At 44.5% G+C, this 133,795-nt stretch overlaps 2 protein-coding genes across 2 annotated transcripts; one reads left to right on the forward strand and one right to left on the reverse strand.

The window, feature by feature from the left end:
• Positions 1-10,269: 10,269 nt before the first annotated feature.
• SLC18A2 (solute carrier family 18 member A2) lies at positions 10,270-48,949 on the forward strand. The gene is made up of 16 exons (XM_027063215.2): positions 10,270-10,406; positions 10,828-10,963; positions 12,609-12,960; positions 22,040-22,098; positions 22,384-22,467; positions 22,797-22,889; positions 23,677-23,766; positions 23,884-23,927; positions 24,000-24,060; positions 26,637-26,732; positions 37,241-37,319; positions 37,502-37,553; positions 38,469-38,532; positions 40,248-40,367; positions 40,509-40,642; positions 46,642-48,949. Exons 2-16 carry the CDS (start codon positions 10,843-10,845, stop codon positions 46,744-46,746), a joined length of 1,554 nt encoding a protein of 517 aa, XP_026919016.1. The 5' UTR covers positions 10,270-10,406; positions 10,828-10,842; the 3' UTR covers positions 46,747-48,949.
• A 1,807-nt stretch (positions 48,950-50,756) lies between these two features.
• Positions 50,757-121,118, reverse strand: PDZD8 (PDZ domain containing 8). Its single transcript, XM_027063214.2, has 5 exons — positions 119,990-121,118; positions 95,637-95,762; positions 82,035-82,137; positions 57,911-58,073; positions 50,757-54,089 (listed from the first exon to the last, which is right to left on the reverse strand). Exons 1-5 carry the CDS (start codon positions 120,856-120,858, stop codon positions 51,886-51,888), a joined length of 3,465 nt encoding a protein of 1,154 aa, XP_026919015.1. The 5' UTR covers positions 120,859-121,118; the 3' UTR covers positions 50,757-51,885.
• Between the last annotated feature and the right edge of the window lie 12,677 nt (positions 121,119-133,795).

Here is a 133,795-nt window from a genome sequence, read left to right on the forward strand (position 1 = left end):
GCCGGTCCGATCGGAGCAGAGGGTGGGGGCTGGAGGGTGAGGTGGGGGAATTGCAGATGACCCATAAGCGCTAGGCACAAGGGTTTAGACAAGTATCAGGGAGCCACCTTAGGCTCTTGAGCTGGGGCAGGGCTCGTTGGAAGCTGTGGCTCATGGAGATCCGCTGGGTTCCTGAAGGATTGGAGGCAGCACCCGGCACCAGGGAAGCCGGTCAGGGGGCTGCTGGAGCAGGAGTTGGTGATGGGGATTGGGGGCTAAGTGGGAAGAAGAGCCATTCCGTGGAATTGGAGGAAGCCTGTGCCGCGGCCGTGCTTTGATGGGGAAAATGTGTCTGGCGTGATGACATCTTGGGCATTTTACTTCTTGCTGGGCTCCCTTACCCAAGGGCAGGAAGGTCATTCTAGGTGGATGGATCTGCCTGAGCAAACTCTCGGAGTCAAGAACAACAGAGGTCGCGGGATCAGGGGGCCAGGATGGCTGCAGGGGAGGGGGCCTGAATGAGTCAATTACACGGGGCTTGAGTAAGCGGAGACAGCCATTCCTCGTGGCATCATAAACTGGGCTTGTTGGTGAATCAGTGGCATGGTGAGAAAAAGGGCTTTCAAGTCAAACCAGGCAGGAGGAGACAGGGCTTCGACAGGTAGAAGAAGGTGACCGTGGTAAGGGGAGGGAGGCAAGGGGCCAGCCTGGGCGTAGCACGTACTGGGCGGGAGAGGAGACACCTGTCAGAGAAAGGGGCAGTTCAGTTAGTTACCCTTAGATGATCCGGGACCATGAGTCAGCCACAGCCTTCACTGAATACTTATTCTGTGCCAGGCAGAGAGGCTCTGGGGCGGGGAGGGGGGGTGATGTGGCGAGCAAGACACCAGAGGCCCTGACCTCAGCTTGCACGGAGGAGGATGCAAAAGTCAGACATGAATCACAGCCTCACTGAAACTGCCGTTATAGTGAAGTGCCAGGGATGATGGACTTAGGGACCTATCAGCATCGCTGGGGGTCACACGTGCAAGGGTCCGCGAGGACTTCCCCGAGAGGAAATACTTTTCCATCCATTTGCCTTTTCTTCTTTCAAAAGTTTATTTAGCATCCAGCAAGAGGAGACTTTGTTTAACACTACAGAACATTTCAAGACTTTAGCTACAGAGGAATAGCACATTATTCGCACTTGTATGTGGCTCTCCCTTTTACGCGTGTTGTTGGCAAGCAGAAAAATAAAAACTAGCGTGGGGCTAAAAGATAAAATAACTACATTTCTATGGAATCCTTTAAAATGAGAGGTTTGGCTTATGTTAAAAGTCCATCCGTGTACTTTTAACTTACTTGTGTCTTGACCTGACACATAAAGGCTAAGGGGGAATTAAGTAGGACCCTCTAGGCCGCAGAAATGGCCTGAGCAAAGGCTCTGGGGTGAGAAGGAGCACAGGGTGTATGGACAGATGGGAGACTAGGAATGAGAAAGATAACCAGACAAAGAGGAAGAGGAAGAGCTTCTCGGGCAGAAGGAGGGGAGTGTGCAAAGGCCCTGAGGCAGAGAACCCACCTTGAGAAGAGCCCATTGTGGCTAGAGAGGGAAGGCAGGGCAGAGTGGCCTCAGTGGTATGGAGGCTGCATGGCCCAGAGTGGAGAGGGTCTTTCAGGCCAGGTGTCCTCAAGCTGCCATGCCGGGGCCCTCGGGACTCACAAAGGCATCCATGTGAAAGCCTAGGCGAGCATGAGGGATTTTGATTTCGGATCAGAGGCAAGGGCAGCGTGGCAGGTGAAAATGGAGGGAGTGGCTGAGGCTGGACAGGTGGGTCCCCTTGGGCCACATTGAAGATGTTTGACGCTGTCCCAAGTGCAAGGCCACTGAAGAGGTTTAGACCAGCAAGTGGCATAACCGCCCTGGTGTTTTGGGGCTCTCCCCAGCTGGTGGTGAGGGGAGTGGACTGTGGGAGGCCTGGGTGGCCGTGGGGGTGGCCACCCGCTGTGGTCCAAGTGAGCGTGGAAAATCAAAGCCTAAAGCTAATGAAACACTGCTCTTTGCAGCTGGCTGGCCCCTCTGCAGACTTCAATTACAGCCAATGTCCTCAGACAGGTTGGTGATTCTATTAAAGTGGCCAAACCTGGAGACCTGCATTTTACAGATAATGCTGCATGAAGCCAGTTAATTCGGTGATTGAATTATTAAGTTAGAGCATCTATGACTTAATTCGATCGGCAGTCGGCAAGGCATCCTTCAAGTAAATTGACGTTTACTTGGCCATCCCCTCCTCAGCCACAATAGGTTTGGTTAAATTTTAAACAGAAAATGTTCTTTTGCAGTATGCAGAAGGACGCGGAAACAAATGGAAATGAAATGCATTGGTTCCCCATTGTAGCCTCATTATTTATATGTATGCTCAGCAACTGATAGAGTTGGCTTGAAGAATCCGCGTGCGCGCGCGCGCGCGCACACACGAGACTCTTAACTGTCTTAACTGAATGGGATGGATCCTGGCTGAGAGCTCTCCGTGAGCACTTGAAAAGAATAAAGCTTGCTATTGTTTAGGGTAAATAAATATCAATTAAGCCAAGGCGGTGGATGGTATTGTTTTGATCTTGTATGTCTGCTGGGGTTTTTTTGTTTTTGTTTTGTTTTGTTTTTTGTCTAGATGTTCTATTGGCTGCTGAGAAAAAGGTGTTGAATCCCTCAATTATGATTGCGAAGTTGTCTTTTTTTCTCCCTTTAATTCTGTCTGGCTTTGTTTCCTATGTTTGGAAACTATTATTGGCTACGTACACGTATGATTGTTATGTCTCCCTCCTGCATTGATCGCTTTTACCATCACAAGAGCTCCTTCTTCCTATCTCGGTTTAAAGTTTTGTTTGGGAATCTACATGAGCTGACATTAATTCGGTTACCCCAGGTGTCTGTGCTTACAGTTTGCATGGTATATTTTTCCATCTATTTACTTTGAATCCGTCTGTGTCTTTATATTTAAAGAGTATCTCTTACAGGCAACATAGAGTTCAGACTATTTTTTAAAATCCATGGGGCGCCTGGGTGGCTCAGTGGGTTGAGCGACTGACTTTGTCTCAGGTCACGATCTTGCGGTCTGTGGGTTCGAGCCCCGCGTCGGGCTCTGTGCTGACAGCTGGGAGCCTGGAGCCTGCTTCGGATTCTGTGTCTCCCCCTCTCTCTGCCCCTCCCCCACTCATGCTCTGTCTGTCTCAGAAATAAATAAACATAAATTTTTTTTTAAATCTATTCTGACAATTTCCATCTTTTAATTGTAGTGTCCATTAACACTTAATGTAATTTTGGGTATGGCTGGATGTCATCTATCATTTTATTTATCGTTTTCTACTCGACTCCTTTGTGTCCCTCCTTTCCTGCCTTTTAAAATTATGTGAATACTTTCTAGAACTCCATTTAATTTTAATTTCCTGGTAGCTGTTGAGCTCTTCTCCTGTATATTTATTTTTTACGGTGATGGCTCTAGAGATGACAGTATACATCCTTAACTTTTAACAGTCCATTAACAGTTAATGACACACCACTGCATGTGACGTATAGAAGTCTAGCTACTTTATAGCCTCATAACCACCCTCACCCTTTAAGTGACACTCATTATAAGTAACACGTCTAAACATGTCCGAAATTCCTCAAGACCGTGTTATACCTTTCTTTCTTGGCACTGTTCTCCTTTTAAACAGTTAAATGTTTCTAAAGGGAAAAGGTGAGTCATTTGCCTTTAGCCAGCTATTTATTTACCTTTCCCAAAGCTCTTCATTCTTTCCAGAAGATCTGGGTGTCCCTTCAGTTGGGCTTGAGACAGAGCACAGCCCTGCCCGTCCCTGGGAGGCCTGGTCCACATGTGGTCCACACGTGGCCCATGTTCTCAGGACAGCCGTCCCTGCACTGAAAGCCTTTGTCTGTCTTTTCCAGGCATCCACGGAAAGGAAACGTGTGCACAGAGGACTGACCGTCTGTCTCAGTTCTGTGCACACTGTGGTCATTGGTCCTTGCCAGGCCCCTTTCTGGGTTTATTTCTACTTCTTTCCACTTTCCCACCTCATCCCTGATCCCCACGCCAGCCCCCCTCCCCCCAAAGGCACCCACGCCCCCTGCATAGCCTTGAATGGGAACGCAGCCCCAAAATATGCAGTGATGTTCCTGCACTTTTGATGAGCCAGCACGGAGTCATGTCAACAAACTTGCTCTTCTCTGCCCTCTCCTCCTTCAGGACTCAAGCCTTTGTGACTTCGGGGCAGACATGCTGGTAATCCTGTATGCCGCCTCTGATGGCTACGTGGTACTTCTCCCCATTTCACTTATTTAGTCGCTAGCGATAGAAACCAGGATTGCCTCCAGCTGCGCATTGCTGCAGACGACACTGCAATGAGTAGCCCTGATCTTGCCCCTTCAGGGATTTCCCCGAGACACAGACAGGGAGAGACGTTGTTGGATCAGAGGGTGCACGCTGACTTAATTCCACCAAGCGGTCCTGATCGTCCTCCAGAAAGGCTGTACGGTCCCCACCCTACCCCCAAGGTAAGAATCTCCGTTTCCTCACATCTTCACCCACAAATGGCAGTTACCACCTTCCTAATTGCTGCCAGGTTGATGGGTGTTGGGCTGTTTCTCACTGTGCTGTTTGATTGATCGGCATTCCTCTGATCACCACTGTGCCTGAGTGTCTCCTCATGAGTGTGGTAGCCATTTGGGCTTCTCCTTCTATGAACTGCCTGTTCCACCCTGTGCCCGGCTCTCCACTGGGTGCACCATCTCCTACCTCTACCTGTGTGTTAATGAGGACATCAGGTTTTGCTAGCTTCGGGACCATTGTGTCTCTTTGGGGTGCCTTTGTTCATTTCTGCTCTGACCAGTATTTGCATTTCACGGTTTAATGCCCAGGAGATGTTTGTTTTCCTTAATTCCAAGTTCTCTCATTGTGGGAGTACCTGAGAACTTTCCCCACAGACCACCTATCCCTTCTATGTCTTTATTCAGCACGGGCACTTTTCCAATGCCAGAGAACACCTTTTAAAAATTTCATTTCATTTCGTTTTAATTTCAGTATAGTTAACAGTGTTATATTTAGTTTCAGGTGTACAATATAGTGATTCAACACTTCTATACATTACCCAGTCCTCATCACAAGTGCGCTTCTTAGTCCCCATATCCTATTTAATCCACCCCCCTTCGACCTGTAACCATCAGTTTGTTCTCTATAGTAAAGAGTTTGTTTCTTCGTTTGCTTCTCTCCTTCCTTCTCTTTTTTCCCTTTGCTCATTTGTTTTGCTCCTTAAATTCCACATGTAAGTGAAATCACATGGTATTTGTTTTTCTCGGACTTATTTTGCTTGGCATTATGCTCTCTAGCTCCATCCATGTCATTGCAAAATGGCCAGATCTCGTTCTTTTTTATGGCTGAGAAATATTCCTACACACACACACACACACACACACACACACACACACACCACCCTTCTTTATCTATTCACCAGTCAGTTGACACTTGGGCTGCTTCCATAATTTGGCTATTATAAATTATGCTGCCAGAAACATAGGGGTGCATGTATCCCCTTGAAGTATTATTTTTGAATTTGGGGGGTTATTACCCAGTAGTGCAATTCCTGGATCATGGGGTGGTTCTATTTTTAACTTTTTGAGGCACCTCCATCCTGTCTTCTACATTGGCTGCACCAGCTTGCTTTCCCACCCAAAGTTCAAGAGGGTCCTTTTCCTCCACCTCCTCGCCAACACCTGTTGTTTCTCGTGGTTTTGAGTTTAGTCATCCTGACAGGCGTGAGGTGACATCTCATTGTGGTTTTGATTTGCATTCCCTGATGAGGAGTGACGTTGGGCATCTTTTCACGGGTCTGCGTCCTATACCAGAGAACATTTAATGAGCGTGAACGTCTGCTGTGCAAGCAGCACGATGCAAGCATCATCTCCCTGAGTCCCCACAACAATTCTGGGAGGGGGATCTTTTATCATGCTTGAGGGACAGATGAGACATAAGGCACAAGGGATTTAGTAAATACCCAGAGTCATAGAACTTGTAAAAGTGACCCAGCCAGGATGCCATCGAGAGCTTAGATTCAGGCTAGTTTATCTCAAATGATGCCTCTTTCAAATAGCTGCTATGTTCCTAGAAGCTCCCTATCATTCATGCCTCATCATTCCTAAATATTGAAATTTGCTGAAAAAAAGTCAACCTTTGTACCTTCCTACCCCCTATGTTTGAAAAGGGTGGGAGCAGGTGGAGGCAGGAGGCTCTGTGACCGAACACACCAGTCTGAGTTCCCGGGGAGAACAAATGGGTTACTAGGAGGCTTTCTCAGAGCCTGCTCCTCAAGGAGTAGCCTGTGGGGGGCGGAGGGGAGAGGTTGCGGTGGGGGAACAGAACCTTCCCCTTCTGGCAAAGGTGATTTCTCTCTGGTTCCCATGGCTCTGCATCGGAAGGGAACCCTGCCTGCTCCGTGCACATCCTCTTTACAGGTATTTAATGAGATTTGGGAATCTCAGTGATGAGCAAAGAATGTCCCTTGTCCGGATACTTGGAGAGACAGAGATCATTGATCGTACCTATGAGAATATTGTTCCTCATGGATAGACAAGTTCTGGAGGAAGTAACAGTTCCGTGAGGGCTTAACAGAGAAGGAACTGTCTGTTGGTGGAGGTGGGGTCGACGAAAGGAGAGCTTTTCCTAGGAAGTGACATTAGGGCCGATAATGAAGTTTGAGGAGACAACTAGGGGAAGAAGAGGAAGAACTTCTCAGGCACAGGGAACAGTGCAAAGGCCCTGAGGCAGAGAAGCACTGAGAGGAACCAGTGTGGCTGAAGGGGAAGCCAGGTGCTAAGTGATTTAAGAGAAGGTTGTGGAGTCCCAAAGACCCAGACCAGATTGCACTTCCAAGGCTGGATCTTCGACCTGGAATGCCAGGACACTGGGTATATATGAAGGCTTCCTGAGTCATGGGAGACCCTCAATTTACACGATCAGGCTGAGATGGACCCAGGTGGAGGCAGGAGGGTACTCCTTTATCACCTCCTCTTTCAACCGTCTCCTGTCTCCCGCTGGCTCACCTCTCACCCCACCTGATTCTTACCACCTTACTGTATTACATTGTCCTGCGGCGTAAGAATGTCCGTCCGGAAGCAACGTTAGCGTCTGTTTTATCAAAGGCTCCAAAAACCCCCACCCAACCATCTCACTCAGTCATGCATTTTGATTACATTTTTCCTTATTATGTTTAATAATTACCAAAATTCATATGTGCATGATGCCTTCATCATTTATATACTAATAATGATTGTTATAATAACATGACATTAAAGGCGATTTGAAAAATGAGAAACTTATGGCCATCAAAATATTTTTAAACTTTTTTAAATTTGAGAGTGCATGCGAGCAGGGGAGAGAGGCAGAGGGGAGAGAGAGAGGGGGAGAGAGAGAGGGCGAATCTTAAGCAGGCTCTGTGCTCAGACCCCAGCCTGATGCAGGGCTCGATCCCACGACCCTGGGATCATGATCTGAGCTGAAATCAAGAGTCTGACACTCAACTGACTGAGCGACCCCGGCGCCCCCCCACACATTTTTTAAAGCTAATGCATATTCATAATTTGTTACAGTTCATTTAATAGACAAGGTAGTGAATTAAGATGTTAAGTGATAAAATCATTACAGTTGGATAAAATTCTGTTGAAATGGAATGAAATATTTGAAGGCATAAAGAATATAATGTACATTTTTTGACTGTTGAAGGAAACTTCATTGTATTTAAAATTTTTTTTTTTCAACGTTTATTTACTTTTGGGACAGAGAGAGACAGAGCATGAACAGGGGAGGGGCAGAGAGAGAGGGAGACACAGAATCAGAAACAGGCTCCAGGCTCTGAGCCATCAGCCCAGAGCCTGACGTGGGGCTCGAACCCACGGACCGCGAGATCGTGACCTGGCTGAAGTCGGACGCTTAACCGACTGCGCCACCCAGGCGCCCCGTGTATTTTTAAGTATAAAAGGTGGTTTTTGCATCCGTGTACCATTTATGCTTTATCGGGTACATTTAATTTTGTTTAATGTTTGTTTATTTTTGAGAGACAAAGAGAGCACAAGCAGGGGAGGGGCAGAGAGAGAGGGAGACACAAAATCTGAAGCAGAATCCGAAGCAGGCTCCAGGCCCTGAGCTGTCAGCCCAGGGCCCGAGGTGGGGCTCAAACCCACGAACTGTGCGTGAGATCGTGACCTGAGCCGAAGTTGGACGCTAGACCGACCGAACCACCCAGGCGCCCCTTCCATCTGGTACATTTAAATGAGAGTTTCGACGGTTTATAAGGTCAATATATACAATATAACCCAAACCATTTAAATTTATTAAAAAAAAAAACATTTTAGATTCCAACTCAGATATGTGGTGGGGCATACATATTTTTAGAGGATTCTTTCGTGGGTATCCACAAAAAGTTTGGAGACCCTGTTGTGGGCCTTGGTGTTGCAGGTGTGGTGGCGAAGATCGAAGGGAGGAAACACAGACAGTAGCATTTTCCCCAGTGCCAGATGCCTCCAGCCAGCCGGGCGGGAGTCGGTGTGCCCTCCTGTGTTCTCCTGTGTGGACAACACTGCCAGCGGAAGGTACAGGCACCCCCAGAACAGCGATTTTCCTCGCTTACACCATTACTGTCTCCCCAGCATCGACCATAGTGCCTGGCACGTAGTAAGTGCTCAATAAATCCTTATCAGATGCGTGAATGGCAGACGCACCAAGCTCTCCCTTTGTGCGGGGCCCTGCGTTCAGGGATTCCCATTTAATCTTCACCACACCCCTGCACCCGGCCCAGTTAGTGTCCCCATTTTAAAGATGGGGAAACCAAGGCACAGAGAAGACAAATAACTTGCCCAAGGTCACCTATCAGGGAAGTAGCAGAATGGGAGCCGGGCATCCTTGTAAGAGCCCTTAACCGTGACACCTCAGATTCTCTGGGCTCTGCAACTCTGGCGCTTTCCTGAGTGTGATACTCCGTGAGCGTGATACCCTTCACAGCCATCTCCGCGGCTCCCTGCCATCTGCTCTCTCCTCCTAAGTGGTTTTCCTTCTCTCTCTGTTTAATATTTAAGGTGACACATCCTGGGACATCCCGGAGTCCCCATGTTACTGACCTACTTACTTATCCAACCATCTTTCTCACACATCAGGTGCAGCAGTGGGAAGCATGGGGGGCGCGCGGAAGGGAGGAGGGGAGAGGGCGGGGAGCACCACTCAGCACCCTCTGCTGTGAGCAGCCTCCAGCTGACAAGAAGCCAAGATTAATAGAACAAGGCCGGGCTCCACTGCTAGGAGGCCGCAGCAGGGTAACATCGATTCGAAGTGGCTTTCCAGGGAAACGGCTCTGGTCCCTTCCACCCCCTAGAAGGACCTCCAAAGGTCCAGCTACGTCAGGGGGACATCTGTTTGTTTCTCAAAGGTGGGTTCTTACCCCTGGCAAGTGAGGATTACAGCTGCCCATCACCCCCCAGCAGGCACCGCGCCTGTCTTGGCCAGACTCCGCGGGCACCGTGCACAGCAGAGGACTGCAGCACACAGGGTCTGGGCCAGCTGCCTCCTCAGTCCTTTTACTGAGAGGCCTCGCACTTTCCTGGTCTCTAGTGTCCTCTGTCCAGGGTGACATACTCCTGGTGGCCCCAGAGGCCCAGGCCTGCTGCTCCTACTTCCTGAGTCCTAGGCTCCAGGGCCTGGGGTCTTCACATCCTCCCAGTGGGGGGTGGGGTGGGGAGCGGTGACACTGAGAGGTGTCCCCTTTCTCCCTGTTTCCACACCTCCTACTCGAGGGTACCCAAAGGCTCACAGTGACACCCTGCATCCTGCTCCAGGGGTGGGCGAGCGCGGGAGCCGCGGGGTGCTGAGTGGCTTCCCTCCCAGAGATCTGTCCCTGGCTCCCAACACCCTCTGACCCCCTTCCCTGGCACTCTCATCCACCAGCCTTCAGGTCCTCACGGCCAAGCTCAGGGGCACGAGGCTCATAGAGCAGCTGCAGCCAGCCCCTACCTGGGACCAGGTGAAAGCACTCATCCCCGACTCCTCATCTTGGCCCTTGACCTTAACCTGAGGACTCTTGACGTCCCGCTGTGGGGGCCCTGACTTCTTCCCTTGGCGCCCCCCTTCCCCCCCCCCCCCCCCCCGGGCGGCTCCGGATGGGGCACCGTCTGTGGAGCCGGATGGGGCGCCGTCGGTCGGGGGCGGAGAGCCGGGTAGGCCGGCGCTGGTCCGGGCGGGGGGCTGAGGCCGGGGCTGGAAGGTGACGCCCTCCCGCCCCCGTCGGCCGTGACGTCAGAGCCGGACCGGCTAAAGCGAGCGGCGGCGGCGCGGGGCGCTGGGGTGGAGACCGCTACCCGGAGCCGAGTGGACGGACGGAGCCCACGGCGCAGGGCAGGCGACCCCGAGGTAACGCGGGACCCGGCGCGGGGACAGCGGGGCCCGGCGGAGGGCGGGGAAGAACCCCAGGGGCGGGAGGGTCTCCGTCTCCGGGGCGGCCGGGGGGCGCCGGGGCGCAGGACGCACGGGGCGCGGGGGCCCGCGGCGCCTTCGGAGCGCTCGGTGGCAGGAGTGGGACCTCGAGGGCGGCGGAGAGCGGGACCACCCCCCGCCGGCCCCGGGTTGGGGGGGCCCCGACGCCGCTCGCGGGCGGCAAGGATCCGGAGCGCAGGTGCCCCCGAGAACGCGCCCGCCGCAGGTGAACCGAGGCTGGGACGCCCGTGCGCGCGGCCCCGGGACCGTTCCTTCCGCCCCGGTGAGGTCGGGGCGTTGCGGGCGCCGGGAGCCCCCGGCACCCGCCGCGGCCCCTCACCGCGCGCCGCGCCCGCAGCCCGGCCTCGGAGCCATGGCCCTGAGCGAGCTGGCGCTGCTCCGCCGGCTGCTGGAGAGCCGCCACTCACGGAAGCTCATCCTGTTCATCGTGTTCCTCGCGCTGCTGCTGGACAACATGCTGCTCACGGTCGTGGGTACGTTCGCACCGGCCGGCCCCGCTCCCCGGGTGCCCCTTCCCTGGGGGCTCCACCTACCCGAGCGCGCCCCCCGCGAAAGTTGCAGAACACGCTTTGCAAAAAAAAAAAAAAAACGCATCCCCTTCCACCCCGAGTCTGCCGCGCTGGGCGACTCACAGCCGCGTTTTGTGGCTTCGTTTTCCTGGTGGTCAGGTCAAAAAATGTGACATCTGTTAAGACCCAGAACTTGTGTTTCCTCCTGATAATTTCCTGCTTCCCGCCCCCCCCCCCCCCGCCTGCTTTGACCGCGATGAAAAAGATTTCTACTACGAACTGGCAATTCCCAGGGTTCCAGATCACGTTACAATAGTTACTATGCTAACCAGCAAGGTGGGCTGACAGTTTGGCTTAACATTTAAAGGAGCAAGTCAGCCTCTCTCCCCGGAAAAAAGGAAGTGACATTTAAATATATTGTATCGGTGCATGGCTCGAGATGGAAACATTGTAGGACCTTTTCCAGAACAGTTTGAACGGTGTTGGTTTTAGTCTTTTTCCTGTAATGGATTTTTGAGAGGCGAATTAAAATCCAGGTCTCTTAATTAGCCCTCTTAACAGCAAAGCATTTGGTATGCTTTTCCTTAAAAATGCCCACAGTTTTAGGGGTGCCTGGGTGGCTCAGTCGGTTAAACATCTGACTTCAGCTCAGGTCATGATCTCATGGTGTATGAGTTCAAGCCCCCACATCAGGCTCTGTGCTGACAGCTCGAGCCTGGAGCCTGCTTGGGATTCTGTGTCTCCCTCTCTCTCTGCCCCTCCCCTGCTTGTGCTCTCTGTCTCTCATAAATGAATAAATGTTAAAAAAAACTAAATGCCCGCAGTTTTAATGAGTAATTCTTTTTTTAGTTTGTATTCTCCGGGTGGGTTATTTCCCTTCTCTCCTCTCATGGATTCCCACCTGCAGGATTATCGGGATTATCAGAGTGATAGGGCTCATCTGACTTCAGAACAGCCTTGCTTCTCCTTTGTGTTGAGTGCTCTGTCAGCAGGTGCCCACAGGTGCTTTAACATCCGTTTTTCTTTGCCTGGGTGGAAGTCTCCGGAATTTCTACATCTTCTGGGTTGGCCGAAAAATCGCAGACTCCCACTCGGGTAACAGAAAGATGAAGTGGGCCTGTCGCACAATCTCCAAAGCGTTCCTTCTCCTGTGGGTTTATTTTTCCCTGAGACACATAATGAAATTTAGGTTTCTGTTTCCTCGATTCATTCGTTTGAAGGTCTGAGTCCCTCCCTGAGGAGCTCTCGTTGATCCCAGGTCGGCCCTGAGCAGAATTCAGACCACATTTTCCTTTCCTAAAATATTCCTGTAAGGGAGCCCTGTAATGAGAAACCCCACAAAGGACAAGAATCCGGGGCAGGTCACTTCTGCACAGTCACCGGCCCTGAGGGCAGATGGAGCGCTCCCAGCCTCCCGGGGCTCTGCTCTCTCTGGCCAGAGCTCAGCACTGTGAGATTATCCCGGGGTCCAGGCAGGGGTGTTGTCGCAGGGGCAGACCTCTCTGGGCCTCGTTTGGCATTTGATGCGACTGTAGTTTTGCTGTCGTTTGTCCTGATGACAGGTGGTTTCCGTGCAGCCCTGACCTTCTTGTTCTACTTTTGTCTCCAGTCCCTATCATCCCGAGTTACTTGTACAGCATTAATCACGAGAAAAATGCCTCAGAAGTCCAGACCGCCAAGCCAGTGCTCACGGCGTCTACCTCGGGCCGCTTCCAGAACATCTTCTCTTATTACGACAACACCACCATGGTCACCGGGAATAGCACCGGAGAGCTACAGCGGGGGCCGCCACCTGCGGCCAGCACCCAGCACACGGTGACGAACACGTCCACCGCACCTTCTGACTGTCCCAGCGAAAACAAAGACCTCCTGAATGAAAACGTTCAAGTTGGCCTGCTGTTTGCCTCTAAAGCCACCATCCAGCTCCTCACCAACCCCTTCATAGGACTGTTGACCAACAGGTAGGTTCCGTTATTTTGGCCAAGGAGGCTTCTATTCATGTCCTTCCCAGGTCATTGCTCTTTGGGATTCTGTTTCTCCTTCATTTATCAGAGTGCGGAAAACCAGTGGTGGGCGAGCTGGGGGAAACCTGATCTCCTTCTTTGGGGTTTCTTTCCTTCATCGTGATTTCCCACGTGTTCAGCCTTTTTTGTTGCCCCCTCTCTTGCTCCGAAAGTAAGGAAATACTAAAACAGAATAAAGAGGCCCTCCCCGGGTGGGAGCACGTTGATTCCGTCCAAATGCTGTGTCGCGTTAGTACATTTGTCAGACTTGCCCTTGGGCGGCAGGAACTGACTCTGCAGCCGCCGTGGCATCATCGTTGGGCTCTGTGTGTCACCCGCCTTTGTGTTTTCTTCTTCCTCTGGCCGTCCGCTTCCTTCTAGAAAGCCAAGGTGGTTTGCTTTAGTGCTGGTGTGGGGAAGGGTCAAGACGGCCAGGGAGAGAGTGGGGAAGACCAGTAATCCTGCTGCAAAGATGGACCCCTAAGCTCACGCCGAGGCCACGGCATGTAATGAGCCCCCTTGCCGGTTACTCAGCTGTGTCCACACGCACAAAGAGGAGCGTATCGAGCCTGTTTTCTGGATCAGTCAAACCAGCCGCGAATGCCCCCAGATAACGCCCAAACTAGCTTTATTTTAATCTGGATGCTCTGGATGTTTTGGGGGGGACCCGCCTCCTCTTGAATAATTGTTCCCGCCTCCACTGTCGGTGGCCATCCAGCAAGTATCCTTCCGCAGCCCAGCTGGCCTAGCTCTGCCTGGTACGGCAGGGGCTGGAAAGCACCGGGCAGGGCACTTGCAGAGAAAGGGAGAGGGCAATCCCTGAAGGTGTCAGCTGCGAAGAGCTGGTACAGTATGAGTGGTGGGGGCAGACTGCCATATAAACGTTGTAGCCTGAAAGGCAGAAATGCAAACAAACCAAAAAACAGTAGAGAGGGGAGTGCCTGGGATCCTATTTGTGAACCAGGCCCAGACGCATGAGCAGAGACCAAGGTGACAGCCGGAAAAGAGAACGTAGAAGGGTGGGCTGAATAAGGAAGGCAGGGCAAGTGGGGACGGGGCAGGGCAAGTGGGGACTGGGCAGGGCAAGGCTATAAGAGGCCCTGAGTGCCAGGCAGAGAGAGGAGGGGGTTTTGTTGGTGTGTGTGGGGGGTGGGGGGTGCACTTGAGAGCCACTAGAGGTTCCAAAGCCACGTTAGAGTCCGTGAACCAAGCACAGTTTTCGGTAGGTCAACCTGTGCAATCTGGGATCAGGGCCATCCTTACGTTTCTTTGGCCTGGATTAGGGGGTGCGGGCCCAGCTCCGCAATCTGCGGGGCTCTTTGTTCAGATACAGAGCGTTTCGAGATTGTAACAACAGAGCATTAAAGCAAGCACGGGGCCCTTGGGAGAGCAGGGGCCAGCTCTGGGGCGGGGCGGAGGAGGTCTGCGGTGGTGCAGAGGCTTAGACAGCTCTGACCTCCCCCGCCCCACCTGCCGTCCCCCGGCACAGGCCGCCCTCGCACACACACACAGGGTGCTGGTCACATACCCACGGCCATTTGGAGGGAAGCACGTTTTAAGCTTCCGCAGTTTGTTTCTCTGGACTGGGTAGTGCCATTGAATAAATTTGAACAGTCCCAAGCTGTGTCCAGCCCTCCTGTGTCCAGCAATAGTATAAATTTGCCACATAAAACACGCTAGGTAAATCCGCCTCGCAAGGACAGGTGCTCTGCGAGGCCACCCAGAAACACTGTCCGCCAGGTGCCGTTTCCCTCTGTTCTTCGGCAGGAAAACCAAACAGACCTCGGTAGTCGTGGGGTTGTTTTTCTTTCTTTCCTCAGCCCTTAAGAGTGCTTCTTTAACACGCATCTGGTGTAATTACAGAAAATGTCTCCGGGTTTTGTATTCTGAGAGAGCAAACAGCTCAAATCCTATATGAGGAAAATTGAGGACATGACTGTCATAATGTCTTGCCAATCACTTGGGCACGAATATTCTTAGCTGTACGGTGTAATGCAGTACTTAGAAACTCAGCCGAAATGGTGTGTTCCAGTCTTCCAAATGCAAATGTGAAAAGCTTTTTTAAAAACCCTATTCTTGCTCTTAATGCTTTGCTTATGCCATGGGGAAGAAGCTTGTTTAAAGCCGGTGAGACCGTTTGCCTATTAAATATTCCAAATGCTTTGATGTTGTAGCTACCCAAGACTCCTGTTTCGGGCTTAAAAAAAAAAAAAAAGCCAAGAGAAACCTAATTTTGTTTTGTGATCTGTGAAATTCAGTCTATTCTTGTTTTTTATTTTATTTTATTTTTTTAATCTTTTAAAAAAATTTTTTTACATTTATTTTTGAGAAACAGCGAGACAAAGTGTGAGCGGGGGAGGGGCAGAGGGAGCAGGAGACACAGAATCAGAAGCGGGCTCCAGGCTCCGAGCTGTCAGCACAGAGCCCGACGCGGGGCTCGAACCCAGGAATCGTGAGATCATGACCCGAGCCGAAGTTGGACGCTCAACCGACTGAGCCACCCAGGCGCCCCATATTTTATTTTAGAGAGCAGGGGGGAGAGAGAATGTGCATGTTGTGAGCAGAGGAGGGCAGATGGAGAGACAGAATCTGAAGCAGGCTCCAGACCCAGTGTGGAGCCCGATGTGGAGCTTCATCACACGACTGTGAGATCCCAACCTGAGAGGAAAGCCAGAGTTGGACGCTCAACTGACTGAGCCTCCCAGGTGCCCCAGAGCGTGAGATGGGGAGAGGAGCAGAGGGAGACTGAGAGAGAGAGAGAGAGAGAGAGAGAGAGAGAGAGTTTTAAGCAGGTTCCACGCTCAGTGCAGAGCCCAAGTGTGGGGCTCTATCTCATGACCCTGGGATCATGACCCGAGCCAAAATCAAGAGACCGTCAACTGACTGAGCCACCCAGGCGCCCCAATTCTATTCTTATGATGGGTAATCCACTTTGCAATTGAGCTAGACCAAAATTTTAATCCCTACCTGGTTCCCGCCGCTGCCCGGCAGATTTAAAATCCCTCCTGTAGCACTGCCTTGTAATGTGGAAATGCAGACAAATTGTCACATTGGTGTTGTAGCGTGAACTCTGTTGTTCCTTCACAATGATCATGATTTGTGTATTTTCCAAGCCCAGTGGACATGGATTTAGGGGACTTGCAGCAGTCTGGGCTCTCGGCAGCTCTGCTCAGGGGAGCGATGCATCCCGCTTTCCTTTACGGAACTTGCCCTTCTGAGCCGCCGCAAATAGTCTTTTGATGTAATTTGTGCCAATCGCATCTTCAATGACGAACGAGATGTGTGTGACTCACATTTTCGGCGTTGCAAACAAGTGTTTTTAAAACAGCACTTTACAGTTGGTTGATGTGTTTCTGACTAAAGAAGGAGGAGTTAAAAAGACGGGGCATCAGAGCCTGAAGAGGAGGCTGAGTGAGGGCTTTGGGGCTAGTCCTGCCACCTTCTAGGCGGAGGAGTTTGCCGCATGGGAAGAGAAAGGGACTGCCCCTGGCGACAGACAGCAGGACTAAAGCCAGTGTCCAGACTCTCTCTGTCTGGGTGACTTCCTTCCTTCCTATTCTTTCCACCTGCTTAAGTGTTGTAGTTTTGACATGGAGCAGCTACTCAGAATCAACAGTGCAAGTCAGAAATCTGTTCTTCTTGTATCCGTTTGGGCTCTCTCTGATTGTACCAGGCCGAGCTAGTGAAAGCCCAAATAGTTGTTGATTGCTACTTTGAATCAGCAGGCAGGGAGTTTAGAAACAGACCAGCCTGGTTTTTTGGACGGGGACCCTCCCTCATGTCTCCAGCCCCAGAAAAATATCTTTTTCCAGCCCCTGGTATGATCTGGCCCAGCTTGCCACCCTCTGCAGCGCTTCTGACAGAGGGGAAAAGACATCCCCAAAGACTGGGGGAGCTACCGAGAGGCTCGGCTGAAGGCCACTCCTCTCTAGAGCCTCGTGCTGCAAGCGGGACGCCCTCATCACATGCGTCCCAGCCCGGACCCTCCTATTCGTGGTCAAGAGGCTGTTGCATGAGTGGCTTTTATGGGTGGGTGATGCAAGAAGCAAGCTGCCGGTCTGTTGTTTGACATACTGGGTAAGAGCTCTCGTTCCAAACCCTGCAAGTAAGAAATGACAATCCGTGAGAAATGTTTTGGGTGTTCATTGGGCTGCCCATATGGACACAGGCAATTCTTGATTTCACTTGGTCTCAGGTACCGTGGTTTTACTCTAAAACACGTGACCAGAGACGGAGCCAACTTGATTTTGGCAAGTGTAGCGATCCCGTATCCAACAACACACTTTGCAAAGCCTGCAGGTGCCTTGGTTGACTTGATTTTTATTTAATTAATTAATTTATTTAGAGGCTCGTGTGACTTATTTTATAATTCCGGTCTACTCATTTCACGATTGCCGCTGTGTGTTAAGAGATCTCTTTCTTACCGTCTGCCCCGCGAGTGGATTTCAGGGGTATGCAGACCTAGGCGGGGATTCAGGCAGGTCAACGATATTAAAAGCACCTTTACGTATCTCTCCGTAGACCTGCCTAAAAATGTGGCCCTGTGGTCTTCACTTGTTTAACATGGGGCTTCTACAGTAGTCGCCTTTTGAGAACCAAAAGCTATTCCGGACGCGCTGGCCCCAGGGCTGGGGAAAGAGTTAACCGCGGGTGCTGGGGACAGCTCCCTCGCTTCCTCCTTAGCTTGTCATTGTCTCAGTGGTCTGCTTTTTATCAAGCCAGCATCAGTGGCTTAATTTATTTCCATAGTTACCTAGTATATTTGAGAGCCCGTTATTTCTCGTCACAAATCTTAGCTAACATCTGAATGACAAGAAGGAAGCCACAGGGCATGAAGTCTCTACAGAACGTTCGGTGTAATGGTTTTTTTTTTTTTTCTTCAGCCTCAGCCAGTTGGTCTGAAGTGAGCTTTGTGGGAATGAGCAGTGACCTTTTCAGTTTCTCTGCGGACGGGGAAACCAGCCCTTCTGGAAAGGGCTCTCCCATCCTAGATGTTGTTAGGATGGTGTTGTTAGGATATCTTGGCTTCTCCAGCTCAGAGAAACCGCCAGTGGAATCAGGTGTTTCTAACGGGAGCAGAGCTGCGCCCCCCCCCCCCCCAGCTTGTTCCCTGTGTCAGGGAACAGGGGTCCTACCCACGGATGTAAGAAGTCCGTGGCTCACGTAACTCCCTGCCTGCACCTAATAGCTGAAAAAGACAGACCTAAGGACTAAACCTAAGAATGTTGTTTTACTTACGAACGACAGTCAGCTTCCTGGTACGTCTTAGCACATGAATCATTCCATTTACTAACGTTCACCTCCTGTACTGCCTTTTACAAGGTAATCAAGAAGGGAGATGCCTCCTCTCGTCCCTTCTGGACCCCCCACTTTGTGTCCTTGCCGTTGTCCTTTCCCCGGGCAGAGGGAGCCTGGGTTCTAACAGGCCTGAGAATGGAGCTTTGCAGTAGGCTCTATGGCAAAGGTAAACTAATTATTAAAGACAAAAGTATTGATTTTCGGTGACGATTTAGGGAACATGGAGTTTCTCCACTGGTGTGGAGGTATATATAATGATCATAACTTTTATCGCTTGGCACTTTTGTCTAGGGATTCGATACCTGACTTTTTGTCTTATTCCATTTAGATTATCTGCTCCCTGATGCTCTATCGAGGATGACCGTGGGCTGGGATGACGCATAAGGGGATAGTAACGGGATATTTCGTTCAAGGTTTGCTGCCTCAGATCTAACTCTGCTTAGCACGGGGACGAGAGGCTGACTCAGATGTTTATGACTAATGTCAGCTGAGTCTCTGTCCACTTAGGAGACATCGTGGGGAAAGAGAAAGGGCGCTGGTGATCTGCCCATCTCTCAGGGACCCTGGGGCATTAGACAACTTTCCTTCGGAGGTGGGTGTTCAGGGAGCCAGAAGAATTTGAGGGTGGGGGAGTCCGGGATCTGCCCGTTGCACCCTCTTGCCTTGAGGCTGAGCCCCAGGGAAAGGTGCTTCTGGCGGTATGCACAGCGGTCAGCTGGCGCTGCGACCGTGGCTGAACCGCTGGACCTCTGAACCTCTGCTTTCTCATCCAGCATGAGGGTTTGGACTGGCCAGCCTTTGAGTTTGCCATTTGGTTATTCCATACATGCTTTATTAAAATCCGCCCCCCCCCCACAACAGTAGCTGTGGTGTTTTTATTTATTTTTATTTTATTAAAAATTTTTTTTAACGTTTATTTATTTTTGAGACAGAGAGAGAGCATGAGCAGGGGAGGGTCAGAGAGAGAGGGAGACACAGAATCTGAAACAGGCTCCAGGCTCTGAGCGGTCCGCACAGAGCCCAACGTGGGGCTTTGAACTCTTGAACCGCGAGATCATGACCTGAGCCGAAGTCAGACGCTTCGCCGACTGAGCCACCCAGGCGCCCCAGCTGCGGTGTTTTTAAAGAAAACACAGCACCTAGGCTCGGTAGAAAGAATCCTACGTAAGCACATGTCTCTGTGGGTACAGAGCCAGCTGGTGTTAAATGAAACGTGGACCATCCATTCTCACTGGGTGGGGAGCCTGTGCTCCTGTAACGGGCATCCCCGGGAAGCTGTGCTCCTGTAACGGGCATCCCCACCAAAGCGTGTGCTGGCAGGAGCCGGCACACCCTAGGCACTCAGGATATGCCCATTACCCTGAATTGGGGGCACGTTACATAAGTTTCTTAGCCCTCATTGTAGCCATCCAAAAAATGGGGATAATGCCACGACCTCATGGAGCTGCAGTGGGAATCACAAGTGACCCGCCCGCTAACCCCCTACTTACGGTCTTGGGGAATGCCAGAGTCTCCTGGTAAGAGGAAGCAACTCCAGATGTGTCCTGCCAGGTGACCTTGGCCAGTTGATCAGGCTGCAGACTGAGCATAGTTTCACTGGTATTCCAACAGCTTTGACAAAATACTGTTTTCCAAGTAGTATGTTGAAAGGGGGTGAGAAGCCTTTTATTCCAGGGCCGCTACAAATGTTGCCATATTCCAGTCCCCCACCCGCACCCCCAAGATGTGCAGGAGCTGTGGAGAAGAATAAACTGCTCGTGGGTTCTCCTCGCCGAGTCGCCTGGAAGTTTCTTTGTTCAGCCTCCGGTAGTGCTGTGGAGGATGTGGTGTTGTGAATGGGGTTCTTTTGCCCGACTGAATAAAGAGCACACACCAGTCGGCTGCAGGTTAGTCCAGATTAGAGAAGCTACCGTTTGAAGGAGATCTGAACTGCAGTTCAACCCTGGTATCTTTCCTGGTTTGCCTGATGGGCTCTGAGCCGGGACTGGTGAATTACAAGTTCACCTCAGGTCATTGTGGGGGAATTTATGCATGGGATTGTGAAGGGAGAGCTGTCTGGGAATCTGGCATGATTTCCATTTGCTACTTGTATTTTTGCTACTTAGTTTCTGAAGTGCAAGAAGCAGTTTAAAAAAGGGGTGGGGAGTAGGACTAGGATCTTTTAGAAAGGTTCTATTTAAAGCCGCGTTTGTCCTGGGGAGGGGTGGTGAAGTGTGTAGGAAAGAGCCCTGGACTGTACAGGATGACTGCAAGTGAAATTAGCCCTAGGACATTTGACAAGTCCCTTTTTTGTGCCTCAGTTTTCTCATCTGTAAAGCGGGGAGGTGGTCATCTGCCCTTACCAAAATCATTGAGCTGAAGGGTGTAAGTACTTGGAGAATTGAATGTAACTTTATTTTTTGAAAAACAGTTTTAAAGTTTATTAGAGAGAGAGCGTGCGAGCGCCTGAGCAGGGGAAGGGAAGAGAGAGAATTCCAAGCAGGCTCCATGCTGTCAGTGTAGAGCCTGATGTGGGGCTTGATCTCATGAACCTTGAGATCACGACCTGAGCTGAAACCAAGAGTCGGACGCTTAACCAACTGAGCCGCCCAGGCGCCCCCAGTGCGATTTTAAAAGAAGGTATTGTCTCCGTGATGTTTCAGTTGAGCCTGGAATGCAAGAGCCCTTCCAGGCTGAGTGACTGGGACTCCAGACTTCCTTGGTCCTCATTTGGTTCCTTCCGTGACCCACAGGGTCTAGGGCTGGAGGAAAATGAAGCCTGGAGAGGCTCTGGGCTGCTCTGGGTTGACACGCACCAGCTGGAAGGCGGTAACTCAGCCGGTGTCAGCCCCCTCCCTCCCAGGGTCCTAGGGGCCGGGAGGCTGCCTTCACTCTCCTGTCCCATCCGTACGTCAGGAGCCAAGCAGCCCGCTTATTGTGCGGGAACAGAGAGGAAAGAAGGAAGAGCAGAGGGAAGGGAGGAAACAGTTTCTGAAGCACCTTCTGCGTCCCAGGTGCCCGGTAGCAGTTTATCATCCACATCTCCTTGTTCCCTCACTCCGGTGCTGGGAGGTGGCCAGTGGTCTCTCCATGGGGCTGAGGGAGGCTTGCTTGGCTTATGTGTCCGGCCAGGGGTACGACGCCCAGAAGGCCAGGGTCTCCCCACCAGCCCCGTCCACCTGATGGCCGAGCCCTGTATGCACAGCGGCTCTTTCAGAGCGGTTGCGATGTTGAATTTTTGCGCTGGCCGCAAGGCCCATTTTTCTAGGCTGGCCTCGTTGGGGTCAGAGTGAAGACAGACTTGAAGACTTCCTTGCACCCTGATGCTCTCCGATATAGTGTCATCATCCCTGCTGCCATTTGAATCATTTGATGACCTTTTACCACAATCATTTGATTGCCTTTGTCCCTTTGGAGAAGCACTAGCAAAGACCGTAATGAAAGATTAAAAAAAAAAAAAAAAAAAAAGATTGAAACGGGGACTGTGTATTTTAGACGTGTTCTGGATTACTTGCCAATACTGTGTTAACGTTTATCCCAGAGAAACCTCTGTGCAGAGTGGCAGTGCTTGAATGGATTCACGTTGCTCCAAGACAAACACAAAAAGGTCACACAGGAAGCCCCGAGTCCATGAATTTTTAGAAAAGTCTACCAAACCCTTATCCGCCTGACCCCAAAGGGTAGGCAGGAGAGGCTCCGCCTGAAGCCTTAAAAAAATACAAAGCCGTCACCAAATGCTCCCCGTGGTTCTGTTTTGCAGAATTGGCTACCCAATTCCCATGTTTGCGGGATTCTGCATCATGTTCGTGTCCACCATTAGTAAGTGTCTGATGTTTGCCTTCGGCCTGGGGGTCATGGGATGGGCTCTGAGGACCACACACGGGGAATTGAGGACACAGCCCCGGGGTGGGGGGTTTGTGCGTTGGTAAAGGTTGCAGAAGGGTGGGGGGGGCAGCGATAGAGCTGTTGGTGGTACAGAAGCATGGTGTGGTTAGCGTGGAGATGCACCGTCGGGGTGAGGGATGGCTTCCGAGGGCCCACGTGAGCAGGGCGGCCACGGCACCAGGCTGGCACTGATGCGTGGCCGGGCCCGTCCCTCGGCAGTGTTCGCCTTCTCCAGCAGCTACGCCTTCCTGCTGATCGCCAGGTCGCTGCAGGGCATCGGGTCCTCCTGCTCCTCTGTAGCTGGTAGGTGTGCAGATACCCGAGGCAGCCGTTCCCTGGGGGGGGTGTCAGTCCGTTGAGGAGGCCGCCAACCTTGCCCTGGCTGGCCAGCCCCTTGTAGAATTAGCTGGAATAATGTGGGGAATCGAGGTGTCAGTCGTGGTGCCTGGGGAGGGGTTCTTAGGAAGGGCACTGCTTTTTTCCTTTGGGTTCTGCTTGGTCTTCCCTTTCTGTGAATCTGACGGGTTTGGGAGATCACAAGTCTGGGCCAGAGAGGGCAGGCGAGTCACAGGTTATTCTTTTTTTGTGCTCCCTTGAGAGCTTTGCTATTGAATGTTTCTTTTCCTGTTTAGGGATGGGCATGCTGGCCAGCGTGTACACGGATGACGAAGAGAGAGGCAACGCCATGGGCATCGCCCTGGGAGGCCTGGCCATGGGGGTCCTAGGTGGGCAAGGGGCACCTGGAGGCAGCCTGTGGGGAGGGGCTGGCAGGCATTGGAGGGCGACAGTGCTCCCTGAGTCCACTCTGGGTCTGCTCGTGCTGACAGACTCCCCCAGCTGTCCCCTTTTTCATTCCCTACTTTCATGGAGCCTTGGAAAACTGGTGGGACCTTCCTGACCCAGGAGGACGTGGGCTTCCCTGCCTCTGCATCTGCCTCTCAACCTGCTGGGTGACCCTGGGTCCAGATGTAAAACGAAGGAATGGGATGGTCTGCCAAGATCCTTCCTCTCTCACATCCTCTGAGTTACCATCCCACCTGAGGACTTCCCACCTTCCAAGTCCGCTTTCCTCACCTGCCCTGGCTGACACCCCCGGCCAGGGGACACCTATCCTCCCTGAGAGGAGCTTTGGGTCCTCTCCCTTCTCGGTCACATTTCCGGCCTTCATTTGGGAGCCCGAAGTTCCGCTGTGCTGGTTTATAAGGAGCCAAGTCCCCGCGGACCCATGTTCCTTTGCTCCGTAAGCAGCACAGCCGTGTGTGGCCTGGGTCTGGCTTCTCTCTGGTCTTTACTTTGGGGGTGACCCTTCTACACTCTTGCCCGTGTCTTGGGTGTAAACCAGCTTGGAGGAAGTCCCCAGGACAACTTGAAATTACTGAAAAGAATGTAGGGCAGTCACCCCAAATAGGTGTTTGAACAAAGTACAAACTCGAGAAACAAACGGATGGTTACGGTGGAGGGGGGACATCAGTCGCGGGGCCTGGCACCAGCCCCTCTTTCTCTTCCTTGCAGTGGGCCCCCCCTTCGGGAGCGTGCTCTACGAGTTTGTGGGGAAGACGGCTCCGTTCCTGGTGCTGGCCGCCTTGGTGCTCTTGGATGGAGGTGAGTCCACGCGGGCACCTCTGCCGTGATCTCACTGGTTGTGACCCGTGTCGGGTGACCCATGTCAGTAGGTGCTTGGAGCCACATGTTTTTATCCTTTTTCTCCCTCTGTCGTAGCTATTCAGCTTTTTGTGCTCCAGCCGTCCCGGGTGCAGCCAGAGGTAAGCCCCCCGGGGAAGGAGGGCGCTGCGATGGTCACATCAACTTTGTTAACCCCTGATTTTTGTTGACAGAGCCAGAAGGGGACGCCGCTGACCACCCTGCTGAAGGACCCCTACATCCTCATTGCTGCAGGTGGGGCTTCCCCCCAGTCTCCCTGGTTCTTCTCAGCCAAAGGGTGGTGGGGAGGGGTGGATGGCGAGAACCAGGGTTCACTTGGCTGCTGGAAACGTCGCGACGTGAAACGTGAACGGCAAAGAGGTTACATCCACGTCACAAGGAATAGCTTTCTTCCATCGTTAATTTCTGACCCTCAGCCAAGTTCCTTTGCTGGTTTTCATTTGGGGCAAAGATGTCTGGGTCACGGAGATGCCCCATCACAGAGGTTTGTTTGTGCCAGCGGCCATCACTGTTTGGCCTTGAACCTCCGGAAGGAGTCTCTGGCCTCACTGTGGGCACCGTCGGTGGGCAGTCTGATTCACCAGGCGGGTATGAATAGAGGCTGACAGCAGAGCCCCCAGAGGGCCCAGGGGACAAGTCCCTTCTTGCGGAGAGGGCATGGTATGCAGCAGGGAGGCCAGTCGGGAAACCCCCTTTGGCTACAGAAGGTCCCGTGTTTGGGTTCTTGGCCTCGATGGGCTCAAAGGAAGCCCTGGGGTCCTGTGACTGGTCGGGAGGATAGTGGGCCTCACTGATGCAAGAGACTTCACCCAGGACCGTCTGTCTCAGGGGCACAGGCCTTGGGCTGCCTCACAGGGGACCAACCTTACATTGCCTGGGCCCGGACACCGGTCAGCAGAGGCCCTTGGGGACAGGCCAGGAGACGGCAGCCCTGAAGTGTGGCATCAGACCCAGTTAGGGTTTATTTGTCTAAGCGGTGGTCATGGACACTGGTAGGGCTGGGGGAGTCTGGGTGAACAGGATGCATGCCCTATCTAAGAGCATTAGCCTTTTTCAAACGCCAGGCTGGCTTTGTTTAAACCTTCTGCTGCTGGATTGGGGTGGGGGGTGCCTGTATAACCCTGGTCTAGACCCCCATCATCATGCCTGCTGGTAAACCTCGTGGCTCTGCACCCCTCCTAATGCAGGGCACCTCTCTGTGCCCCCATCGAGATGCAGGGATGGTTCCAGAGCCCAGATGCCCATGGAGCCCGGGCTGTCCGAGGTGGGGTGAGGAGGTGTGTGGGGAGAGTGGGGCTCTCTGCCGCCTGCCGCCCCCTGCCCCCTGCCCCCTGCCTCAGGCTTTCTTTGACCCTCACTGTCCCACCCCGACTCAGGGAGGAAAGATACCCAGCATTGAATGACAGGCTACCACACTTCCAGCAGCCTCGACTCGGGGAGCCGGGGCCCAGGCGGCGTCTTATTTGTTCTGGCAGGATTTTAACCTATGAGGATGACCGAGTGGTGACAGAGGTCTGGGATGTTGAAAGAAGATTGTATTTCTTACGTTTTCCTGAGGAAAGGAGGCATACCGTGCCAATCAGGGCCATGTAGGGAAGCGCCAGGTTTTGTGGGGGGTTTGGGGGAGAAAAGGGCCAGGGGAAGGCCTAGGCCAGAGCCTTTAGTGGGGTTTGCATGGGAAAGTGAAGGCAGGGCTGGGGAAACAGCTTAGGGTCGGTGGGCTTTGAAGCCTGGAGGCTGTCCCTGCTTGCTGGGATTTAGAGCAGGGGTATCAGTTTGCTGTGTGAGAGGTAGACAAGGAGGGGTTCAGGGTTATGGGCCCTGGGTTGTAGGGGAGACAGAACGACCGCGCCAATTTGGCCCTAATTAATAGATGGGCAAGAGAGAAACAGCGAATCCAGGAAAACAGCGGGAGGGTGAGGGGACCATTTCAGTATCCTCTGTCTGTTCCACCTGTCACGTCCCAAAGCATGAAAAAAAACCTTTCTGCATTACGTGAGCACCTTAATTACACTACACAGTGTTCTTTGAATCAGGATTCTAGCAAATTAGAGGTTCATGGGGACACAGCACAGGAAGCTCCCAGCACGGTGGGGAACGGCTCTGTGCATCTTTTCCCCGATGGTTCTACATCTACAAAGGGTTCTGGTTAACAGATAGTGGATATTTGCAAAGATAGCGTATGTGTATAGTTGATGAAAAAAAATCCCTCAACGGCACATCTGTGCCGAACGCACCAGATTTGGGGGCATCCCAGGGCATCTTTAGAAATGTCTGTATTCCTCGCATAGTAAAACTTAGGTGCAGAAACCTCCAGTTGCTGGAGTCTGTGTGTGGTCTGGAAGTGGCCCACGTGGCTGGGTGGCCTCGGGCAAGTTCCTTCGTTAATAAATTGGAAGTCCTTCATTAATAAGTTGGGACGGTTAACCTAATGACCTCCGAGTCTCCCTCCAATTCCTTTATGACTCTGGGGTGCTATTTTGAAAAAAAAATAATACTTTGTTTAAACTTAATGTTTAATTTTAATTAGTATTTAATCTATTTAATATTCTTTCATGATAAAAGTGATGATGACAGTAGTAATAAATCCAGCCTCCTCACTATTCCTTTTTTTTTTTTTTTTTTAACTTTTCCTTATTTATCTTTTATTTATTTTTGATTACCTTTTCCTTACAGAAGTAGATGTTCTGGGTATCTCAGTGGATTGTTCTGGCTGTGGGCATGTGGCGTTTAACTGTGTTTGGAAATAGTAGGTAGGGGACACTCGAGACCCCAAACAGAAGCTCACTAACCCTCTTCCTCCCTTAAAGGGTCCATCTGCTTTGCAAACATGGGGATTGCCATGCTGGAGCCAGCCCTGCCCATCTGGATGATGGAGACCATGTGTTCCCGCAAGTGGCAGCTGGGTGAGGACTGGTGTGGGTGCTTCTGATTCTAGAACTTTTGTCCTCGGGGTGGGTCCTGTCATTGTAGCCCTGACTAGCTGCAGGTGACACGATGATAAAGTGATTGTTTCTGTTTGATACTTAATGGGGTCTGTGCATAGGGTAGCAGTGAGCTTTGGGGCCTGTTTCAGCTCCAGGTTTTTAAATCAGAATTAGCAAAGAGGCATGAGACCTGGGCAGAAACAAGACGCAAAATACATTCAGTGTCTGCCCGTGTTTCTGAACTAGACGTTAGTAGTTATATTAAACGTACGTGGGTAGCAGTAAGATTTATGTGAAACAGGCTGACAACAAACAGTACGTAAGAGGATTACTGTTTTAAAAATATTTTTGACTTAGAAAGCAATACATACTTGATTATTTAAAAAAAAAACCAAAGTACACAGATCAAAGAAGTAAATTTTAAAATCCCATGTTCACCTTTTTCCTTCCAGGCCAGTCCCCTGTAATAGTCATTGTTAACAGTTTTGTGTCTCTTTCCAGATGGTTCTGCATTTATCACCATGTGTGAGATGCTTAAAAACCCAACCCGAATGGAACATTGCCATTTATATCATTGTGTGAGCTCTTGTTGGGCCATGTTTCCATGTCAGAATGGGTAGATTTAATTTTCAAAATTAATTAGATTTTTTCAGAGTTACACATGTACTTAATGTTTAAGTTAAATAGCATTATTAGAATTATAATGAAAAAGCCAGAAGTCTTTGCCCATTGCCTCCCCATCTCTAATCCCCTTTTTCAGATTTAATCACTTCAACTCTTTTAGTTGTTTCTTCTGCTAATTTATGTCTCTAAATAATATGTGTAACTCCTGTTTTTTAAATTCCCCCATTTCTGATACTACCAGCTCCCTAACGTAGTAGATGAAGATTTAATGCTGTTATTACACCTGAAAATATCAAACAACCAACTTATCTGTTTTCTCAATTTCTGTTTTCCTAGAACAGTTATATTTGTTGGTCAGTTTGGCACTCAGTGTTGGCTTTATTGTGACTATGTAAAAATTGTTCAAAGATGAACTATATAGGGCTTTATGATTATTTCTTCTTGCAAACTTTTGTTTTTCCTGGAGTTAATCATTGCCATCTCTTTCCATTTTCTTAGCTTTCCATGTAGCATTTCTGAATGTATTCTCAAACTCTCTGGCAAAAGTGAGAGGCCCTGTAAATACGGCCAAGTACATCAGCAAACCTAACCTATTTGTGTTTTTGCTTGTTTATGGGTATTTGTCCTACGTTACTCTGTCTTGCTCCAGTCTAGACTTGTTCACTAGGTCATCCTAAGACTTTCCTCTTCCAATATCTGGGCGTCTTTGCTTCTCTACTGTTTCTTGTATCCTTCCCTTCTATATTCCTTTCTCTTGGTTTACTCTATCATTATGATGGAACATATCCTCTAGCTTCTTCCTGAGAGTTGGTGCATGGTAGATAAAGTTCTCTGAGATCTACGTATCTGCAGACATCTTTATTCTCATGTTTGGTTGACTTAGTCTACTTGGGTATATAATTCTTGGTTGGAAATTATTTTCCTTCAGTTTTTTGTGCTTATTTTTGAGAGAGAGAGCATGAGTGGGGGAGGAACAGAGAGAGGGAGACACAGAATCCAAAGCAGGCTCCATGCTCCAAGCTGTCAGCACAGAGGACAGCGTGGGGCTTGAGCCCATGAACCCTGAACCAACCCTGAACCAAAGTTGGACACTTAACTGACTGGGTCACCCAGGTGCCCCTTTTCTTCAGTTTTGAGACAACTCTCCCATTGTGCTCTAGCCTCCAGGGTTGCTAGTGAGGAGGCCAGTGTCCTTCTCATTCCCCGTCCTCTGTAGGAGCTAGAAGGATCTCTTCCTCTCTGGTTATGAGTGTCCATGACGTTTTTTTGCAGTGGGGTCTGTTTTCTTCTGTACTGGGAACTTTCTTGGTTAGTCTGTTCATCTGGGAAGCTGTTTCTTTTACTTCTGGGAAACCATTTTGTATTATTTCTTTAATTAATCGTCTCCCCTACTCCATTTTATCTGTTTTACTGTTACTTTTATTGGTTCGGTATTGGACCCTTGGTGTTTCATGCTTGTAATTTCTTACTTTGCCTTTTCTTCTTCCCATTGGTTTCTTCATCTTCATGGTCTAAACTGTCTATTGAATTGTTATAATCGGTGTCATCATATTTTAAATTTCAAGAGCCCTTTCATATTCACTCTGAGTGGTTTTGTGTGTGTGTGGAAAGGTTGTTGAAATTACAACCTCTTACCACTTGGTAGGAAGACTTCCACTCACTCCCCATTTCATCGTCTTATGTAATCCCTGATCTCCATGTTGCCTGGGGTCCCTGGGCCATTTTCGTCTTCTTTCTCTAAAGAAACTGTCTCCTGAGAGGGTGAGTGTGTGAGAGAGAGGGCTGGGGGTCCAACTGGTCTTTTTTTTTTTTTAAATGTTTATTTATTTTTGAAAGAGCACAAGCAGGCGAGGGGCAGAGAGAGGCGGGGGCAGAGGATCTGAAGCTGGCTCCGCACTGACAGCAGAGAACCTGATGTGGGACTTGAATTCACAAACTGTGAGATGTCAGGAACCTTGAGATCGAGGCCTGAGCCAATGACGCTTAACCGACTGAGCCGCCCAGGTGCCCTAGGCGGGGTCCAACTGCTCTTAAAACAACCTTTCAACCCTCTTTCCAGTTGACCGCCTCAGCCTTACATTCACAGTACTCGGAGCCTTCAGTTCCGGAGTGTCCTGTGTTTTGAGGCACAAAAGGTTGTTGCTTCTTTTTGGCTGCTCCGTGTGCAGATGGAAGATTCCAGTGTTCTCTGTCGTGTCCATCACTGCTGTCCCTCTGCTGCTGCTTCCCTCTCTGACTGCATTTTCTCCTATCTCATTTTGTCTGGCCTTGGGCATAGAGGAGAGAGCATGGGGCTTCCTTTACTAAAATTTGAATGGACTTTGGGATGGGAATGGCAAATGGGATAGAAAATGGGACAAGAAAACCTATCGATTTACCTGCCCTGTTAACTGGAAGCCCATTGTTCATTTTAATGGTTGGATTTTTCTATTGTAAAGTTAGGCCATAAATTTTCAACCGGTTCCTTTGGTTGGGCATTTGGGTTAGTTCCAGTTTTTGCCAATTAGAAACCATAGTGCGGCAGCGTATTCTTACCTGTATTCCTGTTCATGTTCGGAAATGTATCTGTAGGGAAGATTCCTGAAAGTCCAGTGGGTGTTTGATGTTTGGTAACCTTGCACTAATATCAGTATTCTCAGTCTTTCCCCAGCTGCATATGTGAGAAAGGGGTGGGCGGGGGACTCTGATTTTGATTTATTTTTACAAGTTTTTTGAACGCAATTGAGCATCTTTTCATATATTAGCTATGTCTATTTCCTTTACTGTGGATTTCTTATGAAGTCAATGAATAACATACTTTGCCCATTTTTTATGTGGAGATGTTTGTCTTCTAATTGATTTTAATTGTTCTTTGTATATTGACATTATTCCTTTATCAGATGTTTCACAAATATTGCCTTTGTTGTATTGTCTTTTGACTTTATAGGTGGACTTTTGTTTTTCTTTTCTTTCTTTCTCTTTCTTTCCTTCTTTTCTTTCTCTTCTCTTCGCCACTCAGATCATTTAAGATGTCACTAGTCAGGGTTAGCCCCTTGACCCTTCATGTCCTTGTCATTTCATCTGAAGCTCAGATGAGACCTTTCCCATGCTATTATTTTTTCATGCATGTTTCCCCTTATGATTTGTTTTTCACATGAAACTTGGATTTACACAGACTTAGTTTAGGTATATGGTGTGTGATACAGGTCTGGTGTTACTGTTTGCCGTATGACCGGCCAGTTGCCCCTAGGAGTCCGCCTGAATTTTCCCACCTTTGTCATACTTGGAACAGCTGTGTGTTCTTGAGTCTGTTTCTGGATTCTTCCTTCTGTTCCACTTGTCGGCACGCATTCCCGCGCCGATACCCTCCTATTTGATTACTGGAGCTTTAGAACATTTTTAATCTCTGCAAGGCTAGTCCCTGCACACACACCTCTTAAAGAGTTTATTGATTATCCTTCCTGGGGATTTATTTTCTTTGCAGAGTTCTTTCAGCTTACAAATTGCCACTTTGGGTGGAGACTCTCCGTTCTGAATGAAGCTGCCGGTTTTTAGTGCCTAAAACCTTCCCTTAGGCAACCTTCTCTTCCCTCTGCAGCGGGGGGTCCTGTCACATGCTGCTTCCTGGTTCAGACTTGTCCCTACCCCAGTCCTTATGGGCTCTGCACGGATTCGCCACTGATCCGTGTTCTTTCATCAAATGATCCTTCAGTAAAAAGTCCCAAATGGCTCGGGGCGGGGCAGGATGGGGAGGGACTGATAGTGGGTGTGGGGTTTCTGGGGTGAAGAAAGTGTTTTGGAATCCGATAATGCCCACGGTTGTACCACCCTGTGACTCCAGTATAAGCCACTGAACCGTGTGCTTCGAAAGGGGGGGACGTTATGGTACATAAATGACGTCGCCAAACCAAAACCAAGCCCCAAGCAACAAGAGTCCTTCGGTGAAGGAGGAAAAAGCGTGGACGCAAAACTGAAAGGCTAGTCGTGAAGCAGAAACTCGGCTCTGAACCTCCTGGCGGTGGAGACAACGCAAGGACTCCAAATTCCCAGAGCGGGCACCCCACTTCGCAGAGGGAAGGCCCTCTCCTGACCCCGAGTAATCGCGGTTTTGCAAAAGATGGGGAGACGCTTCTCAGGTCTTGCTGCTGCTGTTGGCATCACGATGCCTTCCTCTGCGGTGCTTTGGGCCTCCTGTGTGTCTTCGGGGGGCGCCCGTGGCCCTGGGGCACCGAGTCCCTGGAGCTCCTGCGTCCCTTTACAAGTGCTCGTTCCCGCCCGACTGACTTATCTTCCCGACTGAATGCGTCCTTGGCCGTGTGCAGGGCACCTCCGCTCACCTGCCCGCTCCCTCTCCAGACACAGCCTGAGGCTTTCTTTATAAAGTCCTGAAAGGCCCTCAGCGGCCTGGGCCTTCCGGGTTAGATAGCAGGCTGCGGGCCTTCTAGATTTCGTCAGGATCCTCTGTGGGGCTTATCTCCCAGGCCAGATGGTCACCAGCCCCTCGGCTCGCTGCACCTGTCCACCGTGAGGTCATTTCCTTCCGGTCTCAGAGATGGGCTCGTGTTTCGTCAAGAGAGTCCCGTATCTGTACCTGCTTTGCCGTATCGCCCCCAGTGTGAGGGGAGCACCGCTCCCATGTGGGCTCTGCAGCTTGGGGCCCGCCTCCCCGGAGCCCCGCAGGCCCCCCTCTGAGCCTCGTGAGGAGGGCGCCGTGGGCGACGGGGTGTGAGGACCGAGGGTGGAAGTGAGGACCCAGCGCCAGCACGGGGCACGGCTGTCCTCCAGAGGAGGCCCCGGGGCAGCTCGGGCGCCTGCTGTGCTGCAGGGTCGTGTGTGGGCTCCCTCCCGCCCTTCTGCTTTCCTTGTCATTTCTGGAGAAAGACCGTAAGATTTGAAGCCAAGGCAAAACAGTCTTATGCAGCCGCGTGGGTGGCCCGTGATTGCTCTTGTTGAACGCTGCGTGTCTGGCCATGATTTTTAGAGGAGGTAGATGGGAGCCCACCCGTGTTCCAGAGGGTGGCCGTGTGAGCCCATCCCCCTGGCCCCTTGTGCTGCCATTTGGGGGTGGCCCTGAGTTGGGGTGGGTGGAAAGAGAATCATTTCGTGGCGTCTCCCTTTACGTCAAGTCTGGGTCAAATGACACCCCCTGCCCCCCGTACCCTGCCCCAGCACCCGGAGGCTTAGTGACCCTGTTCCTGGTGATGCCTACAGACCCCAAGGGGAAACTTAAGCTCTAAGGAATGGGCCCCAGAGAAGAGTGGAGCCAAACTCTTTCTTCTGGCTCTTTAAGGAGACGTGGTGGTGCAGTGTGGGATGGAGGCTAGGATACTCTCGTGCTCGGCTGGGGACCCGCTCTGCTCCCAGGCAGCCATGACCTTGGGGCACGTCCTGTGCCGGCCTGGCTGGGTACTCAAGGACAGGATGATTGCCAGCATGCTGTGGCTCCAGGATGTGAGGACTTCAGCCTCCTGAGCCTCCGTTGGCATAGGGCAAACTGGGACTGTTGCCCCATCCTGGTTCCAGACGGAGCCCTTGGGGACATCAGGGAGGGCTCGGGAGAAGTCCAAGGACTCCTTCCTACAGTCACTTCTGGGGCTGCAGGTCCAGCATCGTCTCCTTGCAGGCTCCGTTGTGGTTTGAGCCTCTCCCTCTCGAGCCCGTCGAGCCCGTGGTCAAAGCCAGGCTTACCATGAAAGTGCGGGGGGGGGGCAGACGATCCCCGTGGGTGAACTTTGTGGTACGCGCAGAGGTGACTGAGGGGGGTGCAGGCACCCCGCAGGGAGAGCAGCGGCCCAGCAGAAGGACAGGCTCACTCACACGTGTGGCTCCAGGCACTGTGTGCGGCCCGGCCCGTCCACACTTCTCTCGTTGAGTCAGGAAAGGGCCGACACAGACTTCTTGTTGCCTTTGCAGGTGATACAGGCTTTGGAGGGACAAAGTTGCCCAGTTGATGACAGTTCAAAAAGATCCCCCCACAGGTACCAACGAAGTTCTGAAGGGACATGAAGGAATCCCTCCGGTGAGAATGTGGGGTCGGGCCGTAGGGTTGAAGATGCCCGTGGAGATGAGGCAGGGCCCTGGTGGGGGCACAGGTCGGTGCACTACGAGCCCTGTGTGAGCTGGGGCTCTCGGGGTGCAGAGCAGGGGCCGGCCCCGTGATACACTCGGTCCCTCTTCCCTTCCCGGAGCCGCAAGCGCTCAGGTGCTGTGCACCGGCACGGAGCTGGGCCGGGGCAATTCTGCGCACCGTGTTTCAAGGTGGAGAAGTGGCTTGAACTTGGACGGAGGAGTGGCAGGAGATGGCCAGTCCCTGGGAGCCACCGGAGCCCCGGTGGGGTTTCACTGGGGAAGCCAAGGAGAGGGTCGGCTGCATTTTCTTGCTGTGGTGGCCGGCCGGGGGCAGAGGTCGAAGGCAGTTTCTCTTGGCTCCGGGATGCACCCCAGGACCAGTGGGTGGAAGTGATGGGAAGTTCAGGGCCTGGCGTTAGGACACTCGCCCCTAGTTGGAGCCATCTTTAAAGAGCTGTCTGGGAGGGCACTGGGCTCCCAGCCCGGGTCCCCGAGCACAGCTAGAGGTCTCCTGTTGAGTCGCCAGGTGGGGTGCCGTGAGGGGCGCACCGAGGGCCGAGTTCCCAGAGCTGGTTCTGTGGGTTGCGTGATGCGGCGGGGGCCCCGGCGGCGCGGGGGATGCTGAAACCGTGTCGCAACGGCGATAGGGAGCTTAGAGCCGGAGGTCCAGAGAGCACGTGGCCCTGCCCCCAGTTTGGAAGCTCCAGAAAGGAGGAGGACTCCGGCTCCAGACCACAGTGCAGGCTTTTACCCCCGGGAGGCCGGCAGCTGGACACACGGTGCCTGCCTTCAAGGGACGGCAGCCTCCCTCGAGACTGTCGGTCGTGGGAGGCGAATGTCCTCGCGCGGGACCTTCTCCTCTAAGCGGTCGGCTGTGTGCTGAGCGCCTCCCCTGTGCCGCCACGGAGCTGGGCTGTGGAAACAGATGAAGGGGTCCCTGCCCACCAGGAGCTCACCGATGCGGGGAGGGCCAGCCGGCCAGGGTCAGGTACAAGGAAGGTGGAGCTCTCGCGGAGGACAGGGCAGAGGGATCGGACAGGGAGGGCCATTTGCCGTCTGCTCCTCAGAGCCTTCCTGTGAGATGCGCTGCATTTTGGGCCCCGTGAGGTCACAGGGACCCCCTGGAGCCTCAGCCGGTGTGTTTCGAGCGGAAATGAACCTCTTGTTTCATGGCTTACCCCCAGTGCTTTTTGCTTGAGGATCTTGAAACTGGTGTTTGCGGCCTGAGGCTGTTTTGCCATCTATGGAAAACGGGGGTGGGGGGTGCACCCACTCCCAGGTCTCAGGCGTGAGCTCAGCACCCCCTTCATGGGTCAGGAAGATGGAGTTCATCTGTGGCTCCCTGCCCCCCCCCCCCCCCCCCCCCCGCCCCGGAGCATGTTGGCGACCCTGCTTTGAAGCTGTGCCTTCAGAGATGCATCATCCCGTGCCTTGCTCCCGGCATCAGGATTGACCTGAAATGGGGCCCCTGGCTGGGTTGTTCACAGTCCACTTCCTTGGGCAGGTGGCCCTCAGTCCATGGACTGAGTTCTGCACGTAGGTAGGTTTTGGTTGAATAGTATGGTGTCAACCTGCTAGCGCTTTATGTTCGTAAAAATTAGTTGCCAGCATTTGAAAAGCTCAAGAGACTTCCTGTAAGAATCTAGAGTTCAATCTCTCCTGGAAAAATTGGATCTTCCAGTCTGGGACCTCAATCTTCCAGAGCAGCAGTCGCCTCTTTAGATGGGGTCTGGGCCCTCCCCCGCCATTTCCCTTCTGTTTCCCCGACACTGAGGCCCGATGTTGGTGTCTCTTCATCATGGTGCCCGTGCTGTTATTTACCTTTTCCTTTGCTTTCTTCGTTCGTTTACCCGACCCTGAACCCCATACATACTCATCCTGACACAACGGCCCTCGTGACTTCTTAACGTCTCCATGCTAAGCCTACTAACCTTGCAAGGTTAGGCCTAATCGCCAGCTGCTTTGGGGAGCTTCTGGGTCCCCAGAGCACGGCATATGTACCTTTGTTCCGTCCCCAGCGTAGCCGCGTTCCAGTTCAGACATCGTCTGGCTCCTTCCTTTGAAGCTCTCGTGGTGGCCAGAGCCACACTGTGGTCAGTGTCTTCGCCCTGAGCCAGACCCGTGCTATCAGTAACGTTCGCTGAATCCAATTACATCCCGCGATTATTTGGCCGCCGATATTGCCAAGCGTGACAGAAATGGTTTCCTGGAACATGAAATGAGATTGCTCTTTGTTACTGTTTCCCAGATCACCAAGCCTGGAGTGGCTTGGTTTTGGATTTAGCTCCTGGACCTAATCATTTTGAAGTCGCTACTGTGCTGGAAGGCTCAGCCTCTCTGGAGAGTTTGGTGGCTTGCATTAGTGCTTATGGAGGTGCAGGGAAGGGCCACTGCATCCCTGAAGAGGCAAGGTCACACGTGTGCGTGCGTGCGCACACGTGCGTGTGCTGCTGAGCCGTGGGGCCGAGAAAGGCCCTGGGCCCCGTGCATTTTGAGCACAGTGCATCCCAGCTGGTGGCGTTTAACCTTGTGGGCACGTCTAGCTCGTGTGTGGCTGTGTGACTGAGAACGAAGCGGCGTTCGCCATTTGTGGGCGAGGCTTAGAATCAAATCTGGTGTAAGTGAGTTCAGGAAAAACGCTGAAAGCAGTAGTAGTTTGAAACCCCATCTTTTGGGGGGAGACCATCCTATTGTCCTGATAACAGGTGGGGACCACACGGAGCTGGTATGGACAGATCCCTAGCGGCCAGGCTGGTCTGACTCGCGTCGGGCTTTCTGTTCAACACAGAGACTACTTCCAAAGCAACCACTGCCACCAGCAGCCGGATATTGGCACAGGCTTGGCTGGGGACGCCAAGTCCCCGGGAGAGCACTGAACCTTAGACATGAAAACGTCAGTCGCGTGACTTGGCCACACACACAAAAAAATGACCGCGTGGACGTTCATTTTTTTTAGGCCTGGCAAGATGTTCATAAAGCTAATTGAAAGAAGCAGGATGGAGGGGCGCCTGGGTAGCTCGATCGGTTAAGCATCCGACTCTTGGTTTCTGCTCAGGTCTCTTGGTTCATGAGTTCGAGCCCCACCTTGGGCTCTGTGCTGACAGGGCAGAGCCTGCTAGGGATTCTCTCTCTCTGCCCCTCCTCTGCTCGTGCTCGCGCTCTCTCAAAATGCATAAATAAATATTAAAAAAAATAAAAAGGATGTAGAATTGCAGCACAAGAGTATAATCCCGCGTCTTGTTTTGTTCTTAAAAAACCCGAATCCTGCACGCACCCGTGTATCTGTGTGCCTGTAAACGCGTGTGTGTAAGATTACAGAGCGGGAGTCACCGTGCTCAGTACCCGAGCGATGGACTTTGGGGTGACTTTAACTTTTTCTTTGTCCTTCTCTTCACATTCCCTGATCTTTCTCAATGCCCGTATCTCCTGTGGCAAAGTGACGAAGGGGTGAGGACGGGGGCAGTGCCACCGCCGCTCACCGCACGTGTGGGAGCACAGTGGCCGGGCTCCCGCGGCGGAAGCTGCCCGTGTGCGTCCGTGGGTGAAGCCGCCACCGGGCAGACACGGAGGCAAGATGAAGCCGTTGATAGAGGGACGCATCTCCTTTCTGGAGCGTCTGGCAGCTTTGTGAGGACAGAGAAGCCGCGTGGGGTCCCGTCTGGCTCCGTCAGCCGCCGGATATTAGCTGCCTGGGTGCAGGCCTCAGGCCTTCTTTCATCCGCTCTAATCGCCATTGTGATGTCTGACAATTATTACTTTTTCTAACACTTGACTGATATCAGTACTGATAAGGTGTCCTTTCCATAAATTTACAGGCATTGCTTTCTTGCCGGCTAGTATCTCTTATCTCCTTGGAACCAATATTTTTGGGATGCTCGCACACAAAATGGGGAGGTAAGATGCGTACCGCATGCTCTCGCTCTGTCGGAATAATGTCATTCTGTTCAGCCAGTTCTGGGTGTTGCTGCCTGAGTTTTCATAAGTAATCGTCCTGATTTCTGTTGAAAATCTGCAGGGGTGGGGGGTGGGAATGGGAGCGGTCGTTTATGGAAGGTGCTTTTTTGTTCTTTTGATAGGTGGCTTTGTGCTCTTCTGGGAATGATAATTGTTGGAATCAGCATTTTATGTGTGAGTAAAAGACCTTCCTTGACAAGTGGTAGTGGTCTCGAAAGAAAACTTCCGCTTTGGGCAAGAATCACCAGGAAGCATTTTAGAGCAGAGTAAAGTTTGTTGTCTGATTTTTATTTTTATTTTTATGTTTTCAACGTTTTTTGTTTTGAGAGAGAAAGTGCACCTAAGCAGGTGGAGGGGTGGAGAGAGAGAGAGAGAGAGAGAGAGAGGAAGAGAGAGAGAGAATCCCAAGCAGGCTCCACACTGCCAGCGCAGAGCCTGACGTGGAGCTCGAACCCACAAACCGGGGAGATCATGACCTGAGCCGAAATGCAGAGCCGGTCGCGTAACTGACTGAGCCACCCGGGCGCCCCAGTATTTGGTTTTATTACATTTTCAATTTTCCTCCAATTTTTTATCCTCTTAAACATATTGGACCAGGTTCTCCAAGGGATACATTTACATTCTAGGTCAGCTGCAGGTTATTTAGGACGGTTGGTTGCATAGTTATATTTCACTTCCCCAACCCCCCATCATCGTCAATATTACAGTGTCTTTAAACACTTTGAGCCGACTAGCCTGAAACAGTAGCAAGATTTTTTTTTCTAGAACAACACATCTTCTACCAACAGCCGGTATCTACCCCCAAGTGAGGCCTTCTGGCCCTTGTCGGGAATGGAGCGTGGTCCGGGCTGGTCTTAAATACAGCAGTTAACGAGGCTGTTCTTGGTGGTCACAAAACCCATTTCAGGTTCGACTTCTGAGATCTTGGAGGACCCAATTCTCCCCAGACCCCATCCTCCTCCTTCCCCCTAGTTCCTACTTCAGAAGGGAACACGCAAACCAGGCCAGAGAAGACCCATCTTTAGGCTTTTCCCAGAAGCTTTACATTGGATGTCATGATTTTAGTGTGACGGGTATTTCCTCTTACAGATTCCTTTCGCAAAAAACATTTACGGACTCATAGCTCCTAACTTTGGAGTTGGTTTTGCAATTGGTAAGTCACCTGTAGAACTTTCTTTTCCCCATTAGTCAGAAAGATTTCCTCTTATTGGGGCAGACTATCTATCGTTCCTCAACCTAAAATTTCTAGAGCTCGGGAGGAGGCTATGGGCTGCCAAACTCAAGTACTGCCTGTCAGTTGTCTACGGATAGATACCTGCTTTCACATACTAGTCCTTTATTTTCTGAAAGCCAGTATTTGTATAAACCCTGCTATTTACAGAAGCAAACGGATACTCTGTTGCTGCCCTTGGGCAAACAAGAGAACCCCCTCACTCAGAGCACCTTTGTTTGGGCTCAGATCTGTGCACAGATGAGAACCCCGGGGACAGAGACTTCATGTATATTTTTATAAGGTCTGGTACAGTAAAGGTGGCCTGGTGTATCAACGGCCACCTGTGCTGCGGGAATTTTCACCGGCAAAGGGGACGGGGTCTTTGGATGTGAAGAACCATGTATGCTGGAAGCAATCTTGTTAATATTTTGCATGAATAGGATACCTTTGTTTCTCATTTATAATATACAGATTGGTCGTCATAAAAGTAAGGGCTAAATCTGTCACAATTGCCAAAGGCAAGAACTGAAGCTTTGAGTGGTGCAGTGGAAAAGACAGAAGGGAGCCTTTGGGGATTCCCCGGGCGGGTTAGGTTTGCCCTCCCACAGCACCTCATGGCTTCAGTGACAATTGGAATTAATTTTTGAGCTCTCGGGGGCCCGTCCCACTCTTCTGTCCAGTTTGTTCACCCCGTCCCCGTCCCCAGCACGCGGCACATATTAGGTGATCAACAAATACCGATTGAATGAAGGAACGTCCCTCCTCTTCCAGCCTCTAGTAGCAGGTGGAGGTGAGGGAATGGACGTTTGACTGGTCTGCTGGTGGTGCCCACAGATGGGGTCTCATTTTAGCTGATTGTTATCAGCCCCATTTTATGGATGGGGAAACCAGTGTTCAGCTAGATGAGGAATGGCCATGCCCATCCCGCCAGGGACGTGAGCCCAGGACTCTGAACACACATGCTTTTCCTTTACTTTTTCTTTATTCTGCCTGTCCCTGACTGTTCACGAGCTAGGAGATTCTGATCCCGGCCTTAGGGGTGGTGATTGTTTGTTTAAGCCCCTGGGTTGGCAGACCTCTTTCAGTCTGTTCTCTGAGCAGGGCACGGTGACCCCTCAGACGCCCTCGTGTTCTGATTCCTTTCCATCTTCCCTGATACTTTCCAACTTATTCTCATAGTCCGAGTGTGAGGCTGAGGTGTAGATGGGGAGGGGAGTGTGTGAGGCTTGTAGGTGTGCCCCCTGGGGGAAGGTGAGGGGCTGTGGAACCCGGAGAGAGTTAATCTGGAAAGCACCAGCTGGAGGAAGGCGAGGGGCCACACAGCCAGTAGCCAGCACCCCACTGGATGTGAAGCCTGGTCTGTGAGTCACCAGAGGACGGGGTGCCCTCTGCTGGAAGGTGGGGCCTTCAGACAGTGGGGGCCAGGTGGGGCCAGCGGGAGAACAGGCACAGGTGGCCTGGGTTGCAGTCCCAGCCCCAGTGACCTGCAGCCTGTCTTCAGTGAAGGGTATGCCTTGGGGAGCCTGCCTTGAGACTCACAGGTGGTGATGACAGAAGGGGAGCCGCTGGCGGGGTGGGGGGTCAGGACACTGATACTCCCCGCATTTTCGGGCTACGTCGGTTTTCTATAGACCGTGTTCCCTGCCCGTCCACAGGAATGGTGGACTCCTCAATGATGCCCATCATGGGCTACCTGGTAGACCTGCGGCACGTGTCTGTCTACGGGAGCGTGTATGCCATCGCGGACGTGGCCTTCTGTATGGGATATGCTATAGGTAAGGAAGGACCCTGACCTTTCAAAACAAGCTTTTATCTTGATGCATGATAATGTCGACCGGAAACTGTTTAAACTTTGGTGTCTTTCTGTCTGGGAGGCATCTGGAGAGAGCTTTATCTCCTTCTCTGTTTCCTGAAAGGTCCTTCGGCTGGTGGGGCTATCGCAAAGGCGATCGGATTTCCGTGGCTCATGACGATTATTGGAATAATTGATATTCTTTTTGCTCCTCTCTGCTTTTTCCTTCGAAGTCCACCTGCCAAGGAAGAAAAAATGGTAAGAGAATTTTAGGACGCGACTCTAGTGTTTCTTGATCATGTTGGCATGGTCTTCTGGACGGTTCCTTCATGGCTCAGTTAGAAAGTATATTTCTGCTCCTTTGGGGCAGAACTCCCCAAACATAAAAGGTCAGAGTTCCTTTGGCGTTTATACCGCATAGGCCATGCTTCTTTTACTGTATCAAACATTATGTTTATAAATGTGAAGAATGAGGTGATGTTTTGGTACATAGATTAGCAGTCTGTATAGCTCTTTTGTCAACCAGACACGGAATAGTTAAGTGTAATTGCCTTTAGTTCTTGAAAATCTTGAACATAACTTTTTTTGCTTCCTGCACCGAGTCCTGAGATGAGCCATTTTGGGTGCTGTTTGCTTTTCTCCTAACCCTTACGGCTTTCATTAATAGTGTTTTCGTTCTTACTGCGTAGGATTCTGGAGATGGTTTTGGTGTACGTAACAGAGCGTTTTGGGAAACTATCGTATATGTACCTTTGGGCACACGTGAGCATGTGCAACCTTTAAATTCACAGTTTCATAACCAGAATCGTAACTCAATGATATGGTATCGAGGATAAAGTGTTTAGAACTTACTGGTTCTAAACTTGAATTTCAGAATGCATTAGTCGTTTTAACCTGATGAGCGTTCATCGCTGGTGGTGGTGTTGCTGGGTTTTAAAACCTCCCGTGGTGGCAGACCCTCGTCTAGCAGGATGAGAGTGGCAGGTTAAGTTAAGAACGAAGGAGATAACGGAGGCGAGGGGAGATGGTGTTCTTGTGATGAGTGGATATGAGGTTCACTTGTGATGTTCTCTTGGGGGCACATCAGAAGTTCTTTCTGACGGTTGAACGGAAATGGGTCTGACGCCTTGGCATTTCTTGAACTTCCCTGTTACGATCTTCCCCAAAGAGTGGGTCTAAAAACAGACACAGACTCTAAAGTTAGGTTACGTGCAGCCTTTATTTGTCTGGGGTGTTCTTTGTATTCATTAATTTGTTCAATATATTTTGAAAATATTTTCAGAAAAAGAGTATATTCAGCACTGATCACTCTATCGTGTGCCCTTTATTATATAGGATTTAACTGGATAATTTGGTATTACTCATGACCCATTTGAAAGAAGAGGAGTGGAAGGTGTGGAGATATTCCGACGGAAATCACCTCTTCTTTCCTTCCTCTTGCTTACATGGCCCCACTTCTGAGCAACCGTAGCACTTTACTGTTCATCCTACCCGTCTCCTCGCCTGAGCCCCGCATGGTAGCTTGCCCAAATCGGGGTCGGAAAAGGGGGTTACTCCCAACCCTTTTTGGACCAAAAACCACAAAGACAAAATCGCCTACAAGTTCTTTCACCCAGGAGACCGTTTAATAAGATTCTTGGGAAGTAATGAAGGGCTAGTGGCGGCCTTGGAGCCACACTGTCATGTGGGGACAGGATAGCATCTCCCTTACTGGGTTGTCGTAAGGATTCAGCCAAGAATCCCAGAGTGCTTAGCCCTGTGCTTAGTACACAGTGGATGCTCAATAAGTGCGTTACTGTTTCCAGCACCACCTCATGCTGCTTTCCTGCTTCTGCCTAACGCCCTGATTTACTGTCCACCCAGAGGCCCCCTGGTGTCCCCCCTTTCTCCCTCCTGTGAGGCGAGAGCTTCCTTTTGCTCCTGAGACCTCTGAACTGCTGAATGGGCTTCCTTAGCCAAGCAGCAGACGCTAGTGGCCCCTGTGCCGTGTGTCGGGCTTAGCTGAGGTGTTGGAAGAAATAAGTGAGGTCAGGGGATGGGGGGTAGAGGGGGACAACCCCCCCGGGCCAGCTGCTGCCCTGGAGTCCACGTGATGACTGGCAGAAGGCCGACCTCAGCACCCCTTCTCTTCCCTCGTGTTAAATCAGCGCTTTCGTTCATTTAAAAAGCGAAATGCCGAAGGGAGCAGAAGAGACAATCTTGAAAAGTAAGGCAGCAAAAATTGTAGGCTTCCCGAAAGGCACTTTCGCTGCCAAATGTCAAAAATCCGTAATAAGTGCCTAGCAAGATGAATCATTAAAAACCTGAGAAAATGCGCATCTTGCTGCCCGTCACTGATGCCCATAATTGAAGGCATCACATTGGATTCCATTTGACTCGCGTAATGGTAACATTCGAGGGTGGCCAACAGCAGCTGCCTATTCCCTGAGCAAGCGGGGCAGGAAGACGCCTAATGATAAGGGGGAGTGAGGCCGGGACAGCAGTGTGCCAGGGAGGAGACAGAATTGATTATTGCTCATTTGAGAGAATCCAATCCCGACAAGTGCGGGCGTTCAGGATCAGCAGTTACCAAAGGCAGGCGGGCGGATAAGCCTGAGCAAATCATTCTTTCATTAGGCGGCCTTCTGAATAGCCTTCAGCTACTTTATATTGAAAGATCTAAAGCTGTTTTCATGGGTCCCAAATCACACAATCGTGAACTAGTGTGAGAGCGCTTGAGTTTTTCTTCCGTTTGGTGTCCTCGACTTCTGGCTTTTTCTGTGGTTTTTTTTTTTTTTTTGTTTTTTTTTTTTTTGTTTTTTTTGTTGTTGTTGTTGTTGTTGTTCCTCTGCAAGTGTAAGAAATTCCACTCTGCCGTTTGAGGACAACTGTGTTCTAGTTCTACGACAGTGACATGCAGCCCGTGATTCTCAGAATACCCAGTTGAGGATGGCTGTGTGCTGGAATGGATATTTTTTCCAGGTTAAAGAATTATTTTTAAAGATAGGGCACATTTCTTACAACTTACCCTTGAAGTTTCTAATGGTGACCCAGACAGGAAAGTAGGGGTTTGGGATTGCAGCTTGCTTTTCCTGGGTGGCTCCGGGCTTTCTCCTCATTGTTCCAGGGTCCTTCCAGCCACCCTGTTTTCTGAATGCAGGGGCCAGGCGAGGACCTGAATATTATCATCTGTTTATAGAAATGGGTCCCTCTGTGGGGCATTTATGTAGTTGATGTGCAAAACCCTCACCATTTTTTTTTTTTTTTTTAAGATATAGTAAATAAAAGTTTCTAGCATTCAGGCCTGGTAGCTCTCAAAATCTCGAAGCCTGGAGGGCTTACCGTTCAGCTTTTATTGTCTCAATATTCCAGCTGTGTATTTGCTTCATTTATATACTTCATTTAGTCCAACAAGGCTTTTACCACTTTGGAGATCCTCACTCTGTGTCTGATAAGAAACCAGGCATCTGGCAGGGGCTGGGGTTCAGCTCTCAGTGACTGGGCTCTGCTCTGAGTTCAAAGAACTTCCTCCTTTCTCTTTTCAGTCCGGAGTCAGACACGCCTCTGTTGCCCAGCAGTAGCACGGAGAGCTGGCTTAAATTACCCGGCGGCCCTCGTGGCCCCCCATGCACTTGATTTACCAGCTGCATCCTGTTCACGCCTCTCTCTTCCTGGTCCTTTGGGAATACTACGTATGCTGCCTGGCTTCTTTGGTCATGTAGACGTTATTATAAAAATAGAACTGCCATACAGTCGTGCCCAGCGTTAGGTTTCGGGGGTCCTTAAGTCTGCATATATGCAGAGTCAGGTCTAATGATGGTTGAACCAAGAGAGAGAAGGTGGTTATGAAGAGGGTCGAACGATGGCCATCCGTCCCAAGGCTGTCTTACTGCCTGTGGGCCAGAGGTCAAGGTCCCTTGCCTGGCATTCAAGGCCCTGCAATCTGGTGCCGGGTGGGCCTTCTAATTAACATCTCGCTGTGTGTACCTCATCATCAGACCTCTGTGGTGGCCAGGCCGGCTTCCTTAGTGTCCCTGTTTTACATAGTGTCTCCTTTAGTAGATGATCTATGCTGTGCTCACGTCCAGCTCCTTTGCTGTGCACACCCTTTCCGCCCTTCGAGGTTCAGCTGGTATCCCGTCTCTTGTACAGCTTTCCCTGAGCACTTCATCCACAGCAAGCGTTTCCCCTGTGAGCACTGTGGGACTTGCCCTTCCTGTGCAGTAAGGTCACTGACCTGCTGGTATAGGACCTTGGGGGCATGCAAGCAGGTGCCCAGCGAGCTGTCGTCAGCCGTAGGGCCCTCTGTAGTTCTAGATGAGGCCACATCACTGAGACAGTGCTTCTAGCGTGTCGACACCATTGTCATGAAGGGTTAGGGACCCGACTGGAATTTCATGTTTAACTCTCCCTTCCCCTCGCCCCCCTGTTGATTCTTGATATTTCTTTGAGGATCACTAACCTGGGGAGATGAGATGTGCTCTTTGGGGGTTAAACGCTGGGAGAATGGTGCTGGGGTACCATGTCTGTTGCCTCACTTACTTAGGTTTAGACTTTGAGCTCTTTATTAAATACACGTATCAATTCACTTGGCAAAAAGTATAAAAACAGTGTTAAATTTTGCAGCTGACAGTTTGAGCTGGCGGCCTGACTTATAGGGTCACGGAAGTCCTTTACCTTAACATGTCACCCAGGCAGATCACTGTAGATTCTCTCAGGAAATGATACACGGGTTAGCACTGAGGGGAGTTACAGAAGGTCTCAAATGTGTGGAGCGGGACCTGGGGGGTGGGGGGCGGGGAGTAGTGGACAAACACAAAGATAGGTTTCAGTGGGCTCATATCCACAGAGAAATGTCTCCATGTAGATTTTCACACCGCACAACAAGGTCTTGGGGGAATTATTTACTTGGAAGAAAAGTCCAGAAAACACACCTGATGGGAGCATCTCCTTCAGCTGCACGCAGCATCCCCTTGCCGTGCTCTGGCCCTTTTCTGCCTCCGCCCCGGAGCCCTGCGAGAGTAGACCGCGGCATAAGGCTGCCTGGCACGCATCTGTCCCCTCCCAGCGGTGCATCCCTGGTCACGTTCTTTGATCTCTGTGCCCGCACAGGGTTACCCGCCTACCAGGTGGGGCTCTCGTGGAGCTGCAGTGTTGTGGCAGGAATGCTCAGCGTGGTCCCGGTCCGATAAGGGACGGCTGTCTTCTCAGACTACATGCTTGGTCTGCACACTTTCAAGAGAATAACGACTGCATGGGTTTATCGATTGAGGATCAATGCGCTGTTTTTACATTTTTAGTGACAGTGAGAAGGCATAAGATTTTTATGGGCATCAGAGGAATTTTTTTTTTTTAATCCTACATTTGGACAAGCGGAAGACCTCTAGGATTTGGAGGAGAGGTGCTCCGGAAATGCCATTTATGAAAACATACGGGCCCTGTGATGTCTAGTGCAGGGAAATCTAAGGGACCGTGGCTGTGGTCTGAAAATACCGGAAGGGCAGCCTGCGAAGATGGCTGCAGTCAGAACCAGATCCACATACATACACAGTGGAGGCACATTTCCAGCGTGGGAGTTTGCCTCGTTAAGGACAGAGCGTGCCGACTAAGGGTGTTGCCACAGTGAACAGCTGGCGCCGTGTGACTCCAGCATCCCCCCAATTCTGAGATTCCAAATAGAATTCCTAAACGGGGGCGCCTGGGTGGCTCAGTCGGTTAAGCGTAGAGCTTCGGCTCAGGTCATGATCTCGCGGTCTAGGAGTTCGAGCCCCGCCTCGGGCTCTGTGCTGACAGCTGAGGGCCTGGAACCTGCTTTGGATTCCGTGTCTCCCTCTCTCTCAGCCCCTCCCCCACTCATGCTGTCTCTTTCTCTGAAAAAGAAACATTAAAAAAAAAAAAAAAAAGAACTCTTCCTAAACGTAACCCGCATAAGCCCTTGCTGCATGGCTTTAGGGTGCCCGTGGCCCAGGCGGAAACCACTTCTGCAGTCTCTCCCATTGCCTGGGATCCTCCTGGAGCGTCCAACCCCGCAGCTTCCGGGCCAGGCAACCTGGCAGTTGCACCCACTTCTGCAGTCTCTCCCATTGCCTGGGATCCTCCTGGAGCGTCCAACCCCGCAGCTTCCGGGCCAGGCAACCTGGCAGTTGCACCCAAGGACTGGTTCCCACGGGGTGGTGCCATCTACAGCCTTCAAACTAGAGATCCTCAAAAATGGTAGGTTGAAACCATCTTATCTTTGTGAAACAAGATCACCGTATGTGCACTCTGCTGTCTTTCAGGCTATTCTCATGGATCACAACTGCCCCATTAAGACAAAGATGTACACCCAGAATAACATCCAGTCGTATCCGATAGGTGAGGATGAAGAATCTGAAAGTGACTGAGATCCTCAAAAGTCGTCAAAGTATTTATTTGTACAAAACGGTGTTACCAGTGAAATGACTCCTCCAGAACTTAGTCGCACCATCGTCCCTGACGAAAGCCAAACAACCAAAGGTTATTCATTCTTCTCCGTGGTTGTGATCGATTGCCAACAGCCTTATAAAGAAAAAGCAGCTTTTCTAGGGGTTTGTATAAATAGTGTTGAAAACTTTATTTTATGTATTTGATTTTATTCAATATTATACAATATATTTTGACGAAATATAGTGTAAATCTATAAATATTTGAATCCAAATCAAATATAATTTTTAAAAAACTTACATTCATAAGCACTTGGGCAAAAGAATCGTATATTTTTTCTGAATATCGGTAATGGGTGTTTAAAATTAAAGCACACATTATCTCCGAGACACTTCGAACACTGAGAAACCAGAAGGAAGTCTGAAAAACAGAATCAAGTAAGACAGCATATTATGTAGTGACGCTGCGTGTGGTTAACTTGTAATTACTATCAACATATTTATGAGTTAAAAGCTAGTTACCTCTAATGCAGAGGACAGGAACTTGGGTCCGTCATCTTTTGGACTTACCCATAAATCGTAGCTGGCATTAGTTTTCTGTGTAACCATCTACCTGGAAACAGATGGTTTCAAATTACACGTTTACAAGTCACGTAATTTGGTAATTTGGCACTAGAGCCAGAAGGAGAAAACTAGAAAATAGTCCAAAAGCGGAGAAAAGCACCCAAAGTATAGTTGTAGAACTAGCTTTCCCTTTAAGATACATACTGGATTGTCTTACTGGATGAAAGAAAAGTGAGGGTAGAGATCCCTTATACAGACAAGGTTAAGCAGGATCGCTATATTAACGTCTCGTTCAAGTTTTAGACATTTAAAAGGCTAATCGCTGCTATGATGTGAAAAAATCAGACCACGTACCTTTGACCTGTTAAGAGGCCATCCAAGTGTTTTCTAGGTATCTGTTAAATTTTCAACTGTAACTATTATTTTTTAGACTTCTGAAAGTTGTTCAAGTCGACAAATTTTAAAGGAAGATGGAGGAAAGAAATCTTGAATCACATTAGGGAAAACAGGTTAAAAAAAAAAAAAAGTGGTCAGGACACATCCCCTTTCAAAGACAGAAAAACCCCAAACATCTAGAAAGGCGTATGTATTCTCGTGTCTAGTGTTGTGCAACGTGGTTTTTCTAAGCATGACGACATTGATGTGCCTTTTCAACAGCAAATAACTGTGTTAATAGTATCGTCAAAGTCAGTTGACCTCAGGTTTTGTAGGAGATGTGATTGGAGTGCGCAGATAGTGTAGAATGTCGCAAATACTTGTGAAACTCTGTAGCTCTGTAATCAGAAATTACCTAATGTCTGTTCTTTGTTAAGCTAATACTGTGTTTCTGTTAACTTGGACAAGGAGCCAAGAACTTGAGAACGAGGACTCCTCAACCTCAACCTTGTAATTCTCTAGAAGTAGCTAATCCGGTTTCCATTTGCTTTAGGAAGCTTTTCTGTGGGGTTTTGAATGATTGGAAATCTGGTTTTCAAGGGCAGCGATGGAAGCAAATGAACTTCACATACTTGCCTTGGGCAACTTAAATCTGTGACTCTGTAAAAAGATGGATGGGGAAGCGCTCTCCTACGGCGAACCTAAAACCTTGGGATTGTTTTCTCCCACAGGGGAGACCCCCTTGGGGAACGTGCTACAGGTTTGTGGCTCTCCCTGACCACAATGCTTTATTCCAATTTTAGTCTTGCCTCTAAGGCTTCAGTCTCTTCAAGAATGACTGGCAGAGGCATGCCCACTGTTGATCTCCAGAGAGAAGACAAAAGAGACGGGAGTTTTTCAAAACTGTTTTAGCAGCAAAGGTATCCATTATATCTGAGGGGGTAAAATTGCAAGGTCTTTTATAGGACTGATACCCTGGGGTTAGCAAGACTATGAAGTGACGCTTTTTTTTTCTTCTTTTAATGTATCAGAACAAAGAACATACAGCTCCCTGAACGTTTTATTTTTTTGAGCAGAGGTGGGTCATGTTTGTACCTGGCAAACAGATACAAAACCACTAATGAGGTAGCAAAGAATATTCAGTTCTTTCGACTGCTAAGTGTATGTGCCTGTTTTAGCTCGTTTCCTTAATAAATCTTCTGAACACTACTGTGCCTGTCTGTATTTCTTTATAAACCAGACATTATCGCTGGAATAAAATACACTTTAAGGTATTGTCTTGACTGTGAATACCTAATTAGGAACTATTCTTCTCTGCTTACAGGCATCAGGTAAATTTCACTCCAGGTTAGTCTGAAACCCTACTTTTTGGCTTTGGAAACAAAATTTGCTTTCAACTGAAATCTGTAACTAGTCACTAATATCCTTGTGGAAAAGCCCAGTAAGTTATCCCTGCATTTCTAAGGTTAGATTGTTTTCCTGACTGCTGTGAACAAGTACATCTGATGAAAGTAACTATAATTCACAGCATAATTGATTCCCAAATAATGCTAACACGTTGTTCAGCGTGTCTAACCTAATCCTCCATCTAAATATCAGAAATGCAGAAAACAGTCTAATTCCTAATAGGGTTAAGAAAAAACAAAACAAAACACCGGAACTTAATGCTTTTAGGCTGATTTCAAACTAGCAATTTTGTTCAGCAAGAGAGGACTTTGTGAAGACATTGCGTGGCCGAATTCTACCCGGCGATGATTCCGGAGAGATGTAGCCAATCCCCTCGTTCAGAGGTTAGCAAATGAAGATATTCTTGTTTTCTGTGGTAGTTCTTTTTATTATTTTTAGCTATTGATAACATAGCATGGCAGCAAGATTACATCAGGAATGTAATAGAATACAATTATTTCAGAAGCCTTACCCCTCACTACCCCTAGGCTGCTTGTAGTGACCCCCCCTCCCCTGCACTCAAGTACAGCCATGATGCCACTACCTCAGTAGATATAAAAATATTGCACTACATTAAAGGTAGATTTTACAAATATAATCAGCAGCATTACCGAGCTTTTCATAATTGTGGTTCTACAGAGTTAAATACTTTTGAAACAGGAGATTTTTAGGAAACCAAGATTTTGCGTTATTCCTGAAGCTCTTTTCAAACGCACCAGCTTCAGCAGCATGCCTGGCTGTCACTAAAGCTTCTGTGGTGCCATCCGTCCATCAACACCAGCCACTTACAGACACTGACCTTCCAGGTTATCACCGGTAAGTTATTTCTTTATAAAAGTTGGTTATTACGTTGGGCACACTGTTTCAAGCATATGTTACAGAACCATTTTTAGCTTTCAGAGAAGTTGGTGTATAAAGACTTTTACAGCAGCGTTCATTTAAAATGCGAGCATGCTTAACTAAACAAAACGGGATACACAGACTTTTGTTCTATAAACTTGGCCAGTAAACGTATTTCCTAATATTTCACTTCATAAAAAACAGCAAGAATGAGAACTGGCCATTGATTCTAAAAGTGGAATAACTTTTCTACCCTCAAACATGTTTCTGTGCTCCGTAAGAGTCGTACTCTTTTTGAATAGCTTTTTACTGTTTGGAGCACTTTTGCCGTTCTGTTCTCCTCACGATGATCCTGTGAGGTAGTTAGTATTGTCTGTTCCTACTTCGGAGCAGGGGAGACTGGCACAGAACACTCTTGTGCTTAGTTCACTCGTGGCCACTGGAAGAGTTTGAACTTAAACTTTCATCTGGAGTCCTAGGCTGGAGACCTGGACCAGAACCCTTACTAATTTACTATGCCATCAAAACTGTCCCATCTAGATTCAAAATTATGTCAGTTTTTACTATGGATCAATTATCAAAGTAGTTCCCTACAGAAGGAAAATAGACCTATAAAAGGCCAGAACTTCTATGGTATAACCAATAGTGGCCACGCGTTACTGGGGTCTACACGACGGACCGAGTATCCAAATAGATCCTTGTCATCAGAGAACTGACCCCAAGTCCTATGTACTGTACTGTTAATTTTTGTTTTCATTTTTTAAACGAATGAAGACAGCACTGCAGAAGCACCTGGAGGAACCACTACTCCTTTAACCTGCAGCAGGTCAGAGAAGCGATAAATAAATCTATCTTGCGTGATTCCTCTCCTTCACAACATCCTCCCGCACGAACAGGTTTCTAAAACAAAACAGCCAAAGTCTGTTATCAACACGGTCATTTTAAGAACAGGCCTCTGAAACTTCATCCTTGACATGCTTTATTTCCCATGGGAGAACTAAAGATGGAAAAAAAAATCATAAATGTTCAGAACTTCCATTTAAAAGGAGAAAGCATCAATCAACCTTTTAAAAGATTAGATTTCAAAATCCTACCAGTTACTGTTTTTTAGTGATCTTGTCTAAAAAATTCTTGCCCAACTGCATTCTTTATTCCCTATTACATTTTGTTTTGCAATGCAACCTCTTCAAATTAATAACTATATTCTCACTAAAACTGCACAAAAACTAGAAAAAAATTCACAGGATAGAAAGCAAGCAATATATGTAATTGTTTTTTCTTTTTTTAATACTAAATCAGTGTAACTGACTAAAGCCACAGCATCGGCTTTTGTTACATTTGGCAAAAACAACCCCCCCCCTGCCCCCCAAGCCCCAAAACAACAAAAATCTCGAGCAAGTGGAGATGATAAACTTCCTAACACAAAGATTCAAAACCTGTTCCCTCAGTGATTGCCGTTGTCAATCTGGGCAGCAAACTCGTTAGAATCGTGATGGAAATGAAAACAGTTCAAGAATTTGGACAGTATCCTACATAACACTAATTCAGAAACTAAGATGAAGAAAAATAACACGAGACATCACACATACATAAACATGAAAAGTTAGCTTACATAATTACATAATTAGAAAAAGTTAAAAATAAATTAGTAAAAATAAATTCCCAGTATAAACCCAAAAAAGCATAGCTATAAATGCAATCCGAAACAACCATTTTAGTGAGCTGGTCATGTTTTCGCTGGAAAACCACCTTTTTCACTCTTGTTCCTACGCAAACAAATGACTGTGGAGCAGTGGGCCGAAGTGCTTTGTAAGAGGGTTTAAAACGTGGTTTATCTGTGGTACTTTAGATGCGACTTTTCCCCAATCACTTGAGAGTATTTAAGCGGGCTGTCTGTTAAACAGACTCGGATGGGCCAAACAAGCCCTCTGATATGCTGCTGAATGGTTGGGAGTCGATCAGCTGGGTTATTTCATTATCAAGATCTTCTTCTGTATCATCTGTGTATTTGCTTATTTTTTTGGAGGGCTGGTCTAAAGACAGACTTTCTAAAGATTCCAGGTCTTCAATGCCTGCTCTGTAGTGGATCATGAGAAGTGTCAGGGCTTGTAGTCTTTCACCTGATTTCGCCAGAGCGGCAGAAAGAAGTGATTTTTTCCTTGTATCGGTTGTTTCCTTTTCTTCTCTAACAAGGGAATTATTGTGTTCCAGCTCCTGGTCAATTTCATTCTGCAGTTTATCCAGCATGAACTCAAGTTTCTGGATCCTCTCCTCCGTAGGCAAACCCCTGTACAGATCGCGGCCGATTTCTTTAACTGCAATGAAAACGCTGTCGTCCAGACCACCCTCCTTTCTCACCAACTTTATTCCTGTGTTGTTTCCCCGTTTAGAAGGACTGTTCGGACCACACACCTCTGTGTCGCTGCCTTCGTTGTCTGATGTGTTGGGTGTGTGTTTTGGTGAAGGCTCCACCAGCTCAGTTCCTGGTTCGGAAAGGCGAGTTTTAGAGACCTGGCGCAGATTTAGCAAACGGGAGCTCGTATTGATAATATGTCTTGTCAAACCTGTTGTTTTGTTGACTGACTTGCTAGCTTCAGCATCGACACGAGGAGGCAGGCCTAAGAAGCTTTCCTGTCCTTCCAGCCTGAGGTTTTTCAGGGTCCGGTCTATCCGCCTATCAGCTGCTCCGCAGAGAGGAGTCTCGGCTAGACACTTTTCCTGACATTTTTTATGGCAGACGTAAGCACAGAACATACACTGGGAGGCAGCTTTAGTCCACACTTTTTTCTTACAGTAATCACACCAAGTTGGGTTCTGGAACTGAGTATCCTGGAAACTATGTTTGTTTTCTGTCAAGCCCATCTGTCCAACGAGATGCTCCTCTTTGGGTAGGGCAGGAACCTCTTCGATCAAATGGAGGTCTTTCTCTTTCTCTAAGTTAGGGACGACAGGGTGGTCTGGCTCTCCTTCTTTCAAGTATTTGAAGTGAATAGTAATGTCACCAAAGCAAAATTTGTCATTGAATCCCTTCTGCACACTCAGACTGCGCAGGGCGGTTCTCGTGACCATCGCCTTAGGTGAGGGGGCTTCCAGTCGGAACTTTGAAAAGTATTCCATGTTTGATGTCGCCAGACATCCTAGAGCCACGTCTTCAAGTTTCAGGCTAACGTGCCCCAGACAGATAAGACCCCCTAACTTGAAGGGATCCCTGCACCACAGGGCAACGTTTAAGTACCTGTGGCAGGCTTCTATGTCAAAGAGACAGGTTGCTCTGCTTCTGGTCCATTTTCCTAGCTTATTTCGGTAAGGGATTTCTGACGATTCCCATGTCTGGGGGTCATCTGAACTGTCCTTGGGAGGGCAGGAACTTTCTGATGGAAAATCTCTCACCACGTCTTGCTTTGCTAAAAACTGCTTCGATGCAGCCGCGTCTTCCGTGTGATCTGTAGTTTTTGCTTGCTTCTCAGCAGGTTTATCTGCAGGAGGAGGCGGCAGCACCTTTTCTGGCTTTTCAGCGGGCACATCTGGTTCTGTCTGACTCGGGGCGTCGGCAGAAGGCAAAGGGACTTTCACCTGTGGTCGTGGTGGGACGGGTGGTTTGAAAGTGGATCCTTGGGTGGGTTTTGACACTTGCGTCGGGTCTGTTACCTCAGAAGCTTTTAGGGCTGAGGGTTTATTTCCTTCTTTGCATGGAGGTTTTGGTGGGGGAGGGTGACTTCCTACAGCTAATTTACGGTTTAAAACCGGTGATATCGTTCCAAGGGGTTTAACAGAAAGTGTTGTTGGAGTACGTTTGGGACTGTGACTTAATGACGGTGCCTCATCTTTGAGCTCAGTTTGTGCTCGGACATCACCTGCCAGGTCTTCAAATTCAGAGTCCAAATCTCTGTTCTCAGCATCCGCTGCCAAGGCAGGTGTCTCCTCCTCATAGTTCGGTGGGCATGAGGCCGACAGGAAGTGTTCCTCCAGCTGTCCGAAATGATCCTGCAGGGCCGTGCCCTGGCCGCTCTGGCCGACGGGCCTTTCGTAATACACCAGGACCCGGTCGCCGGCCTGCTTGATCAGCTTCAACACTTGCAGGGTAGAGGTGATTTTCACACCTGTTGAAAGATTTTAAAAGGGAAAATATGTAAATTACTGCAAGGAAAATCACCTAACTCTGCTGAATCGAACTGCCATCAGTTCAGGATTATGGAAAAGCAATATGTAATTGTGCCGCACGATCAAATTCTGAGACCAATGCTTGAAGTAAATTTAGCAAAAATACTTTATCATGAACAGTGGGCCCTTTCGCATATTTTTATTAACCCTACCCATCAAACTAAGCTTTTTGTCAGGATCAGAAAGAACAGGGAAGGCACAAATTGCTTTAAAGTTAAACAAGCTGGTTACTATCTGCATCAATAGTATGAGCTTAAATTTTCCTTTTATTATGTTCTAATAGGTGCCACATGAACAGTTTGGAATTCAAAAGGTATAGAAAGACTTAGAGTGAAAAATCTCCCTTTTGCCTCTATTTTGCAACCATACTGTCCCATCCCTGAGACAATCAAAGCTAGTAGCTTCTCTAGTCTTCTCATCTAGGTTATCTTTAAGGCTCTCTGTTTCCCGCCCTTTTCCCACCCTGCCCCAAACGGTACTTATCCAAGCTACCCCTTTCTGTAGGACTTAGAAAAGGGGAGAAGGGGTCTTTGCTTTCCAAAGGTCTTAGGGCCACCCTAAATACATCAGAGTAACATCACCCCATCTAACAACCTGACCACAGAGTTCCTCAACCTAGATCCTCTCCTACATCAGCTGCCCAGGCAAGACCATGCTTTAGACCTGGTTATCACTTGGAATTTTCCACACAGCGGTCTTTCACTTGCAGTTAATCCCTACGCACAATCTCCTATTTCCCACCTCTTACGATCCTGTCTGCTAACTGAATGTTTTGAGGTGATTTCCAGGCCCAGTCATTTCTCCTTTGCTCTCCTGATTCAGCTGGTCTCCTGACACCACTTGCTTTTCTCCCCAGTACTAGTCTCAAGAGTTCACTGAGGTTCACATCAAGATTTCGGACTCTTTTGCCCTGCCCCTTTCCTCTTCTGTCACCTGGTGTTCTGAGCCAGCTTGCCAGCTCCATCTCCCTAGCACCAGCCAGCCCCCCGAGCCCCCCGCCAAAATCTTTTATTTGGTAGGTGACCTCTCCTTATTTCCTGAAGAGATCAACAAGCAGCCACGTTTTCTCACTCCCATTTTTACTAAGAACCCATCTGTGAGGACAGATCAGACTTGCACTCTGGACCCTACTCCCCATCTCCTTCAGAACTTTGCTCCCTCCAGCAGCTATCCTGGCTCGTAGTTTTCTTTTCCTTCTCCTTTAAAACTTTTTTTGGGGCGCCTGGGTGGCTCAGGTCACGATCTCACGGCTTGTGGGTTTGAGCCCTGCATCGGGCTCTGTGCTGACAGCTCTGAGCCCGGAGCCTGCTTCGGGTTCTGTGTCTTCCTCCCTCTCTGCTCCTCCCCTAACTCGTGTTCTGTCTCTCCCTCAAAAGTAAACATTAAAAAAATAAAACCTTTTTCTTGGTTTTCCCAATTCGGTTCTGACCATCTCTGCTTTCTTTTTCTCCACCTGTATCTGCTCCTTGTACGCAAACGTCCTCATGGTTTCGTCTGACACAGTTCCCTTCCTTCTCGCTGTCTTCCTGGACCACGTTCACCTCAGTGGTTTCTCGGGTTGCTCTCCCCTCTTCTTCACTCTAGTCCTACATCCCTCACTACTTCTGGAGATCAGCACCTGGATGTTGATTGACATGACAACTGCAGCATAGTTAAAAGCCCTCTATGACCTCTCATTCTCCTGTCTTACGGGAATCAACCTGCCAGCCTCCCCGTTAACCCAATTTGCACCCCACAGACCTTCCCTGTCTTAATCACCAAACATAGTGCTCCCCACTTTTCCTAAAGCTTTGGCTCAAAAGTCTTTAGCATATGAACTCATCCACTGAAACCCAAAGCTTTCTAATGTGGCTCTTCATGATTCATCCAGGCTGCTCTTTCCCTCTAACCACACTAAGTTCCAGCAAAATTGTAGTCGGAAATGAAATACAGGTCCACCTGGTGAGCTGCAGTAGGGAAAACTTCAATCTAAACTTGTTCTTTGTGACTTAACACCTGCCCTCATCTCTGCCCCAACCACCGGGACCTTTGTGGAGACAACCACTGTTCCTCCAGGACTAACTGGCCAAATCTGGATTCCTTTTCTTTTGCTATGTTTCAAATATACACAAAAGCAGAGAAAAAAGAAAAACAGAGAAACAAGAAAAATGAACTCCATCATCATACTTCAAATATAATAAGCATTTTGCCAATCTTATTTCAACTACGCCAATCCCATTACTAAATATTTAAAAAAATTATATACCCATATAAGCAAAGTATCACTATAAACCATAAATGTGTATTATACCTGCCCCTTACCTCAGTAAATATTTTGTTTTTACAAATGTTAGCTATAAAGGGTGACCTCTATTTTTCACTCTGTATACATTTATATTGCTTGGATTTATTTATTTTTGATAATACTTACTACGTATGTAACTGAAAACCTTTCATAAAAGGACATAGAGGAAAAAAAATATATATCCTGTAGGTAAAACCAGAACAAATTATACTGATTTATAGTTTTTAGCTGAGGGAGAATAAGCTGCTATGTTTCTGTTAAACAACTATTTAACAGAGGAGGTCTGTTTTATGGCTTTGCTATCCTAAGTGCCGATGACCCAGCAGTGGCATCTGGGGACTTGTTAGAAATGCAGAATCTTGGGGCCCCCTCCAGGTCCACTGAAGCAGAATCCATATTTTAACACCATGTCTGGGTGACTGGAATACACAAGAAGGTTGAGAAGTGCTGTTTATGACATGATCAGAGGATCTCCATGTGAAAACACTGACTTAGTTGGGCTTCTAGGTGTGCAACTAAATGATTTTCATTATTTTACTGTCATGATGGATTTGAATCGAAGGCAGAGTTTCGTCGACATGTAACTAAGAAAAACTTGCTTTAGGAACCGATCTACCTTGTTTATTATCTTAGCTGTCAGAGAAAGATACCACATTGTCTTTAGAAGCTCAGCTGTGACCAACCACGTGTTTAAGAAATCTCTTGACAAGTCTAGAATGGGGCGGCGGTAGGGGAGAGGTACTACAAAGGTCGGAAAAGGTTTGGACTTTTTCCCCGTTGGTCTGTACAGTGAATCCTACTACTTATTCATAAATGTGTATTATATATGTATTATATAAATACCCAAATAATCTGCCTATCAACAGAGTTTATGCAGTGACCAGTCCAACTGACAGGAAGGCATGCAGGTGACACATTCTTCCACCAGCAATAGTGATTTAGGCTGTACTCTAATGACAGCACATTAACAAATGGCTGGCCATGGCTGGCCCATCAGGGACAATATAGAGCCATCAATATGGGGCCATAGGATAGTTCAAGTGTGCCCTCTTGGACAAGGAATATTAGTCTCTCTCCTGTTCATTATCTAGTCCTAAGTGATGAGGGTCATAGTGCTAATACTGTCAGTCTTAGCCCTACAGTAGTTAAGGTGGAGATGATACAGAAGTAATTGTTGACCCGCCCTTTCTTTCATATTCAATAAACGTTAGAGGAGTAGAAGGTGGGAAAGAAAGGAAAATTAGAGAAGTTTACAGATGAGTGGTCTAAAGATGAAGTCTTTTAAAGATTTATACACTAGGACTAAAATGTATAATTAGGACTAAAATGTCATATGTGCTCCCTTCAGATTTTTATGAATAAAGTCCTTCTCTTTCCAATATAAAGGTAACAGGCTCATAGAATGAAGATAGGGAAACTCCCACATTTGCTAATTTCTCTATGAATGTAAAGTGTGTTGCATATCAGTACAGTTACCTCCAATAGCAATGAGTCGGTCTCCCCGTTGAAGGTCTGCGAGTGCAGCAGGTGAGTTTGGGGCCACAGTCTCAATTATGACATGCCCAGCATACCCGTCAGTTGACTGGACAAGACGAAGCGTAAGTCCGACACTCTGTAAATTCCCCTTTATTAATTCAACCTTTGATAAAGAGAAAAAAATGAAAACAGTCAATGAGCTCACGGAAGGGGAGTGAGAAAACATTAACCCACACCTAACGATACCATCCAGAACTGCTACCTATGTTGTACTTAATCTTAATAAAAAATTGAGATCCCGTTGTGAATGTAACTCTAAATCTTGTGTTTTTAAAAATTTTTTTAAAGTAGGCTCCATACCCAGTGTGGGGCTCGAACTGATGACCCTGAGATCAAGAGTCATATGCTCCACCAACTGAGCCAGCCAGGCGCCTCTAAATCTTGTTGTGAAACATAATGGGAAATATCTTCTATGTCATTAGATGTTTTTATGATGTATTGTTAAATTATCTTTGGGAGGGCAAAAGAAAAGAGTTTACATTTGTTTTATTAAGAGGTATCTTATTAATGAGATATCCTTTTCTAACTCATCAAGATCATTTTGTTTTCTAAACAAATGTCACCCAATTTATCAGTGTGTCCCAGATTCACATTATCTGTGAACTAAAAAGACAATACCACATGTTATCTATCCTCATTCAAATTACTGATTAAAAAAAAAAAACCTGAATGCCGCATCCTTTCAAGATGACAAGAATTCAATCTGTGTTTATTAAATAAATTACAGATCAGTCTAATTGTATTGTCATTTAGCCTGTGTTTCTCAGTTCTGGTCTTCAAGATATCTCATGAGGGTCTTTGCCAAATAACCTGCTGATACCCAAATATAACACTGTCTGTATTGCTTTAATAAATAAATTCCACTTAAAAGCTAGAAATTTAATTCTCCTACCTAATGGTGTTGGCCAATAAGAGAGACCTTACTGGAACTGTTTGGGTTTTTTGGTTTGTTTATTTTTGAGAGAGTGAGTGCAAGCAGGGGAGGGGCAGAGACAGAGGAGGATAGAGGATCCGGGGCAGGCTCTGTACTAACAGCGGACAGCCCTCTGCGCGGCTTGAACTCCTGAAACTCATGAACCGCGAGATCCTGACCTGAGCCGAAGCTGGACACTTAACCAATTGAGCCACCCAGGTGTCCCTGGAAATTGTTTTTTAATATGGATGTTAACAGATTTTTGCAGAGTTGCTTTTAGATTAAGGAGAATTTTAATCACATTATCCTCAAGAACTGGGAAATGAAGTCAAGTTTTTGATTATCTAAAGGTTTACAAACAAAAAACAACCCTTCCAAAAAACATATGTATTAGAATCTCCAAAAAACATTTGTCCAACCAATTTTTGCCTTATGATATAATAAATAATTACCTTATAATGTTAATAGTGTTTTTTCACTTAAGCCCTTAAGAATGCATTCTTTCAAATCCACAAACATAAATATATTTTTAATATACAGAGTGCCAAAGCTAAAGCTTACAATGTAATTTTTTTTCTAATATCAGAAAGTTAACAGTACCAAATGGGCAAGAAACTAAATTTATGAGTCTGAGAACTGTAAATTTTAAAAACTATCACTTGGAATGTGTACTTTTTTTTTCTTTTTTGTGATTTACTCTTTGTTCTTAACATGGAACTTAAGGTTGATTTAAACAGCCAGGAATCAACCAGTATAATTTAACATATTAAGAAAACAAAGGAGAAAACCATATAAATAATTCAACAGGATTATTTATAAATAATAAAACAAAAAAAAAAAACACCAAAAAAAAAACAACCAAAAAAAACCCCCCAACATCCACTCGTGATAAAAGTCCTGAACTAGAAAAGCAAGGGAACTCTTAAACCTGATTGTGGGTACCTACAAAAATCTGCAAGTAACATAATACTGAAGGTTTTCTACCTAAGATCAGGAACAAAGAAGGATTTCTGCTCGTATTATACCAGAGGATACAGGCAAGGTGATAACATAAGGAAAGGCATAAAGATTGGAAAGAAGAAAGAAATGGTCTTTATTTGCAGATAACATGATCTTCTACATGAGTAATCCCAAGAAATCTACAAAACAACTGTTAGAACTAATAAGTGAAATTAGGTCACAGACTATAATGTCAATATAGAAAAGACAAATGAGTGTCTATTAGTAACAAACAATTAGAAAATAAAAAAAAAATAGGCCAAATTTGTTTACAATAGCATAAAAAATATTTAGGGTTAAATTTAATGAAAGGTGTGCAGGACTTGTATACTAAAAACTATAAAACATTGCAAAGGAAAATTAAAGAAGACCAAAATAAATGGAGAAAGATACCACATTCACAAATTGGAAAACTCATTACTGTTAAGATGCCAATTCTTCCCAAATTTATCTACAGATTCAAATGGAAATCTCTACAGGCCTTTGGGAAGGCAAAGTCAAAGAGAGGTAAAGGACCTAAATTAACCAAACCCGTCCTTAAATTGAACAAGGATGCAGGTTGTACACTCTCTGATTTCAAGGCTTACTACATACAGCACACATGACATAGATAAATCTCAAAGATGTGGAGTGAAAGGAGTCGAACCCCCAAAACCATATGCTCTTATGATTCAATTTGTTTGAAATTCTAGGGAAGGCAAAAGTATAGTGACAGAAAGCAGAGTAGTACTTGTCAAGGACTGGGGACTGGAGACTGCAGACTGAGGGCCTACAGTAGCACAAATAAAATTTTCAAGGTAATGGGGATATTCTACATCTTGATTAGGGTGGAGGTTATATGACTGCATACAATGACCAAAATTCACCAACTGTATACCTGGTGAATTTACTGCATTTAAAGTACACCTTAATAAAGCTATTAAAGCAAAAACGAATAAAACCAATATACCATTTTTGTCTTACGATACTTATGTCTTATTAAAGATATTATTAGATTACTGGTAAGTCATTCGGATAGCCCTTAGTTTTCCAATTTACTTAATTTAATAGGAACAACTTGGGATGAATATAGATGGTCCTAAAGTCAATCAGGAAGGAGAGCAACATTTAGACAGTTTTTCCATTTAACTTACGTCAATCAAATGAATACTGACTCTTAAGTACAGGTAGCTGGAAATACTACATTCTAGATACAAGATTAAACCAGACATAAATGTAAGAAGCAAGAACAAAATGTGTCTGGAAAAAAAACACTTAAAAATGTAACTCGGGGCACCTGGGTGGCTCAGTTGGTTAAGTGTCCAACTTCAGCTCAGGTCATGATGAGTTCGAGCCCTGAGTCAGGTTTTGTGCTGACAGCTCAGAGCCTGGAGCCTGCTTCAGATTCTGTGTCTCCCTCTCTCTCTCTGCCCCTTCCCCACTCATGGTCTCTCTCTCTCTCGCTCTCTCTCTCTCAAAAATAAACATTAAAAAAAAAAGGAACCCAAATTTTAGTTTTATGTACTGTTATATCAAAAAAGAATATGAATAAACTTTTAATTTTTATCAAATACATGCATATGGTTAAAAAAAGCAAATACACAAAATAACTTCAACCAAAATGCCACAGTTCTCTCTTTATATACATATAACAATATAAATATTGTTTATTGTAAAGCTGAGCATTATCCCATTTTCTGTCTTGTATAGACTTTTTACCTGGGTTTTTTTTTTTTCTTTCAACAACACAGCTTTCCCTTTAAATGTAGAATTTATGTTAAGTATGGCTTCTATGATTAGCTCTTAAATTCATCTATCCATTTGTTTACAAATTATTTAATGCTCAGTTGAAGGGAAGTTTTTCTTTTTTTAAGATTTTTTAATGTTTGTTTATTTTGAGAGAGAGAGAGGGGGAGGGAGAGGGAGAGGGAGGAGAGGGAGAGGGGGAGGGAGAGGGAGAGGGGAGGGAGAGAGAGGGGAAGGAGGGAGGAGGGAGGGAGGGAGAGAGAAGTCTGACAGTGGTTTAGTTCCTGGTTCCAATTTGTCTCTAAGGCAGAGCTGCTCTCCTGCTAAAATCTAAGCAGGGCTTAACCCACAAAACCACGAACAGTGGCCCTCACACCTCCTGTGGCACCCATGCAACACCACGGTATCCCCAGAACAAGCACCTCTTTTTTGCTTCAGCTAGTTGTAGTAGGCATCGGTTCCAAACCAGTTCTAGCTTCCGAGGCACTGTGTTAGAGACTATCATAGACAGTATCTCATTAAACTCAAAGTGCTGTATCTATTAACCTGGAAAGCTACAAATACATCATAAAAGTAGGAAACAGTGTTTTCTCTGCGGCTTAGCCTGTGTCAATCGGCCTGAATTTTGTTAAAACCAAAAAAGTAGATTTCATCTGGAGTAGAGATATTATTTCTCATATTTTTTGAATTATATACAAAAATAAGTGTATCAACTGTCAAGAACTGCTGATGCATACTAACCAGAGAGCAATCACATGAGCTGAATCACAAGTCAATACACACAAGATTGCAGAGAGCCTGCATTTAACTTTACCAATAATGTCAAGACACAGGTTAAAAAATGCTAGCTGTATGTGCATCTATCTTGTGGAGAGCAATTTAGTAAAAACACCAAGATAGCCTTTAAGAGCTCTCATACTCTGACATCCTTCTAGCCTTTCTTGGACCCAACTGGGATGCTGTATTTTCACCTGAGGGGAAAACAACATATTGATTTTTTAATCCCTTCCTAACATGCACATAATTTCATACAATAGCTAAGAAGAAGATACATTTTAATAACATATCAATATAGCTCGTTTACAAACTGTTCTCTCCTACACAAGCTTTCAACATTGAGCAAAAAAACCCCAAAAAAATAAAACAAAAAAATCCCCCAAAAACAGAAGCACAAGAAAGGATCTCTAAGTGAAAGACCCTAATTTACTGTGACCAGGTATACTTTTGGGTATTCTTTCAGCAAATAAATTTCCGAAAAAGACCTTGTAGGAACTATTTCCCAGCTTTTTTAGTAGAGTAGCAAGCGGGGCAGGGATGGGAGAAATGACACAACAATGTGCACACATATGGACACAACGCCAGTACGTAATGAAACTTCTGTCAGCAGGCTTTTAAATGCAAATGACCATTCTCAGTCTTCCTGGTCCATAATGTAACCAATACCTTTTCTATCAGAATTCTTCTCATATTACAATTTTAAAAGATGCTAATGATCTTCACATTGGTGTGTTCTGTAACTCCTCTTTGCAAGATGAAATGCAAGTAACATTTCCAGAAAAATCGATGTTGACCTAAAAAAAAACCACATTTAACAAAACCTATAGCAAAGCTACTGAGAAAGAAAGGTAATGGGAAGAAACGTACCAACTGATTCACTTACTCATTCAAATGCTTAGGCACCTGGCCTAGACGTACAGCCCTGAACAACACAGATGAGCTTCCCTGGCCTCAAGGAAACAGAATAGGTAGGTATGAACAAATAATTACCATCATACATGTGTGATTTAACAGGAATCACTTAACTAACATTTAGAGAGCAAGGAAGGCACTCCTAAAAAATTTAATTTGACACTTGCAGGATTAGTAGTTTATCAGGCCGGGTCAGGCCTGGAGGCAATGAATGTATCTAACAAGGAGAGCAGCGGGTCTGAAGGGAGGAGGTGCAAGCTAGCAAGCATATCTGAAGAAACGAAAGTTTAGTATTCCAGTTCTTTGACAAGTTCAGTCTATGTAAAGAGGGAAGGAATCTTGGTTCATTCAACTAAAAGACCTTTCAAAAGAAAGAGGCATAATATCAATTCGACCACCAATTTTATGCCCAAGATACTCAAAGTTAACAAACGGAAACTATGGTTTAAGGAGCATTTGGATGAACTACTTAATACTATAATGTGACTGCAGTCTTGAATATGAATAATATTTAATCCACACTGATCCATTCAAACCCCTTAAAAAAACACCCAGTTTCACGAATACCAGCCCAAAGAGGAAGGTTTTTTCCTGTAAAAAAAAAAAAAAATCTAAAACGTCAAATGTTTAAAAATGTTTCAAATTGCTTCAACGTTTATTTGCTGTAAAACAGACCATTCACAAAAAAAGTTTCATTAAGATCATATATTTGTAAACCATTCAGTAAGTGCTCTGCCTTTTTATAGGTCACTGATGTAGATGATCCAAATCTCCAAAGCTCAAGTACTCTAAACCTAAAACCCAAGGCCATAAAATGGCCGACAGAGTCTGAAGGAGCCTGAAAATAGAATTCTCCCATGGATACGTTTTATTTACCTAACCAAAATGTGAATGTGGAGAAAGACGCACTTCGTAAGTTGCTAAATGAAGACTGAGGCTCTAAAAATAAAATCATACAGTTCTTGCTTTTCTCGGAGAAATCTGCCGTGGAGGTGAGCAACTGGCGCCGTTAACGGGTGGCTGTGAAAGAGGATGCCTACGTATGATGGACAACGTGGCGAGAAGGACAGAAACAGGTCTGAGGCGGGCAACACAAGTGTTAGCTGCAAGTCTCCAGGCTGGCTCAGCCTCTCGGTGCTGCTCGCCCGGCTGCAGGGCCACGACCCGGCGGGAAAGCTCCGTGGACTACTTCCTCCCCACCTATCGGGGCAGACTGAAACTTACTGCCCGTGTCTCCCTTCCTTCCCCTTCCCGTGCAGTGGGTAAGGTCCACCGAGGACCCAGGACCACAGGGTTTAACAAAGAAGGGACACTCGACTCAATACGGCTCCGTTCGGGTGGCCAGAGCAGAAGTGGCCCGCTTCGGGCGGTGATGGTCTGAAACAACAGAAGAGCTTCCTACGGGAGCCTTCTTTTTTGAGAAGCATGGCGATGGGAGACAGCTAGGGGACAAAGGGCATCTGACTCTACAAGAGGAAGCCTTTGAAGAAGGGGCCGTCTACACAGTGCGGTTCCCATCATGAAACGCTCTTTGGAAGGGCATTTTCTACTCACTGCCGCACTCTACTGCTGCTGCGTTGATCTGCAGTGGTTTTGCTGCCCACATTTTTTAAAAATGGAAGACATACACTCGTTTGACTGTGAGTTTCCGCAGACTGGCTCAGGGCCTCCACAGCACAGCTTATGTGGGATACTCCACATTTCTGTCAACACCCCTACCCTGTCTTCCTCTGTCTACACCTTTTCTGCACCAGGCCAGCTCTCTGGCTTCCCCCGCTTCCTCACAGGTTACGGAGATTTGACCTGCTTTCTCCTGCCACCGCGTACGGTTTGGCCTGGCTTCCTCATTCCTATTACCCCAGAAAGTGCACGGTTCTTCTTGAAGGGCCCTCGTGTACCCTCTTGGGTACACATCCTAAGCAGGGATAGAATCAGAATAACAAGTGCAGAGATGCTAAAAACAATTAGCTTCTACACTGAAGTTTTTGAAATTACATGCCTGAAAGTAGAATTATTTGTTTACGCCAACTGAATACCCTGGATATTCCGGGATTATTTAAATTTTAAAAATTGTTGTCAGAAACTCTTCTACTAATGCAGCAATAATTTCTGTCAGAAAGCCACTGGAGTTTACAAAATTTAAAGTCACCGTGTTTGAGACTATACTACAGATGCTTTGGTCAGAGTAGCCCCAACTCTCCATGCTAAGATTCTCAGAGGGTGACTTACAATCAAAAGGTCAAGATTTTTAAAACCAGAACAACTTTTATATTAAGTCACTGAGCTGTTTGCGAGGGCAACTTCTGTACAACATGCTCAGCACAGAATGTGGCAGAGCTGTGACAGTCTGGTGGGTTCCCTGAACACCAGAGGTCAGGCTGGTTCGCTCACGGTTAGAGGGCACGAATGACTCACACGGCTGGGGACCAACAGCTCACCCATCTGTCTCAACCGGAAGCAGCAACAACGCTATTGAAGATCGAGGGCCGGATTTTGTATTTTCACCATCCATCACTTTAAAACACCGCCGACATAGCTGACGATCCTACCACATGGAGAAGCATCTGCTCACGTCACAGGCCTTCTCCCTCCTTCTCCGCCTCTCTTCCTTTCCCTTCTCTTCCCTCAACACACAAACACACCTGAGCATAAAGTAACCCAAGTAACATCTGGCTCAATTCTGAAGTGACTGAGTTAGAGCTAGAGTACTATTACTCAATTTCTACTTATTAAGCACATTTCGGTAAGTTAGAATTCTGAGAAGTTAATAAAACAACTTCCAGGTTCTAGAATGAAAACGGAAACATGGGGAAAAGAGACAATACTGACTCTCTGAAGGGTCATTCTGAATCAATCCAACGTACTTTTTTTTTAATTCATTTTTTTTTAATGTTTATTTTTGAATGAGAGAGAGACAGAACATGAGCGGGGGCGGGGCAGAGAGAGGGAGACACAGAATCTGAAACAGGCTCCAGGCTCTGAGCCGTCTACACAGAGCCCGCTGCGGAGCTCGAACCCACGGACCGCGAGATCGTGACTTGAGCCGAAATCAGATGCTTAATTGAGCCACCCAGGTGCCCCAACCCAACCTACTTTTAAGGACAGGCAGTTTGGACAACACAGAAGATGCAAACTGAAATATTCCAGGGGACCCTCAACTACTGGATAACTGTGTTTGATGCTTCCAAAGACCCAACTAAATTCTCAGTCACCTTCTATTCGGGTCTACCACCATCTAACAGAAACGAGGAGATACCATATTTATAAGCTGTCTTTTCTGAAACTGTCTTGTCTGAGCAAAGAGGATTCACAATTTGTACATAATCGTACTGTCTTTTTCACAGAAGGTGTAAGAAGGAGACAGAAATATGGCAAATACCTTGCTTTTTACCTCTTGGCATTAAAATTACAATCCTCCCCCACAGAACTTTACCAAGACCTGTTGTTAAAGTTTAACTACTTCATAAATGTTTAAATTAGAACAGTTTTTAAACTCATCAGCCAGATAAATGAACAAGAATCTGTCAGGTAAAGAGAAGTACTGGTGCAGAAGTAAGTCTTCATGCTCCCTGTCCCAGATGATGACAACGATTATTTTTTTAAAAAGTTCTTAAAGGGGCATATTTGAATAGTACGGCAAATAAATCCTAAATTCTCTCGCTTGGATTTTTACATGTAAACAGTCGATCAGTAGAATGCCTCAACTCTCAGTAACCAGCCCGTAATGTAATGGTAGTTAACAAAACAAAACAAAACAAAACAAAACAGCATTGGAGTCAGCGCCTCCTCAGCGCTGGGACAGAGGCGAAATTCTTCCTCGAAGAAAAGCTGCAGTGTCTGGATGGCTTGTATTCAGCATCGGGTTTGAACTTCGGCTCTAACGTTTACTAGTTCTGTGAGCTCAGACAACGGATTTAGCCTCGGTGGGTCTTAAGTGCATAAAGGGGATACCAGTATCTACCACACCGGTTGTGGTCAAAATTAAATGAAACTACAGGAATAAAGGACTAGCACAATCCAGGCACTTCCATGATCTCTCCTCAGGTGGAAGAGGAAGACTCTTTTCTGGGGCAAAACTGTAAGTGAGGCCCCTCAATCTTCAAAACAGAAAGCCAGCTTGGCCACCTCTCTGATCACCTGGTCTCTAAAGCAACGAGACGATAAATCAGGACGGCATCCTTTGGTCATCTCATCTAAAAGACAACAAAGATCTAGAAATACGCTGAAACAGTAAAGTCCATCATACAAATACAACTGACCAAAGAGATCTAAGGAACAAAAATGAAAAATGATCTTCTGCCTACGTTCAAAGGCTGTTAGGAAAGTAATAACATCCAAATGACTACCTTGCAAAACACTTAGGTTTCTTTTCTCTTTTAAATTTGACTGAAGTCTCCATTAATGAATGTTTTGATTCAAAACTAATTTAAATTTTATACAACCACTCCAGTAAAATAAAAACCTCTGAAAAGTCTGAGGTTATTATGGAAGCAACAGAATGGAACACTGTTGCCCTTTTAACTTTCTTTGCCAAATAGCTCTGATTCAGAATCACCAAGTCAACCCTCAGCTTCATAAGCTATCACTGTACTTCTGCAAGGGGGGTGGGGGGTGGAATTTACATCTTACTAAGGGACTATTAGAGTCTCAGAGACATTTTTTTAACCCTTTTATCTTGAAATTTCAAACTTATGGTAAAGATGCAAAAATAGGACAAAGGGTTTCCATTTTATCCTGAATCCAGACTTCCCAACTGTTAACATTTTGCCACATTTGGTTCTCCCTCTCTCTGCACGTTTTTTTTGAACCATCTGAAAGTAAGTTGCACACATAGTGCCTCCTTTACTTCCTACTACCTAAATGTGTGTATTTCCTAATAAGCACATTTTATTAAAACCACAGCATGATTACCAAAGTCAGAAAATTAACATTGATAAAATACTATTATCTAATCTAAGGACTTTATTCTAGCTGGAATGCAATTTTTGAAATATGTGCCACTAGCCTTTTATTTTTGCAGTCTCTGACCAAAGAATTATTTAGATTAGGGTTCAGCAAACTGCAACCTGTGGATGTTTTTTTTTTTTCCCCAATATATGAAATTTATTGTCAAATTGGTTTCCATACAACACCCAGTGCTCATCCCAAAAGGTGCCCTCCTCAATACCCATCACCCACCCTCCCCTCCCTCCCACCCCCCATCAACCCTCAGTTTGTTCTCAGTTTTTAAGAGTCTCTTATGCTTTGGCTCTCTCCCACTCTAACCTCTTTTTTTTTTTTTTTCCTTCCCCTCCCCCATGGGTTTCTGTTAAGTTTCTCAGGATCCACGTAAGAGTGAAAACATATGGTATCTGTCTTTCTCTGTATGGCTTATTTCACTTAGCATCACACTCTCCAGTTCTGTGGACTGTTTTTAAAGAGGTTTTACTGGAGGGGTGCTGGGTGGCTCAGTTGGTTAAGGGTCTAACTCTTAATCTCGGCTCAGGTCATGATCTCAGGGTTTGAGCTGGAGCCCCATGTTGGGCTCTGTGCTGATAGCATGGAGCCTACTCGGGATTCTGTCTCTCTCTCTCCCTGCCCCCTTCCGGCCTGTACTCTCTCTCTCTCAAAAATAAATAAACTTAAAAGAATGGGTGTGTGTGAATATACTTGCAGAGACATTATAGACTTCTTTACAACATAAAAAAACTGGAAAAGTCTACATGTTCATCAATAAGCAATTGGTTAAATAAATTTTGGCACACAGTGCAGTATCATGCAGAAATAAAAACAGTAACACATGTATATGGAAATAAAAATTGGCTCTCAGTATACTGTTAAGTAGAAAAGAAGGCAGGTTATAAAACACATGATCTCCTTTTATTCTTAAAAAAGAAAAACCACAGGCATAACCTGTGAATACAGTGTGTGTTTGTGTTTATAAAGGTTTTTTTTTTTCCTTAATGTTTACTTATTTTTGAGAGAGAGAGCTAGAGGGAGGGGCAGAGATGTGGAAGCGGGCTCTGCGCTGACAGCAGTGAGCCCCATGTGGGGCTCAAACTCACGAAGTGGGAGATCATGACCTGAGCCAAAACTGGCCATTCAACCGGCTGAGCCACCCAGGCGCCTCGATAAAGTTCTCCTAAAAAGTTAACAGCAGTCTCCCTAGGTGGTGGGATTATGGTTGATTTTTGCAGTTTTCTTTATAGCTTTCTGAATGTCTTCTTATAGGGGCAAAAATATATAGCTCCTACCAATTTCCAAACATGCCACTTTTATCTTATGGAAACTGCTGACTTTATTGTTAAATATGCATTTCCTCAAATTTCACAAGTGAGTGTATCACACAGAAATTAAAATTCTACTTCATGACACCTACACTTCCTTATGCTCCACAGTTTCCCACTTAGGCTTATGTGACATTCTCAGTGTTGATCAGTTTATACTATATATGAATGAAAGATCATTCACACATCATTCATTTAGAAAATGAGCCATCTGTCCATATGCTACGAGTCACTTGATAACCTTTAGAGAAATATAATGAATTACCCAGAAGTAGTCTTATTTACAATGATTAATAAAACATTCTTATCTCTTCTAGTATAGAGCATACTGTTTATATATAAGCAACTTTCAAATATAACCACCTATTTGTCTAGTATGATTCAATATCAGTGTAAATTAACATGCTTACAAATGAGAAACACAGCTGTCCCAAAGCCACTTTGAACCAGTCATGCTCAGTATTTATGCGGAGAAATACACAGCACCTTATGGAAATATTAAAAAGACTGACTTCATAGGACACAGGAGTTAAGTGTGGTCATTGCTGTCCTTTCCCCTGGGCCCGTGTAAGATAAAAACTTCAACCTAGTTTTACTTCCAGCCTATACATTTTTAAAGTATCTTCAATTAGTAAATGACAGAACTTCACATTTATAGTAAAATACAAAAGTGAGTGCTAGAGATCTCAGTTTAGTCCCCTACACTACTACTCCTTAAATGTTCTAAAACTATATTATTAATTACAGACCATCTAGGCTTTTTTCTATGCTATGACATTCACACTCTTTAGTCCTAAGAAGTTCTTTTTTCTTAAAATATTTTTATTAAAAAACGTTTTTAATTTTTTTTACATTTATTTTTGATAGAGACAGAGCACAGTGGGGGAGGGGCAGAGAGGGGGAGACACAGAATCCAAAGCAGGCTCCAGGCTCTGAGCTGTCAGCACAGAGCCCGACGCAGGGCTCAAACTCACAAACTGTGAGATCATGACCTGAGCCGAAGTCAGATGCTTAACCGACTGAGCCACCCAGACACCCCTAAAAAACTTTTTTTTTAACATTTATTTATTTTTGAGAGAGAGAGAGAGAGAGAGAGAGAACACGAGTGGGGAAGGGGCAGAGAGAGAGGGAGACAGAATCCGAAGCAGGCTCTAGGCTCTGAGCTGTCGGCAGAGCCTGACACGGGGCTCAAACCCACAAACTGCAAGATCATGACCTGAGTTGAAGTTGGATACTTAAACCTACTGAGCCACCCAGGTGCCCCTGATGTTTGTTTATTTTTGAGAGACAGAAAGAGACAGAACACAAGCAGTGGAGGGCAAGAGAGAGGGAGAGAGAATCCCAAGCAGGCTCTGTGCCGTCAGCCAGAGCCCGATATGGGGCTCAAACTCACACACCTCGAGATCAAGACCCGAGCTGAAACCAAGAATCAGAAGCTTAACCGACTGAGCCACCCCGTCGCCCTCAACTGGCTGATATTCTTAAAAAATCACTACTGGGCCCTTAAGTCTTAAACAAACAGACGCTACGCCATGACTGAAGAAGCTATTCCCTCATCCCTCATGAGCTATGTCCTTATCTTATTACATGAAGGATTTAAAAGGATATATAAAATATCAGCACTAAAATTATAGCAGCAAAGCAGGTGGCATTTAGGTCAAATTCAATAACAGTTGCTATTATAGTTATTATGTGCCAAGTGTTTTACGGGTATTTTACCCTTATACTGTTACTATTACCTCTTTTAGAGATGAATGAACTTGTTCCACAGGCACAGAACTAGAGTGAAAAGAACTCCGATCTGTACCCACCACAGGCAGGGATGATGCAGTAATTAAGAGTAGCAGTTCTGGGGTCACAGTGCCTGGGTCTGCACACTATCTTTACCACCTGCAAACTGGGGGATCTCAGTAAGCTACTTTCTCTGTGTTTCCTCATATATGAAATGGAGATGATGGTGCCTATTCTCATGGAGTGGCTATGAGAATTAAATGGTTCTGCATATAGGGTCTTAAAATGACTGACACAAGAAATGGCTCAGCTCTTGTTACTGCTCTTAACTACCACCAGACTGAACATGTGTGGGCAGGGAAATGTATACTATGCAGGATCTCTGGTAACACCTAACACTTTCCTAATTGTTTATTTCTTTGTTCTGCATCCCGTATCTGGGTATATGACTCAGGAAATGAGCTAGTTGGCTAAGTGGGTTTCTATGGGGAGGTGCTACTGTGCCTTGAACAGGATGCTTTAGTTCATGACAAGGTATGGACTGAATCAATCAGTTTTATTTGGATCACAGTAGACTGGAGGGTCCCTAGGAATAGACTTCAAAAACAATGTTTCAGTTTCATTATTTTCTTAACTTGTTCTCAAAAGCTATTCTAAAAAATATTTAGATTCATACTATTTTTTGTGTGAAATGATTCTGGTTCTCTTTATCCTATTTGAAAAAGAGATCCAGGGGCGCCTGGGTGGTTTAGTTCATTAAGTGTCCAACTCTCGATTTCAGCTCAGGTCAAGATCTTATAGTTGTGAGATCAAGCCCTGCGTCGGGCTCTGTGCTGGCCATGAAGCCTGCTTAAGATTCTCTCTCTCCCTCTCTCTTTGCCCCTCCCCTGCTCACACTCACTCTCTCAAAAAAAAAAAAAAAAAAAAAAAAAAAACAAAGAAAAGAAAGAGAAAGAAAAAGAAAAAGAGAGACCTCTAAAAACAATTCCAAATAAAGTGTTCAACTTACTAGATGTTAAAACCTTAAGTGACAGCACTGAAAATATAAAAAGAACAAACAGTAGATCAAAGTGGCACATGACAAAAATTCCATCTCTAGACTGACCTCTGATAAACTCTGGACTTCAATGAGATCTTCTCTCTCCTCCTCCTCAAGGCTCCAGTCTTTATGGCTTCCTCCCTCCCTCTCCAAAAACCCCTTACTTCCGGTGGTATCCAAGCCACATTGATTCTCTTTTCCATTTTTATTGCCACTATTCTGGTCAGACTTTCATCACCCGTCCTCTCTACTATTTCTCATCTTTCTTTGTCAGATCATCCTGGACTTACCCATTTGCTGCCAGATTTAGTAAAGCAATTATTTACTGTATACTACATGCCAGGTACTAAACTAGACATCTCACTACAGAGAATTTCCTTTACCCCTCCTACAACCGTGTGAAGCACTCTCAGTCCCTTTTATAGAGGAAAGAAGTACTTGTGGATGAGATGGGTTTCGGGACTTTGACTAAGATCATGCTGCCAATAAGTGACCCAACCAAGACTCAAATTCAGAGCCAAGACTGCCTTAACGCAAGATTCTGATGAGACCACTTTCGTTCAAAAAGCTTCCGTAACTCCTACTGTCTTACACAGTAAGAACCAAACTTCTTAGTCTGGTATTTAAAGCACTTCTGTAATACGGTCCAACCCTTTCACTGTCTTGTATAGTCTACCTACACTACCATATTCTTTGGTCAACCTGGGCAACATGTATTCTTTGTCTGGGTTTACCCCATGTCCTCCACCTTGAAATGCCCTCCCTACCATCTTGAAATACTACATGTACCTGGGAGGCTTGGCTCAAATGTCACCTCCAATTCTTTCTTGGTTTTCCTAGACGAACGCTATCTCCCCTCCAGTGGAACCTCCTAGTATTTTGCTCTGAAACGCGCTTAGAGCATTCAAATGCTAATAGTAATACTCAATGCTCACCAAACTGTTGTCTCATTTCCTCACTGCTTATCTTCCTTGAAGGAAAAGACCATACTCTCACTGCTTACACCTCATATTCAGCTTCTTTTTCATATTCACACAGTGCCTTGCATTCATTTGGAGAGTTGATATTTCTATATTTCAACCCAAGTTCCTACTCTTTTCACACCATTTCACAATCATATTAAACACTAAGAAAATATGAGACAGGGAACCGCATCCCTCATTTTTAACCGAGATGAACTTTAAGAGTGGAAATGCCACATAGGATTTACTACTAAAGCTTAAAAGGCCGGTAGTTTACTTAAGAAGCCAAATTATAGAACATTACATATGGTTAAAATTCCACGGAGTCCCTACTGTATTCATAAATGCTATCAAACTGAACTAAACCAGAGTTTTCATAAAAACTGGCATTTTCAAAAAAGCTTTATTTGCTTTAATCTTTTTCTTCCTTTTGATAAGATTAAGATTGTAAATGGCAAATGGTTAAATAGGAACACCAAATTGCTATCTGCAAGGCATCTGGCCTTAAGCAAACACACCAAAATGCCAACTCTGAAGCTTCTAGCCTAATGTGTTTACAAATTTGTCTGTCTCAGATATTCTTACTTGAAATCACTTCTTTACGGAACTCATTTTTTACTTTTTCTATATATATTCAACAAATTGTGGATAGATCTGGATAGCTATCATTCAGCAAGACTTCTGAAGCTCTCCAAAACCAAAAGGGAAGGCAAGTAAAATTTTAGATCACACAGTCATTTTATCTATGCTACACTGAACTGTACACATAGAGTAAGAGGTTCTTTTAATGTTTTAAATAATACCGTTATACCATTATGTACCATATTTGTAAACTAAAACCCTCACTGTAAAAACCAGGCTTTTCCCAGAAGGAATGGTGAGCAGGAAACTCAACACAATGACTTTGTGACTAAGTCATGCTGAAACCTAGAATCTAGAAGAGAAAGGGTTGAGGGTAAGTGGAGGCTCTCATGGCTAGTCAGTCATCTTCACTATTCGCAGAAACATTTACTGAATACCCCACTGAATGCCAATGCTGTAAGCAAAAACAATCATGCTGTCTGCTGTAAAGAAAGATCCTGGCAGAGATAACACCAATCAAATTATCATACAATATAAGTATCGGTTCCCAACTATGAGAAATATTCCCAAGGACTTTCAGGCTCATTAGGCTAGTTTCTTTCCTGAGGAATGACGACTGACTGATAGATCAGTCAGGGTCTGATAAGGAAACAGAAAACACCTAAGTATTCGAAACAGAGGGACTTCACAACAGGGCAATGGCTACTCAGTGACAGAACCAAAAGCCAAACAGGAGACAGTCAAGGGACTCCGATACTAGCAAAAGTCACAAGTCACTACCAACCTTTGGCTGGAAGGACAGAGGGAGGAAGTGGTATTAGTAGATGCCAGCAGCTAGGACCCCCCACATAAGCAGGAAACATAACGGTGCTGTCCTAGAAGGAGCACGGAGCCCTGGAGGAGAGACAGCAGCTTGCCAAACATGTCTGTTGTCCAAGGCACACGGGAAGAGGAAGAATACCGTGGCTTCCCCAGTCTACTCCCATCTCCCATCAGAGCTTCCCATTGGTCAAACGCAGCTGAGAGTCAATGGACACTAAGGCCTTCGAAATACTGCCAGCAGCGGTCAGCCCTGTCACGACGCGGTGTAGGGAAAGGCCCCAATAAGCTAAGGGCTGCCACAGAGATCTGAAGAATGGGGACAGGCACACGTGTACACGTGGAAAAGGTGTTGGCGGAAGCGCGCACATGTTCAAAGGCTGTGCGGTAGACGGAGAATGGCAAGTGTGAAGGAGTGAAAGGTGGGCAGCACGGCTAGAGCTGGGTGGAGAGGAGAAGGGAAGACTGGAGATAGAGGCCAGACCAGAGAGTATTTTGGGGGGCACATCAAGGAGGCAACTGAAGGATCAGATTTGTATTTCAGAATGGTCACTCACCCTACCCTCGCCCTCCTAGGACACTGAACAACTGGAACATACCAGGGATTCTACTACGTGCAGTACACACAGCATAAAAAGAATATAGCATCTTTGTGTCCCTGCGAAGTCTACCGGCAAGTGTGGTGTGCAGAACGGTCAAAGACCTTTTAAGTATCTTTCTTTTAGCATTTATATCACCTGATCATCATCAGGGACACAGATTTATCTTCACTGCCCCACAGACCTAGTTCCTTACTCAGTATATCTGTCAATCATCCTACTGCTTACTGTTTGTATTTACATGCTTCTATTAATTGTTTACCCACCTTTGTATTTTCAGCTGAAGAACACTTTTTCCCATTCATTTATCTATGGCTCTGCCATATTAATTTTGCTTCTTTCGCCCCACATTATCTAGCTCTCATAGATTTCTTATATTATAGAAACCAGAAATGTGCAAATAATTAATTCTATGAGAATTTCATGGTTTTTAAATAAGTGTCCTGATTTCGTGACACCCAGTCTTATGAAAGGCTGAATTTGTTTTGGCGGCACAAAGACATACGTATTTCTTTAAGGATCCTAGATCTCATATATTTTAGGCATAGTTTGGAATTCTTTCTTATGTAATTGTCCTAAGAGCTTTTTCTTCACTTTGTTCCTCTTAGCTTGGAGCATCTTAGAAAAGTCTAGTGCCATACGCAAATCTCAGTATTACATCGTACGTCCTTCTTCTTGGTCTGTGCTGTCCAATGTGGTAGACACTAGCTATCCGTGGCTACTGGGCACTTGAAGTGTGGTTAGGCTGAATTGTGATGTGCTGTAATTATAAAATATGCGCCAGATTTCAAATACTTTTAAATTAAAACAAAAAAACCCTCATTTTTTTTTTATGTTGATCATATGTTGAAATAATATTTTGGGGACATAGGATAAAATAAAACATTACTAAAATTAAGTTCACGTTTGTTTATTTATTTAGAGAGAAAGCATGCATGCAAATGGGGGAGGGGCAGAGAGAGATGGGGGGGGGGGGAGAGAGAGAGAGAGAGAGAGAGAGAGAGAGAGAGAGAGAGAGAATATCCCAAGTAGGCTCTGCACTGTCAGCGTAGGGCCCAATGCAGGGCTTGAATTCACAAACCATGAAATCATGACCTGAGTTGAAGTTGGACACTTAACCAACTGAGCCACCCAGGTGCCCTTATATTTACTTTTTAAAATGTGGCTATAAGAAAATTTAAAATCACCTAAATGGTGTATATTTCTATTGGATAGCGTGGTTTCAGATCATTGGTGAACATGACCAAAGTTCTGGACTCAACCATTCAGGGTATTACACCTGGTCATCCCTACTCATAAGGCAGCTCTGTGACAACATATTCTCCTACTAATAAAATTATATGGGAACCTTCTGTATGGCTCGTCATCAAAAAAATTCTGAAGGGTCCCCTGGGTGGCTCAGTTGGTTGGTTACACATCTGACTCTTGGTTTTGGCTCAGGTCAGGATCTCACAGTTCCTGTGTTCAAGCCCTGCATCGGGCTCTGCACTGGCAGCATGGAGCCTGCTTGGGATTCTCTCTCTCCTCCTCTTCTTCCTCCTCCTCCTTCTTCTTCTCTCTCTCTCTCCGCCCCTCCCTCACTTGTGCTGTCTCTCTCAAAATAAATAAATAAATAAATAAATAAATAAATAAATAAATAATTTCTGAAAGTTGAAATGCATTTACTGTTTCCATTTCTTCTATATGCTTGTTTAGCATTGTAATATTAGACTCTAATCTAATCCCTATCTCTAGGGAATGAGTTCCTTATATATTATCACACTTTCTTCCGACTGATTACCTGCCTTCCACCATGTGTTTCCTGTATTCAGTTGCCCTAACCTTTACTCTGGAAGTATAAGGAGACTCACTGGGCTCTAAAAGAGATTGCCTCTGAGTCAGGTTCAGTTCTTAGGCAGCAACTAAGCATGGCTGATCTTATTAGTAAAGTCCTTTCATTCAAATCCCATCTCCCTACAGTTTCAGAGCTCTCCTTCTCTGTTCTAAACTGATTCCACTACCGCCACTCCCAAACTGTCTTCTAGTTATTAGACTACCACTCGGTTCAGTTCTTGTTAGGGGCAGTGGGATTTAACGCAACAAGTATAGATCCTACAGGCAAAAAGCTTTGGCTCTTTGTGTATGAGAAAAGTATTTCATATACTCATGTTACATATTTGGTTCCTATGCCTCCTTTCTTACACTGACAGTTTTTTGAAAGCAGGAATCATTTCCTCAAATGTCTCTTTAATTATAAGGGTGTGTTTAAAAAGAAAATTGAGGGGACCTAATATGACCGATCTTTCAAAATCAGATCCTTTAAAAAAATGAGGTTTTGATTGGGAAGTAGCAGTGGAGAGGAGGAAAGGTACCACCCAAGTCAAACAGAGAGATAAAGCCTAGAATCTAGGAGGCGAAATCCTCTTTCATAACCTGGGGTGTGGCTGACCCGGTCTAAGGCCTTCCTCACAGCAGCCACCGAATACAAGCTGCCCGTTGACACCACATTGCTCCGAAGGGAACATACTCACTGTGATTAAGAGTTCCAAATGATCATTTACGGATTCTCCCCAACTGTTAGCTGAATGCTCTTTAGGGACTTCTTACTTCTTATTTTTCAGGCAGATCTAAAATATCATGACATCTCCTAATGCCTTCAACCACAGTTCCCTGTTACCTGCATATTGCGCCATAGAAGACACGAAGTGCTTCTATTTATGCTGAACACGTGACCATTCCAATATCTCTCTTCTGTCTATCCTATTGTACCTTCAGGGACCCAGAAGGTTCTTTTCTAATTCCCTGCCCCTATCAAAACAGGAAGAGACCCATATTCTTTTTAATTATGCACTTCTATCCCAATATAAGAAAAACTCCCTTAAAAAAAAAGTCCTCAGACAGAGGTGAATATTTTTTTATGGTAAGACTATGGACTGGGCACATAAAATACATTCATAACCCTTTACCCTGGACTTCTACTTCTAAAAGGCTAAAAAACAATGATTGGCCATACTTCCCTGCTGCTGGGGACAACACGTGACTCAGTTCTAGCAATGAGATTTAAGTGGAAGTCCTTGGGAGGAGCTTCCAGGAAAGCATTTAAAAAGGACAAAATGTGGCTGATACGTACCTTCGGCAGGCTTTAGGCCTCACCCTTTTCCTTGAAGGGTGGATCCCTAGGGGTGCACTAGACATCTTACAGTCATGAGGACAAAAATCCCACACTGAGCCTGATGGGGGAGGAAGCCAGGTAAGAGCTGGGCTCTGTTCTTACAGCCTGGCACACGAGGCAAGTCTTGTTCTTGCTTAAGCCACTATTCGTTTGCTTTCGCTAATACTTGCAGCTAATACGTTAAAACTGTTCATCTGTACCTCCCCACACTTGTGCAAACACTACAAATCTAAAGAATTCGTGTAGCATTATTATTAATGATCTGCCACTATCAGCAACATGATAAGGTACATATAATGCTTTAAAGACTCACAGACACATTTAAAATATGGAAAGAATTAGTTTTTCTTTCTTTCTACATTTTCACTCAAACTACTGGATCACTTCACTGAACCCATTTCAACATTTAAAAAACGAATTTAGGGGTACGTGGGTGGCTCAGTTGGTTAAGCATCTGACTTCGGCTCAGGTCATGACCTCACGGTTCGTTGAGTTCAAGCTCCGCGTCAGGCTCTGTGCTGACGGCTCGGAGCCTGGAGCCTGCTTGGGATTTTGTGTCTCCCTCTCTCTCCGTCCTTCCCTTGCTCTCGTTGTCTCTGTCTCTCAAAAATAATGAATAAATGTTAAAAATAAATTTTTTTTAACTAATTTAAACCTGAAAACTGTATTTATACAAAAATAGCTTCCAAACTCATCAAATACTTTCACATACTTATTTTTTACTGATATTCTTTTCTCTATCCCAATTTGCAATATATTGCCAATTATCTAATCCTATTTCTGCAATGTCTTATGAAGAACACAATAAATTCTCCTCCCCAGAGTTATTAAATTCAGACATATGTAATTTAATGCCTGGAGACACTTAACTGCTGCTGACACTTTCAACACCAGATGTAATTAGTAACCTGGAATTCTTTCTCCAAAACTACCTATGACATATATAAAGACCTAAAATTATAACTCAAGATTAAAGTCTCACTAACCTTTGCTGTAAAATATTAAAGATGTCTAATCTCATATCTTTGCAAATATAATAAAGGAAACTGAAAATGCCAACAGCAATGGCAAATTATGACCATTTCATACCTGTATAAAACAATAATGCTTTTCCATGTATTCATGTAATTCAGAACTGGTTATTTTATTCCTCTGAGGAGTTGCTTCACATCGTTTGAGATGTAACTTAGAAGAAAGCGAGGGTATGAACAACCATCAAAGAAATGGGAGACTTTCTTCAAAACCACTATTTTGACCATGTAATTCCCAGGCTCAGAATCTTCAATAGCTCCCTACCACTTTCATAAATTCACACTCTGTGGCCCATCCTCCTCTTCCCGATTTACTCCTTCCTATTTTCCCACCCTGACCAAAATCACTCTAGTTATTCCAAAAGGATTTCATACTACTCAATTTTTATGTAAGGACATTCACAACAGTTATTACAGAAAGAAATGAGAAACAATTTAAGGTCAAAAGAACGTCCAAAGAATATCACATTACCACTAAAAGTCGCATTCTTCAAGAGCATGAAAATATTCTTATAGATCTATTTAAAAAATTGAGAACTGTGACTATTTTTTAAAATGCTACAAAGAATAACATTATTCTAGGAAAACCAAAACCCATTACTACTATTATAAAAGTTAGGTAGCACAGTTCAAAAGTATTTCTTCACCATAATGAAGACGTAGTAGAGAAATAGTTTTCTCAAATACTGGCTACAAACAATAATCACAGGATTGTCTATATTGCCACCAAGAGTTAAAGTTAATAGAAACAACTAAATATATAAGCACACCTTTAAAGAACAGAACTATAATTTATTCCTGCAAAAAACTATTGATGTGCTAAATGGATCTTGGCTTTCAAAACACTAAAAGTAATTCCAGAGAGGTTTGGGGTTTCAAGCAGCACTCTTGGAATTTTATTATTACCAAGCCCATAATATTTCAATATATGCTTAGTAAATTAAATAAACTGCTTAAAATAAGTAAATAAATAAAGGCTGTGGTTCCCTTAGGGAAGAGACTCGCCCGCCCCAACAACCCTGCCCCGAGTACAGCCGTACCATTCTGGAATTCTGTTTCCATTGTGTAACTTCAGGGACTTAATAAAGAAATTCTGTAGACAACATTTTGATAAATGCTCTAAATCTTTAATAGACTAGATTTATGCAAATTGCAAGCAGCACATAATAATTGCTATTAAAACTGCTATTCAGAATATCAGAAAATACCAACTCATTTCAGAAACAAATTAACCAATAACTAGTGACAATTTTTATTCATTTAAGAACCCAAAGAATCTAACACGTCCAATTAAAACGTGTTGAGAGTAAAGTACTATTTTTGTTTATCTTTAATTCTAACATTTAAAATATTTTAAAAGCCTTTTCAGTCTTGCAATTTAGGTTACTTTTTTTTTTAATAAAAAAACAAACCAGAACTCTAAGTCCTTCATACACCAGAAGTATATCAAACCCACTCTCTTCTATCTCCTCAGCTACCACCTGGTTAAAGTAAACATCACTTCCCTAAACACCTCCGAACGGATCTCTCTTTAGGTGCACTCTTATCCTCCTCCAATCCTTGGTCTACACAAGGAGAACATTTTGTACAAAATGTACACAAGATCACGTCACTTGTCATCTGAAAACTCCCACCACAAATAATGAAATTCAAACTCCTTACAAGATGACGCATGACTCTTTACCTCACGTACCACGCTCCAGAGACACTGGCTTCTGTCCTCACACACACCAAGCGTGTTCCACCTGCCTTCACACACTGGCTGTTCCCTTTGCTGGAAATGCCTTCCACTCCCTCAACCCCCAAACTCCACGTGGCTTGCTCCTCTTCATGATTCGGGCCCCATCTCCAGTGTCGGGTTGTCAGATTTAGCATATAAAAACTGGGGGAATACTTTTAACAACAACAGAAATTATTCACTGTTTATCTGAAATTCTATCTGAATGGATGAACATCCTGTGTCAGTGTCATCTTTTTAGAGGTTTCCCCTAAAGAATCTCCTTTGTCACAACCCCATTTTCTTCATAGTATCTGTCCATCTCTGGAAATTACCTTGTTCATGTCTTCGGTCTACCCATTCATTCATTTCTACCTCCATCCTAAACACGTAGTTCACCTCTCCCCTCTTCTAACCATCCTGCCAAACCTCTATTCCATATTAGCACCACAAAACAGGGTCTTTTCTTAATTTGAACTGTTTCCTCAGCACACAGTGCCTAGTAGAAAGTAAGCATTCATAGAGCATCTATTGAATGAAAGAATGCTCTAAATTCACTGCTAAGAGGCTTAGAATTATTCTAATTCCATCCCTGTGAAACAATTTGAAAGTTCTAGAAGTAAAATCAGCCTAGGTTTCTTATGCGAGCAAGTGATCTGAGTACTACAGTTTTATGTGATTCATTTTATCACCGATGTGTATTGCAACAAGACAAATACGAGCTGTTCATACTTATTTGCACATAACCAAAAATAACTCTAGGGACAGAGAAACATTATTAACAGCATACTTAGAAAACACAAACTTTATGAAGATGTAAAACTATGCAAATTCACTTTACCGTCTTAATCGAACTCCTCTGTTTTTCTTCCCAAACACCACTGCTCAACTCAAGCGTACAGTGGATATTTGCCTCTCTGTCATAGGATCCAAAAATGAGTAACCTGCAGGATAAAAATAAAACAAGGAGACTATTACACCAGTTCTAGGAGATAAAATTTTCTTTCTGATTATGCCAAGAAGTAGCAAGTTACTCCATTACTACTTATAATTTTGGTAACAGAAAAAAAAAACTAAGTCAAACACTTAGCACACCCTCTAGTGGAAAAGGGAAGTAAAGCTAAAACTAGGTGAAATTCAGGACAAGCTTTTCTCAGCAGCTAGATCAAATAGAAAAATTGCATATATTCACGAGGTGAACAAACTGACCAGACATCTATACATAGTAGCAGAAGCTACAGACCTTCAAATCTGACCGTTGAATTTAAAAAACAAGTTAGAGAGTGACTCATATAGTACGATACCACCTCTGTAAAAATGACACACACATAAAATAGTACAACATAGTTGCTTATGAACATACCCACACACTTCTCCGTCTACTAACATGACTTTAGGCAAATTATTTACCTTCTCAAAACCCGTTGCTTTCTCTGAAAAATTCAGGGCAAAAATAATACCACTTAGAGCTGTCGTGAGAACAAAAGAAGACAACGCGTGCCAAAGCATTCAGTACAGCACCTAGCAAACAGTAAGTGTTCAATGAAGTGTTTGCTATTTCTATTATCTTGAAAATAATTGTCAAGGAATAAGTGAATCGCCTAATTTTACTGTTTAATATTCATATCTAAAAAGGAAATCTCAGGTCCAATCTTGAGATGACATAAAGCAGTTTTACCACTAAAGGAAAAAAATATTACCCAGATGTCTAGCTTCCATATTACCTATCTTCTAAAGCAGAACATAAGTCTGCCAATGTGTTTCAGGAGTAAGCTTCAGAAAAGCTTTAGAATTAATCAACATTTGACTGCTACTCTGTTACTTTATGTCTACACAAAGATCATGGGGGTAGAAGTGAGATAATCATTTTTAAAAGTAGATAAAACACATTAGATGGGCACTCAGTTGGTTGAGTGTCTGACTCCTGATTTCGGCTCAGGTCACGATCTCACAGTCGTGAGATCGAGCCCTGCATTGGGCTCTGAGCTGGCAGTGCGGAGCCTGCTTGGGATTCATTCTCTCTCCCTCCCTCTCTATCTATCTGTCTCCCCCACTCCCCACCTCCACCCCTGCCCTGCTTATGCGTGCATGTGCATGCACGTGCTCTCTCTTAAAATAAACTTTAAAAAGGGGCACCTGGGTGGCTCAGTGAGTTAAGCGTCCGACTTCAGCTCAGGTCATGATCTCACAGCTCGTGAGTTCGAGCCCCGTGTTGGGCTCTGGGCTGACAACTCAGAGCCTGGAGCCTGATTCGGATTCTGTGTGTGTGTGTGTGTGTGTGTGTGTGTGTGTGTGTGTGTGTGTGTCTCAAAAATAAGATTAAAATATTTTTTTTCAATTAACTTACAAAACCCCCACATTAGAGTAATAGGAGAAAACTGTGTCCTAAGGCTGGAGACTTTGAGCAAATCATGTCCATACCTCACAAACCGGCTTCATAAACTAAAAAGTCCGAATACACTCATGGGAAAAGAAATCTCTACACTCAAATAGTTTTTAATCTTAAAAGGATATTTAATGGTGCTTAACAACCTACTGCCAAAAACATCACGAAGATTCATAATTATAAAATACTGAGTTTATAAAAAGCAGCTCTGCTGCCACCATCTGTTCAAAAGAGTCAACTACCTACGGGCCTTTCTGGTCACGCAGAGAAGGCTTATGCACCAGCTAATGCTCCCAAATTCCCAAAAGATACTAATCTTCAGGATTCGGGAATGATAAAGCAATTCTCAGAATCCATCCCTGAAAGCATAGAACTTTTTTCCTATTTTTATGTTTTTCATAACACCTTTTTAACATTTAAAAAAAATAACACAAAACGTATTAATTCAAAATGAGTTACGGACTTAAATGTAAGAGAAGAAAACATAAAAACAAATCTTTGTGACCTTGATTTGGACAATGGTTTCTTAAGATGGGACAGCAAAAGCACAAGTACCAAAAAAAAAAAAAAAAAAAAAGATAAATGGGACTTCAATGAAATTAAAATTTTTGTACTTCAAAGGACATGACCAAGTAAGTGAGAAGACAGTTCACAGAATGGGAGAAAATATCTGCAAACTGTGTATCTCATATGGGTCTAGTATAACCCAATTTAAAATTGGACATTTCTCCAAACAAGATATGCAAAGAGCCAATAAGCACATGAAAATAGGCTCGACCGCATTAGCCACCAGGGAAATGCAAATCATAGCCACGGAGAAAAGCCACTTCGCACTCATAGATGGCTAATAAAAAAAGGAGACAACAAATACTGGTGAGGATGTAGAGAAATGAATCTTTATACTTTGCTGGAGGGAATGTAAAATGGTGCAGCCACTTTGAAAAACAGTTCGTCAGCTCCTTAAAAAGTTAACATATGACCCAATAATTCCATTCCTGGGAAATGAAATCAGACATTCACATAAAAACTTAACATGTATGTTCACAGCAGCATCATTCATAATAATCAAACCATGAAAACAACCCTTCAGGCCCATCAACTAAGGAGAGGTAAATAAAACGTGGCATATACACACAATGAAATATTATTTGGCAATAAGAGGAAATTAAGTAATGATACATGCTCCGATATGCATGAACCTTGAAAAGATGCTACGTGAACGAAGCCAGTCACAAAAGACCGTATACTGTATGATTCCACATTTATATGGAATGTTTGGAGTAGGCAAATGAAGAGACAAAGTAAATTAGTGGTTACTTGGGGCTGGGGGAGGAGGACTAGTGGGGAACGGGGACTGGCTCCTACTGTGTCCGGGGTTTCTGTAGGAGGGACAAAAATATTCTAAAATTGGATCATGGATCATGATGACGGTTGCACAACCCTGTGAATGTACTAGAACACAACAAATCGTACACCCTGCATGGATGGATCGTATGGTATGTGAATTGTGTCTTAATAAAACTGATTAAAGAAAAAAAGAATAACGCGTGATCATAACGATAGTAAATCAGTAGGGTTACACTAAAAGTTTTACACATTTGTTTCAAAAAGATGTAATAAATACTTGGTTTACCATTACTATGAGTCAATATGTTGTGACAAGATTACGTATTTCAATAAAATGTAAGCATGATTTTTACCTGATATTCAAGAACAGAAAATATTAAAAGGGTACCTTGAAACAAAATATATTCCAAATGAAAATCGTTCCAAATACTGAAATACCACAGATATTTAACATTTAATAGTTTTTCTTAACAATGACATTTGAAGGTACACAAAGCATTAACTGCCCTGACAATGTTTTTTTTTTAAGGTATTCATTCATTCATTCATTCATTCATTCATTCATTCATTCACTTATTTTGAGGGAGAGAGAAGGAAAGAGAAAGCAGGAGGCAGGCTCCAGCCATGCTGTCAGTGCAGAGCCTGCTGTGAGGCTCGAACTCACAAACTGCCAGATCACACCCCGGGCTGAGATCGAGAACTGGATGCTTAACTGACTGAGCCACTCAGGCACCCCAAATTGCCCTGATAACCTTGATCTTTGATTTGTGACAAATATTCCAGGCACAGAAAACTTTCATTTTGCATTGCTGTCAACTGGTCCAACTGTTAAAAGTACTTCCATAAACACTTTCAGGTTGGATGTTAGGGTACATTTTGCTTCAGATAACTTTCTCTTTTTAATAATGGAAATATTTTGATTGCCCAGAATCTGGTTTTGCCATTGAAATGGATACAGCTTTTATTAATCCTGATTTTAGATCAATTTCTGATTCTGTGTCAGAGCATCCTACATTCACGTCTTATTCCATTAAAGCACTTTACAAAGAACTGTGGCCTATGGTCAATATTCAAATATTGGAAAAAGCCGGCAAACATAAGTACTCTAACAAAGTAACTTTAGTTTCTCCCAGAAAAGTTAACAGAACACATGTCATACTGTCAATTTAAGGACTTATTTTGTTTAGAAAACTTGTTATTTCTTGAAACAAAAAAGATATTATTTCTTACAGTTTGTATATAGTATGTACACAAATTTATTAATATTTGTTTGCAAGAACACTCCCAGTTACAAGACAAGGCAAAAGCTACACGCAAGACTGCCTGCTTAGACCACGATGTTTCCTCTCTAAAGCTCCGTATCTGGTCGCCAGGACACAGTTCCTACGTCAGTGTTGCCTGTGCCTGCTTGTGATGTGTAATCTGGATTCCTTCAATCTGTAATGACTCTATGTTGAATGTTAAGCTTAACGTTTTCCCCCATTTTCCTGATTTCTTGACTGGTATCTCTTGAGATTTGGAAAAACTTGTAAATTTCTGGAGCAATGCCAGGAAGGATTTCTTAGAAATCCTGGAAATTTTCCTAGAAATTACTGGAAACACAAGTACCAGCCAAGTTAGGTGAATGTAGAAAGCATTTGCTTTCGTTTAAGCAGAACATTTAAAAAACACTAAAACAATTTTCATTCTACATCCCTATGCATATACAATTCAATCTTGAGTTAAACAAAGGCTTTCCATTCAAATTATATAATCACCAGAAATAAGTAGTAACAATCACTGGCTAATACATATTTTGAGTCAAATGAACACTCAATAGATGCTGAATAAGGAATAAACGGTACAAAAACTTTTTACTATACTACTTGGAAAGGGGGAAGGAAGAGTCCATATTGCTGAACAAAATGGCAAAGGAAACTGCCTTTAGACCCCTCTGTCCCCTGAAAGAACTATTATTAGCTCTATGAAAGCTCTTTCCAAGTTCAAAATGTTTATTTTTTTTTAAAGGCAAAGGTATACTGCAACCTCATGTTAAATATAAACACAAACACCACCTATCGAAAAAGAGAATTTACAGCACTCAAGACCAAAAGAAAAGTAATTCTAATGCGCCCTTCTATAAGAACCTCATTTTTACAGCAAAAGTGAAAAACAAACAAAAATTTTTTTTAATTTTTTTTTTTTACCGTTTATTCAGTTTTGAGAGAGAGAGAGAGAGAGACAGAGCGTGAGCGGGGGAGGGGCAGAGAGCGAGGGAGACACAGGATCTGCAGCAGGCTCCAGGTTCTGAGCTGTCAGCACAGAGCCTGATGTGGGGCTCGAACTCATAAACCATGAGATAATGAGCTGAGCTGAAGTCAGACGCTTAACTGACTGAGGCACCCAGGCACCCCCCCCCCTTTTTTTTAAATGATTAAGCTTAATTTGAAAAGAGTCTTGCACTGATAGGGAGTCAAATATCAACTCACGGGTTGTGAAAAGAATCAAACTTAGCTGACCTCCTCCTATATGTGCTTACCTGCCTTTACTACCTCCTCACTTCCCCACAAAACCATCCTACTTAGAACTCAACTCTCCTGTCTGTGACAAAGACTTCCAAATCTAATGTCCAGTCCTTGTTCTTCTCCTGTTTTGCTTCTACAACCCCAAGTTTACAGGACACTTTTCTACAGGGAAATCTAACCATGCCCTACTGTAAAAGTCGCATTCATCACCCTCTGAAACAAACACATCGATTACTCCCACTTGTCCTGAAAGGCGGAAGCTATGTCTCGTTGTCTATAACCTCTGATGTCCAAAAAATAATCAATACTTGATGACCAAGTCAAAGTCAATGATACCATAATCCTTAACAGCCCTTTGCCTCCCCCGCCTGAATCCACATATTCAGCCACTCAAGAAACCCTGTCCTAGTTATTCTATTTGTGCTTTTCTTTCTGTCCCTACAGATACAGGTCTTTCAAGTGTGTACCTCGTCACCTTTAACCTAGAACACTACTTAGTCTCTGGGGCTTCAACCTCCCTCTTTCTCTCTGCAATCTGCCTTATAAGCAGCAATCTTCTTAACACAGCACTTCTTAATGTCACTTTCAGACACCTTCCACAACTGCCCTCTGATTAAAGGGGAACTGCCTTGGACTCACTTGGCTAGCGAATCTGGCTCTGATTTTTCACGTAAACATCTGTATTTCACTCAGACAGGTCCTGAAAATACAAATTCTCACTTTTGTCGTATTGGCTCTTTTTCTAACTGCCTACATGATCATATTAGCTGCTACTCAAATCCACCACCGGTCTGTCTGCCCATCTTGGAAGACACACCTCTTATCCACGAAGTTTTCCATAGCACTTTCAGCTCCAAAATACTTTCTCCTTGCACTAAATTTCTATAGTACTTATTCGCTAAGCCTCCTTTCAAGTAAGACAGCCTTGTGCAGTTGGCTTGTTTATGTATTTGTCTGCTAGCCCCACCTACATTTCAAGTTTCAAGAGTTCGGGCACTGGACTTCCCACTTTTCTGTATTCACCGCAGTGTGGACACAAAGTGAAGGCAGCAGCGACAGAAGAACTGGGAGCAGTGGTGGCAGCTAACGATTACTGCCGGGCAGGGCTAAAAGCTTCTACATTTATTATTTCACTCCGTTTTCACAATTACTCTATGAAACAGGCACTATTATTACCCTAATTTACAGATTAAAAAACTGAGGCACAGAGAAGTTGGGTAATTTACCCGAGATCACACAGCGAGTGAAAGTCTGGGCCACATAAATGTGAGATTAATGAATTCAAGAAATTTTGACAGAAAAAGGGGGAAAATATTTTTCTATAAATAAAAAAATATTAGAAGCAGTGACTGACAGTTATGGCATAATGGTACAAAGAGAGGGAAAATTCAAAGACAGGATCTTCTTTTGAATTCTGTTTTCTGACCACAGTTCATTTTACAGTTCACTTCAGTTTTGCTGACGGTATCATATATAAGTAAAGAGCATACCCAACATCACATTTAAAACATTCTGGAGTTTGGCCTTTGAAACCAGAGTTTCGGTTTTAGGTCAGCTAGTTCCTATTTAATTTTCTTAAATTCCTTTATAATTCAGACATCAGAGGAAATAAAATAGCTATGTTTGCTGTATGAAACAGCAGCAAATATATACAGTTACAAAAGAAACAGTACTATTTTCTGACACAATAACCTTAGGGAAGAGGAGGTGGGGGAAGAAAAGAAACACAGGACAGATAAATTCCAAATCTGGAATCTTCTGGAAAGTCTGCTTCTAGTTAAAAGCAACCTAATTATAGGGAGGATTATTTAACTCTACCCTAGAGAAATGTACAGAAACTAAGATTTTTTTTCTTTTCTCCCTAGAGGAACGTTAGCAGCTAATAAATACAGGGATAGTCTCAAGATCTCTATAGGCATCGGATTCATTTGGTGGGGTTATGTCAAACTCACAGACCTTTATAGTTACAGACGTATACAGCTTTAAAGACCTCTAGGAATCATATTCAGCAACAGTTCCAAGAAATTCTTTCCATTTTTCAACAGCCACTTACACAAATTTAAATTCTCATACTTGCGCTAATTTCTTCTGATCTCTCCTCCCATGAAGGAAAAGATTTCAGCCTTCGTCTAAATGATACTTCATTATTAGTACACAATTCTGTCCCACCATCTTCTTGAAAAGGTAACATTTAAAAAATAATGACTTGCCCTCAAATCCAAACTTTGTATACTTCTAACATAACATGAAGAATTTCAGAACCAGTTTTCCTTGGTAAGATTTTTTTTTTTAAGTTATAAAGAAAATAGAAAGAATGAGGGATTTTGGAGTCAGACAAACTTAGATTCCAATTCTAGCCAGGATGTGATGGGCAAGTAACCTATAGATCTTAATCATCTAGAAAGTAGATAGAATAATAGTAATCCTGTAAAGATATCCGAGAGTTGGAAATAATGAATGCAAAGTGCCTACTATATATATTACAGATAATAAATGCTATTAATAATATAAGTATTTGCAGAGTCATGTTCCAAAAAGTATCTTCAAATTTAGCTACACATTTTCCCTTTTTAAAAGAGATAAAATGTCAAACAAGTAAATGCAGATAATATAACAACACCCATTTATCAACTACTCAGGAAATAAAGTTAATACTTAGCCTTATTTGTTTCAGAAAGATTTTTTTTTAAGAGAGAATCTTTATTTTGAGAGAGAGAAAGAGAGAGCATGAGCGGGGCAGAGAGAGAGAGAGAGAGAGAGAGAGAGACAGAGAATCCAAAGCAGGCTCCAGACTCTGAGCTGTCAGCACAGAGCCTGACACGAGGCTCGAATCCACAAACCATGAGATCATGACCTGAGCCAAAGTAGGAAGCTTAACTAAGCCACCCAGCCACCCTAGAAAGATTTTAAAAAACCAAAAACCAAAAAACAGTTTTAACACTTGGCGTACCTGGGTGGGGATCTCACTGCTCATGAGTTCGAGCCCCACATCAGGCTCTGTGCTGACAGCTGGCAGTTCAGACCCTGGAGACTACTTCAGATTTTGTCTCTGTCTCTCTGCCCCTTCCCCACTCACATGCTCTTTCTCTCTCAAATATAAATAAATATTAAAAAATTAAAACAAACAAAAACCAGTTAACACTAGAGTAAAAAATAACCAAGTGAACAGAATCAAACAATACTAACCTAAATGAAAAGATTGACAATCAATGCAAGCTAGAAATACTATGTGGTTGTAACTTCTCAAACAGACTGAATTTCAAATTCCATAATGTTAACAGCCTTCTCTACAGAAGAACTAAACATTTTACTATACAACATGGACATCAAAATGTCACCTTGAAGCTGCCTCCCCTAATACAAGCATATCTCCTTTCATAATAATGCTTCACTTTATTGTGCTTTCTATAGATACTGTGTTTTTTGACAATTGAAGGTCTATGTCAAGTCTAATTTCTAAAAATATGTGATTCATAAAACAGGAAAAATAGAAAGAAGGGGCAGAGGAGCAAAGAAAGCCAAAAAACAAAAAACCAAAAGAAACAAACCAAACCAACAGATGAGAGAAAAACTAAAGGACAAAATGACAGACCGAAATACAACTTATTACATTAAGCATAAATGAACTAAATACTCCAAAGAAAAGGCAGAGATGATCAGACTACACATAAAAGAACCGTTTGTAATATATATTTAAATATAAAGACACAAAAAGACTTAAAGTAAAAGATTATAGAAAAAAACATAGAAACCATGCAAACAATAAACATAAGAAAACTGTAGCGGCTTTATCAATCTCAAACAAAGTAAGTATCAAGACAAGAAATACTGTGAGACAAAAAGGGGCCCTTCACAATGGTAAAAGGGTCAATATATCAAGAAGACATATGCATCTAATAATGAAACTACAAAAAAGAGAGAAATTCATAGTCATGGTTGAAAATTTAAATACACTTTTCACTCAGTAACTGAGAGAACTAGACCGAAAAAATCAGGAAAGATACAGAAGATCTGAATGACTGTACATACAGGCAGCCCTTACTTTGAGTTACTGCATGTGAGAACAGTGTCCCCACTTTCCACTGTTCTGACATGCAAGGTTTTGGTTAACACAGTTCCATGCTGAGTAAGGACTGTCTGTATACGTTTTTGTATGGTTTTGAATTTTGGAAGCATGTGAATGCCATATGTATCAAAATAAGAATCAGTAAGGATGGAAAGGCAGCGGTGTGAGGGAGGGAGGCTGAAACTGAAAGCAAACAACAGCAACAAGATAAGCCCAACCATATTTCAAAAGAGTAACATAACACACTGAAGGGGGAAAACTAGCCTAATTTATGAATACAGTACTTGACCAGACGCCCTTAATCTTGGCTAAAGTAGGGGAGAGCTGCAAGTAAATCCGGAATTCTTTTCCGTAAGTATGTTTTCCCTTTTTGCACGGACAAAGCAATTCTGAAACTACCTGAGATATAGTAAAGAATTCAGCAAATGAGTAAATTGTGGGTGTTACTGGGAGCCAGGGCTCAAGGGACAAAAATACGAAAGGGGGAAGAACGAATACAAGGAAAGCCCGGTGAGAATGAACTGGAATTGGAAGTACTAGAACTGGGTGAATTCATGGTTTCTAAATTACGTATGTGTCGTATGTATTGTATACGCATAAGTGTCTACACACATGTGTATTTCCTAACTGTCTGCTAAAGGGGCTTCTGGTTATATATGAGTAGCAATGAATACATCCAACACCCAGATCTTGATTTTTTAATTATCATTTTCTACTAAAAGAAACTAGGGCTCTTTGGAAAAACAGCTGATTCCAGGACTGTGACAGAGAAGAACCAAAATGAACCTAGAAGAGCTGTTATACCACAAAGTGATAAAGGCCTTAAAAAAAAAAAAAAGAAGAGGAAGAAGAAAAAAGACAGGATTATGTCACAGGCGGCATACAGCAGTCAGTCTGAGGGGCTCCTAGAGGCCACAGAGGACAATTTAAGCACCAAAATAATGAAGGACAGTAAAGAAAGAATAGGAATCCATGAATCCATGAATCCATGCTGGTAATAGTTAATTGGGAAATAAGGGAAGACTCTTGGTATAGAGCAGAATGTCAACTGCTGTGGTTTTCTTTGTGTTAACACTTGAAAAAATTTTAAATGATGTATTTTTGGAACCCAGTAAACCAAAACAACACTTTAGAAGCTGCTGACAAGACACAGACTTTAGAACAGTGTGACTCAGTGAAGAACTGACCTTAATTAGAATCTCCTTCGATCTATAATTAGGGACAGGTTATCCTAAATATACTACTTTGGAGTACAAAGCTCTCACACAACAAAACTTCATAGTTTTGCCTTCACCAACTATAATCTTAGTTTGTTTAAAATGTGACTAACTGGTTGATAAAACCAGCCAAAGAAAAGAAAATGTATCCATTACATCATTGTCTTAACACAAAGATGTATATGACAAATCCCTCTAGACTTGAGTGTCAGAATTGCTTTTCCCCCGAAAAACACGCACAGTATACCACGAAATAAGAGCTAAGTAGTCCATCAAGTTTCCTTTGCTGCCGGAAACCTGAGCTTTTCTTCTCTATACAGTTGTTTTAGATATAATTTGTCTTCTATTTAAATGCACATGGGCCTATATTTTGTTTGCAAAATATCTCAAATCCTTTAAGATGGAATTTATAAAATAAATTATAAACCTAAAAAAAATCGTAATATGACTGCAACACTAATTGGAAATAATTTAGTCTTCTAATAGTGCTACGAATACAGCAATTTAGTTCATCTGTGGTCTGAAAGTCAGCGTTAGTGCAAAAAAAATTCAGAATGACTGTTTTTTTTAAACTCTGACAAAAAGTGTTAGAACCAATTTTTACAAAGTTGTGTTTCTGCCCCCAACGTTTTACCTGGGAAATTCAAAACTATATTTCAGATAATTTGAAAAGAACTTCCCTTTACAGTGTGAGACCTAAAACTTTTAAAGTAATAAAATTCAGGGGTGCCAGCGTGGCTCAGTCAGTTAAGTATCAGGCTCCTGACTTCAGCTCAGGTCTTAATCTCCTGGTTTGTGAGTTCGAATCCCGTGTCAGGGATTCTCTCTCTCTCCTGCCCACCCCCCGCACGCAGGCGCGTGCCCTCTCTCTCTCTCAACAATAAAAACATTAAAAAAGAGAATTTACAGGACTCTCTCTGCCCCTCCTTGGCTTGCACTGTCTCTCTCAAAACAAATAAACTTTAAAAATAAATATATACATAAAAATTCCTAGCACAGTATCTCTTTATTACACCTCATCTACATCATATTAAACAAATGTATGTTGAATAAACGAATAATAAATCTTCTTCAAGGCTATCTTTGCAGGTCTGGGGATGGGTAGATGAGTAGGTAGATACAGGAGAAGCACGAAATTCTGTCCAAAACTGCTCTTCAAATGTTTGAAAGTTGCTATGATTATTTTGGAAAAAGTAATCCAATGTTATGATTCTGAATCTATAAGAAATGTAAATGTACAAGAAAATTCATTGAAAGGAAAAAAAGGAACATCAGGCCAAAACTTCTTGAGACACAGACCACTTGAAAAATGTCCTTCCAGATGTTAGAAGAAGCCCAAATCTTAATTAGGTATTGAATATTCACGCTTACTATACCATATTAGTTTAGCCACTTAAAACTCAGACTTGTGCAGAGCTGTGTTTTTATGTACATGTCATTTTACCACACGACGCAGTCCCTTTTATAAAATCTACAGCATATTTAGTCCTTCTATGATTAAAAAAAATCCTCTGCAACCAGACTTTCTGACATAATGACATACAATACTGAATCATTCCAAGGTAAAAAAAACAAAGCTTAGCATACTACTAGTATATTAAAAATTAACCTATCAGCAAGGACACAAATACACTGGGTACAAAACAGAACTGTGTACTCAGGCACTTGTTTTTATTATGGGCTGGAAATAAAAATAGAAGTGATAAGTACCCAATAAGTGGTACAAACAACTGTCACAGAAATGCAGCAAGGAAGACTGGTTTCCGGGAGCAGAACATGGGGTAAGGCCATCGGCCTGGAATAGAGTGGGCTGTGAACACAAGAAGCTTGGTTCTTTAAAATATCTATGGCAGGGAATAGTGAACTATGATCCATGGGCCAAATCCAGCCCCCTGCTTGTTTTTGTGTTGCCTATAAACTACCAACGGTTTTTACATTTTTAAATGATTGGAAAAAAAAAAAATCAAAAGAGGAGTAGGTCATGATACACGAAAATTATGAAATTCCTATGTAGACCTTTATGGAGACACAGCCATACCACGCCCATCCATTTACCTGTTTTCTATGATTGCTTTCATATTACAAGGGCGAGCTGAGTAGATGCCACACAGACCACCTGAATCATAAAGCCTAAACTATTTACTATGTGGCCCTTGAGAGAAAACATTTGCCAAACTCTTTCCTGAGAAAGGCCTATGTGGCTGAGGCACTAGGAGTGAGGGGCTGGGAGGAAAAAGAAGCTAGAGAGGCAAGAGGGGCACGTGGGCCATAGCGAGGATTTGCGTCTATATTCTAAGAGTAACAGGGAAGCCCTTAAACAATTTGAAGTAGAAAAGTGACAGGAAGATTTGCATTTTAAAAAAGCTCATTCTGGTGGTTACACAGGTAACCAGCATGAGGAAAAAAGTAAGGATGTTAGCGTAGTAAGTAGTTTAAGCAGGATATGAACATAGCTAAGACTTATGGGGCTGGGAAAGTAAAAAAAGGAGGCTGGGCAAGATTATTTCCGAGATGCGTTTCAGCTCTAAAATTTTAAGAATCACAGGGGTTTCTAAGTCTGGTTTTGCAACTTTTCAGGGTATTTCCAATGATCACAAACAAATCTCAAAATGTTATACTATGTAACGTTTACTATATATGTTATACATATAACAACTCTCCAACAGGAAGTTAGAAATATGCCAACAGAGCATCAAGCATCTAAAGTTTACTGAAGAATACATGATCCTCTCCATTAGAATACTTTCTAAAATATGGTTTAAATTTTTTTGCAAGCCGGAAAGGACTAGTTTTATGAAATTCATGGTCAAAGAATTACAGTTCATACATAAATGAACACAATGGGGGAACAAACACAAATGTGCGTGCATAAATTTTCACCGCACTTTCCCATAATGTAGCAATGAGGGAACAAAGAACATACCTGCTACATTCTAACAATGTAACTTTGAGACGGCCTTCGGTAAGTGCCCACTGTTGTATATGGATATGTTCTTCTTCATCTTCTTCAAATCCTTGCAAGGTTTGGAATGGAAAAAACGGCTTAAACCTGAGAAAAGTAAAGATAAGTCTAAATTTTTGAACAAGAAACACCACAGCTTAACGCATAATAACAAAACCTATCTGTAGGAAAACAACACAAAACGAAAACTAAACTGCCCGTGCTCCATAAATCCAAAGCTTATCACACTCAACTGGCAGCAGATGGTACCTTCTCTGTGGCACCCAGACCCCCCTGGGTTTTTGGCATGCTCTCGGTGACAAGGCAGGACACTTAGAAAAAAGAACAAGAAAATCTGAAGATCCCCATTAGGCCCTAAAACTTGGGTGGGGCAGGAGAGCGATTCTTTCTGGACTAGATGGAAGAGTGTCCCTACAGTACAAGATCAAAATTCAGAATGCATTTTTCATGGAAACAATACAATTGACAGTAATTAGCACATGATAATGATTACTCATCACAACGACATCAACAACAATCAGTGACGGCAAGGATAGCATCAGAATCGTTTACTATTTGCCACACAGTGTGCTAAAGCTTTCCAAGCTCACAATACTGAGAGGGCTGATAGACTAGCTTCCCTCCCCAGATGAGAACAGCGAGCCTCACAGGTTAAAGGATTTGTTCAATGTCACATGGTGGGTGGCAGTACCAGGATTCGAGCTAGCATGATTCCATCAAAGCCCAAATTACATAACACTTCGGTTACCTATGAATAATTCAGGCTTGTCCTATGTGCTTATTGTTTAACACTTTGGTTTTCACGGAGAAGCTTGTGCTGAGTTATGAACTGTAGCCTTTAAAATCTTTAATTTGAAACACAATTCATACTCCTCCATTAAAGCAAAGGACAAAGAAAATGAGAGAAAATTGGGCTTGGGGGTGTATAGTTTTCAATTCCCCTTATACACTGTTACTGGATCCAGCATTTGTCTGCTTCAAACTTCAGCGCTTCTCACTAACCTCACACAAAAAAAGACAGTCAAAAGTCCTTGGTTTCTCACATTCAGAGTCCACCACAATTTATTTTCCCAGTGGCATTTTTCGCTATTAGAAACCCTCCTTTCGGGGAGCCTGGGTGGCGCAGTCGGTTAAGCGTCCGACTTCAGCCAGGTCACGATCTCGCGGCCCGTGAGTTCGAGCCCCGCGTCGGGCTCTGGGCTGATGGCTCAGAGCCTGGAGCCTGTTTCCGATTCTGTGTCTCCCTCTCTCTCTGCCCCTCCCCCGTTCATGCTCTGTCTCTCTCTGTCCCAAAAATAAATAAAAAACGTTGAAAAAAAAATTTTAAAAAAAGAAACCTTCCTTTCTAGGAAGTGCAGTCACCTCAAGTACCCAGAAGATACCATGCATATTCCAGCTCTCAGGTCTTTCCAACCAACTGGATGTTTTCCCTACTTCTGCAAGCCTAGACAAATCCTAAACACTTTCTATAATCGGCTTTAGGTCCTAGATCACAGCAGAGCACACGCACTGCTTTCACTCTTTATTTTGCAGTCACTTAAATTGCTGTGCATTTACGCTTTGAAATCTCAAATGTGACATGCTCACGACTGTTTGTACCCTTCATGCACACCATCAGGACTCAAGTATGTGTTGAGCTTATTTATAAAAATCCAATGCTAAAAATGAAATAAACATTTAGAAAATAATAGCCTACTATAGTTCATACGGGAAGATATTGACAGAGGGGGAGAAACACTGTTTTATGGCTTCCCCGTGAAAAGGATTAAAGGAAAATCTTTTTAGGGACAGATAGATACACAAACAATGTCCTGAGCTTTTCTCCTGCTTCTGAACTAGATGGGAAACAGAAAGTCCTCTTCAGCTCCTTAATTTGCATTTTGAAGTCATTTGGTTCAAACTCGCACCAAATTTTTGAAAGGAAAAAAAAAATTAGGAACTAAATTCATCATGCTAATACAATGTTGTAGCTGAGTGCTTTTAACACACAAGCCTCATGGCTCCTGTAGAACATGTGACTGTCACTCTGTGAAACATTACAAAGATCACTATACTATATACACAACCAACTTTGAATATAATAATGCAGCTAAATCAAAGCTGCTCTATGAATCAACTTTTCTTGTCATGTATAAACTTACAATTCAGCAAGAATATTTTCCCACAGGTGTGTGACTTCAATGTTCTATGGAATAAAATCTAATTTGGTTTATTAATGCTTCTAGCAGCATTTGCTAAAAGTGTTTATGCACAAAAGGACATTAAAATCAGAAAAAATGTATTCCATTTAAAAATAATACACTAAACACTGGGATAAAGCTATTTGTTCACCAAGCTAATAAACAGAATCCACACATTTGCATTCTCTAAGGACACTGTTTTCAAAAATTTGAAGTCTAAGCCTTTAAGTATCTCAAACCAATAAAGAAATCCAAACAGCAAAGCAGGCTACTTCTACCCCTTAGTTTTATCTTCCCATCCGACCGCACTATCCTTCCTCAGGATTCATTAGCCTTTCTTCTGTTAGCCTATCAAACATGTCACTGTTTTCTCACTCAAGTTCCCTGAACAAGCTACCTGTACTTCCTCCTGTGGAAGCCTTAAAAAACCAACCCAGAAAGATCAACTTCTAAAATGACAGCACGGGGGGGGGGGGGGGGGGGGGAGGGGGGGGTGCCTGGGTGGCTCAGTCGGTTAAGCATTGGCCTCTTGATTTCGGGTCAGGTGGTGATCTCACTCAGCGTCAGTCATGAGATCAAGCCCACCCCCCACCCCCTGCCCCTGCCCCCACCAGAGCCTGCTTAAGATTCTCTCTCCCTCTCCTTCTGCCCCTTCCCTGCTTGTGTGCACACACACGCTCTCTCTCAAACATTACATTAAATTAATTAAATTAAAAAAATAAAATGACAGCAAGAGATCCACTGACCCACTCTGCAATAAAACTGATGCAAGTCATTAACACAGACACAGAAACAAAACACTTCAAGCCTCAGAAATGGCCCTAATGGTAAACAGCAAAGGGAAGAACTTCTATTCATCAATTTTCTTGACTAGAAAATTTGGTTAAGAAAAGTGAGAGTGTGTGGTGTCTAAACCAAGACGGCCCCCCCCCCCCCCCCACCACTCCAGCAGGCTGAACAAGGAAGAGATTCGTCTCCAGACCTCCAGACCGCTTGCAGCTGGGCACATGGCGGTCTCACCTCCACTCCCGAGGCCTTTCTCCCGGGGGGGGGGGGGGGGGAGGGGGGAGGAGAGAGAGAGAGAGAGAGAGAGAAGAGGGCAGCAGTGTTTCTCATCCAGCCCCCCGCTGCCCAGCACTGAGGCTAAGCGCCAGGCCAGTCGAGAGATGGGAGCTCCCTTCCTTGAAAGGCCCCGATCTGTGGGCCGGAGCCCACCAGAGCCCTCATCGTCCTCGCTCTGCCCCAGGATCCAACGGTTCTGTGCCCAGAGGGGCCAGGCTGCTGCCACCCCCGACCCCCCTCGCACCCAGCTTCTGGAGTGGGAGTGGCACTCACTCACGGAGAAGCCGGCCATTGTCCCCAGCCCCAGTGCCCTGGCTCAAAAGATTTTGCTAAGGGGTAGGAAAGGGAAAGGCGGGCTTTAAAAAAGCTCCTAACCTCTTCCCGAGGCGCTAACTTCATACACCAAAGAATATGGAGAAGCTCAAACCCTACGTGTGCTCTCAAGAACGAGGGAGGTGGTGACGAAAGGCAGCCGGGAGATTCACGGATTTAACGAAGATGCAGCCTAAATAAAGGCTGCCCTGATCACAGGAAATAAGACGGGGGGAGGATCTCTCCTGAGGTCAGAACAAGTACCAAACGCTGACCTCAAAAATTATTCCTTGAAAGAAGCCACAATGTGACTGGATTCGTTGGTGGAACAATATGTGCCCCCGGGGCACTGTTGAAAACGATAGGGTGAGGGGTAGATGGCACTAAAAGAACCCAGGCAATCACTAAAAAACAAATAAACAATAAGTCCTGGGAGAGGGGGACCGGTGCTCAAAGCTGCTACAATAGATTATCTAAATATCTGATTTCCAACCAAAATTGTGAAGCTTGCCAAGAATCGAGAAAGCATGACCCCTGAAGCAGAACAGGCAACACAAACCGCCAGGAAGAATGACCAGGTGCTGGACTGAACAGAAAAAGACTTCAAAAGAGCCATTAGAAATATGTTCACAAGACATTTTTAACAGCATGATTAAAGCAGTAAGGGGAGGTATTATGACAATGTCACACCAAATAGAGACTATCAATAAAAAATATAGGAGTTACATTAAAAAAAGAACCAAGTGGGAATTCTGGGGTTGAAAACTAAAAATGGAAATAAAACATTTCAGGGCACCTGAAATGTAACTGCAGAGCCTGGTCTGTAGCCCCTGAGGTTGATTTGATTACCACCCAGTTTTCTGCTGGAGTAACGCACTAAACCCGGGTGGCCTAGTTGGTCGAGCATCTGACTCTTGATTTTGGCTCTGGTCATGATCCCAACCAAGGGCTGTGGGATGGAACCCTACAGCATGGAGCCTGCTTGAGATTCTTGCTCTCTCACTAAAAGAAAAAAAAGAAAACAAAAGGAAAAGAAAAAAAAGAAAGAAAAAGATTTCACCACCGAAAGGGTTCTCAACCATAAATATGAACTGGCAGACGAAAAGACTTAATGAATTTGAAGATAGAGCAACAGAAGTTACACAAGCCAAAGAACAGCCAGGAAAAATAACAACAAACAATGAACTGAGTCTTAGAGAAGTCTAGGAGACCATTAAGCACACCAACACACATAATGGGAGTGCCAAAGTAAGGGAAAGAGAGGAGAGAGGAGGAAAGAAAGAGGGGAATGGAAAAAACACAGAAATAACAGAGGCAGCCAGTAAGCCCCAAAGCCCCAAATTATATGATTCCATTCATATAAAAATCCAGAATAGGGAAATCTATAGAGGCAGAAAGGACATTCATATTTAGGGTTGGGGTGGTGGGGGGGTTAGGAGAAGGATAGCTGAAGGGCACGGGGTTTCTTTTTTGTGGTGATAAAACTTCTAAAATGGACTGTGGTGATGGTCGTACATATCTGTGAATATATTAAAAGTCACTGGTATGTAAGCTTTAGAAACGTAAGTTGATGGAATATGAATTATATCTGAATAAAGCTGTTAAGAAAAATCCCAACCCAGGAGGCGCCTGGGTGGCTCCGTCGGTTGAATGTCCGGCTTCGGCTCAGGTCATGATCTCGTGGTTTGTGAGTTCGAGCCCCGTGTCGGGCTCTGTGCTGACAGCTCGGAGCCTGGAGCCTGCTTTGGATTCTGTGTCCCCCTCTCTCTCCGCCCCACCCCTGCTTGTGCTCTGTCTCTGTCTTTCAAAAATGAACAAACATAAAACAAAAAATTAAAAAAAGAAAAAAGAAAAAGAAAAATCCCAACCCAGTTTACCCAGAAATAATTTCTGTTGTCATTGCTTTGATATGTAAATGTTTGGTATTTAAATAGGAAATAAAACCATAAACGACACACCTCTGTTAAAAAAACTTAGAGCCACTTTTAAGGCTTATGAAAAACAAAGATTTATTGAATAGTCACTATATCAGGTACTGACTCAAAGCATTTATTTGCTCACCTAATACTTACAACAGCCCCCAAACAAGGCATCAGCACACTGTACATAAAGCAACAGTCGTAGAGGCCTCATACATCCTACACACTGAAGGCAAAACCGGCATTAGCCTGCTAGGGCTGCCCAAACAGAATACCACACACTGGGTGGCTTAAACAGAAATGTATTTTCTCCTAGTTCTGGAGGCTGAAGTCCACCACTAAGGCGACAGGAGGTTTGGTTTCTAGTGAGCCTCTCTCCTTGGCTTGCAGACAGGCACCTTCTTGCTGTAATCTCTCATGGCTTTTCTCTCTGCACACCCACTCCTGATGTTCATTCCTTTTCTTACAAAGACACTGGTCCTACTGGATTAGAGTTCCATCCTTATGACCTCACTTAAGGACCTTAATTACCTCCTTAAGGGCCCCACCTCAAATACCGCTGCGCTGAGGGTTAGGGCTTCAACATACCAATTCTGGGGGAAACAATTCAGTCCACAACAGAATGCAAATGTTAACTCCAGAGCCTGGTCTGTAGTCCCTGAGGTTGATCTGATTACCACCCAGTTTTCTGCTGGAATAACACACTAAACCTGGCCTGAAGGTACTCGGCAAGGACGCTCACGGTTTCACGTATATTACTGTGCTTGATCCACAAAGTAACATGGGGAAGCACAGTCTGCAAATCATTTCTGCATTTCACACAGATAAGGAAACAGGTACAGAAGAAAACAAAGAGACTGCTGGAGACTGCATCCTTTATTAAAAAGTTACATGAAAATAAATGCCAGCAAAATGAGGGCATAAACCAAGAAAGAAGCGACCCAGAAAAGAGTCGATCCAAGTCCAGAAAGCAATGATCTCCTAAACCCAGATGACAGGTGTGTGGCAAGCCAAGAGACAAGCCTGGTTTGAAATGGGTGATGAAGGCTCCGAGAAGATCTCTAGGAAATAAGGGGAATGAATAAGATAGGCAGAAGGAACGAGAAGGGAGAGGTTAATTTTCCAGTTAAGTCTTGAAAATTTGGTTAAGGCAATTAGGTAAAAAAAAAAAAAAAATTCAAACTTGACTGTAGGGACATATTGTTTTGAATGGCACAAAGATTTTGAAATTGGAATACAGAGAAGGAAACATAAAGCTGCATATTAGGTAGCTCTACAATAAAGAAAAATTATGCAGACGTAGTAACAACGTAAATACATAGACCGGTCAAGGAAGAGAACTCTGAACAGAACATAAATGTTATTGATTATGTACAAATAAGGATGCAGTTCAATGCATGAACTGCAAACAGTGATATAGCTGAATCAGGAAAAGGAAGAAGGGAAGACGCAAGAGGCCATCACCTAGCTAAATCCTCACCTACCTCAGAAGGAAGTCAATCAACAGACAGTGTCTGACGTTGTTAAATCAAGAACAGCAATGGGACATTGCTGAGCAATAAAGAGGTAACGCCATGATTAATTAGCATAGCTAACTTTACCAAGTGCTTACTGTATAACAAGCATTACAATGATTAATTCTTAATAATTCTATGAGATGTAATGAATTCTCATTTTGTAGATGAGGAAACGGAGACACAGAAGCTATAAAGCTAGTAAGCAGTAAGAATCAAGAATCAAAGCAGTCAGGCTCCCAAATCTGTGTTCTTAATCAGCACCTCTTAAAACTTGTTAAAGAAACAGTTACAAATGGTTGATTCTGAAGAGTATGACTTCTGTTAGGAAAGTAGAGGATTTAGGGAAGTGACTGCTGACTTTCATACTAAGTCCTGTCATATGTGATTTTTTAATTTGATTTTTAAATTATGGACATTAACTTGGGGCGCCTGGGTGGCTCCGTCGGTTAAGTGTCCGACTTCGGCTCAGGTCATGATCTCCTGGTTTGTGGGCTCGAGCCCCGCGTCGGGCTCTGTGCTGATAGCTTGGAGCCTGGAGCCTGCTTCGGATTCTGTGTCTCCCTCTCTCTCTGCCTCTCCCCTGCTTATGTTCTGTCTCTCTCTGTCTCAAAAATAAATAAAAAATTAAAAAAAATTGTTTTAATAAATTATGTACTTTAACTAAAATGAAAAGACAATACCAAATGTTGAAGATGTGAAACTGCTAGTGTAGACTATTGTAACTACTTTGAAAACTCTGTGGCGATATTTACTAAACTGGAACAGATGCATAACCCATGACCCAGCAAACCTACTCCTAGATACATCCAATAGAAATGTGCACAAACGGTCACCACAAGACATGTATAAGAATATTCATAACAGGGCTATCCAATGGTCCCTCACGAGTAGAAGGGATAAACTGAGTACAATCACACAGTGGAATACTCCACAGCAAATATAATGAACAAACTACATCCGTGCACAGTAACATGGATTAATTTCACAAACATACTGTTGAGCTAAATAAAGAAGCTAGAAAAACGATGAGTGCACCCAGCATGGCTCAATTTATATAAAGTTCAAAAACAGATTTAAAAAAAAAAAAAGAAAGAAAGAAAACCAACCCAAAGGCAATGGTGACAGAAGTCAAGAGAGCTACGTTGAGAGAGGGGAGGGTAGTGACTGGGTGGCATTCAAGGGACTTCCTGGTTGCTGGTAATATTCTATCGCTTGTTCTGAATGCTGTTCTGTTCACTTTGTAAAAATGCATTGAAATGAATTTTATAATAGTGCACATTTTAAGTGATGAGTTGTATTTTAGTAAAAGTTAAAAAAAACATGTTTAATTTAAAAACGTACATTACTTTGGTAACATTTTAAAAATATACAGTATTTAAATTTTACACCTACAAGAGAAGCCAAGCCTTCTTCTCATATGTGGATCCGAATCTTTTTTAATGTCTAAAATATGTTTTTTCTCTAAGATGTTTCTTCAAGAATGCTCTATATGCACCCTGAATGCCAGCTGGTGACATCTCTGTCACATGGCAGCAATAAAACTGTTTGCAAACACTGTGATCTTTAGAGAAAAAGGGTTTACTACAAACCCAATATAAAAATAGTCTGAGGTCTAAATCTACTCTTGACTTCAGCATGGGCTCTGTGTCTTTGCCAAAGTAATAAATCTGCTCAAGTCTTCAACTCAATAAAAGGGAAAACTTCCTAACAATTAGAGCTAGTAAAAAAAAAAAAAAAAAAAGGCACAGCTATCTCAATGCACTGCATACCTTCTATCTCTAGAAATACTCAGGTAGAGGTTGGACAAGGCTTTGTCAAGGAGGGAAGGTGTCATGAAAAGAAACACAAAAATAAGAATCATGCAAGGCCAACTCCAAGAGATTTTTTTCAAAATAATCAGGGGAGAGCAGTGATGCCCCAAAGTGGCCATAAGTTAATGACTGTCTGCTACAAACTATGGGGGTTTACTGAACTATTCTCTTAACTTCTGAATAAGTTTTAAATCTTCCCTAATGAAGAATTAGAAGAGGTCTATTCAGTATACTAAAACAATTTCAGTTCTCTCTTCTTTATCCTTTCTCTTCTATACTTTCTTTAGCAACATCATTTGTTCTCACTGCTTCTACAAGTTCTGTATATTGATGCCTAAAAGTAAATTAGACACCTTTTCTTGAAACTGGCTCCTTCTCTCCTGTTTTCTCTTACTGGCATCACCGACTTCATAGACACTTGGAAACCTGAAGTTACCTTTTACTCTTTCCCTTCTCGCAACCCATCCGTTCCACCTCCATTCCCTTCTATGTACTGGTGAGATGTCTCTTCTACTCTTGTTCGGTGTTCCCCATTGGCCTGGTTCGGGTTTTCACTAGTGAGTTACAAGGCTAGGATTTCTGAAGTCAGGTTTCCTCTTCTTTAAAAAAAGTATTTTTAAATCCAAAACAAAAGCCTTCTGCTTCTTTAAGTAAAAAGCTACTTCATAGGACAATTACAAAGACTTAGAGAGTTCACACGTGAAATAGTGGGGCTCCCAACATGTAATAGGCACACAAAGCCTGGTTTTCTTCCTTCTCCATGCTCAAGTCTCATCAAACTGGCTTCCTCAGGGAATCCTTAAAGATACCATCCAATGTCCTGATTCAGTTCCTTCTGCTATTTCTTCCACCAAACCATACCTCCATCCCATCACCCCGTGTCTAAAGATAAACTATCCTTTCCTGGTCAGCCCAAACGTCATCTCATCCCTTTCCACCAATGTGCTTAGAGACTCAAAAGACCACAGTCTTGTTTCAGGCTTGGGAATATAAACAACACTACATCCTGCCTAAGGAAGAGAGTAGAACGAGCAGTTCTCAAGAGGCAACTGGGAATTGTGTGTTTTTTGCCTTTCAGGCTGACAGTCTTGGCTCTCTTGCATTAGGAACCAGAAAACCTAAGTGTGCTTTAAATTCTCCTAAACCAAATATATAAACTAGATAAAGCAGGGGTGATCATCTTCAAAACGTTTCTCTACTTACCCTTCTTCAGAGGTAGCACAGTATTCCTTTAAAAAATGACTATTTAAGTATCACAAAACCTCAGCTGCCCGTAACTTCCCTGGTGCGCATTATTGTGCAAACTATGGCACACTAACACAAAACTCCATGTAAGCTAGAGGGAAAACAAAGCACGTGTGGCTCAAAATACTCTTACTTTTCTATACCTACATTTCAAAGTTCCAATTTTACTTGGACAATTCAACCGATACTACATCAAAGGCCATTCGCACACCGAGCTCCCCCAAGCTTACCAAGGTCAGGACTGCCACATCATTTCTCCCAAGAGACTGCCTGCTAAGCGCTGTGATTCCCAAGGTAGTCCTGCGTGGTGAGCCCCTTTCCGCCACTCACCTCCTCTCTGTAAAGGGCAGGCTCCACCTGCTGTTGCTTCCTCGCCTGTGTTCCAAAAGCACTTTCTACACGCTTCTATTATGCCCCTAATCACCCTGTTTACATGTCTCTCTCTGGTTCTCCCTCACACCACCCCCTCCTCCCAACTAAATCGCCAGCTGCCTGAAGGAAAGAAACATACGCGACAGCTATTGGAGAACAGGATCAGGAGCAGACTCTGGAGCTTGAACAGCTTGGCTTGGGATTCTGTTCTGCCACTTGCCAGTAATATAACCTTGAGCACAGTGTGACTTTAAGCCTCAGTTTCCTCATATGAAAAAGGATAATAATTATACCTACCTCAGAGCTGTTACAAGGACTACGTGAAATAATAAAAAGCATTGTTCATCCCTCACTCCTCAGCTTCTTTTTGACGAGGCAGTTTAAAGCAGTGTTAGGCACACAGGTTTAAGAGCCGGTGCTTGGTTTTGAATTTTGGTTCTTACATTTACTAGCTTTAAGACCTTGGACAAGCTACTTCAACTCTCAAAGCCTCAGTTTCTTCATCTGTAAAAGTAAGATAACAATTATTACCTATCTTAATAAGGCTATTTTAAGGATGAGATGAGAAAGTTCACATAAAGCAGTGGGCACAGTGAGGGGCTCTACAAATACTTCCTTTCAAATTTTCTATTTATCTATTTTAAGGCTGATCTCCCAGAGACTTAACACAGGGCCAACTCCTTCCCTTCCACAAAGAACCATTTCGGGAGTGTGCGTTCACCAAGTCTGATGTTCAAAGTCACAGCTGTTTGTCTTCCTTGGATTTTAGATTCCACATGGCCATGACTTCAGTCGTGATACCAGTTGGTTTTTTAAAAATTGTGCTCTTTGAGAGGATATCAACTTGCAAGTGCAGGGAAACAAATTAACAATAGCCAGTAGGGCCTCCCTACCCTAGGTGTTCCCTTTCTACCTCTGCATCATTAAACTTCATAACTTATATAACTAAAGCATATATGAAAACTGAATATAGTCAGACACCGACTTAAGGAAACCTATGGAGAATTGTTCCATTTATGGAATTCCTGCATGTGCACCACGCTGACAAATCTACACTTTGGAAAAGGATTGCAATTCCTGTACTCCCAAGGAGAAAAAAGTAGTGGTGAACAGTTATGAAACTAACAAGGACAACAAACCCAGTTATCAAAACTTCCCCCCGGGGGATCTATATACCCTCAACTTCATACAAAATGTTCACTTTTATCCCAAACTCCTAATTCTGCATAGAAGAATCAAGATCTAAAGTGCTTCACAACTCTCTGAGGTAGTTTTACATATACACTGAACAAAAAGAGTGGTGACAGAGGCCACAGGTCCCTCACAAGAGAACTCAATAGGTGGTGACTCAAAGGTGAGTCAATGTTAACCGATATCCTACGCACCAGAGAGACAAAGTATCAAATGAGAGGAGTCGCTCAGGGAACCAAAGCAATCCTCTTGACCACTGATAAATCTCGTATGTTTTTGTGTTCATCGCAACTCACAAAGTGAGGGTCCCTTACCATAGCCTGGGATGAATGAAATTGAAATCCTCAGCTTTCACAAAGCTGGGGGGGGAAAAAAAAAGGCAGAACCATGAGAAGAGCTGTCCTCAAATTCAATCCCCACTCCTCTCTGCCAGCTCCCCCAACACACACTTTAGAGTAAGAGAATATAAAAGTTACTATTTTATTGGTTTCTAGCATGTCTATAAATTATATAATACCTTCACGTACATCTGTGATTCTCATGATTCATAACAACATACGGCACTGTAAGTCTTAGTTTATAGATGAAGAAATTAAGGACGAGGAAGTTCAAGTGGCTTTCTGTAATTGGTCGGTGATCACAATGGTACAATCATAACTGCAACAGATCCACTCAAATCTGTGCTCCTTACAACACCAAGATGTAAATACTATAAATCAAATGAAAATGTATGCTTGAAATGTTCATTCAAGCTGACTCAGGAAGCGAGGCAACAGAGGTTCCTCCTTTATAAACGGTAAAAATAAACACATTTGAGATTATATCAGCAGTTCTCAAATACCTGGTTCACAGGACCGCTACACATTTTAAAAATTATTAAGGACTCCAAAGACCCATTGTTTATGGGTTATATAGACCTCTACCACGTTAGAAATTAAAAATAACACTTTTAAACATAAGAATCCACAAGCTCACATTCCATCAACTGTCTGGGTGATGATGTCCTCACACACCATATAACTCTTGGAAAACACCACTGTACCTTGTAAGAGAATGGCACTGAAAAAGGCAAATAGCATTTCTGTATTACCATGAGAATCGTTTTGACATGGTAGACTCCTCCTGTAAGGGTCGTGGAGATCCAAAGCGGTCCTCAAACCACACTTTGAAAACCACTCACTGAGTGGGGTGCCTGGGTGGCTCAGTCAGTTATGAATCCAACTCTTGGTTTCAGCTCAGCTCATGATCTCACGGTTCGTGAGCTCAAACCCATGTTGGGCTCCTTCACTGTCAGCTCAGAGCTTGCCTGGCATTCACTCTCTCCCTTTCTTTCTGCCCCTCACCAGCTCATGCTCTCATCTCTCTCTCAAATAAAGAAATACACTTAAGAAAAGAAAAAAGAAAACTACAGAGTTAAAAACTTAACAGAAAAAGTTAACAGCTATCATGGCAATTCTTCTTCAATTCTAAGTTCTAACCTGTTATCTTACTTTAAGTACACTGTTTCTCACTACTGGATTAAAAAAAAATTTAAGGAAGGAGTGTTTTATTTATTCCCTCCTACCACTAATTCTCTTTGCAATGTGTAGTGCCCTGGACAAAGATGGTACCACACATTTATGGGGTAAATTGAGTCTCTTCTAAACTCTAGTGGATAGAGGAAGAGAAAACCTCTTAAAGCAAAATTATCACCTCCCTACTATGATAAAGACATGAAAAATGAAGTATATAATACAGAGGTCAGGTCTTCTTAAGCCAGTGAGATGCATCAAATGGACAAAAACTCCATTCAAGACATGGAGGAAAAGATCTAAACGAGAAATGAGGAGAAAGTTAATGCTTTAAGGTTATAACTGCCCAGCTTTCTCCTAAGTTTTCTCTATCCAAATAAAAGTAGCAAAGCATATTCTGAAGTATAAATGGTTTTAATATTATCTGTATCTCTGCTTCTCTTACCTCAAGTTGGAACTTATTAAATATTTCTTTAACTTAGTAAATATTTTTAAGAAGAATTGTACCTGTATATTTGAGAGAAATCCAAACATGAGACCTCTGCAGAAATAACAGATAAGTGAATAATAATGCCACCTCATAATTACATAATTTTTTCTAAAAATTTTAAAAACTTTAATTTTCATTCAGTCTTAAAAATAACAAGTTGCAAGACTTACCCAAGGATACACTAAATCAACAAATCAACAGTAATTTCAGAAATACAAAAGTAATTCCCAGTCATCTAATCCTACAGTTTCAGGGCAAAGAGGCTAAGCTACTTTCCAGAGAAACCGTAAGAGCACAGAGCATCCCCAAGACACCCCAACAGTTAACAGCACAGACTGTGGTCTAATAAATGCTGTTGACTAGCATGATTCTCAGAATAATGGAGTCCAAATCCTAAATTGATAGCATTAAGAATTCCAAACATTTTGAGTAACTTACTCAAATATTAAAAAAAAATAGTTTACTAAAAAATGGCTTAAAATTTAGATAAATTGTTTTCATGGGCTTTATTACAGACTAAGACTGTCAGGAATTTTCTCCTTATACGTCACTAATTTCAGAATACCTGAACTAAATTCAATCTGTACTATCTGCCACTCCAGTATTAGTAAATGAAGGACACACAGTTTGCTACAAACATTTCAATTCTTCCTATGTCAAAAGTTTGCAATGGAGTCCTGACTAAAACCCAAAGTTAAATACTGAGAACTAATAACCTTTCCAAATATTAGAATAGACCAAACATCACCTGTCCTAAATCTTACAGATTATACTTAATGGTAAGAACAAAATAAGGCTTTTAGTGCATTATAAAAATGATTATCATACAGTGAAATTAGCTATAATAGAATGGCTCTTACTTCAGCCACAGCAAGTTTCACAGAACTAAAAGCTCTGAATTATTCACTTGCTTGACCAAATAACTAAGGTAGCAGAGACTGCGTAGTCAGCAACCAGAATCATCCTTAGTGATGAGTATGAGCATAATCCAGTACACACGAAAGACTATCGCGTGAAAAGGAGAGTAAGCACATAACACAAACACCAGAGGCATTATTTGGTAGATATTGATGCCTAAATGAAATAGCTGTATCTAAGAACAGAGCACAGTTATTTTTTCAAATATAGATTCTTATAGCCAGCTACTAAATAAAAATATGTCATTATCACTATTTAAGATTTTACAGCAAAAATCGCTTACAATTGCAGATTACAATTAGGAAGGATGTGGGAGCTGATCCTATGAGAAATGGCTTCTAAACATCTGAGGTCACAAATACCTGTTTCACTGGCATGTACCTTGCCAGTGAACCAAGTACGCATACAGGTACTTAATACAAAGGAAAATACTCAATCAAAACATTTTTATTGTGCTAATCATAGCATTCTTGTTTTTAAGTGCATGCCAACAAGAACTAATTATGCTGGGCAGTGGGCCATTTTCTAGCTCTTTTCTCAAAGATATGCAAACCAAAGCATAGACATCTCAATACTCTACTCACCATATCATCACCTCCATTCTCCAGACAATACATGAAGAATTCATGGGCATAAATACCCAATGTACTGATTAAAGAAGAAAGAAATATGTTCTAAAGCAGTCTGCTGGTTTCATGAAAAAATTATGCACCAGACCAGCGAAAATCAGTTCTGTTTTTCTTTATCAGTCCAAGGAAAGGATCATCTACAGTTTATCTATACTGACCTTTCCTAAGAATACGAAATTGAAAGCCACAGCTTCTGGAGGGTCAGAGAAAGTTGCAAACACATGCAGGTTTTGTTTTTGTTTGCGTGTGGAAATAGAGCTGGTGCCCATAAGGTGCCCAACAGACCTTAACTCAGAACTGTGAACTGCTGGAGATTTTCATCAGCATTATTTGTGTTATGTGTGGTGTAATGTAGTATGGTGTGTGTGTGTGTGTGTGTGTGTGTGTGTGTGTGCGCATGTGTGCGCGCGTGCGCGCGGCGCTCCTCTTCAATACTGACTTTACAGTCAGAATTTAGGTTACAAACTAGCAGCCTAACTGTGTTTATAATGACAACTTACACCATTTTTTAAAAAAAGGTTAAAATGTTTTGTACATCTGTTTATGAAATTCAGAGGATACAGAATTCTTTAGACTGAACTCAAAATTCCAGCACTTCAGTTACATAGCTGAGGTCACTTTGTGAAAATCTATCAAGCATACTCTCAGGATCTGGGCAATTTCTATCTACACACACACACACACACACACACACACACACACACACACACAAGTTCGTACACACACAAAAAAGTTCTGCATTTAAAGGGCTAACGTGCTTTTTTCTATAGGATGATGAAAAGACGCTATTTAGGCAGGGACAAGAAAAATGATGTTGTGAGCTCTTCGGCTGTCTGTGGGAAAAACATTCCTGAAGAAAAACCAGGATGGCCCTTGTGATGGGCGCATGCTTGGAGTGTGAGGACAGCCAGGAGGCCAGAACAGACTAAGTGAAAGAAGAGTTATAGAAGATAAGGTCAGAGCTGGAGACATGGCCAGGAGTGAAGTAAAGTGGTGAATGAGTTAGACCCACACATACCTTTGAAAGGGGAAACAAGTTTAATGTGTCACCTAGCAAATATCTGACATATCTCTAGCAAAATGTCTGACAGATATAGGATAATCAATAAACGTGTATTCACTTAGTTACTAAACCAAAGATACGGAAGTTTATTCAGTAGGTGTCCTATATGTGACATTTAATATCTCCAATTAGATAGATACTATTTGTTTCCATTTTACAGATATGAAAACTGAAACCAGGGAAGAGAAAGCCCTTTGTTCAAGGGTTCTTGCTTGGGAGAGTGAAGTCAGGTACATATTATCCCCAAAGCTCTATGGACTGAGACAGACAACTAAGTACTTCTCTCTGGCCTCAACCCAAAAGAATAAAATAATTCCATAGTAGTGGCAGTCTCTACTTAGCACCTGCATTTCTACTCATCTGAAGGTAAGTAATTAACACCTATACCTCCTTCTTCCCTACTACAACTACCATAAGTATGTGGTTTTATCCGAGTCTTAGCAATTTGGCAAGGAACATTTTCAAACTAAACTTCTGTAAAACTTCTACTAATAACTAGGTAGTTGCTTTATGACTCTCCAGTGAAGTATGATGTGCTCTGATGCCATGCCAAAAGTGCTGGTAGGTCCTAGGACTCCAGAAACAGAACAAAGGGATTTAACTGCACTTGTTTCCTGGTGACATTGTTCTGAGAAAATGGAGAATACGATAGGAAGAAATGTAAGGGCAATATTTAACTTCTAAACATGGTATTGAGTGGTAGAAACTCTAACTTGAAATGTCAGATATTCTTACTGAACAACTGATTCAAAAAGGCTCAGCCTGCTGTATGGAATTTTACTAAGAGGAGGAAAAAAAAAAAAAGAGACTGGTCACACTTTCTTGAATAGAGGTTTTTTAGGAATGTCTGAGCCATATGAATCCTGTATACCTTCTAAGAAGGCCAACAAAATTATTAAAGTGCTTAATATTTAAGCACATTAGTTTTGTTATACTTACAGCAACAAAGTTGTACCTGTCTGTCTGTACTTACTACTCAACCTGGAGTCTAAGGACTCCAGGCAGGTTTGGAGGGGACTATAAATTTCATGAAATTAAACAAAAATCTGTGTATATATTTTTCTGCAGAGAGCCACAGTTCTTATTAGCTTTCCAAAAAGATAAAACCCTCAAAAAAAGGCTTAAAAGTACTTTCAACATATATGTACATCTGCTCCTTTTCTGTAGACATTTAAAGCATAGCTTTTGTCCTGTTTTTCAGTTTCTTCTTTTTTTAAGAGTTTAGAGCAAACTTTTTTTTATAAAGAGCCAGATAGTTTATATTCTAGAATCTGCGGGTGCATATGGTCTGTTTCATATTGTTCTCTGAACAACTTTAAATGTAAAGTTTAGAATGTAAAAACCATTCTTAACTCATGGGCCTAATACCAGCTTGTTTTAGAGATCTCTGCCGAAACAACACAGCACGGGCTTTGGGAGTCCAGACTTCTTTTTCTTTTTTCTTCTTTTTCCTGAGGATTTCAAGAAAGTCACTAACCCCCTCTTAAGTCTCAAGTTTCCACATCTTTAAAAATGAGATACTCAACTCTCCCGTAAAGTAGTTTTAAATATTAAGTGAGGCAGCAAGTATGTTGAACCGCCCACACAATGCCTGGCATATAGTTTAGGAAACTGATTTTATGATTCTTGCCCCTGCCTCATATGATAATCATTAGTAGTACTTGTAAGTCAATACGAAGTGCTGATCAGCAGGCATGCTCCTCCCATACAAACTACTTTATAATGATCTGTTTTGGCTATTTCCAGGAACAAACTGGAGTTTTCCTGGACAACCAGCAAACCTGCACATTACTGATGAGAATCTAACAGTCTCCTCGTCATTACTCTTCTCCCTTCAATGTGTGAATCAAATTTCTAGAGCAAAGATTTATCAATACATTATTTTCCATCTAAATAGTTATAAGTGCCCAGATCATAATAATTCAAAGAAGCTTAAGAAAACCCAACTTGCAAGAAGTAAAACCAGCATCGGCTGAAGTATACTTACATGTACCAGGGACCCTAAGGTTACAAAATACTACACAGCCCAAAGTCATCAGCAGAGATACTGATCTCCTCTTCCTATTCCTCACAAAACTGAAGGTTTCAAATACATCCAAAATGCCATTATGTTGAGCTTCCATTGTTCTTTGTTTTCTCCAGAAAGACTAACCAGCTAACTATGTTATGACCATTTTTTTAAATTTTTTTTTATTAAAAAAAAATTTTTTTTTTTCAACGTTTATTTTTTGGGACAGAGAGAGACAGAGCATGAATGGGGGAGGGGCAGAGAGAGAGGGAGACACAGAATCGGAAACAGGCTCCAGGCTCTGAGCCATCAGCCCAGAGCCCGACGCGGGGCTCGAACTCACGGACCGCGAGATCGTGACCTGGCTGAAGTCGGACGCTTAACCGACTGCGCCACCCAGGCGCCCCTGTTATAACCATTTTTATCCTTCACCATACCTATCACAACACTAGCTAGGTATGACAGTCTTCAGGAAACAGTTATTGAAAATAAGTATTTTAATTTTTTTAATGTTTATATAGTTAAAAAAATTTTTTAATGTTTATTCATTTTTGAGAGAGCACAAGTGGGGGTGGGGCAGAGAGAGAGGGAGACAGAATCCAGAGCAGGCTCCAAGCTGTCAGCACAGAGCCTGACGTGGGGCTTGAACCCACGAACCATGAGATCATGACCTGAACCAAAGTCGGATGCTTAACCAACTGAGCCACCCGGGCACCCCAATGTTTATTTATTTTTGAGGGGGGGGGGAGGGAGGGAGGGAGACACAGAATCCAAAGCTGACTCCAGGCTCTGAGCTGTCAGCACAGAGCACCATGCAGGGCTCGAACTCATGGACCACGAGATCATGACCTGAGCTGAAGTCACACACTTAACCGACTGAGCCACCCAGGCATCCCTGAAAATAAGTATTTTAGAAATGATTTTATTTATCTAAGACAATAGTCCTTGAATTCTATTTATATAAAAATATTCATCTGAGCAGCAATAAAAGTAAAAGCACAATTAAAAAATTAGCTACTACATCATTATTCCAGAACAGCTAGAGTGATACAATAATGTCCTTGTCTGTACTTTCCCCAAGAATCAAAGACTGTATTTCTACTAATTGTTATTAAGTAAAACTATGATTCCTATAATCACTAAGGATTTTAGAGGCTATTTTCAAGTATTTTGTAGCCTAAGACACCTTTTAAAAGTTGTCCATATATAGAAAGAGTATGAAAGAGAAAGTGAGTAAATATAGGACGTTACACCTTACAAATGATTTTGACAGCTTTCAGTGAATTTACTTTGAAAAATTTTAAGACATAACTCAAAGCCATGTTTACTTCAAATAATCAGTAAAATGAAAATGCTATAATTAACAATCAGAGTAAATGTTTTTCTTCATCATCTCAGAAGACAAAAGAGAAAGGAATTCAATTACAAACCACATTACAGAGTATGAGGCTTTTCAGACCAAGCCTAATTTAGTCCTCTGAAATTAATGGTATATTTAGAGAAGATATAGGTAAATACCAACATGCTAGAAAGCTCTACCTAACTAAACACACCTGGTCTTTTGGTCCCTAGTCTATAGGAATATTTGAAAAATTTCCACAAATACAGAGCAGAATGCTTTTCAGGAGTAAAAGAACAGAACAGTTAGGACAAAAACAGTCACGTTCAGAAGATATTCTATGAACTTGAAGAGTGAAGTTTTCTCCCAAATAACTGTTCCATAGGCATTCGTTAAATTCAAATCTCATTAAGTAGATATCCCCTTATTTGTCAATCAGAGAAGTATATGCTTACATAGTTAACGACTTATTTCACACTAAAGCAAAAAGCCACCAAACTTAAGTGAAAAGCAGCCACTATGTACTTACTATCACTGTACTGCAGAAACGGAAAATGTTTCATGAGATTTTTAAAAAATTTCTGGCAGAATGATTTTTTTAATTCAACATATCAATACTTTTTGTAAAATAAAATTGCTTAATGAAAGTCCCTTGAAAGATAATAATGCTTAAAGAAGGGTAAAAATAATCACCTTTTACTATCCAGCTATTAACTCTTCCCATTTTCACGGATTATGAACAGTACTGCTCCCTTTAGGGACGGTCTCAAATTCATACAATGCCGGGCCAGACAAGTACCATTAAGTAGGCGGGGACTAAAACCTAAGCCTAAGAACTTCCTGCAGCTGCTACTAGACCTCCCTCTCCATCCTGTTATTGCTAGAAGGAATGCAGGCCATTCCTTCCAATGTTTCCTAAGAGAACCCAGAATTCCATTTTTATTTGATTTTGATTCAATGTTTATTTATTTTTGAGGGCGGGGGAGGGACAGAAAGAGGGAGAGAGAGGGGGACAGAGGATCCGAAGCTGGCTGTGTGGACAGCAGAGAGCCCAACATGGGGCTCGAACTCATGACTTGGGCCAAAGTTGGAAGCTTAACCAACTGAGCTACCCAGGTGCCCCCAAGATCTCCTGTTTTTAGATACTGGCAATTAAGAAACAAAAAAATACAGTGAGGTCGAATAAAAAGTACCTGCAAACTGAATCTGGCCTTTCTACATGCAACTAGTGCTAAGACACAGCAATGATACTCTAGGAACAAAAACATCGTGAAGAATCTCAAGTATGTGACTCCCAAATTCTAAACTCCCCTGGACTATTACTCAGATTGCACACTGAAGGTGGATTCTCCATGTAGTCAAAAATATTAGTGGTAATCTTTCTCTCCTGAAGACTAATTTTTTAAAAAGTACTACTTTAATTTACTATTTTAAAGTGTACATTTTAGGAAAAAATGAACATTTGAGGGAAATGAATTTAGAACTATCAGTAAAACTAGAATTATAATATGTAGAAACTGTATACATCTTACAACTCATTTCTTAAAAAATGTTATAATGTTTTACAAACTGTGTTAGTTGGGTAAAATGAAGTGTTAATCATAGCCGTCCTTAGAAAGCAACCATTTGAACTTTGAATCTGTAGATTGAGACATCAGGAACTGGCATTCCTGATGGGCCACCTTCACTTCAGCAACATGAAATGGAAAAACAAATAAAGGAGGGAAGAAGTGACCATAATGTTAATTGTCAAGGATGAATATTATATAAGTGCCAACGGATCCTAAGACCCATACAATTTTCTTTACTGCTTTAGCTCTAAGTAGATTAGACGGCTCTAAAGGATAAAATAGACCTTCTATTTGGAAACAAAATAGATTAAACATTTAAATGGATTAAAATAGAAATACTATGTATGGTAGCACCCAAAGATTTAACCCTTCAAGGATCTGCTCTCAAATGTCCAATTTAAGAGGGGTGCCTGGGTGGCTCAGTCAGCATCTGACTCTTGATTTCGGCCCAGATCATGATCACCAGGAGCCTGCTTGGGATTCTCACTGTCCCTCTTTGCGCCACCAGCATGTGCACGCGTTGTCTCTGTCTCTGTCTCTCTCTCTCAAAATTAAACTTAAAAAAAAAATTCCAATTTAAGAAAAAAAACTGTAGTTACACTCTTCTCAGAGTTCTCAGTTAATTTGTAAATGTACTTCCACATGTCATATTGATAGCACACTTAAAAAAAACACAAACACAAAACCTTAAGAACAAGATGACAGGGTTGAAGGAAAAAGGGCAGCTCTGGCTTTATCAGGGCTGGATTTCCCTACAGGACAGCGGTGTGACCTTAAGCAAGTTTAACTACTTTGAGCACCACTCCCTCAACCATATAAAAGGGTAAACACTAGCTACTTTAATTCTCGTTATGAGAATTGTGATACATCTTAAATGTATTTTAATTCATCCTCTTAACTGAAATTTGAATCCGTTCCACAACCTCAGTAGTTTAAAATACTTCTGGCAGAAGAGCTACACAGACAAGAGAACTTAACACTTTCTGAAGCAGCCCTTTTCATCCTCACACTTCTATTATTTTCTTTTACTAAACTAAAATCAGCTGCCTTGTTACTTCAAACCCCAGCCCCCACCGATCACATTCTAGTTAAGTCATAGTAAGTATGGCTAATTCAGTTCTCATTAAACTTTAAGCTCCACCAGGGTTGAGGCTGCTCAGTATTGAAGCCCTGACACTAAACAATAATAAGCACATAGTAGGTGTACAATGAATATTTGCAGTGCGAGATTTGTTCTGTGCAGTATTTACTGACTGACCACTGAAATGCCTTCTGATATAAAGAGCACAAACGTGTACATTTCTAGAGGTGATCATTTAAAGTGTAAGGTTTAAAACTGGAACTGTCATATATAACCAAACACATGCCATGTTTTTAAAAAAATCCCGTAAGATACAGTAAATGAAAGCAATTTTGCTGTACCTTAGATGGTGATTCTATTCAATGATACAGATGATAAAGTGTCTTCAAAGCAATAACCCTACTAATATCTCCATAATGCTATTCATAATTTCCTTGAGATTTAACTGCATTCCAAGTCTACATTAAAAAAACAAAACAAAACCTCAAAATGATATCCAACCTTATTGCCACTGGCTAATCTGCACACAACCCCAAATTATAACTGAGCCAAATTTTATTATCTGAAAGTTACCCCAAAACCATCAGAGTTGAAGTTGAGACAGAATACCAAAATCTGTGACTTTTTCTTAAGACTTTCTTAGCAACACACTGCTATAAATAAACATCTCACTGGCTAAACACTAGAACTCATTTATAATTTAGTCACTTACATTCCAGAGTTAAAGAGTCGGTTTCATAAAGTATGTTCTACTTCACAGAATAGGAAATCAAACACAGTGAACATCCAGTTCGCCACCCTCTGCAAATCTATGGAAATATTTCCATTACAAAGTAAATTTCTCCTGCCAGTCAACAGTTTTAAGCTGTCACTCTGTGCCACAAGGCTAAACAAAACATAATTAGTGAGGTATACCTGCCACATACACAAGTCAATAATCCATATCAAACTGAAACATAAAATATCTCTGGATTGCCTGGGTCGCTGTTACTTGACATCGTGGAAGAAAATCAGTGAACCAGAAATATGCAACTTCCACTAAAAGGCCCTAGGTAAGGCAAGTACCAGATGGACATAGTTTTATAAGAAAGGACAAAATCCAAGAGTCAAACATTTTAATGAACAGAAAAGCAGAGGACAGAAAGCGAGATAAAAAAAATTCAGCTGATGCAGAATTGCCATGTATGACCCTTTCCGCTCCAACAAACCAGACCAAAGTAGATGAATCCCCTATCCCTACAAAACGCCTTGCCCATTTAATCAGAACAGGATACTACGTAAAATTAATCCACCAGATCCAGGAGAGTTTCCAAAAGTTAAAATCACTATCACTAAAATTCCTTTTGCAGGGTGATCCGGGTACTGTTTGAGAAACTTGCACCCGGAATTGCCGTAAGAGGCGCAGGGTCTAGGTCTGCGTTAGGGAACCCACCGCAAAGGGGCAGAAGACAGTAACACCACATCCGCGGCGAATCACGCTACGTACTGGGTCCCCACTGGCTTTCGAGTTGCTGCGGGAAAGTAATCCTTTACAGCAGATACCACACCTCTGCCCTGAAAGTTGCCAAAGCGCCATTGCAAAAGTGGCCTGCAGTTGCCAAATGGGAGAGCCTCCGGCTATCGGCACGCTTCTCTTGCCTGTACTTTGTGTCCAGGAACACTTTCTCAACGTGGCCAAGGTGATGCTGCAAAACTGCCTCGATGCAGCAGCCACAAAAGGAACAGCTTCTCCACAGTCCCAAAGCCGCCTCCTGGGGATCAGGGGGACTGCCCTTCCACTTTCAATACGCTGCTTCTGCCCACGCCGTCAGCACCCTGAGTGCCCACGGACACGCGGAAAGGCTTCTGGCTCACATTCCTGCACTCTGGGAGCAAGCGATGTGCACCCTCCTCGCCTTCATCTAGGGTCCCGTCCTGCCAGGCTCGGGGAGCTCCCCGGAAAAGCAGGAGCTGGGGATAAGCCCTTGCCCTGGCCCTTCCCACGCAGGCGGCAGCCTCCCGCCCAGGCCCGGATTCCCTGCAGCTAGGCATCCCCCCTCCCCCTCCCCCCCCCACGTGGCTGCGGGGCGTCCTTCCCCCACCCCCTCCCTCTCACCTGATCTTGTAACTCGGCAGAGTGTGCTTGCGCTTGATGATCTTCTTGAGCTGGTTGACGATGATGGAGGTGAGCTGGGGCATAGGCCGCCCTTCAAACTGGGAGCGCACCTCGAAGTCGATCAGCGGGTCCTCCACGAAGGAGAAGAACCAGTGGGTGAAGGGCACGCGAGTGAAGACGAAGCGCAGCCTCCCCACCACTCGGGACAGCTTGACGAACAGGTAGGCCGACTTGCCGAAGACCAAGTCCACGTCGATGGCCAGGTGGAAGCCGCCGTTGTACTCCACCTCCGCCTCGAAGGCCAGCTCCTCCGGGGAGGTGGCGGGCAGCGCCTCCCCCTCGGGGCCGTCCGGCTCTCCGCCGGCCGAGGGCACCACCGGCCGGAGGAGCCGGATGGTCTTGATGAAGGGCACGGTCTCGCCCAGGAACACGTCCCGCAGGCTCAGCCCCTCCAGCAGGCGCCCGGCCGTCTTGGTCTGCAGCAGCTCCTCGAACTCCACCTTGATCTTCTTGGTGACCCAGCGGCGGGCCAGCGCGGTGTCCCGCAGCTCCCGGAACAGGAACAGGATGGTGGCGTTGAGGAAGTAGCAGGTCTCCCGCGTCGGCGGGGCGGGGGTCTCGGGGGCCGGGGTCGCGCCGCCCTCGGGGGGCCCGCCGGAGGGCTCCTCAGCCCCGCCGCCGCCGCCATAAAGGTACTCCCTCAGGGACAGGCCCGGCACCGGCTTGAGGTAGCGGAAGCCGTCGCCCGCGCGGGCCGCCTCGTCCGGCGGCGGCTCGGGCTGCTTGCGGTACAGCAGCAAGAACTGGGTGAGGAGCGTGAGGAAGGAGCCCAGCACGGCCGACGCCAGAATCATGAGCAGCAGCCCCATCCCGGCACCGCCTCCGCCCGGGCCGCCCGGGCCCCCGCTCCCGCGCCCACAGCGCCGCTCTCTTCACGTCGCCGCCCCCGCTGCCTCCATCTTGAGGACATCGGGCGGCGGGGTCGGCGCGAGCGGCTCCCCGGGCCTCGTCCGGCGGCTCCGGTCGGCGCGGTGCGGCGCCCGAGCCTGCGGCGGCCCGCGACTCCTCAAACGCTCCCGGAGGCAGCTGCTGTGGCGGCGGCGGCGGCCGCGGCGGCGGCGGGACGGAGGGGGCGGCGCGGCACTCCCTCCGGCCCGCGCTCATTGGCCGAACGGCGCGTGTCGTCAGGAGCGTGCTCGCTCCCGGCGGTGTCGCCTGGCAGCCGGCGCCCGGGCGCGCGTGCTCGGGTCCCTCTTCACCTCCCGGGCGCCCTTCCAGCCCCGCCCCCCCAGGCCAACATTCCATTCCTCCTCGAGCCACGTGGCTGTCACTTCTGGAGCCGCGGACCGGATCCGGGGGGATGCCTGGGGCCACCCGTTGAAGGCTAAGGAGGCCGGGCGTAGGTGGCGTGGCGTGTTCTTGACCTCCGTCCTCCCGATGAGCCCCTCCCCCGCTCTTTGGCCGAGGTCCCTGCCTGTTACCTCTGCTGCAGTGTGGTTCTTCCACTCGCGCCCCTGAGAGATGGGCTGCCGGCGGCTTTCCCTGCAGGGCAGCGCCGCAGAGGATCTGAGCTGGCCGTTCGGAGACCTCCCAAGCCGAGCAGAAGACTGAACTGCTTCAGAGCCCGCCGTCGCTGACCGTCAATGCGACCAGCGGACGCTCTGCGTCTGCGAAGGGTGGGCCTGGGAAGGAGGGACGGAGAAAAAACGGCGTAAGATGCAAACTAACTTTACCGGCAAGGCGGACGTTCGAGATTCGAATGAGAACGAAGTAAAAGAGCCGGGACGAGCAGGGATGATGAGTGAGAGGAGTTTGCCGGATGATCGGAAGATGAATAGTGGCTCACTGTCAAACTCTTGCAGTGTGTTAAGCCCTAGTGCGTTTTCGCGCATTTAGCCCTTCCAAGAGGAAGTTATTGTTAGCCCCCATCCATTTTACAGACGCAAACACTGGCACAGAGAGGCAAAGAACGTTGCCTAGGGTCACGCAGTAGAGGCTGGTTTGCCTAAAATTAATTCCTAACCCCCCGGTCACCGTGACCACCAAATTGCTACTAGAGTTGTAAGGGGGTTTACTGGTTACCTGCTGCACAGAAAGGGGGAGGTGGGGAGGAGGGGCAGGAAAGACTTGGAATTTTGCACAAGGTAGCACCTTGACCAAAGCCATAGAGTTAATGAAGCCAGGTTACTCGGGACAGTATCACTCCATATGTCCTCTGGCAGCATGCTTGGTCCTTACATCGTAAATGCTTATGTGGCTCCAGCCACATGGATACCACAACAGTTCTACCCCCTAGTCCTACAGGGGTCAGATATGCCATACCTGAAAGTCGGGAAGACTCTGGGTGGCCCTAAGGGCCAGGGCACAGCCTCTCTCTAGCCCTGGAAGATCTCCAGCCTAGTGACTGTCTTGGATCTGGGTGATTCTAGAACAAACCCAGAGTTCCACCCCATCTTGACCCAGCTGGAGCAGCTACCGAACTCCGGGCCTAGCTTACTTACTCATGCCCAGGTGTGAGACCAGCAGGGCTCTTTTACTGGGAGAATGGAAGACAGGTGCTGCTGGTGTAAGCCAGGCTTAAACCCCATATTCCACATCCTATGGAAGTCCAAAGCCCTGCCAGGATTTCTGGGAACTCGGGCGACTTTTTTCCTCGTGGTCACCTTTGACTCCTGGCCTCTGCTTCTGCACGGCTGTCTCAGTTCTACATGGTTTCAACTCAAATGGCAAGCGTGGGCCCTTCCTCAGTTTCAACTAAAAACCTTATTCAGAACCCATGCCCTATTGTAAGAATGTCACAGAAGCTGGCGGTGGGGTTGGAGCAAAGGAGTAGCTCATATACGTTGACTGAGATCCAGAATCCTCCAACTGTGTCGTGACCCATTCTGCATCTTAAAGTATTCCTTGGCCGCCTCCACCAAGAAAAGTTGGTGATCCTTCTAGGAGTGACTTAGTCCACAGTGTCGCGCTCCATCGCACCAGCGCCTCCCTCTTCTCCCCTCCTCCTACCTCCTCCTCGCTCCTTAGATTACCTCTGGGAATCCTGAACCTTCTCAATCCATTACAGAGTCACTGGGTGCCCCAGCAAAACTTGTCCCCTGAGGGGTACGCCCCAAACCCATGAAGGAGTGAGCTCAGCACACCTTTTGGGGAGATAAGCTTTTCCCCTTTAAAAATGGCTAACATTTGGGGCACCTGGGTGGCTCGGCGGGTGAAGCATCTGACTTCGGCTCAGGTCATGATCTCATGGTTTATGAGTCCGAGCCCCCCACGTAGGGTGAGCTTGAACCGCTTCAGGCTCCACACTCTCCCTGCCTCCTGTGGGATTTTCTCTCTCCCCCTTTCTCTGGCCCTTGTGCTCTCTCTCTCTCAAAAATAAACAAACAAATAAATATGGCTAGCATTTATTGAACACTTACAATAATTTTTCATCATTATATTATCATAAATAATAATATTTTTAGACAACTGACTGTGCCAGGCACAGTGTTAAACATCTTATGTGCCTTGTTCCATTTAAAAATCAAAATGGGCATTGAGGAGGACACCTGTTGGGATGAGCACTGGGTGTTGTATGGAAACCAATTTGACAATAAATTATATTTAATATAAAAAAAATAATAAAAATGTCCGGGGCACCTGGGTGACTCAGTCGGTTGAGCATCTGACTTTTCATTTTGACTTAGGTCATGATCCCAGGGTGGTGGGATCAAGCCCCGGGTAGAGCTCCACACTGAGCATGGAACCTGCTTGAGATTCTCTCTCCCTCCCTTTGCCCCTCTCCCACACCCACACTCTCTTTCTCTCTAAAACAATTTGTTAATTAAAAAAAAAATCAAACTGTAAGTGTAGGCTCTGTCCCTCCATCCCATCCAGGCCTGTGGGGTAATGTGTCCAACCCCTGACTGGCGGACCCCATTACAACCCACCTGGCCACCCCACTCCATGTTGCAACCTGCAAATGTTCACCAACTTGGGACCTTTGTTTCTTTTGCCTTTCACTAAGTCATTCAGCCAACACAAGGTTTCTTAACCTCTGCACTATTGCCATTTGAAGCTAGAAGGTTCTTTGTTAAGGTACCTGCTTTGCAGGAGGTGATGTTGTGTTAATAGAAGCTTATTATTTGTAATGGCATTCCTTAGAAGAATGTAAATGCAGCAACCTTAAAAAAAAAAAAAATCAATCCTAGTTCATAGAAACTCAAAAAGTCTAAGAACTTTTTCAGAGCCCCAGCTCTGAAAACCTATGATTTTCAAAGGAAGAAGTTGCATTTAGCCTGCCTGCTGACCTTTTAATGAGTTTCAAATGACATCATTGTAATTAAACTGCCCCAACAGCCTTTAAGGGAAGTATCCATTTCATGGGTAAAGGCAGTGGATTGCGGCAAGGTGGGGTGCTGATAAGACCAGCATTCTCCCCAACTAGAGAGAGGCATGGGCCACTTTTGCTGTTAAAGTCTGAATCCTTTCTGGTGACCACTAAATGGGATGAGAAAAGCAAAGCATGCGAATATGGAGAGTTGTGAGTGGCATGAAAACCAGTTTGATAAAAATGGTCTAAAATAACACAAGGATCACAAAAGGGGGGAAAGCATGAAGGAATTTAGAATGATCGTCCAGCAGATAATACATCACAGGATTTTGTGAACTGTCAGAATTCAAGTTCAATGACTTGTTCAGCATCCAGTGCGTTGCAGGCAGGAATAGGACAGAGTTCCTGCCCTCAGGGCTGCCAGGCCCGGGCAAGGCAGACACACACCTACATAACTGATGTTACGAGATAGTACCCGACGTACTATCGGAAGAGAGCTTTACTGGTTCAGGGATAGGGACAGTAGATCACAAGGAACAGAAACTGCTTCAAGCTAACTGAACCGAAATTAGATTCATGTTAAAGATACTGGGTCATCTCCAGGGACTCAGCTGCAAGACGTTCAGCTGAGGCCATGGGCAGCTTTGGAAGGCACCAACTCTGCACACAAGTCCAGAGGGTCCTATGTTCCTGATGCCTAATGTGACCCATGATTTCAATTTCGATTGCCGGGAGAGAAACCCAGGATGGGCTCGACTAACCTAATCACTTATGCCCAAGGAGCTTGCTTCTTCTGGTTGCTGATGAATGGAGCAACTTGGCCAAGGATGGGGGAAAGGGTTGAGAATGAGCATAGATGGATGATTCTAATCCAATAGGGGACGAAAACTTAATGTTGGCTGAGGAAGGTGAGGAACTTCTTGGGGAAAATGGAATTTTTGTTGGATTTTGATGATTAGAAGGGCATTCAATTAGAAGGAGGCCACAGCTCAGAAGTTGGAAATCCAACCATTTAGGGAAGTTGAGACCAGGATGGCTGGAGGGTGATATAAATAGCTTCGGCTCGAGGAGGCCGGAGGAGAAATGGAGATAAGATGGTAAAGTGGGCTTGAGCTGAATTAGGGAGGGTTTGAATGTCAAGGCAAGTTTAGATTCTGTTTTGCAGTGTGTAAAGTCTCCAAAGGTTTTTAAGCCAAGACCACTTCCCCTTTCCTTCCATTATCTCTACCTGCAAAACCCAAGCCAGTTCAGCTATCTACTTCCTCCCCTCCGCGTCTATAAATTCATGGTCTTTGTTCTCGTTTGGGCCCTCAAAGCAACTGGGCATTTTTCTCCATCACCCTCGCCGGTATCTACTTGTTACCAATGCTCATTCTTTGTCGATTCAGAACTCAGGTAGGGAAGAGGAGTGTTACTGGTTGACCTCTAAAAATCTCTACATCATGTTGGACCCCAAGTAACTCAACAGTACTAAAATGACTTCTTGTGCGTCCCTTTCTCTGTTTGTTCGGATTTGGTTTTATGGCTCCTCCACTCGCCCATACAATTCTGATCCCACAATTCTCTAGTTGGCCCTCTTCTTTTTTTATTCCACGTCCTTTACTTGGATGATGACCTTGATTCCAAAGCCATCAACTCACACGTCTCTAGCTACACTTCTCTCCTGCCTATTCTTAAGACATCTTCAACTAAACTTGACCAAAACTGAACGTCCCCCTTCTGGTAGACACTGCTGGTGGCCTGCCCACTGTCCATTCTCCCCTTCTTCCTCAACAAAAGAACTCCCATTTTATCACAAATGGCAATGCACCTAAATAAAAGACTCTTATCTCCCTTGAATTAGGTGCGTCCACATGACTGGTTTCTGATCTGTAGGAACGATTGTGTAGGACCTTCCCAAAGTCTCTCAAAGGGAATTGATTCAGCTGTAAGCTACACCATTTTGCTCTCCCCTCTTGTTCCTTCTTCCAGCTGTCAAGATTGTTTGGAGCTCCAGCAGTTATTTTGGACCTTGAGGTAACCTTGATGATGGAAGCCATATGCTAAAGATGACAAAGCAGATACATGCCCTGCGTCCTTGATGGCTTCTTGGAGCTACCGTAGCAGCCTGGATTTTCTGTTATATTTAGTTGAGTCTGATCCTAATTGTTTCACCTTACAACCAGTCTTCTCAAGCCAGCTCTTCCTTTGTGTTCCCTACCCACCTATCCAAACTTTGCTCGCCCCCCTCACTCCCCCACATTCTTTGTACTCCTTACTGCATCTCGAATGTGTCCCCACTTCTCTATCCCTATCACCAGAGTCTATTTCAGACCCTCTTCCACTTGCAGTGACTTTACTTCTTCAGTTACCTCCTCCCTAGTCACTTTGCCTGTCTTGCCTCCTATATCCATTCTTCACACTGTTGCTAGAGTGATCTTTTCCAGTGCAAATCTGCTCCTGTCACGTCATTGCTAAAATTTCTTCAATGGCTCCCCACAGCCATATTTATACTAATGTCTCGCATACATCAAGAGCATTGTAAATGGGAAGCCTTGTGCTAAGCACTTTGGAAGCATTTACATTCTCTCAATTGCCCTTTGGGGTAGGTACTGTCATCTCCAGTTTAAGGGTGAGAAAACAGACCCTTAATTGCAGATAAACAACGTGCCTAAGGTCGCTAACTTCATAAGTGGAGGAGCAGAGATTTGGACAAGCTGTCTAACCCACCACCTTGCGTTTTAGGGCCGCGTTCCTTTAGGAGACCCTCCAAACTCATTACGAAGGCAAACCATGGTCTTTGTGACCTGGCCTTTGCTTACACTTCAGCTTTTTCCTCACTATTCCAGAAGTAGATTTCAAAGATATTATTGATAAATCTGGTGCCATTAAATCCCAGAAAGTAAAGTTTTGATAAACTCTGTTTGGGGTATGAAATATTTGGACTTCATGTGAACTTGAACGTACCTACTTTCCAAACTTTCAACCTATCTTCAACTACTAAGTGTTCTAGGATAAATTAGCCATTCGACATACATACAGATGTACATATAGGGATTCACATTTTTCCTTTTGTCTTAGGCTCCAATATTTCTTGGGGTGGCGCGGTCAGAACCTGTCTTTATTTAAAATCTTGATATTTTTCTTATTGTAGATTTCGTGTTAATTTTTACCTTTTAGATGTTGTATTAAATGTTATTTATCTCCATGATTGGGTTTTTTGGCACCTCCTTAAATTTTGTGCCCCAGGGGAGTGCCTCGCTCATCTCACCCTAATTGTGGCCCTGCTCGTTAACCACATGAAATCCCATTTGTGGGCTCCTTTATTTTTGTCATTCTTGCCTCGCACATAGTAGTTACTCAGTAAATATTTGTGGATATGTAAGTGAATGCTTTTCCTTCTGACCTTGACACCCTTTGGTCCACCTGCCCATTGCCTGAATAACTCTTACTCGGACTCTTTTTAGACTGGAGTGTCACCTCCACCAGGAAGCTTTCCCTGGCTGTTCATGCCCCTTCCCTCCTGACCTTGTCTAAATCTGGTTAGGAGCTCCTCCATTGCCCTCAGTGCACTTGGAGGTCACCATGGAAACAGCATTTCTCACCATGTTCTGAGATTCCCTGTTATTTGCTCTGAATTGAAGTCGACTTGTGAGCTTCTCAAGGGCAAAGACCATAGCTTTTTTGTTTCTGTATCCCTGGCCCCCAAAGCACCTATGAGGGAATATGTTCATAGGATGGATGGATGGAGGGAGGGAGGGGTGGATGGAGGGATGGATGGAGGGAGGGATGCATGGAGGGATGGAGGGATAGAATAATGGATGAGTTAATATGGTCCTTTTTAAGACATAACTGCTAAGAGACTGCAAGAGGGTTTGTATTGAAGGAGAGCAAGACTTGTGAGGACCTTTTGTCTGAATCCAAGCAAGAGTTGATCAGGGACTAGACTAAGGCAATCATAGTAGGTTGGTTTTAAGAGACATTTTAGAGGAAGAGTAAATGGAATGTGGTTGGAAATTATGTAAATGGGGAAGTACTCAAAAACAACTGAGGTTATACAGTTGAGTGAGTGGAATATGGGGGGGTTCCATGAATAGACAGGTAACACAGGAGGAGCAAACTGTAGGCTACTCAAGCTCATTGACCCAGAGAATGGAGAGATCACTTATAATCAGATTCTTATGAGAGAAATGAGGCCTTAATCAGCATTTATATCCTCCATGGATTGTTCTCTAAGCCATTCCACTTCTATCACCTGATGCTTCTCCACTCTGGACCACCGTCATCTCTCACCTGAATTCCTGCCACTGCCTCCTAATTGGTCTACCCACCTTCAACTTTCCTCTCATTTCATTCACCACTCTGCAGCCAAGCCAAGTTAAGCTCCTCCCTGCTTAAAATTTTTCCAACAGCTCTCCATAGGCTTCTGGATAAAGTGCTAAATTCCTGAGTGCAGTCCCTCAAGACCGTCTCGATTTAGTCCTTGCTTTGAGATTCCACTCCATCCCTAACAGTCTCCCTGCTCATGGCTGTGTGCCAGGCTTTCTGCACTTCTTGTGATTCTTCCTTGAGCCTTGCTATGACTCTTGTCTCCTGGCCTTTGCACATGCCATTTCTTCCACCTGAAGCTCTCTCCCTCTTCTCTTTGCAGACCACCACTGCCTCTCAAGCCTAGACTTAAACATTCCTCCGAGGAGAGTTTCTCTGCCTCTTTCTAGCCTAGATTTGGCCCCCTGCTGTCTGCTCACATAACACCCTGTTCTTGCCTTATGCTGATCCTTGGAACAGACACTGCTAGCTGCCCCTCTAATATCCATTCATTCCTCCTTTCATTTCAAAGAAGAATTTGAGGGGCACCTGGCTGGCTAAGTCAGAGCATTTCTTCTTCTTCTTCTTTTTTTTTTTTAGAGAGAGAGAGAGAGGGGGGTTGAGGGTTGAGGGAGAACAAGAGAGGGAATCTCAAGCAGGCTCCACACCCAGCGTACAGCCTGGCATGGGGCTTGATCTCACAATCCTGAGATCATGACCTGAGCCGAAATCAAGAGTTGGACGCTCAACCGACTGGGCCGCCCATGCACCCCAAGCATGCAACTCTTGATCTCAGGGTCATGAGTTCGAACCCCACTCTGGGTGTAGAGATTACTTAAATAAATACCAAGAGGCAAAATGAAGAGTCTGAGAGCAGCAAGTTGTTCAGCTTAAAAACATGACATTTCCCAACCAGCCTGGCAAATGAGAGCTGTTGGCCTTGCTTCTCTGCCAAAACAGGAAAAGGTAACCATGGGAGAAAATACACAGGTTGCAGCCGCAAGAGGTTCAAAGATGGTAAGACCTTGAGATCTGCCATTAGATCCACATTCAGTGTTTGGAGACCATTGTGACTGCTGGGGCCCCAGGGCACCCTCCCCTCTTCCCTTCTGTTTACATTCATCCCTTAGGTGATTTCATGAGCCCCACAGCTTTAAATATTATCCATATGCTTATGCCTCCAGATGTATTGATTCAATCTGGACCTCCTCATCAAACTCCTTTAGGAAACCCACATATCCAACAGCTTAGCAGAGATCTCCACTCGGGTGTGGAACGACTTTCTATAGAAAGTCTATAGACTGTCTATAGACAGACCCGACTGTCTATAAAACTAAGCCGATGTCCAGTCCACACTGGTTCCTTGGACGGTCCTCCCCATCTTCCCTAATGGCACCTCCGTTCCTCCAGTGGCTCAGGCCAAAAGCCCTATGTCATCCTCAACACCTTTCCTTCTCTTGCATATACATGTGCTCTGTTAACAAAATCCGTTCGTTCTGCTTTCAAAATATATCTGGAATTTAGCCACTTCTTACCACATTTGCCATCCTGGTTCAAGCACCATCTGGGGCCTGGATTATTGGAGTGATCTCTGTTTTATTTATTTATTTATTTATTTATTTATTTATTTATTTTACTGTTCATTTTTTATTTTTGAGACAGAGACAGAGCATGAACAGGGGAGGGGTAGAGAGAGAGAGAGAGAGGGAGACACAGAATCTGAAACAGGCTCCAGGCTCTGGGCTGTCAGCACAGAGCCCGACGCGGGGCTCGAACCCACGAACTGTGAGATCTGGACCTGAGCCGAAGTCGGACGCTTAACCGACGGAGCCACCCAGGTGCCCCTGGAGTGATCTCTTAACTGGCCTGTCTGCTTCTGCCCTTGCCAACCCACTGTCTCTGCAAACAATGACGCCAAAGTGACTGTGGTAAAGCCCAAGCCTGATCATGCAACTCATCTGCTCAAAACCACGAGTGGTTCCAGTGGTGGCAGAATAACACCCCCCACCCGAGACGTCCATGTCCTAATCCCCAGAACCTGTGAGTATGTTGCGTTACGTAGCAAAGAGGAAGTCATGTTGCAGCTGAAATTAAGATCGCTGAGCAGCTGACCTTCAAATAGGGAGATTATTCTGGATTATCTAGTTGTGCCCAGCGTAATCAGAAGAGTTTTTCAAAGTGGAAGAGGGAGGCAGAAGGGAAATTGAAGCCATGTGATATGAGAAAGACCCCACCACCATTACTGGCTTGGAAGGTGGAGGGGGAATAGGAGCAAGGAATGTGGACAGCCTCTAGAAGCTGGAAAAGACAAAAAAAAAAAAAAAAAAAAAAAAAAAAAAGGTTCTCCCCTAGAGTTTCCAGAAAGAAGCACAGCCCTGCCAACAGCTTAATTTCAGGCCAATGAGATCATCTGGAAGTCAGGTTTTGACCTCCAGAACTCTAGTACAAGAAATGTGTGCTGTTTTGATACATAAATCCTTGGAAATTTGTTATAGCAGCCATAAGAAACTAATACAGTTCCCTCCCTTGTGCGAGGTAAAGCCAAAGTCCAAGGTTCCAAATGACCTGTTACCTGCCAGCCCTCATCTTCTACTTTCTACCTGATTCACTCTTCAGCCACACTTCCCTCTGGCTCCAGTCACACAGCTCTGTAGAATGAATGAATGATTTTGAAATTTTTCACGTTCCAGAAGGAAGTGGAGAGGAGCTTGGCCACGGCACCCCAGCAGGGACTTGAACCCGGACGCCTGCCCGACTACCAGCAGGCGTGTGAGCTTTCACTTTGGCTTCCTCTCCCCACAAGAAAGTCTTGTGGTTAAATCTCCCCTGGCCACCTACCAAAGTGTTTAAAATTCCCTTCCAACGAGGGAAGCTTTATGTTGGCCATATTGTTCCTTGCCAGAAGTGTGGCTCATTTTTGGCTGTGTGAAATTCAGTGACAGAAAAATTTCCCTTTAAAAGGCGGAGGAAGAAAGGTCCGGGCCATCAGATCGTACTGATCAATGCGGGCAAATTTCTTAGGACAGAAAGACAGACCTGGCTTTCCTCCAGCCAACTCGGTTCACTGTGTGGAGTCCTGTTTATACCCAGGGATGTAGGATGAGCTAGATGAAAACCTGGACGAATTGTTAAGTGTTATTGGCAATCTCAGTCTGAGAGCAAAATGGCCTTCTTTTTTTGCATGTGTATTTCTAAACGAGAAAGTTTGACTGTTTCGCGTTGCAGCCACTGAGTGAAGGGCCCCTGCTGGCCAGCTGTGCTGAGTCACCTCAGAGCGGATAAGGTTCCCTGTGTGTAGGCTGCTGTGGGACTGATGTCTGATCTAGGCAGCTCTGACCACGAGAGCGATGCAGCTTCCCCTACAAAGCTTCTGGGCACCACCCAGGCAGATATAACAGGCCAATTATGTTGTTTGGGGTTTTGTTTTTGTCTGCCCAGCACTCCTGTCTTTGGGGAACTCCCACTTTTAGTTTCTTTTCCTCGAGTTCTCACTTCCTAACCTCTGGCCTCGAGAACAGGCCCATGACCCACGCCTGGCCAATTAGTAGCATCCAATCCCTTTGACAACAGTGATTGTTCTAGAAAGGGTGGACATGAATTTAAGCAGGGCCCATAGAGCCCAATCCCAAAGAATATACAGACTGTAGAAAGTACATTCTTTTTCCTGTTGGGGTGGCTAACCTTGGAGGAAGGTGAATGTGGGGTTGGCCGGTAGAGAAGAGTTGTTTGTATAACCAAGCAAAGGTGGGAAGGAAACGGAGAGGTGGTGCTTGGGATGATGAGTCCTGAATTCGAGTGCTGCTGAAGCTTAAAATATTGGGGGTCAGGGCTAGAGCACAAATGGTCTACATGTTTAAAGATTATAAATCATGTTGTCAAATAGAATTTCTCTTCTTTCTCTTGCTGGAGAAATAGAGCCTCATAATGGCAATTTGTTTTTAAATTGGAAAACTATAGGAAAAAATGGAAAACTTTTGTATGACTAAAAGTTGGCAAAATATCAAGATAACTGAATTTTATTATATTGTTCATGTGCTATTTGAAGGCCCAGAAACATCTGGATGTGTGATAAAATAAAGCCCTATTTTATGGATTATCGTATATTCCGTAAAACCTATTTTTGTGTTTCATGACAGAAAAAAATCACTAGTTACATAAATAATTGTATCAAAATATATGCATAATTCATATGCCATTGACAATAATAATCTAAAGGATTAAAAAGAACACGTCTTTATTTTCCAAGAGTATCAAACTTGAATATATTTCCATTAAAAATGTAAATGAAAATAAGTGTAAAAGTAAGAATTGAATAATTTTTTATTTAAAAATTTTTTTACTGTTTATTTATTTTTGAGAGAGAGAGAGAGACAGAGCACAAGTCGGGGAGGGGCAGAGAGAGAGGGAGACACAGAATCAAAAGCAGGCTCCACACGGAGTCGTCAGTACAGAGCACGACGTGGGGCTCAAACTCACAAACTGCACGTGATCATGACCTGGGCCAAAGTCAGACACTTAACTGACTGAGCCTCCCAGGCACCCCAGAATTGAATATTTTAAAAGAAAATTTCTTTCCTTTTTTTTTTGGAAGTTTATTTATTTTGAGAGGGAGACAGAGTGCATGAGGGAGGGGCAGAGAGAGAGGGAGAGAGAGAATCCCAAGCAGGCTCCACACTGTCAGCTGAGAGCTTGATGTGGGGCTCAAACTCACCAACCGTGAGATCATGACCTGTGCTGAAACCAAGAGTTGGACACTTCACTGACTGAGCCATCCAGGTGCCCCAAGAAAATTTATTTCTTAAAACACAAAAATAGTAACATTAAAAGGCAAAGTAGAAATTATAATAACAAAGAATTATAAATAAAGTTGTTTAAATAAAGTTGCAGTTTTTATTTGAAATTTCAAAAATGGAATAAAATCTTAATAAATATTTTTACAAAAATAAAACTATTCACAATTCTAATATTTATTCTCCTAATTTAGTTGCTAATGTAAGTAATCATTATCACACTTCTTTCATGTTATGCCTAGACTTAGAAATATATTTAAGACTAATATAAATTAGGGGCGCCTGGGTGGCTCAGTCAGTTAAGCGTCCGATTTTGGCTCAGGTCATGATCTCACGGTTTGTGGGTTCAAGCCCTGCATCAGGTTCTGTGCTGACAGCTCAGAGCCTGGAGCCTGCTTTGGATTCTGTGTCTCCCTC

Source organism: Acinonyx jubatus, chromosome D2, assembly GCF_027475565.1.
Source record: "Acinonyx jubatus isolate Ajub_Pintada_27869175 chromosome D2, VMU_Ajub_asm_v1.0, whole genome shotgun sequence".
Classification (NCBI taxonomy): Eukaryota; Metazoa; Chordata; class Mammalia; order Carnivora; family Felidae; genus Acinonyx; species Acinonyx jubatus.

What these genes read in the sequence shown, in the direction of transcription:
- SLC18A2 (XM_027063215.2), top strand. Translation starts at nt 10,843, where the DNA reads ATGGCCCTGAGCGAGCTGGCGCTGCTCCGCCGGCTGCTGGAGAGCCGC. An exon ending in CATGCTGCTCACGGTCGTGG is followed by an intron (nt 10,964 to 12,608) that starts GTACGTTCGCAC and finishes TTTTGTCTCCAG; the next exon opens with TCCCTATCATCCCGAGTTAC. An exon ending in TTCCCGCAAGTGGCAGCTGG is followed by an intron (nt 26,733 to 37,240) that starts GTGAGGACTGGT and finishes ATAAATTTACAG; the next exon opens with GCATTGCTTTCTTGCCGGCT.
- PDZD8 (XM_027063214.2), bottom strand. Translation starts at nt 120,858, where the DNA reads ATGGGGCTGCTGCTCATGATTCTGGCGTCGGCCGTGCTGGGCTCCTTC. An exon ending in ACATTGTTAGAATGTAGCAG is followed by an intron (nt 82,138 to 95,636) that starts GTATGTTCTTTG and finishes TTTATCCTGCAG; the next exon opens with GTTACTCATTTTTGGATCCT. An exon ending in CCGACTCATTGCTATTGGAG is followed by an intron (nt 54,090 to 57,910) that starts GTAACTGTACTG and finishes ATCTTTCAACAG; the next exon opens with GTGTGAAAATCACCTCTACC.